Source organism: Rattus norvegicus, chromosome X, assembly GCF_021556685.1.
Source record: "Rattus norvegicus strain SHRSP/BbbUtx chromosome X, alternate assembly SHRSP_T2T, whole genome shotgun sequence".
NCBI lineage: Eukaryota > Metazoa > Chordata > Mammalia > Rodentia > Muridae > Rattus > Rattus norvegicus.
Window position 1 is genome coordinate 157,537,289 of NC_141554.1, and position 144,179 is coordinate 157,681,467.

Below are 144,179 nucleotides of genomic sequence, written 5' to 3' on the forward strand. Positions count from 1 at the left end.
CGAAACATTCTGGTGATTTACCCAAAGGATTATTAGGAAGATGACCTTTTAGAAAGTGGCAGTGGTCCTAACAAATGAACCTCATAAACATGAGGAGAAAATGGCATTCTGCCAATGTGTATTCACAATGAGAGTCAGCCTTTGAGTTTAAGAAATGTATTTCAGAGCTGAGGCTAGTTTCTATGTGTGTATAGATATGTTTGAAGTTTAAATATTTTAAGCAAAATCCTAAATATCTGTGTCTGGACTGAAGTTGTGGATTCAGCTTACACTCAGGACTTCAATCAGTAACATGAAATGCTCCATTATGCAAGAGTTAAGAAACTATTTCTCAACAAAGGCAAGAGAATTAGAGGAGGTAGAGAGTTTACACAGGCACAACACATGGTCAAGATCTTAGAGGTATGTAAGTACAATAAATGCTTTTTATGAAAACCAAAATTAGTCTGATGGATGGTCAATAAGAAAGAAATGAGGCTATAGAAACTGGCAGCAAATTAACAGCAAAACCATCCATATTTGAGTTATCTCAGCAAGGAAAAGTTATTGAAAGATTTCATTTAGTCAATGAAGTAAATGGCTAGATTCCCATTCTAGAAACAACCCTCCAACCATTTCTAGAGGGTCAATTTAGAGATCAGAGTCGGTGCACATACACTTACAACAATAGTAAAAAGAGTTCAGGTAAGATGTGATGCTATGCTGAACTTAGGAATAGTGGAAAGTAGATAGATTGCAGAGGTATTTTAAAAGCTACATGCCACACCACATGCCAGAAAACAATAGATTTCTGTATCTACATTCACCCAGCTATTTCCAGAGGTGAAAGTAATGTCAGGTATGAGTAAAGAAATTGCTGCTAACAAGAATCCCAAGAAGGTAAAACCTAACAGCAGGACCTGAAAGAACAAGCCATTCTTGGTGATAGGGAAGCTGAGACCCACTGAGGCTCAGGATTTCACTGCAAGAAAGATTGAAAAGCTCACGATCTACTTATAGAAGAATTATTCCCTGCAGGCTCAGGGATAGAACCCAACCTAAAAATGCCATGTGGTGCTTCTAGTTGTCTAGTCCTATCAATATATTCTTAGGGGATAGGAGCAGACACAAGCCTGAAATTCATGGGTAGCAGTAGATTCCATGGCAGGGGACAACAGGAGAACAATTGTGTCATTAAATGTGGATCAAAAATTCTGACAGGGATAAGTTGAGAGACTGTTGCACAGTGAAGGAAAAGAGAAGCAAAATTAAGCCATGCCATGTGTACTATGTTCATATGAATCAGATGCCCTAGAGCCCAGAATCTACATATTATTATGCCGCATCTATAGACAAACTGAGATTGTTAAACCTCCTGGTTCCAAAGGGTCAAATGCAACAAATGGTGAATGTGCTCTTAAAAAAATCTTACTCTCGAAATGCCTCCTTGAAAATCCCAACTCAATTGAAAAAGAAAATGCTGTCAACTATGATATACTGGAAAGACAATTCAAGCAGCTGCTATTTGTATTTATTTTTAGACATATTTATTTTTTCTTTCAGACTGATAACAATGCTATAATATTATTCCTACTTCTAGGTCAAACATCTGTTGTATAAAAAAGAAAATGAACTAATTCACATTGTCATGTTTACAACTTCCATTTTTACTGTGTTGCAGCAGTACTGAAGTAACTTTTTACTTCCTGTCAGAAGACATCATTATTGTCAGTGCTGTCAATAGCCCATGGATTTAGGGTTATCAAAGCAGACTATAGCACACCTTTGAAGCTTTTAGTATCAATAATCATTGGGCAGGCTGTGATATGACAAACTGCAATAACTTCAAATGAAGAGTTTATTATTAATATGTACCCTGCTACCATGACAATGCCAAGGGATAACTTGAGAAAGTTTTTATCTCACAATATTTGTGTTTCTCTCTGACTTAGCATCTCTGTAATACAAAATGTGGATAAAGTAACTTCTGCAGCTTGTTCATAAGGATGAAAACGAGATTCTACCTCAAAAAGGGAACGAGAAAGTTTTCAACTAGTTAAGTCCTATAGCTTCAAAGTTCCCCATATCCACCCTAGCTCATTTTTATTTTATTTATTTAGTTATCTATCTATCTATCGATTTATTTATCTCTTTATTTATTTATTGTATGCAAGTATGCTGTTGCTCTCTTCAGACACACAAGAACACATTTGGTCCCATTACAGATGGTTGTGAGTCACCATGTGGTTACTGGGATTTGAACTCAGGACCTCTGGAAGAACAGTTAGTGCTCTTAACCACTGAGCCATCTCTCCAGCCCCTACCTTAGCTCTTTTTACTTGATATACATGCTGTTTCTTCTTCTCTGAAAGGCACTTCTCCCTATATTTCCATACTTACTTGCCAATGCCAACCCATAACCTGATGTATGAACTCATTTTTCATCCTTTTAAGTGTCATAGCACTCTAATCAAGCACTTGAAACAAGTTCTTTATAAAGAGAAAGTAGTTTGTTTAGCTTATACTTTTGTGGTCTCCAGTTTAACCAGTGTTGTATAGGCTCTGTAGTGAAGACTGCTCCTTGGTTGTATCACCTTGAACATATATGTATGATATGAGCACATGCACATGTACAAACAAGCAAGTTGTAGCATAATAAAAAGAAACATAGGATGAATCCAGGCTTGCTCTTTATACAGAAATCTTCTCTAAAGGAATACAGGCTGAAAAGGTTATAGGCAGGAATATATTTGCAGGCAATAAAAATTACAGAAAAAGAGTTAATGCGTTCAAAGAAGAGTGGGGAGAGGTATATGAGGATTTGGAGGGAGGAGAGAGAAGAGAGAACTGTTGCCTTTATAATCTCAAAAAGAAATATGAAAAAAATATTCAGTGAGTTGCCCCAGATCAAACAAAAGTACTTATAGAAGTTAGCTCAATATACACCTCCCATTAACTTAAACTTCTTTAAGGTTGTACTATTTTCCAAAACCACCCAGGGTATCAAGCCTCCAACACATGAGCTTTTGTGGAGGCATAAGCCATAGCACTATCCGTAAACCCCTTCATCTACAGAACAGACCACATCCTTTTCATATCATGTGCCTTTCTATATTAGTGATTACCACAGCTGAAATTTTCTTTTGATTTGTTCAATCATTTACTTACTGTTTATTCTCCTCACTATAATAGCATTCTTATACATGAGTAAGATTTACTTATTGCCACATCTCTAGCACGAAACAACAATCTTGGAATACTGCAAATATTCAGCAATTATTGTCAGATGCTACAGTCTTCCAAATGTAGCCTGCATGGTCTCTAAAGAAGATTAAAAAGCTTGGAGAGCAATCCAAGAGACTTTCTAGCCATGCTTAGAAGTGTCACACTGTCACATTTGCTCACATTTAACCAGCAATGGGGGGAGGGGCAGAAGTGTAGTCTTACTCTGAGCATATGTAGAGGAAACAGGATAAATGAATAACTAGTCTACCTTTTCTATATTCTGTTATACAGGTCAATATAATATATCTTTGGTATATTGGAGAAATGTGGCAAAAACAAATTAGCTCTTCTACCATGGTATAAAAAGTGAAGGCTTTACATCTGACTGATATTCAACTGTGTGCATGTGGCACATTTTTATTTCCCACTCAGCAGTTAAAGGACTTTTAGGCTCTTTCCCTTTCCTAGCTATTGTGAAGTGAACATTGATGAGTATGATGAACTCGTGAAGTAGGATGTACATGCCAAGGAATGGTCTTGCTGGCTCACATGGTAGATTCACTTTAAGCTTTTGAGAATTTTCCGTATTGATTCTGAGATTGATTGCACTCCCACAATGTATGAGGTTTCCCTTTCCCCTACATCTTCGCCACCATTCATTGTCAGTTGTTTGAGGTTTATTATTATTATTATTATTATTATTATTATTATTATTATTATTTATCTATTCTGACTTGAGTAAGATAAAATCTCAAGGGAGTTTTTATTTGTATTCCTCCAATTTCTAAGGGTGTTGAACAATGTTTTAAAACAGTTCTAAGCATTTTTTTCTTCTTTTGAGACCTCTGTTCAGATCCATAGTCTATTTTCAATTGAGTCATTTGTTCTCTTGATTCTTATACCAAGTAAGGTAACCCAGACTCACCCAGACAAATTATTCCATGTTCTCTCTTATTTGTAGATCGTAGGGCTAATGTTTTAGCTATCATTATATAACCTGAAGTAGTTGACGAAACCAGAAAAAGAAAAAAAGAACCAACGTGAAGAGGAGAAGGCAAAGGGCTCCACATCACAGGACAACAGGACATAGAGGCCATGAAAAAGAAAATGCAAAAAGGGAAGAGTAACGTGGAGGAGGGAGGAAAGACATATAAATAAGACTAAGGGTGTTTGAAAAAGTGAGACAAGCACATATGTTTGCTCAAAATACTATACACATACACTATATGTATGCATGTGTATATATATATGTGTGTGTGTGTGTGTGTGTTTGTGTGTGTGTGTGTGTAGAGAGAGAGAGAGAAACAGAGACAGAGAAAGAGAGGGGGAGGTAATTTGTTTGTTATATATATATATACATTATAATATATATATAATATATATCATTGTAATATATGATATATATATATATATATATGTATATCAGTGCCCAACATGGAAAATAGGCATGGGAAAACTTTTTTCAAGTTGTTGGTCAGAAGAGTCCAACAACCTCTTAAAACAGTTACCTCCCAGAACTTGAAGATAAGGTCCTATTTTTGACAACACCATATAGTTTGGACATAGGACTGGAAGAAATCAAACCAGATGTGACCTGGAAGCATTTTCTTCTATGAATAGTTTCCCTGGTATTAGAAAGTGCTATGCAGAGACACCGCCGGAACCTGAAAGAAACAGACCGGATAAACAGTGATCTGCACCCAAATCCCGTGGGAGGGAGAGCTAAACCTTCAGAGAGGCAGACAAGCCTGGGAAACTAGAAGAGACTGCTCCCTGCACACACATCTCAGACGCCAGAGGAAAAAGCCAAAGACCATCTGGAACCCTGGTCCACTGAAGCTCCCGGAAGGGGCGGCACAGGTCTTCCTGGTTGCTGCCCCTGCAGAGAGCCCCTGGGCAGCACCCCACGAGCGAACTTGAGCCTCAGGACCACAGGTAAGACCAAATTTTCTGCTGCAAGAAAGCTGCCTGGTGAACTCAAGATACAGGCCCACAGGAACAGCTGAAGACCTGTAGAGAGGAAAAACTACACGCCCGAAAGCAGAACACTCTGTCCCCATAACTGACTGAAAGAGAGGAAAACAGGTCTACAGCACTCCTGACACACAGGCCTATAGGACAGTCTAGCCACTGTCAGAAATAGCAGAACAAAGTAACACTAGAGATAATCTGATGGCGAGAGGCAAGCACAGGAACACAAGCAACAGAAACCAAGACTACATGGCATCATCGGAGCCCAATTCTCCCACCAAAGCAAAAACGTAATATCCAAACACACCAGAAAAGCAAGATCTAGTTTCAAAATCATATTTGATCATGATGCTGGAGGACTTCAAGAAAGACATGAAGAACTCCCTTAGAGAACAAGTAGAAGCCTACAAAGAGGAATCGCAAAAATGCCTGAAAGAATCGCAAAAATCCCTGAAAGAATTCCAGGAAAACATAAATAAACAAGTAGAAGCCCATAGAGAGGAGACACAAAAATCCCTGAAAGAATTCCAGGAAAACACAATCAAACAGTTGAAGGAATTAAAAATGGAAATAGAAGCAATCAAGAAAGAACACATGGAAACAACCCTGGATATAGAAAACCAAAAGAAGAGACAAGGAGCTGTAGATAAAAGCTTCACCAACAGAATACAAGAGATGGAAGAGAGAATCTCAGGAGCAGAAGATTCCATAGAAATCATTGACTCAACTGTCAAAGATAATGTAAAGCGGAAAAAGCTACCGGTCCAAAACATACAGGAAATCCAGGACTCAATGAGAAGATCAAACCTAAGGATAATAGGTATAGAAGAGAGTGAAGACTCCCCGCTCAAAGGACCAGTAAATATCTTCAACAAAATCATAGAAGAAAACTTCCCTAACCTAAAAAAAGAGATACCCATAGACATACAAGAAGCCTACAGAACTCCAAATAGATTGGACCAGAAAAGAAACACCTCCCGTCACATAATTGTCAAAACACCAAACGCACAAAACAAAGAAAGAATATTAAAAGCAGTAAGGGAAAAAGGTCAAGTAACATATAAAGGGAGACCTATCAGAATCACACCAGACTGCTCGCCAGAAACTATGAAGGCCAGAAGATCCTGGACTGATGTTATACAGACCCTAAGAGAACACAAATGCCAGCCCAGGTTACTGTATCCAGCAAAACTCTCAATTAACATTGATGGAGAAACCAAGATATTCCATGACAAAACCAAATTTACACAATATCTTTCCACAAATCCAGCACTACAAAGGATAATAAATGGTAAAGCCCAACATAAGGAGGCAAGCTATACCCTAGAAGAAGCAAGAAACTAATCGTCTTGGCAACAAAACAAAGAGAATGAAAGCACACAAACATAACCTCGCATCCAAATATGAATATAAAGGGAAACAATAATCACTATTCCTTAATATCTCTCAATATCAATGGCCGCAACTCCCCAATAAAAAGACATAGATTAACAAACTGGATACGCAACGAGGACCCTGCATTCTGCTGCCTACAGGAAACACACCTCAGAGACAAAGACAGACACTACCTCAGAGTGAAAGGCTGGAAAACAATTTTCCAAGCAAATGGTCAGAAGAAGCAAGCTGGAGTAGCCATTCTAATATCAAATAAAATCAATTTTCAAATAAAAGTCATCAAAAAAGATAAGGAAGGACATTACATATTCATCAAAGGAAAAATCCACCAAGATGAACTCTCAATCCTAAATATCTATGCCCCAAATACAAGGGCACCTACATATGTAAAAGAAACCTTACTAAAGCTCAAAACACACATTGCACCTCACACAATAATAGTGGGAGATTTCAACACCCCACTCTCATCAATGGACAGATCATGGAAACAGAAATTAAACAGAGATGTAGACAGACTAAGAGAAGTCATGAGCCAAATGGACTTAACAGATATTTATAGAACATTCTATCCTAAAGCAAAAGGATATACCTTCTTCTCAGCTCCTCATGGTACTTTCTCCAAAATTGACCATATAATTGGTCAAAAAACGGGCCTCAACAGGTACAGAAAGATAGAAATAATCCCATGCGTGCTATCGGACCACCACGGCCTAAAACTGGTCTTCAATAACAATCAAGGAAGATTGTCCACATATACTTGGAAATTGAACAATGCTCTACTCAATGATAACCTGGTCAAGGAAGAAATAAAGAAAGAAATTGAAAACTTTTTAGAATTTAATGAAAATGAAAGTACAACATACCCAAACTTATGGGACACAATGAAAGCTGTGCTAAGAGGAAAACTCATAGAGCTGAGTGCCTGCAGAAAGAAACAGGAAAGAGCATATGTCAGCAGCTTGACAGCACACCTAAAAGATCTAGAACAAAAAGAAGCAAATACACCCAGGAGGAGTAGAAGGCAGCAAAAAATCAAACTCAGAGCTGAAATCAACCAAATAGAACAAAAAGGACCATAGAAAGAATCAACAGAACCAAAAGTTGGTTCTTTGAGAAAATCAACAAGATAGATAAACCCTTAGCCAGACTAACGAGAGGACACAGAGAGTGCGTCCAAATTAACAAAATCAGAAATGAAAAGGGAGACATAACAACAGATTCAGAGGAAATTCAAAAAATCATCAGATCTTACTACAAAAACCTATATTCAACAAAACTTGAAAATCATCAGGAAATGGACAATTTCCTAGACAGATACCAGGTACCGAAGTTAAATCAGGAACAGATAAACCAGTTAAACAAACCCATAACTCCTAAGGAAATAGAAGCAGTCATTAAAGGTCTCCCAACCAAAAAGAGCCCAGGTCCAGACGGGTTTAGTGCAGAATTCTATCAAACCTTCATAGAAGACCTCATACCAATATTATCCAAACTATTCCACAAAATTGAAACAGATGGATCACTGACAAATACCTTCTACGAAGCCACAATTACTCTTATACCTAAACCACACAAAGACACAACAAAGAAAGAGAACTTCAGACCAATTTCCCTTATGAATATCGACGCAAAAATACTCAACAAAATTCTGTCAAACCGAATCCAAGAGCACATCAAAACAATCATCCACCATGATCAAGTAGGCTTCATCCCAGGCATGCAGGGATGGTTTAATGTACGGAAAACCATCAACGTGATCCATTATATAAACAAACTGAAAGAACAAAACCACATGATCATTTCATTAGATGCTGAGAAAGCATTTGACAAAATTCAACACCCCTTCATGATAAAAGTCCTGGAAAGAATAGGAATTCAAGGCCCATACCTGAACACGGTAAAAGCCATATACAGCAAACCAGTTGCTAACATTAAACTAAATGGAGAGAAACTTGAAGCAATCCCACTAAAATCAGGGACTAGACAAGGCTGCCCACTCTCTCCCTACTTATTCAATATAGTTCTTGAAGTTCTAGCCAGAGTAATCAGACAACAAAAGGAGATCAAGGGGATACAGATTGGAAAAGAAGAGGTCAAAATATCACTATTTGCAGATGACATGATAGTATATTTAAGTGATCCCAAAAGTTCCACCAGAGAACTACTAAAGCTGATAAACAACTTCAGCAAAGTGGCTGGGTATAAAATTAACTCAAATAAATCAGTTGCCTTCCTCTATACAAAAGAGAAACAAGCCGAGAAAGAAATTAGGGAAACGACACCCTTCATAATAGACCCAAATAATATAAAGTACCTCGGTGTGATTTTAACCAAGCAAGTAAAAGATCTGTACAATAAGAACTTCAAGACACTGAGGAAAGAAATTGAAGAAGACCTCAGAAGATGGAAAGATCTCCCATGCTCATGGATTGGCAGGATTAATATAGTAAAAATGGCCATTTTACCAAAAGCAATCTACAGATTCAATGCAATCCCCATCAAAATACCAATCCAATTCTTCAAAGAGTTAGACAGAACAATTTGCAAATTCATCTGGAATAACAAAAACCCAGGATAGCTAAAGCTATCCTCAACAATAAAAGGACTTCAGGGGGAATCACTATCCCTGAACTCAAGCAGTATTACAGAGCAATAGTGGTAAAAACTGCATGGTATTGGTACAGAGACAGACAGATAGACCAATGGAATAGAATTGAAGACCCAGAAATGAACCCACACACCTATGGTCACTTGATTTTTGACAAAGGAGCCAAAACCATCCAATGGAAAAAAGATAGCATTTTCAGCAAATGGTGCTGGTTCAACTGGAGGGCAACATGTAGAAGAATGCAGATCGATCCATGCCTGTCACCCTGTACAAAGCTTAAGTCCAAGTGGATCAAGGACCTCCACATCAAAGCAGACACACTCAAACTAATAGAAGAAAAACTAGGGAAGCATCTGGAACACATGGGCACTGGAAAAAATTTCCTGAACAAAACACCAATGGCTTATGCTCTAAGATCAAGAATCGACAAATGGGATCTCATAAAACTGCAAAGCTTCTGTAAGGCAAAGGACACTGTGGTTAGGACAAAACGGCAACCAACAGATTGGGAAAAGATCTTTACCAATCCTACAACAGATAGAGGCCTTATATCCAAAATATACAAAGAACTCAAGAAGTTAGACCGCAGGGAAACAAATAACCCTATTAAAAAATGGGGTTCAGAGCTAAACAAAGAATTCACAGCTGAGGAATGCCGAATGGCTGAGAAACACCTAAAGAAATGTTCAACATCTTTAGTCATAAGGGAAATGCAAATCAAAACAACCCTGAGATTTCACCTCACACCAGTGCGATTGGCTAAGATCAAAAACTTAGGTGACAGCAGATGCTGGCGAGGATGTGGAGAAAGAGGAACACTCCTCCATTGTTGGTGGGATTGCAGACTGGTAAAACCATTCTGGAAATCAGTCTGGAGGTTCCTCAGAAAATTGGACATTGAACTGCCTGAGGATCCAGCTATACCTCTCTTGGGCATATACCCAAAAGATGCCTCAACATATAAAAGAGACACGTGCTCCACTATGTTCATCGCAGCCTTATTTATAATAGCCAGAAAATGGAAAGAACCCAGATGCCCTTCAACAGAGGAATGGATACAGAAAATGTGGTACATCTACACAATGGAATATTACTCAGCTATCAAAAACAGCGAGTTTATGAAATTCGTAGGCAAATGGTTGGAACTGGAAAATATCATCCTGAGTGAGCTAACCCAATCACAGAAAGACATACATGGTATGCACTCATTGATAAGTGGCTATTAGCCCAAATGCTTGAATTACCCTAGATCCCTAGAACAAACGAAACTCAAGACGGATGATCAAAATGTGAATGCTTCACTCCTTCTTTTAATGAGGAAAAAGAATACCCTTGGCAGGGAAGTGAGAGGCAAAGATTAAAACAGAGACTGAAGGAACACCCATTCAGAGCCTGCCCCACATGTGGCCCATACATATACAGCCACCCAATTAGACAAGATGGATGAAGCAAAGAAGTGCAGACCGACAGGAGCCGGATGTAGATCTCTCCTGAGAGACACAGCCAGAATACAGCAAATACAGAGGCGAATGCCAGCAGCAAACCACTGAACTGAGAATAGGTCCCCTATTGAAGGAATCAGAGAAAGAACTGGAAGAGCTTGAAGGGGCTCGAGACCCCATATGTACAACAATGCCAAGCAACCAGAGCTTCCAGGGACTAAGCCACTACCTAAAGACTATACATGGACTGACCCTGGACCCTGACCCCATAGGTAGCAATGAATATCCTAGTAAGAGCACCAGTGGAAGGGGAAGCCCTTGGTCCTGCTAAGACTGAACCCCCAGTGAACTAGTCTATGGGGGGAGGGCGGCAATGTGGGGAGGGTTGGGAGGGGAAACCCCTAAGGAAGGGGAGGAGGGAGGGGGATGTTTGCCCGGAAACCGGGAAAGGGAATAACACTCGAAATGTATATAAGAAATACTCAAGTTAATAAAAAAAAAAAAAGAAAGTGCTATGCAAGCTGTCCATAAACAAAAGCAATCATAGTCCACCCAGTTATTATGTCTGAGCCACATCAATGACCACCATGGCAAGATGTTACTGATGCTGAAATGGTGGCACTTCTGTCTTGCTGGTAACTAACAGCTAAGTAATTGGATTTAAGACCAATTCAACAGAAGGGAATTTATACCCCAGTATAAATCTTTGGCTGGTGAGTCTTAGACCCTACAGGTCTATGATTGCCACTCTCATAAAGAAGTATAATTCTAACTACATTTTAAATATTTCTCCTTATAACTACAGGTAAATACAGCTCTCATCCACCATCACAGGAGATTGCTTTTGCAGCAGAAAAAGACTATCACAAAACTCTACAACTAGTCGAAATACAGAGAAGAACTGATCACAGGGTGCTCAGCCCCATTTGATACATTCTGTAACATAATAACTACACCTAAAAGCTCAGGGAACTTTTTGAAAGTAGAAGAAAAAATTAGTAGAAACAATGAGACTAGGGTGTCTGCTGTAAGTTAGATGATGGGGCAGGGATATGCTCATGAAATCTCAAAACTATGGTCCTGCACAATGGCAACAACATTTGACTCTCCAATGTGGGTGGGGAAAATCTCACAAGGCTTTTCCCTATCTGAAGAGCTTTAGGGAATTAATGGCTTCTGAGAGGTGGAGAATAGATCTTTTCTAAGGATGAAGCCCCTGGAGAGGTTATCCAATCCCAAGTGGTCAGCCCTAAACACATAGAACACACTAAACAGATTCAGTGGACTACATTTAAATATATATGTGTAGATATAATAAAAAAGAAAAGGTCATGGATTTGAGAGGAGATTGGGGAAAACATGGGAGGACCTGGAGGGGAGAGAGACATAATATGAAAATACGACACCCGCGGATCCTGGCCCGCAGCAGCTCTCTGCTCCCAGACCCGGTGAGAGAGAGACCCAACCACCTGGTCAGGTGGGCACTCCTGAGGCTGCAGAGCGGAAGAGACCACCAACACTGCTCACCCCTGCCCACATCCCTGGCCCAAGAGGAAACTGTATAAGGCCTCTGGGCTCCCGTGGGGGAGGGCCCAGGAGCGGCAGGACCCCTGCCTGAGACACCGCCGGACCCTGAAGGAAACAGACCGGATAAACAGTTCTCTGCACCCAAATCCCGTGGGAGGGAGAGCTAAACCTTCAGAGAGGCAGACAAGCCTGGGAAACCAGAAGAGACTGCTCCCTGCACACACATCTCGGACACCAGAGGAAAAAGCCAAAGACCATCTGGAACCCTGGTGCACTGAAGCTCCCGGAAGGGGCGGCACAGGTCTTCCTGGTTGCTGCAGCTGCAGAGAGCCCCTGGACAGCACCCCACGAGCAAACCTGAGCCTCGGGACCACAGGTAAGACCAAATTTTCTGCTGCAAGAAAGCTGCCTGGTGAACTCAAGACACAGGCCCACAGGAACAGCTGAAGACCTGTAGAGAGGAAAAACTACACGCCCGAAAGCAGAACACTCTGTCCCCATAACTGACTGAAAGAGAGGAAAACAGGTCTACAGCACTCCTGACACACAGGCTTATAGGACAGTCTAGCCACTGTCAGAAATAGCAGAACAAAGTAACACTAGAGATAATCTGATGGCGAGAGGCAAGCGCAGGAACCCAAGCAACAGAAACCAAGACTACATGCCATCATCGGAGCCCAATTCTCCCACCAAAACAAACATGGAATATCCAAACACACCAGAAAAGCAAGATCTAGTTTCAAAATCATATTTGATCATGATGCTGGAGGACTTCAGGAAAGACCTGAACACACTTAGGGAAGCACAGGAAAACATTAATAAACAAGTAAAAGCCTACAGAGAGGAATCGCAAAAATCCCTGAAAGAATTCCAGGAAAACACAATCAAACAGTTGAAGGAATTAAAAATGGAAATAGAAGCAATCAAGAAAGAACACATGGAAACAACCCTGGATATAGAAAACCAAAAGAAGAGACAAGGAGCTGTAGATACAAGCTTCACTAACAGAATACAAGAGATGGAAGAGAGAATCTCAGGAGCAGAAGATTCCATAGAAATCATTGACTCAACTGTCAAAGATAATGTAAAGCGGAAAAAGCTACTGGTCCAAAACATACAGGAAATCCAGGACTCAATGAGAAGATCAAACCTAAGGATAATAGGTATAGAAGAGAGTGAAGACTCCCAGCTCAAAGGACCAGTAAATATCTTCAACAAAATCATAGAAGAAAACTTCCCTAACCTAAAAAAAGAGATACCCATAGACATACAGGAAGCCTACAGAACTCCAAATAGATTGGACCAGAAAAGAAACACCTCCCGTCACATAATTGTCAAAACACCAAACGCACAAAATAAAGAAAGAATATTAAAAGCAGTAAGGGAAAAAGGTCAAGTAACATATAAAGGGAGACCTATCAGAATCACACCAGACTTCTCGCCAGAAACTATGAAGGCCAGAAGATCCTGGATTGATGTTATACAGACCCTAAGAGAACACAAATGCCAGCCCAGATTACTGTATCCAGCAAAACTCTCAATTAACATTGATGGAGAAACCAAGATATTCCATGACAAAACCAAATTTACACAATATCTTTCTACAAATCCAGCACTACAAAGGATAATAAATGGTAAAGCCCAACATAAGGAGGCAAGCTATACCCTAGAAGAAGCAAGAAACTAATCGTCTTGGCAACAAAACAAAGAGAATGAAAGCACACAAACATAACCTCACATCAAATATGAATATAACGGGAAGCAATAATCACTATTCCTTAATATCTCTCAATATCAATGGCCTCAACTCCCCAATAAAAAGACATAGATTAACAAACTGGATACGCAACGAGGACCCTGCATTCTGCTGCCTACAGGAAACACACCTCAGAGACAAAGACAGACACGACCTCAGAGTGAAAGGCTGGAAAACAACTTTCCAAGTAAATGGTCAGAAGAAGCAAGCTGGAGTAGCCATTCTAATATCAAATAAAATCAATTTCCAACTAAAAGTCATCAAAAAAGATAAGGAAGGACACTTCATATTCATCAAAGGAAAAATCAACCAAGATGAACTCTCAATCCTAAATATCTATGCCCCAAATACAAGGGCACCTACATATGTAAAAGAAACCTTACTAAAGCTCAAAACACACATTGCACCTCACACAATAATAGTGGGAGATTTCAACACCCCACTCTCATCAATGGACAGATCATGGAAACAGAAATTAAACAGTGATGTAGACAGACTAAGAGAAGTCATGAGCCAAATGGACTTAACGGATATTTATAGAACATTCTATCCTAAAGCAAAAGGATATACCTTCTTCTCAGCTCCTCATGGTACTTTCTCCAAAATTGACCATATAATTGGTCAAAAAACGGGCCTCAACAGGTACAGAAAGATAGAAATAATCCCATGCGTGCTATCGGACCACCACGGCCTAAAACTGGTCTTCAATAACAATAAGGGAAGAATGCCCACATATACGTGGAAATTGAACAATGCTCTACTCAATGATAACCTGGTCCAGGAAGAAATAAAGAAAGAAATTAAAAACTTTTTAGAATTTAATGAAAATGAAGATAAAACATACTCAAACTTATGGGACACAATGAAAGCTGTGCTAAGAGGAAAACTCATAGCGCTGAGTGCCTGCAGAAAGAAACAGGAAAGAGCATATGTCAGCAGCTTGACAGCACACCTAAAAGCTCTAGAACAAAAAGAAGCAAATACACCCAGGAGGAGTAGAAGGCAGGAAATAATCAAACTCAGAGCTGAAATCAACCAAGTAGAAACAAAAAGGACCATAGAAAGAATCAACAGAACCAAAAGTTGGTTCTTTGAGAAAATCAACAAGATAGATAAACCCTTAGCCAGACTAACGAGAGGACACAGAGAGTGTGTCCAAATTAACAAAATCAGAAATGAAAAGGGAGACATAACTACAGATTCGGAGGAAATTCAAAAATCATCAGATCTTACTATAAAAACCTATATTCAACAAAACTTGAAAATCTTCAGGAAATGGACAATTTCCTAGACAGATACCAGGTATCGAAGTTAAATCAGGAACAGATAAACCAGTTAAACAACCCCATAACTCCTAAGGAAATAGAAGCAGTCATTAAAGGTCTCCCAACCAAAAAGAGCCCAGGTCCAGACGGGTTTAGTGCAGAATTCTATCAAACCTTCATAGAAGACCTCATACCAATATTATCCAAACTATTCCACAAAATTGAAACAGATGGAGCCCTACCGAATTCCTTCTATGAAGCCACAATTACTCTTATACCTAAACCACACAAAGACACAACAAAGAAAGAGAACTTCAGACCAATTTCCCTTATGAATATCGACGCAAAAATACTCAATAAAATTCTGGCAAACCGAATTCAAGAGCACATCAAAACAATCATCCACCATGATCAAGTAGGCTTCATCCCAGGCATGCAGGGATGGTTTAATATACGGAAAACCATCAACGTGATCCATTATATAAACAAACTGAAAGAACAGAACCACATGATCATTTCATTAGATGCTGAGAAAGCATTTGACAAAATTCAACACCCCTTCATGATAAAAGTCCTGGAAAGAATAGGAATTCAAGGCCCATACCTAAACATAGTAAAAGCCATATACAGCAAACCAGTTGCTAACATTAAACTAAATGGAGAGAAACTTGAAGCAATCCCACTAAAATCAGGGACTAGACAAGGCTGCCCACTCTCTCCCTACTTATTCAATATAGTTCTTGAAGTTCTAGCCAGAGCAATCAGACAACAAAAGGAGATCAAAGGGATACAGATCGGAAAAGAAGAGGTCAAAATATCACTATTTGCAGATGACATGATAGTATATTTAAGTGATCCCAAAAGTTCCACCAGAGAACTACTAAAGCTGATAAACAACTTCAGCAAAGTGGCTGGGTATAAAATTAACTCAAATAAATCAGTTGCCTTCCTCTATACAAAAGAGAAACAAGCCGAGAAAGAAATTAGGGAAACGACACCCTTCATAATAGACCCAAATAATATAAAGTACCTCGGTGTGACTTTAACCAAGCAAGTAAAAGATCTGTACAATAAGAACTTCAAGACACTGAGGAAAGAAATTGAAGAAGACCTCAGAAGATGGAAAGATCTCCCATGCTCATGGATTGGCAGGATTAATATGGTAAAAATGGCCATTTTACCAAAAGCAATCTACAGATTCAATGCAATCCCCATCAAAATACCAATCCAATTCTTCAAAGAGTTAGACAGAACAATTTGCAAATTCATCTGGAATAACAAAAAACCCAGGATAGCTAAAGCTATCCTCAACAATAAAAGGACTTCAGGGGGAATCACTATCCCTGAACTCAAGCAGTATTACAGAGCAATAGTGATAAAAACTGCATGGTATTGGTACAGAGACAGACAGATAGACCAATGGAATAGAATTGAAGACCCAGAAATGAACCCACACACCTATGGTCACTTGATTTTTGACAAAGGAGCCAAAACCATCCAATGGAAAAAAGATAGCATTTTCAGCAAATGGTGCTGGTTCAACTGGAGGGCAACATGTAGAAGAATGCAGATCGATCCATGCTTATCACCCTGTACAAAGCTTAAGTCCAAGTGGATCAAGGACCTCCACATCAAACCAGACACACTCAAACTAATAGAAGAAAAACTAGGGAAGCATCTGGAACACATGGGCACTGGAAAAAATTTCCTGAACAAAACACCAATGGCTTATGCTCTAAGATCAAGAATCGACAAATGGGATCTCATAAAACTGCAAAGCTTCTGTAAGGCAAAGGACACTGTGGTTAGGACAAAACGGCAACCAACAGATTGGGAAAAGATCTTTACCAATCCTACAACAGATAGAGGCCTTATTTCCAAAATATACAAAGAACTCAAGAAGTTAGACCACAGGGAAACAAATAACCCTATTAAAAAATGGGGTTCAGAGCTAAACAAAGAATTCACAGCTGAGGAATGCCGAATGGCTGAGAAACACCTAAAGAAATGTTCAACATCTTTAGTCATAAGGGAAATGCAAATCAAAACAACCCTGAGATTTCACCTCACACCAGTGCGATTGGCTAAGATCAAAAACTCAGGTGACAGCAGATGCTGGCGAGGATGTGGAGAAAGAGGAACACTCCTCCATTGTTGGTGGGATTGCAGACTGGTAAAACCATTCTGGAAATCAGTCTGGAGGTTCCTCAGAAAATTGGACATTGAACTGCCTGAGGATCCAGCTATACCTCTCTTGGGCATATACCCAAAAGATGCCCCAACATATAACAAAGACACATGCTCCACTATGTTCATAGCATCCTTATTTATAATAGCCAGAAGCTGGAAAGAACCCAGATGCCCTTCAACAGAGGAATGGATACAGAAAATGTGGTACATCTACACAATGGAATATTACTCAGCTATCAAAAACAACGAGTTTATGAAATTCGTAGGCAAATGGTTGGAACTGGAAAATATCATCCTGAGTGAGCTAACCCAATCACAGAAAGACATACATGGTATGCACTCATTGATAAGTGGCTATTAGCCCAAATGCTTGAATTACCCTAGATCCCTAGAACAAACGAAACTCAAGACGGATGATCAAAATGTGAATGCTTCACTCCTTCTTTAAATGAGGAAAAAGAATACCCTTGGCAGGGAAGGGAGAGGCAAAGATTAAAACAGAGACTGAAGGAACACCCATTCAGAGCCTGCCCCACATGTGGCCCATACATATACAGCCACCCAATTAGACAAGATGGATGAAGCAAAGAAGTGCAGACCGACAGGAGCGGGATGTAGATCGCTCCTGAGAGACACAGCCAGAATACAGCAAATATAGAGGCGAATGCCAGCAGCAAACCACTGAACTGAGAATAGGTCCCCTATTGAAGGAATCAGAGAAAGAACTGGAAGAGCTTGAAGGGGCTCGAGACCCCAAAAGTACAACAATGCCAAGCAACCAGAGCTTCCAGGGACTAAGCCACTACCTAAAGACTATACATGGACTGACCCTGGACTCTGACCCCATAGGTAGCAATGAATATCCTAGTAAGAGCACCAGTGGAAGGGGAAGCCCTGGGTCCTGCTAAGACTGAACCCCCAGTGAACTAGTCTATGGGGGGAGGGCGGCAATGGGGGGAGGGTTGGGAGGGGAACTCCCATAAGGAAGGGGAGGGGGGAGGGGGATGTTTGCCCGGAAACCGGGAAAGGGAATAACACTCGAAATGTATATAAGAAATACTCAAGTTAATAAAAAAAAAATAAATAAATAAAAAAAAAAACGAAAATACAATGTAGTACTCACGTATACATTCCATATTAAGGATTTTTTTAAAAGTCATAGGGAAATTATATTACTTTATATTTACCTAAAATTATACAGATACATATTAGTTTAAATAATGTTTTTCCACTTGGACTAACAGTACTCACCCTACAAGCCATAGGCTATCTAAAAAAAATCCTAGTACCAGATATGAGAAACCATCTTTTGAGTTTTTGATCAGGAAAGTCCAAGAGATTTGCAAAAGAAGTAGGTATTTGTGCTGCCTTTGGGTGCTATTGCTGAAGACACTATGCAATTTGGATGTAATATAAAGATTATCCAAACTGGATTCTATCTGAAAGTCCTGTGAGGATTAGTTTTCCTGGTACAGAAGGTTCAGTGGAAGCAACCAAATGAGGGAAACAATCAACTGTCTATCCAGCTGTGATTCCTATATATCTCAATGACTAGCAGGGTAATACAGCCTCTAAGGGTAGAGTAGTGATACACATATATTGCAGTAATCAATAGCTGCTTAATTTGACCTAAGGCCAACAAGAGGGAAATTATGTCTGGTAATGGAAACCGACCAAGCTACTCAGGGCTGCTGAGGTCATGGCTCTTAGAGGAGGGCACACTGCTACCATGTTCTTAAACTAAAGCATAAGTAATAACTGCATTCATTGTTGCTTTATTGAAATGATTTTAATTAGATTCAGATTTTTGTGACAATGGTATTGCCAAGTGTAAATTGTCTAAAATATTTTCTAAGTTCAATTTATTGTTGGATAATTTTTGTTTACATTTCAAATGTTATCCCATTTACATTCACATATAAGTATAACTCTCACACCTTACCAAAATCTTCCTTTGCAACAGACAGAGGCAATTTCAGAACATTAGAATTTATCAAAATACAATGAATGACAGATTATAGGATCCCAAGCTCACATGGACATATCTACAACACAAGTCCTACATCTAAGACTCAGGGAACATTTTGCAAGAGGTAGGGGGTTGAGGACTGTAAGTCAAAGGACAAAAGAAATTGCTATGAGAGATTTGTTTCCTACAAATGGCAGGGAAGGCTCATCCTTAACTCAATAATATAATTGCCTCTTCCTCCACATCCTCCCCAGTATCTGCTGTCACCTGAGCTTTTGATCTTAGCCATTCTAACTGGTGTGAGTTGGAATCTCAGGGTTGTTTTGATTTGCATCTCCCTAATGAAATTGGATGTTGAACATTTCTTTAGGTGCTTCACAGCCATTCGATATTCCTCAGTTGAAAATTATTTGTTTAGCACTGTACCCTATTTTTCGTTTTTTATTGAGTATATTTATTTATATTTCAAATATTATCCCCTTTTACAGTTTCCATTAATAAACAACCCATTCTAACACCTTCTCCCCCTTCTTCTATGAGGGTGTTCCCCCTCCCCAAACCCTACCCCTTCCCATTTCCCGCCCTCATATTCCCCTACACTGGGGGTTCCAGCCTTGGTAGGACCAAGGGCTTCTCCTTCTATTGGTGTCCAACAAGGCCACCCTCTGCTACATATGCAGCTGGAGCCATGGGTCAGTCCATGTATAGCCCTTGGGTAGTGGTTTGGTCCCTGGGAGCTCAGGTTGGTTGGTATTGTTCTTATGGGGTTGCAAACTCCTTCGCTCTTTAAATCCTTTCTCTAACTCCTCCAATGGGTTTGCTGCTAGCATTCACCTCTGTATTTGTAATGCTCTGGCAGAGCCTCTCATAAGACAGCTACACCAGGCTGTCTCTGACATGCATTTCTTAGCTTCATCAATATTGTCTGGGTTTGATGGCTGTATATATATGGACAGGATCCCCAGGTGGGGCAAGACCAGAATGGCCATTCCTTCCATCTCTGCTCCAAAAATTGTCTTCATATCCCCTCCTATGTATATTTTTGTTCCCCCTTCTAAGAAGGACTGAACCATCTGCACTTTGGTCATCCTTCTTAAGCTACATGTGGTTTGTGGGTTGAATCTTGGGTAACTCGAGCTTTTGAGCTAATATCCATTTATGAGTGAGTGAATACCATCTGTTTTGTGTGTGGTGTGTGTGTGTGTGTGTGTGTGTGTGTGTGTGTGTGTGTGTGTGTGTTTAGTGTGATTAGGTTACCTCACTCAGGATGATATTTTCTAGTTCCATCCATTTGACTATGAATTTCATGAAGTCAATTGAATAGAATTGAAGACCCACTTTACATGATCTTTGACAAAAGAGGTAAAACTATCCACTGCAAGAAACACAGCATTTTTAGCAAATGTTTCAGGTTGAACTTGAGGTCAGCATACAGAAGAAGGCAAATCAATCTATTCATTCTCCTTGTACAAAGTCCAAGTCCAAGTAGATCAAGGACCTCCACATAAAATCAGATATACTGACACTAATATAAGAGAAAGTGGGACAGAGCCTCAAATACATAGGTACAGGGAAAAACTTCCTGAACAGAATATCAATGTTCATGCTCTAAGATGTAGGATCAACATATGGGAATACAACCACAAACTTCTCTAAGTCAACAGACACTCTCAATAGGACAAAGAGGCAGCCAAGAGATTGGGAAAAGATCTTTACCAATCCTACAACTGATAGAGGGCTCATATCCAAAATATACAAAGAACTCAAGAAGTTAGACCACAGGGAGACAAATAACCCTATTAAAAAATGGGGTTCAGAGCTAAACAAAGAATTCACAGCTGAGGAATGCCGAATGGCTGAGAAACACCTAAAGAAATGTTCAACATCTTTAGTCATAAGGGAAATGGAAATCAAAACAATCCTGAGATTCCACTTCACACCAGTGAGAATGGCTAAGATCAAAAACTCAGATGACAGCAGATGCTGGCGAGGATGTGGAGAAAGAGGAACAGACATTGCACTACCTGAGGATCCAGCTATACCTCTCTTGGGCATATACCCAAAAGATGCCCCAACATATAAAAAAGACACGTGCTCCACTATGTTCATAGCAGCCTTATTTATAATATCCAGGAGCTGCAAAGAACCCAGATGCTCTTCAACAGAGGAATGGATACAGAAATTGTGGTACATCTACACAATGGAATACTACTGTGCTATCAAAAACAATGACTTTATGAAATTCATAGGCAAATGGTTGGAACTGGAAAATATCATCCTGAATGAAGTAACCCAATCACAGAAAAACACACATGGTATGCACTCATTGATAAGTTGATATTAGCCCAAATACTCAAATTACCCTAGATGCACAGAACACATGAAACTCACAAAGGAGGACCAAAATGTGAATGCTTCACTCCTTCTCTAAAAGGGGAACAAGAATACCCTTGGCAGGGAAGAGAGAGGCAAAGATTAAAACAGAGACTGAAGGAACACCCATTCAGAGCCTGCCCCACATGTGGCCCATACATATACAGCCACCCAATTAGACAAGATGGATGAAGCAAAGAAGTGCAGACCGACAGGAGCCGGATGTAGATCGCTCCTGAGAGACACAGCCAGAATACAGCAAATACAGAGGCGAATGCCAGCAGCAAACCACTGAACTGAGAATAGGACCCCCGTTGAAGGAATCAGAGAAAGAACTGGAAGAGCTTGAAGGGGCTCGAGACCCCATATGAACAACAATGCCAAGCAACCAGAGCTTCCAGGGACTAAGCCACTACCTAAAGACTATACATGGACTGACCCTGGACTCTGACCTCATAGGTAGCAATGAATATCCTAGTAAGAGCACCAGTGGAAGGGGAAGCCCTGGGTCCTGTCAAGAATGAACACCCAGTGAATGTGATTGTTGGGGGGAGGGTGGTAATGGGGGAGGATGGGGAGGGGAACACCCAGATAGAATGGAAGGGGGAGGGGTTAGGGAGATTTTGGCATGGAAACCAGTAAAGGCACTAATGTTTGAAATGTAAATAAGAAATACACAATTTAAAAATGTTTCCTAACATTTGTGTAGCTTGCAGTATATATATATATATATATATATATATATATATATATATATATATATATATATATATATATACTTTGATGACTTATCACTCCTTATTCTCTAATTCCTGTTTAGATAACTGTAAAATAGATATGTCTTTGATGTTATAATATATGTAACTATGTATGCATACATATGTATAGGTGTATATTATACTGAAAGCAGAATGGATACATTTAACAAGATACATGAATATCTTCAATAATCATTATAATAAAAATTGCTTTACAAATGAATAAATCTACCAGAAAAAGGCCAGCATAGATAGTCCTTATCACCTAGGACCATACCTCAGTGGCTCAGAGTGCCATATAAAAGTACCAACTGATTGGGTGGTTCAGATAACAGACATTTATTTTTTGTCCCACTTCTCAAAACTAGAAATCTTAAAGTGAGTTTTTTTCTAAGATCTCTCCCCTACAATTGGACTTGGATTATTCTCCCTGTATCCACACACTTTTTTTCTGTGTGTACTTTTTCTGGGCAAAGCTCTTCCTAGAAGGGTACCAGTAAGATTGAATTAAAGCCTGCTCTTAGGACTTCATTTACTGTTTCAAAGGCACCATATCCAAATAGTCACAATATGAAATACAGATGGTCAAGATTTTAGCATGTGAAATCAGCTAATAACATATCATCGAGGTTATCTAAAGAGCAGAACAGTCTTATTAGTGCAAAGGAGAACAATTCGCTAGTGAATGTAGCACAGGAAACAAATGTCCCTTTTCTCAAGACACACACACACACACACACACACACACACACACACACACACTTTGGCAGGTATGAAATTCAGAGAATTTTGATTTAAAGCATTTTGCATCTGCCTAGTTAGTTACTGTGGGTTTTGGGACATTGTTTTGGAGTTGGTTTTCCACTGGCTGCTACACTTCTCAAGCAATAAATGGGATTTGAATTGTAATAATTTGGCTTTTTGCTGTCATTCAGGTTGCCTTGACTTGCTTGTCATGCTTTGGAGGGAAATCACAATTACATATACTTTTTGTGCTGAACCTGCCACCCTTCTATTTGTTTCCTGATTTTAAAAAAAATGGCCTTTCCCTCAAATTCCATTCAAATGTCAGTCTGTGATCGATTCTGGTGCTTGTCTTGTTCCTGTGTTCTATGACAGCCCTGCTTGAATGGAGGGCCCTGCCCCTTCAGAGAGATGTGTTCAGAACTTAGTCTCCTCACTCCTCCCCCAGCCAGCATTCAGCAGCTGCTGAGCAGAAATGGAATTGGGGAATGCCAATGTGACAATTACACAGGTACCCAGGAGGACCTGAGGCTGTAGTTTCAGCAGCGTGGCAGCTACAGGGAAATTAAGTGCAAGCTGTTTGGAGAATATTTCTCCTTAGGACATGATGAAATCTCCGAGGTGGGTGCACGGACAATGTCTGCCCGCCCCACTCCTGCCAGCTTCCAAGAGAAAGAAAGAGAAAAGCTGCAGCTTACTATTTGATATTTAGAATTAATTAGAGCCCCCAAATCCCACACCAACCTGCAGGCTTCTTAATGAGGCCATCGTATTCATCTACTTTAGGGATCATTACAGTGCCTCCCGATGCCCTGTGGGTTTCAAAGCACTGTGGCATGCTGCCGTTTCACCCGGGTAGGTGGTCAAGAAAGAAGTCATCTTCCCAATTTCTAGATGAGTTTTTGGGACATTGAACCACTTTACCAAGGTCATATAACCAATAAGCAGTGGAAACTGGATTTGAATTCAGCTACTCTGACACCAGGCAAGGCCCATGCAGTTAAACTGTGCTATTTTTAAACTGTCCTTCCCTAAAGAGGCATGGCTTCTGTCATGTCAGGAAGGATTCGGGAAAAAATATTAAAGATTTGAATTGTAGATGAATGACAATAGATCAGCATAAGTATATCCCATAATTGCACTGCTTTTAATTCATAGAGAATTGATTTTATATTTACACAGAATTTAAAGTGGATATTCCATTTTTTACTTACTAAATAAATCAAGGCTATATGTAGTACTGTCCTAATAAGGCTGGCTAGCTACCTGGCCCCCTGATTATTTCTACTCAAGCCCTATGCACATCTGCCTATCATTACTTTCATACATGTTCATACATGTGCCCATACTTAAAGAGAACCTTTGCTTCCTGACTTTTGTCTGTTTGATCGTCCTAAAGAAGCAGAGTGAGGTTATACTGCCCCATCTTGATCTTGCTCACCACTCTCCAACCACTACTTTGAACCAGATACCTATTATCTCTCACCCAGATAATAACTATAACTCTGGCAGAATTGACAGCTAACAAATATTTGGTGACCAAAATACAGGTGAGTATATTTAAGAACAAACAAAACAAACAAACAAACAAACACAGAACAACTTACGAAGCCCATCTAAGCTTGTCACTGTTCCCTTCAAAGTTTTTTAGATGACAGTATGACCTACTTGTATAATCAATATACATTAACACAGGTAAATGTGGACAGGTGAGAGTGTACTCTAGATCTTAATCCATACTAGGGATCCCAGAATCCCAGTATAAAATCTTACTTGTTTATATCACTCTATTGTTCTGGAAGCTCACTTTGCTAACTATCCCTAAGTGTAAGTGCAACTACCACTGCCTCCAGAAAATGATGTGTGCTCTCCTTGTTCAGTCATTTAATCATTTTGCCTTTGCCTCAAAATCCATTGCCTTATCTAACCCATTTTGGTACACGGCATGGAATACTTCTATTCTTGTTATTTGGGCTCATAATTGAGAATCTTTTCCCATTGTCTTACATTCCTAGGGAGAAGAGGTGTTTCTGTGCCCTCTGTTTCCTTTTAAATGACTTAGCACAATTTCTGGCACATGATAAGTGATTCATGGAAATGTTGGCATACAAGTGAATCATGAAACACCCTCAATAACATCTGATCTCTGACTATACTAGGTCAAAACATGAGAATAGATTGACCAGTAGTTAACTTCTGAATCTCAAAACAAACTGTGATAAAGCAACACCATCCTGAAGCACATTTCAGTCTGTGATGTTTGTGTGAAAGGATCGTACATCCAATTTCAGAATGTTTTAAGAGTCAAGCAAGATTTGAGAATGTTGAAAAGGATCCAAAGTAACTGGGGGGGGGGATATGTTCTATCACATTTAGTAAAATAACCTTTAAGGACATCGTTTTACATCTACATCTCAAACTAACTTTCAGGCAATGAGTTCTCCAATCTCTTCCTTCTAAAACCAGAAAGAAGCCCCAACTCACCTTTCATGGTGCCTGATCATCAATTCTGTCCTGTCCTGATGTGTGATTTAATTTTTGAAGACAGCTTCTCTTTTTTTTCATAACAAGCCGGTCTTTGGTAGTTTGTGGGGTCCTTTTTCTTCCACACTTATTTAGCCTTTACCCACACTTCCCACTGCTATAACAGGAGGCAAATCATAGCTGCTGCAGTCAGTCTGAAGCAGCTCCATATCCCACCTGAGATTAAAATGAAAACATATCAGATTTCTGGTTTACATAAAAGTTGAAATTCTTACTACAGGTGCATCCTCTTGTTTTCTCTGAATTCATCTCTGTGGTGGTTGAGACTGGACTCATTGGCCAATATAATTGTTGGAACTGTTGAGGAGGAGTAGGAGATGTGACCTTGCAGGAGAAGATACATCACAGGGAGTGGGATTTCAAATTTTCAAAACTCTCAAAATATTCCCAGTTACTGTTCCCTTCCCATCCCCCATCCCCCCTGTGTGTGTGTGTGTGTGTGTGTGTGTGTGTGTGTGTGTGTGTGTGTGTGTGTGTGTGTCCTACTTGCAGAAATAGATGGAGGCTCTCAGCTACAGCTACAACACCATACCTGCCTGGCTGGCTGCCGCTATACAACTTACTACAATCATCGTGAACTCAGCCTTTGAAAGTGAACCCCCTCCTTCATTAAACTCTTTCTTCTGTAAGTTACTTTTGCCATAGTGTCTCTTCAGAACAATAGAAAAAAAGTAAAACAATCTCCTTTTACTGCAGAAGATTTCAAATAATCAGAGATCAAAATAATCAATGTTGTGCTCTCATAAATAAATCATTGGCCTTTTGGAATATGGAGAAAAGTTCTGGAGAGTGGGAAAGGAAGAAAAATCTGAAGAGGGAGCTAGGAGCCCATATTTATCCTCTAACTTTGAAGATGCTTTTTTCCTCAGGCCTTCTTGCACCTTATAGCAAAGAATATAGAATTTGGCTAGAAGCCCTAGAGAGTCTGTATCCATCTGCCTGCCCATACAAACTGTGAGATAAGCCACTAAGTTTGGAGGTGAATTTTTATGCAGTAGTGGATAACTAATACACAGCTAAAGCTTCCTCTTATTTCTTTTTAAGAGACATATGATGCAGCTAGCTTTGCAGCTCCAGTTAGTTAGTCTATGTCAATGATGAAGGCTGGAAGCATACTCATTATACTTAATATCCAAATGTCATTTTTTAATGCTGCAGTCAAAATGATAGAGCCAGTCATCCCCAGAGACAGTTGTGGGGCTTTATAGCTTTTGAAAATCCTGCTTCATGAATCCCAGAGCCATATGCAAATGTGAAACTGAACCTTTGATAAGCTACTTGATTTCCGTTTTAGTTAATGAACTGAAAATACACCATTTTACACTAAGATTAAATTGCTAAAATGTTTCACTTTTGTCCCTACTTAGTTGTAATTAAAAATAGAAATGTAAGAACATGGCAAGTTACTCTCTTTTAGCATCCTAAAGTAAGGATGGGGAAACAAACGTGTTGCCCTAAGCAATCTCTACATGGATGTTGAAAAGTGAGAAGGCCAGTCCCAGTCTTCAAGATCTAACCTTAATATTGAATGATATTCCACATGCCTCTGTCTCCACCAGCAAGATGCATGCAAAAAATATCACCTGTGCTTGCTAACGAGGAAAGAGGAAGGATGGGAACTCCCAGTTCACTATCTGCACAGCACTATGCTCCTCAGCTTGGAGCCCACGAACACCCAGAAGGACAAGAGTGTCTTTTGTTAGGTATGGGAAATTCCTTACACATACTAAAGACACAAATGTGTACAAAATGTATGTGTATTTGTGCATGAGTATAGGTAAGAGGTGCTGTGTTTAAGTATTAATATATGTGAGAAAAAAGAATCTGTGAATGTATGGTGTTTTCTTGTTCATGTATGTGTAGGTGATATTATGTGTATGAGTGAGAAAGAATGTGTGGGAGAAGTATATATATATTATGTATATATGTATGTATATATGTGTATATATATATTATACATATATAATATATATATACAACACACACATGTGTGTATGCATGTGTGTATTTGTATGTGTGTGTGTATTTGAGTGCATGGATTATGTCATATTTTTTGCATGAATGAGAAGTGTGAAGGTATATATTTATTTTAGGTGTTTTTGTTACAGTGTGTGCAAGTATTTTACTTGAGTATGTAGATGAGGAGGTATTTGTGTGCAATTATGTTAATTTTGATTAATGGAAATATATAAATTTCTATGATGAATATTGTGGGATCTTCAAGTTAATTTTGTGTGTACATGGCTAAAATAGTTGAAAACTATGTATATGTTTGTTAGAAAGTAAGGCTATGATAGAAAATATATGTATGTGTGTTTGAGAGTTTCTATAAAGGCTGCATATATCTTTGTATGTGTCTATTGAATACAGTATATGAGTTATATACTTATGCATACATGATTGGGATAGTAAATATATCTTTGAGAGTGTATGACTGATAGTCATGCTTGTATGGTATATGCTTGTGTGTGTATATAGTTAAATGATAATAAATATACAGATATATGTAAGTCAGCATATTAATGAGGTATGTTTCTGTGTGGAAAACTGTAAACGATTGAGTGCAAATGGTGATGACATTGTACATGTATATACGCATGCTACTATCGCAGAAAGAAATATGTGAGTATATATAATTTACATGAATATGCTTTCTTATAACTTTTTAGATGAGCTAATATACATGAGCATGGCATGCTGGAAGATATTTTACATTTCCACAAGTATATATATTTTGTGTATGTATATATATTTGCTATATAAAAGTGACCATATATATGTTATTGTATATACTCCTATATAATAATGAATGAAATTTTATCCCTGGATTCAACTAATCAGAGAGTTTTAATTAGAAAAATTTCATTTAAAGGAGTATGTGAATATTTTTTCTGAATTTCTTAAACAATCTACTGCAGTTACTATTAACTAAGTATGTAGATTGTATTAAGTATAATATGTGATCTGGTGAAGATTTAAAATATAGAGAGGGTGGCACCTGCATAGGTTTTTTCACAAATATTGTACCACTTTATGTAAGAGATTTGGGCATCTACAGTTATTAATACCTGAGAAGTGTTTGGAAACAGGCCCTAATGGATACCTGTGAACAACTATACTTATGCCATAGTGGTGTGATAAAAGACTTTTAGAGAACATATTTCACACTGTATTTGTGAACATGCTCAGAACAGAACTTGATACCTAATAAACCCATCCAATAAATATCAGTTGTCATACATATATTGCTCTGATAATGATTATCAGCAGCACATTCTCAAAGGAACCCATTGAGCTAATGGCAATTGTATTTATGAACTCCTTCTAGGCTAACCGAGACTGTTGACGAGGCAGCTGTGCACGGCATTGCCGGGTTCTTTCTGCTTCTAAGAATACTGGGGTCTGACAGCCAGAAGCCTAAGAAATACAAAGAGCATTTTTTCACATTCAGATGGATTCTTAAACAACACATTCCTTACCAGTTTAATAGTCAAAATTGTCTTTGACAATTCCAGCTTATCCAATCTACCACTAAGGAGAAACTCTCAGAGCCAAGAAACCACATTGCCAGAGTGGGTGAAGGCATGTGGAAGCTGTCAGGCTGCACTATTTGAAACTGGTGTTTAACACTATTTTAGACTAATGCTTATTGCAAGGGATCTTAAGAGCTACTCAAACACCAAAAACGTTTTGTGTACCTGCTCTGAGCTAGACACTGCTCAAAGAACAAGAACAAAGAAACAAATCTGGAGTCTTTATACCTTTATGTTTCTCCTGCCTGTGTGGTTCATTGAAAGGTCTGCCTACCTGCTCCTGCTGACTGAATTCCATTGCTCACAAGGCTGGAAACAGCCACATTATGAACACAAGTGAAAACAATAAGAATAAGAATAAGAATCACCTGTGCACCTTTTAGACAAACATTTCTAATCCCTACCCATTGAAATACTGGCTCCGCCTTCTAGGGAGGAGCCCAGAAATCTGCACACTTTTAACTTCAGGTGATTTAGGTTCAGAGAGAAACTCGAGAATGGGAGCATGGAGATTCAGAGTGAAAAGGAGCTGCGGACATCAAGACATCATCATTCAGCAGACGAGGAAGGTCAGCTAGGGGAGAGATTTGTTGCAGGACACACAGCAAGCAATTGATAATGCTTCAACTCCAACCCTGATCTCCTGCATTCATCCAGATAAAGAAACATTTCTCAGTGATTAGGAGAATGAAGTCACATGGGGAATTTTTTTTTTCTGTGCAAAAGCCATTCTACTGTAGCTTTTAAGGGGTTGTGCCTCAGTGAGCATCTGTTGGTTTATGCCAATTACATGCTTGGAAAGAACTGGGGAAAAAAACATTTATTGGACACAGAGCTTGATATCATGTAACATCTCTACTAGGGCCATTGTATTAAATAACAACTGTAAAGATCAACAATGAAATTTCATACCCAGGGAGCAGTCTCAATGAGGAGATTCATGGGGGATCATGGCTCAAGAGAAACTGGGTGTGGCAAGAGCTATTTCATGAGAAAGAGCCTTCAAAGATACTTACAAAAGGGCCAGCCAAATGCTATTTTTAATTCAACTTTCACACCTTCTGACAGCCTCTCCTATTACCCTTTACCTCCCTCATTCATCTGTGATGCCGAATACTGTCAGATGGTTTTTTTTTAATCTAAGCATGCTATAGCCCCCGAGTTTCCTTTATCTGTCATGACAGTGATATCTTCAAAGAACTTCCTTAGGTTATTTTAGAATGACCTCCTCTAGCCTTGAGCTTAGTTTCCCAGAGAGCTTTCATTAGTGTTAGCTGAAAGGGGAGGGCTGGGAAGGCTGCTCCAGCAGCCCCACTAAGGTGACACAGTCAGCCTCTGACAGAGAACTGTGTGGGTGGCCCACAGTGTTAGAGCAGTATGGGAGCTGAAGCACTGGCTTTATCATGAATGAGAAAACTCCCAGTAGCTGCCTGTCTACATTGGCTAACCTGGGCAAGGACAGATCCACCTCTGCCCTTACCCCCAACACTTCTCTCATCATGACATACAGACACAGAGGAGTTGAGAAGAGCAGTCCTCGTTCCTGAAAATTGTTCCCCAAAGGAGAGTCCCTGAGACCAGGGTACATGATGCAGCTTGTTTGTTTATTCTTTCACCTAACTGGAAAGGGGGGGGGTAACAAATAGGCAATCATGAAGTAAGTAGAAAGTTTTGCCATCCTTCATATCCATGAAGGCTTGCTTTCATAATCACTGAAGAGACTTTGCATAGATAGTCTTATGTCCTTTATATTAAATAGTATGGTATCTGAAACTATTCTCCGCATCCCTTCTATATATTATACTTCAAATCATTTCTCAAATACCTATCACATATAATGCAATATAAGCAGTTATTCACATAGCTGTTCTGCTATATTGTTTAGGGAATAATGATCAAGAAAAAGGTCTGTACATGTCCAATATTGATACAAATTTATCCCTAGTATTTTGTCCCAGATTGGTAGAATGCACAGGTACAAAACTCATAAATATGGGGCGGTCCAGAAATCTGTGTGCTTCTGCCTTCAGGAGACTTTACCAGGTAGGCTCAGAGACAAATACCAAATGGGATCATAGAGATCCAGAGTGAAAAGGAACTGCAGACATAATCATTGTGCAACCCAAGTTATATGATTTGACCACCTTAAGTTCCCCATTAACTCAATAAATGTTGAGTCAGCATTTTTGGTGTCACCAAAGAGCTTACATTAGCTTATAGGAATGCTGATTGGACCTGACATTTTCCTACTATTCATTTTTTTTTCATGTGGGATTAACTAGCTCCTGATATCCAGAAGTTTCTTCTCTTTGTATTTCTATTTCACCTAGTCTTTCTGGGCACCTGCTCAGTTGTGCTCTGGCCCTGAAAGGGAGAGTCTTGAGTCCTCTGCATATTTTGTTCAACATCTCACAAAATGTGAGTGTCCAGAAATACATTTATATTTCTTGCCAGGCAAATCTAGATGTATATTTCAAAGTCCTCTCCATTGTAGATTAGGGTGTGTTCCCTCTGTTGGTGATCAATGACTATGTTCTAACTAAGAAATAGTGGAGAAAGAGGAGCAAGAAATCACTTCTGCAGGCCAGCCACACATCGCAGGGACAGGTGTAAAACAGGAATCCTCACAAGGACTTTGTGACTCACTCTCCAGCTAGTTTAGGAAGGCTTTGGAATATTTTCTAATTTGTGTACAGGGCTCATAAATAAGTAGCGTCACACTAGGAGCCATGCTATAATAAGCTCATGTAGGTAACACAACAGATCACTGAGCAAAGATTTACAGGCAGTAGCTGTCATCACCCTCTTCCTATATGGCAGTTCACCCGTGGCACCGAGGTAGATAATTGCCTTTCTCAATCCCTGATTTTCTATATCCAAAGAAGGGCATCCTGTGTATATTGGTTCTTTAAAGTGTCTGTCTCTGAAATACAAGTTGCTAGAAGGTAAAAGTGAATAAAAGAACACAGTAAGGAGGGCTGCAAGCCTCTAAAGGCAGGAGACTCTTCTTTCTCCATCCAGCAACAACATCTAAGGCAGGGTGCAAAATGAGGCATCGAAACATCGGCAGATGCCAAGAAACATTCACAAAACTTTATGCATACAGATCTGTGCAGATTTTTCTGCGGAAGGAAGCCATAGCTTCATTTCAGGTCCAAGACCCAAAAGAAGGATGAAAAGTCAGTAAATCCTTCAAGAGTTTCCCTCTAGCATCCACTAGGCATTTATTCAGTGTTCATTTCTTTGTTGTTGTGAATATGAAAAGTGAGTAAAAGGAAGGAATTTGAGGTGCCATTTGTATGTGAATTAAGTCAATCAAAAGAAGCCTTTGCATGAAGCCAGAGTTCTATCTTATCTCTGCCTCTTGCTAGCTGTCTGACATCACTCAGTCCCCACTACCCCCTGCCGCTAAGCCTTGCTGCATATGCCTGTACAATAGGCATAGCAGCAATACAGCTGTCATCAAAGGCTGTGAGGAACACTACTTACAATGAACATGCCAGGAACTTAGTAAATGCTGTTTTCCTTTTCTTTCTTCTAGATCTAATTAAAAAGCAGTGGCAGAACCTCAACTCTAAATTGTTCATTATTTCTCTTTTTGGCCAAAATTTGGGGAGTACCTACTATATACCAAGCTCTCTTCTAATCAATGCTCATGTATTAATTCACTCACTCACCACAGTGATGGCAGGAATGATTTTGTAGGACTAAGGAGCAGAAGGGGCAAAAACACAGAATTATGAAACAATGGCTCATAAAGGAGTTCATTTTACATGTGACAAAACAGAGGCAGGCACTGAAAGGCCCCAGCTAATCAGTGGTTAGGTAATCTAGAACACTGAACTCAAATGCCCTAATACAAGTAATCATAAGCCCCTGCTGGTTAACAGTAAGTATTTAAAGCCTCAGTTTGCCACAAGCTTCTTAGAGGAAGGAGCCTGAGCGTATCCCTAACTCCAGTACACTCAACCCTGGCAAGCACCACTGCACTCATGGCAAACTCTTTCCAGCACAAGACTTTCGATATCAGATCTTAACCATATCATCTAGGGACAGAAAGTCAGGTTCATAACAATCCCTACTGCTGTTACTGGAGCCCCTGTCCACAAAACCTGACCCTGGGTCTAATTGTTCACCCACACTGAGATATATGCAGAAATAGACACATGGAGTTACAGTTTAGGCCATCGTGGGAAGACAGGGATTCTTAGTCACCTCTGTATTGCTCACAACTTACAGAGATGGAACAGGAGCTGGTCAATGTGGACAAAGAGATGTCCCTTCTTCTAGCCTCAAGGCTCCCATGGAGTCCTGTCTTCATTCTCAGAACAGATTTTTCAGGATGAACTTTAATTTTGGAAGCTTTTGTTGCATCATTACAATCTACTACAAGTGACTCTCGTGCACATGTTCACTCATTCACAATCCATAGTATTATCCAGTTGACACTTAATTCCTCCTTAATGTCCTCTTCCTACTGTTATTCGGTTCTGTTTTTCTTGAAAATAAGTCTTTTCATTCAATATGTTCTGATCATGGATTCCCTTCCCTCATCTCCAAGATCCTTCCCACATCCCTATTCATCCAACTCCATAATTTAATTTGTCTTTAGAAAATATAAATAAAACAATATTTTAAAAGAAAACCACAGAAACACACACAGAGACAGACAGATACACACACACACACACACAAACACACACACACACACACACACACATACACACCATAAAAACACAAAGCAAAATACCAGTAAGTTTTTAAAATGCCCAAATAATATTAGAGAGACTATTTACAAATACACCATTGAGTGTGCTTTGTGTTGGCCTTCTACTTCTCGGCATTAACCCTACCCTTTAGTGTGGTTTATCTGCCCAGTGAGACCTCCCTGGAGAAAAGCAATTTTCATTTACAAGAGGTTGTCAATTGTAGATACCTTCATTATTAGGGATGAGGGCACATATCTACTTTCCCTGTCTCAGTGATGGGACCCAATCTTTCTTGGAACTATGCAGGCCCTGTGCATACTACTGTGATCTATGAATTCATACATGTGTCAGTCCTGTTATGCCTGATACCATCTTCATGATGTCATCCACCCCCTCTGGCTCCTACAATCTTTCTGCCTCAATTAGGTAGGTGTTACTTTGTTTCACTGAGATGGGATCATGCTTAGTAGCCTAAGCTAGCATAGGGTAGCACCAAACTCAAATCCCTTTCTCTCAGCCCCAAAGAACTGACATAATCTTTGATTATTATGGTCCTCCTCCTTCTGCATAATCTATCATAGAACATACCAACAATCATATTGTACCACTCCAAAGTTTCCTACATACTCAGATAGTCATATACAACTTTATTTATTGGCCCAAGCATGCTTGAAAACACACACACATTTAAGGTAATTGATCATTGTGTTACAAAGCTGAGTTCATATTGTGTACACTTTGTGCTCTTTGTTCTCACTGTTAAATTATCTCTTCCAGATATTCATCCAGCTCAAATAGCAGCAGTGTGGCTCAATCTATTTACATGGAAAAGTCAAGTCCACCATATGCTTTATCTTTCAGTCATTTGGAAACACTGACTGTTCTCTGAATTACCCCAGGACCACATTGCCTTCCCTGCTTCCTGAGCACTTGAAGGGTACCTTCTCATCTGTCAAGAGTGCTGATTGTGAGCCTTTCCTGGCTAGCACTGACCCTAAAAGGAAAGACAACTCTGACATTTCCCTACTTTGAGTCCTCAAGGTATACTCTGAACAGACTTTTATTTGAGTGTGTCTAAAATGTTTTTTTAATGAGGTTGACATCTGTCGTCCTAATTACCTTCTAAGTTCCAGAAAAGCAAGTACACAATAAATTGGCTGATATGATGAATGAATGAGTGGGGATAAGTGGTGTTGTGCACTTCAGTTATTCATGCTGCAGAGCTATGAGTACTTGATAATTCAACATAAGTACCATGAAAAGTTATGTTTGTTTTATTCACAGTTTCATCCCATCTTATATTGACTAACTGGTATATAATTGTTGTTTAATAAATACCTATATGATATCTTAATTCCACTGATCCCTAATTTCTAGCTTCAATTTGTCTCTGAACAGACTCTTCCACAGCCCAAGACTCTGACCATGATGGTGCTAAATAATTTTTGTCATCTGCTTGCTTAGCTGAACCATTAAAATATAGGTGTTAGGGAATCTCTCTTGGAATTTGTCTGTAGTCTATACCTCAGCTGGGAGGAACCAACTGTATGTGAGAGGGGGACAGGGGGAGTAATACCCACACATACAGCTGTTTTATATGCAAATGTCACAGATTAGTATAAAGCAGGAGACTCAGAGTGCTATCACTAGAGAGGACATATCATAGGAGTTGTTCCTGAGAATAGTAGAAAAAAATCACTAGTCCTATGCTAGATGCAAACAGGTAGATACATATCACTTTTCTGCAAGTCCCAGTAAAAATGTGAGCTATGGAGCAAAATCTTAAATTCAGTAGAAATAATGATAGAATTTTTCCCCTGGGTTATATTTTGGAACAATGGAGTCTGAGAAAATGTAAAATGGCAGAAAATTTCAATCTTCAATACAAGCACTAAAAGGGCTTCACTGGGAAAGGTATCTTCTCTTACCTCACGAGTCTCCACTACTAATTTCATCTACTGATGAGGCACCAGCAGGTAACCATTGACTGAGCTGGACAAGAAGCACATCCATAGCCTCTGCTCTAAGGCAAGGTTATAAACACAGGGAACCCATCATCCCATAACAAAGCAATAGCCTGAACATAGTCACTGACACTGAAATGCTTGGGGATTACCCCAGACTATAGCAGAGAGTCCATATGTGTGTGAAGGTATATGGAAGCCAGGAATCAGAAACACATGAATGAAGGAACATGGGGACCAGGTTGTGGAAATATTTAAATTAGTTTTTTTAAGTATTTTGGTTCTATCCTAATATCAATTTGAGCTAAATCTTTACTTCATAAAAGCTGTTAGTCTAAGGGGTAATGAGATAACACTGGATCTGAAGTCACTCTGGCAGCAGTGTGTAACAGACTAAATGGACAAAAGATTAAAGGATGAGGGAACAAAGAAGAGATTTAGAACATACGGTAACTGACATGGGGGAAAGTAGGTAATTCAGAAAAAATTAAAAGAAGGACTTACAAGAAGTAGAACATAACTGTGGGATGTAAATCTGATCAAGGTGTCAAAGAGAGGATGGGTAGGAATGGAAGGAAATCCCAAATCAAAAGTGACTCAGGATGTGAAGATTCACAGAATAGGCTTCTGCAGAAGTGAATGCAAAAGATTGACAAAACAGGAAATCAGAGGTTTAACTTAACCAGGTGAACTGGAGGTCTCAGCAGCCAGCCTAGTGGAAATACCTAGTAGACAGTTGAGAACACAACTCAGTAATGGCGAGAGCAACGTGACATTTCTCATATGACAAAGTCAACTCTTAAGCCACGGCAGAACTGTCAGTGATCAAAGCACACACTATTGGGTAATCCTAATCTGCAACTTGCCACAAGGCACACGCTGTGCAGTGCAGCCTCCTGTCAATGAGTTCTCACAACCATAGATCTAACTCCCCTACAAATAACTTAAAGGCAGTATATTTAGCTTTTAGGAATATAAACTGTTTATACAACCATTTATTCCATTAGTACATTCACTTCCCACTTCAGGACTGTCTCTACTAATTAAATACATTTATTTTAACTGCAGAAGCATTTATTTAAAAAATAAGGACATGTTAATTATCTGCAGAGTGAAGTTAACCCCAGGATGCTAATGTATACATTCATCTACCTCAATATACATTACCTATGATTCCCTGGTTATGCTACAACCATCAACAGCATTGCTTTATGCATTCTTCCCACCTGGATCTATACCCTTCTTGTTATCTTCTCACTTAAAACTGTGTGGCTGCTATAGAAGTGAAATTTAGCTATCACCAGATTCATCTCTGATTAAAGACTAGAGATTCATGATTCACTATCATGCACCAATGTAATTCAAGGACATTTTCTTTTCTGAGTGAGGAGGTAACTGTCTCCAGTTACCCTGAGGAGATTTTTACTCATGTTTTATGAGAGCTGACACCTTAATTCTCTTGTCACTGACGCTTTCTAGACATGGATATATATCTGCAATTCTCATAATAAGTCATTAGTATTAATTAAGCCAACATCAATAGCATAATTTAGCTAGTCAGTCAACATCTTCTGAGTGCTCACAGAGGTATTATCTACAACTCAGTACACTGAAAAGTTGGGATAAAAAGAGAGAATAAGACAAGGACAACAGAATGTTCAGAAAGATGGGCATCCTTGCCATCACCACAACATGGGCATCAATTTTAAAAAGCTCAAGTACTGGGATCTTATTTTATGGTATAGCATTTTTTTCCTGCCTGTACAATGGAGCAATGATACAGTGTAGGTGTCTGGCATCAAGGAAGAGGAACTTCACAGAAAGTGGTCTTTACTGCCCCTTGGGAAAGACAAATGGAATGTGCTTGGTTACAGCAGGGATTTGACAACTCTGTGGTCCAAATTCTGACCCTGTCCATTAACAAGAGTCCTTTCTCCCTTCTTCCCTCTCTCTAAACATCTCTCCCCTCTATACTGTCTCTCTCTCCTTCTCCCCATTATTGTGCCCACTCCCTTCCTCCTTTAGCATATTTACTTTGAATATTTATGTAGCATTTACTATGTTCCAAAGATTTTGGTAAATATATGGGGTAGGGAAAGGGGACAATAGCCAGAAGTGATAAGAAGTAACACTATTCTAATAAAAATTGCTTATGTTTGTAACACAGAGATATACTAATCCGATGACATGTTTCCTTACACAGACAGAAGTCCAAGGAAGATATCCCTGGTCCTGTGGAGCCATAAAATCTCCCCTATACTTATTAGCAAGCTTCCCTAGTATAAAACTGTCAGATATGATGCTCTCCCTTATAATCTCAGGACTCAGGAAGCTTGAGATAAAGGATTATAAATTCAAGGCCAGCCTAGGCTACTTGCATATCCTATATATACCTTGTCTCCAATCAAATGAAGGGGATTGAGTTCACTAGCAACCATGTGCCTAGAATGTATGAGGCCATGGGTATGAATCCCAGCACTGAAAAAAATTACCATCACAGGGATTAGTTGGAGTGGTTCCCTGTGCTATAACTGAGGTCTAGATATTTCTCATGTAATTGCTCTGTATTCTTTTTTATCGGATATTTTTATTAACATTTCAAATGTTATCCCTTTTACCCCACCCAACCAAACACCCCTTCATGCCTACCTACCCTGACATTCCCCTACACTGGGGGGGGGGGGTGTCCGGCCTTGGCAGGACCTAGGGCCTCTCCTTCCTTTGGTGCCCAACAAGGCCATATTCAGGTAGAGTCATGGGTCTGTCCATGTGTCCATGTAATGCTGCATCATTTCACTTGAATACATTTTGACCCAGGACAGATATTCAATATGTACTTTTTAAAGGTAAATAAGTGCTTGCAACAGCTCTCTGGGAAACCTAAGCTTGGAGCCATTGAGAAACCAAGGTAGGGAGCAGAAAGACAGCTTAGTAATTAAGGTGTAATCTGGCATTCCTAAGGACCCACATTTATGTTCTAGGACCCATATCACATCCTTAATCACTTGTAACTCCAGCTCCAAGAGATACAATACCAAGAATTCTCTCTAGGTACTGCCTGTATATGCACAACCCACACTTGGAAACATATACATTTACAAATCATCAAAAATCATTTAAAAAATAAGAAATTTGAGACCCAACCGCCTGGTCAGGTGGGCACTCCTGAGGCTGCAGAGCGGAAGAGACCACCAACACTGCTCACCCCTGCCCACATCCCTGGCCCAAGAGGAAACTGTATAAGGCCTCTGGGCTCCCGTGGGGGAGGGCCCAGGAGCGGCAGGACCCCTGCCGGAGACACCGCCGGACCCTGAAGGAAACAAACCGGATAAACAGTTCTCTGCACCCAAATCCCGTGGGAGGGAGAGCTAAACCTTCAGAGAGGCAGACAGGCCTGGGAAACCAGAAGAGACTGCTCCCTGCACACACATCTCGGACGCCAGAGGAAAAAGCCAAAGACCATCTGGAACCCTGGTGCACTGAAGCTCCCGGAAGGGGCGGCACAGGTCTTCCTGGTTGCTGCCGCTGCAGAGAGCCCCTGGACAGCACCCCACGAGCAAACCTGAGCCTCGGGACCACAGGTAAGACCAAATTTTCTGCTGCAAGAAAGCTGCCTGGTGAGCTTGGGACACACGGAAGCAGAATTTCTCTAGAACCGGGCACGTTCTGTGTTTACCGGAAGTCCCACACCCGCGGATCCCGGCCCGCAGCAGCTCTCTGCTCCCAGACCCGGTGAGAGAGAGACCCAACCGCCTGGTCAGGTGGGCACTCCTGAGGCTGCAGAGCGGAAGAGACCACCAACTCTGCTCACCCCTGCCCACATCCCTGGCCCAAGAGGAAACTGTATAAGGCCTCTGGGCTCCCGTGGGGGAGGGCCCAGGAGCGGCAGGACCCCTGCCACAGACACCGCCGGACCCTGAAGGAAACAGACCGGATAAACAGTTCTCTGCACCCAAATCCCGTGGGAGGGAGAGCTAAACCTTCAGAGAGGCAGACAGGCCTGGGAAACCAGAAGAGACTGCTCCCTGCACACACATCTCGGACGCCAGAGGAAAAAGCCAAAGACCATCTGGAACCCTGGTGCACTGAAGCTCCCGGAAGGGGCGGCACAGGTCTTCCTGGGTGCTGCCGCTGCAGAGAGCCCCTGGGCGGCACCCCACGAGCGAACTTGAGCCTCGGGACCACAGGTAAGACCAAATTTTCTGCTGCAAGAAAGCTGCCTGGTGAGCTTGGGACACACGGAAGCAGAATTTCTCTAGAACCGGGCACGTTCTGTGTTTACCGGAAGTCCCACACCCGCGGATCCCGGCCCGCAGCAGCTCTCTGCTCCCAGACCCGGTGAGAGAGAGACCCAACCGCCTGGTCAGGTGGGCACTCCTGAGGCTGCAGAGCGGAAGAGACCACCAACACTGCTCACCCCTGCCCACATCCCTGGCCCAAGAGGAAACTGTATAAGGCCTCTGGGCTCCCGTGGGGGAGGGCCCAGGAGCGGCAGGACCCCTGCCACAGACACCGCCGGACCCTGAAGGAAACAGACCGGATAAACAGTTCTCTGCACCCAAATCCCGTGGGAGGGAGAGCTAAACCTTCAGAGAGGCAGACAGGCCTGGGAAACCAGAAGAGACTGCTCCCTGCACACACATCTCGGACGCCAGAGGAAAAAGCCAAAGACCATCTGGAACCCTGGTGCACTGAAGCTCCCGGAAGGGGCGGCACAGGTCTTCCTGGTTGCTGCCGCTGCAGAGAGCCCCTGGGCAGCACCCCACGAGCGAACTTGAGCCTCGGGACCACAGGTAAGACCAAATTTTCTGCTGCAAGAAAGCTGCCTGGTGAACTCAAGACACAGGCCCACAGGAACAGCTGAAGACCTGTAGAGAGGAAAAACTACACACCCGAAAGCAGAACACTCTGTCCCCATAACTGACTGAAAGAGAGGAAAACAGGTCTACAGCACTCCTGACACACAGGCTTATAGGACAGTCTAGCCACTGTCAGAAATAGCAGAACAAAGTAACACTAGAGATAATCTGATGGCGAGAGGCAAGCGCAGGAACCCAAGCAACAGAAACCAAGACTACATGCCATCATCGGAGCCCAATTCTCCCACCAAAACAAACATGGAATATCCAAACACACCAGAAAAGCAAGATCTAGTTTCAAAATCATATTTGATCATGATGCTGGAGGACTTCAGGAAAGACCTGAACACACTTAGGGAAGCACAGGAAAACATTAATAAACAAGTAAAAGCCTACAGAGAGGAATCGCAAAAATCCCTGAAAGAATTCCAGGAAAACACAATCAAACAGTTGAAGGAATTAAAAATGGAAATAGAAGCAATCAAGAAAGAACACATGGAAACAACCCTGGATATAGAAAACCAAAAGAAGAGACAAGGAGCTGTAGATACAAGCTTCACCAACAGAATACAAGAGATGGAAGAGAGAATCTCAGGAGCAGAAGATTCCATAGAAATCATTGACTCAACTGTCAAAGATAATGTAAAGCGGAAAAAGCTACTGGTCCAAAACATACAGGAAATCCAGGACTCAATGAGAAGATCAAACCTAAGGATAATAGGCATAGAAGAGAGTGAAGACTCCCAGCTCAAAGGACCAGTAAATATCTTCAACAAAATCATAGAAGAAAACTTCCCTAACCTAAAAAAAGAGATACCCATAGGCATACAAGAAGCCTACAGAACTCCAAATAGATTGGACCAGAAAAGAAACACCTCCTGTCACATAATTGTCAAAACACCAAACGCACAAAATAAAGAAAGAATATTAAAAGCAGTAAGGGAAAAAGGTCAAGTAACATATAAAGGGAGACCTATCAGAATCATACCAGACTTCTCTCCAGAAACTATGAAGGCCAGAAGATCCTGGACTGATGTCATACAGACCCTAAGAGAACACAAATGCCAGCCCAGGTTACTGTATCCAGCAAAACTCTCAATTAACATTGATGGAGAAACCAAGATATTCCATGACAAAACCAAATTTACACAATATCTTTCTACAAATCCAGCACTACAAAGGATAATAAATGGTAAAGCCCAACATAAGGAGGCAAGCTATACCCTAGAAGAAGCAAGAAACTAATCGTCTTGGCAACAAAACAAAGAGAATGAAAGCACACAAACATAACCTCACATCCAAATATGAATATAACGGGAAACAATAATCACTATTCCTTAATATCTCTCAATATCAATGGCCTCAACTCCCCAATAAAAAGACATAGATTAACAAACTGGATACGCAACGAGGACCCTGCATTCTGCTGCCTACAGGAAACACACCTCAGAGACAAAGACAGACACTACCTCAGAGTGAAAGGCTGGAAAACAACTTTCCAAGCAAATGGTCAGAAGAAGCAAGCTGGAGTAGCCATTCTAATATCAAATAAAATCAATTTCCAACTAAAAGTCATCAAAAAAGATAAGGAAGGACACTTCATATTCATCAAAGGAAAAATCAACCAAGATGAACTCTCAATCCTAAATATCTATGCCCCAAATACAAGGGCACCTACATATGTAAAAGAAACCTTACTAAAGCTCAAAACACACATTGCACCTCACACAATAATAGTGGGAGATTTCAACACCCCACTCTCATCAATGGACAGATCATGGAAACAGAAATTAAACAGTGAGGTAGACAGACTAAGAGAAGTCATGAGCCAAATGGACTTAACGGATATTTATAGAACATTCTATCCTAAAGCAAAAGGATATACCTTCTTCTCAGCTCCTCATGGTACTTTCTCCAAAATTGACCATATAATTGGTCAAAAAACGGGCCTCAACAGGTACAGAAAGATAGAAATAATCCCATGCGTGCTATCGGACCACCACGGCCTAAAACTGGTCTTCAATAACAATAAGGGAAGAATGCCCACATATACGTGGAAATTGAACAATGCTCTACTCAATGATAACCTGGTCAAGGAAGAAATAAAGAAAGAAATTAAAAACTTTTTAGAATTTAATGAAAATGAAGATACAACATACTCAAACTTATGGGACACAATGAAAGCTGTGCTAAGAGGAAAACTCATAGCGCTGAGTGCCTGCAGAAAGAAACAGGAAAGAGCATATGTCAGCAGCTTGACAGCACACCTAAAAGCTCTAGAACAAAAAGAAGCAAATACACCCAGGAGGAGTAGAAGGCAGGAAATAATCAAACTCAGAGCTGAAATCAACCAAGTAGAAACAAAAAGGACCATAGAAAGAATCAACAGAACCAAAAGTTGGTTCTTTGAGAAAATCAACAAGATAGATAAACCCTTAGCCAGACTAACGAGAGGACACAGAGAGTGTGTCCAAATTAACAAAATCAGAAATGAAAAGGGAGACATAACTACAGATTCGGAGGAAATTCAAAAATCATCAGATCTTACTATAAAAACCTATATTCAACAAAATTTGAAAATCTTCAGGAAATGGACAATTTCCTAGACAGATACCAGGTATCGAAGTTAAATCAGGAACAGATAAACCAGTTAAACAACCCCATAACTCCTAAGGAAATAGAAGCAGTCATTAAAGGTCTCCCAACCAAAAAGAGCCCAGGTCCAGACGGGTTTAGTGCAGAATTCTATCAAACCTTCATAGAAGACCTCATACCAATATTATCCAAACTATTCCACAAAATTGAAACAGATGGAGCCCTACCGAATTCCTTCTATGAAGCCACAATTACTCTTATACCTAAACCACACAAAGACACAACAAAGAAAGAGAACTTCAGACCAATTTCCCTTATGAATATCGACGCAAAAATACTCAATAAAATTCTGGCAAACCGAATTCAAGAGCACATCAAAACAATCATCCACCATGATCAAGTAGGCTTCATCCCAGGCATGCAGGGATGGTTTAATATACGGAAAACCATCAACGTGATCCATTATATAAACAAACTGAAAGAACAGAACCACATGATCATTTCATTAGATGCTGAGAAAGCATTTGACAAAATTCAACACCCCTTCATGATAAAAGTCCTGGAAAGAATAGGAATTCAAGGCCCATACCTAAACATAGTAAAAGCCATATACAGCAAACCAGTTGCTAACATTAAACTAAATGGAGAGAAACTTGAAGCAATCCCACTAAAATCAGGGACTAGACAAGGCTGCCCACTCTCTCCCTACTTATTCAATATAGTTCTTGAAGTTCTAGCCAGAGCAATCAGACAACAAAAGGAGATCAAAGGGATACAGATCGGAAAAGAAGAGGTCAAAATATCACTATTTGCAGATGACATGATAGTATATTTAAGTGATCCCAAAAGTTCCACCAGAGAACTACTAAAGCTGATAAACAACTTCAGCAAAGTGGCTGGGTATAAAATTAACTCAAATAAATCAGTTGCCTTCCTCTATACAAAAGAGAAACAAGCCGAGAAAGAAATTAGGGAAACGACACCCTTCATAATAGACCCAAATAATATAAAGTACCTCGGTGTGACTTTAACCAAGCAAGTAAAAGATCTGTACAATAAGAACTTCAAGACACTGAGGAAAGAAATTGAAGAAGACCTCAGAAGATGGAAAGATCTCCCATGCTCATGGATTGGCAGGATTAATATGGTAAAAATGGCCATTTTACCAAAAGCAATCTACAGATTCAATGCAATCCCCATCAAAATACCAATCCAATTCTTCAAAGAGTTAGACAGAACAATTTGCAAATTCATCTGGAATAACAAAAAACCCAGGATAGCTAAAGCTATCCTCAACAATAAAAGGACTTCAGGGGGAATCACTATCCCTGAACTCAAGCAGTATTACAGAGCAATAGTGATAAAAACTGCATGGTATTGGTACAGAGACAGACAGATAGACCAATGGAATAGAATTGAAGACCCAGAAATGAACCCACACACCTATGGTCACTTGATTTTTGACAAAGGAGCCAAAACCATCCAATGGAAAAAAGATAGTATTTTCAGCAAATGGTGCTGGTTCAACTGGAGGGCAACATGTAGAAGAATGCAGATCGATCCATCCTTATCACCCTGTACAAAGCTTAAGTCCAAGTGGATCAAGGACCTCCACATCAAACCAGACACACTCAAACTAATAGAAGAAAAACTAGGGAAGCATCTGGAACACATGGGCACTGGAAAAAATTTCCTGAACAAAACACCAATGGCTTATGCTCTAAGATCAAGAATCGACAAATGGGATCTCATAAAACTGCAAAGCTTCTGTAAGGCAAAGGACACTGTGCTTAGGACAAAACGGCAACCAACAGATTGGGAAAAGATCTTTACCAATCCTACAACAGATAGAGGCCTTATTTCCAAAATATACAAAGAACTCAAGAAGTTAGACCGCAGGGAAACAAATAACCCTATTAAAAAATGGGGTTCAGAGCTAAACAAAGAATTCACAGCTGAGGAATGCCGAATGGCTGAGAAACACCTAAAGAAATGTTCAACATCTTTAGTCATAAGGGAAATGCAAATCAAAACAACCCTGAGATTTCACCTCACACCAGTGCGATTGGCTAAGATCAAAAACTCAGGTGACAGCAGATGCTGGCGAGGATGTGGAGAAAGAGGAACACTCCTCCATTGTTGGTGGGATTGCAGACTGGTAAAACCATTCTGGAAATCAGTCTGGAGGTTCCTCAGAAAATTGGACATTGAACTGCCTGATGATCCAGCTATACCTCTCTTGGGCATATACCCAAAAGATGCCTCAACATATAAAAGAGACACGTGCTCCACTATGTTCATCGCAGCCTTATTTATAATAGCCAGAAGCTGGAAAGAACCCAGATGCCCTTCAACAGAGGAATGGATACAGAAAATGTGGTACATCTACACAATGGAATATTACTCAGCTATCAAAAACAACGAGTTTATGAAATTCGTAGGCAAATGGTTGGAACTGGAAAATATCATCCTGAGTGAGCTAACCCAATCACAGAAAGACATACATGGTATGCACTCATTGATAAGTGGCTATTAGCCCAAATGCTTGAATTACCCTAGATCCCTAGAACAAACGAAACTCAAGACGGATGATCAAAATGTGAATGCTTCACTCCTTCTTTAAATGAGGAAAAAGAATACCCTTGGCAGGGAAGGGAGAGGCAAAGATTAAAACAGAGACTGAAGGAACACCCATTCAGAGCCTGCCCCACATGTGGCCCATACATATACAGCCACCCAATTAGACAAGATGGATGAAGCAAAGAAGTGCAGACCGACAGGAGCCGGATGTAGATCGCTCCTGAGAGACACAGCCAGAATACAGCAAATATAGAGGCTAATGCCATCAGCAAACCACTGAACTGAGAATAGGTCCCCTATTGAAGGAATCAGAGAAAGAACTGGAAGAGCTTGAAGGGGCTCGAGACCCCAAAAGTACAACAATGCCAAGCAACCAGAGCTTCCAGGGACTAAGCCACTACCTAAAGACTATACATGGACTGACCCTGGACTCTGACCCCATAGGTAGCAATGAATATCCTAGTAAGAGCACCAGTGGAAGGGGAAGCCCTGGGTCCTGCTAAGACTGAACCCACAGTGAACTAGTCTATGGGGGGAGGGCGGCAATGGGGGGAGGGTTGGGAGGGGAACACCCATAAGGAAGGGGAGGGGGGAGGGGGATGTTTGCCCGGAAACCGGGAAAGGGAATAACACTCGAAATGTATATAAGAAATACTCAAGTTAATAAAAAAAAAAAAAAAAAAAAGAAAAAAAAATAAGAAATTTGCCTTCCTAGTAACAACTCATCTTTTATTACACACATTTGAGAGTTCTTTATATTCTCTAGTTATAAGACATTTATTATGAACGTTTTACAAATAAACCCTCTGCCTTTTCATTCTTTAAAGAATGCTCTTTGAATGAACTGTAAGTTTTCAATTTGTTCCACTTTATTCTCTTTTGACTTCTGCTTTTAGGGTCACACATAAGAAATTTGAGAAGCCCAAGGTCAATTTTCTCTTTAAGTTTTATTCTGGATATTTTTGAGTTTATAAAATAGTTTTACATCCAAAGCAATGATCCATTTTAAGTTAATTTCTTATTGCAATAAGGCAATAGGAACTATTCATCTTTCCCACATTGGGATATTCCATTTTCTAGCTTAATTTATTGAAATCATCAACATTGCTCCACTGGTACATTAGTATTTGTAATAGCATACTGTGGAAAACAATGTAAATATTCATTAATAGAAGACCCATTAAATCAACTGCAGTACCTCTATCCAGTGAAAATACATGGCACCAATAAAACAATATAAAAGCTGTGCCACATAGATATTAAATGTATTCTATACACAATTAAGTAACCAGATAATCTCTTTAAAAGAGCATGCCTCGGCTTTTCTCTTCTGAAAATCCTCTGCTATCACTTTTCTTTAAAACTGGGCTCTTCCTGGAAGAGCTTGAAGGGGCTCGAGACCCCATATGAACAACAATGCCAACCAACCAGAATTTCCAGGGTCTAAGCCACTACCCAAAGACTGTACATGGACTGGCCCTGGGCTCCAACCTCATAGGTAGCAATGAATAGCCTAGTAAGAGCACCAGTGGAAGGGGAAGACCTTGGTCCTGCTAAGACTGAACCCCCAGTGAATGTGATTGTTGGGGGGAGGGTGGTAATGGGGGGAGGATGGGGAGGGGAACACCCATATAGAAAGGGAGGGGGAGGGGTTAGGGGGATGTTGGCCCGGAAACCGGGAAAGGGAATAACAATCGAAATGTAAATAAGAAATACTCAAGTTAATAAAGAAAAAAAAAAGAACATGAAAAACTGGGCTCCTCTTGTGTGTCAGGCACTGTTTTAGGCATCAATGATACAGCTATGAAATCTAGTGTAATGAAGCATACAATAATTGTAAGCTTCAATTTGACTGGGCTAAGGTGGTTAGTTAAAATAATTTCTGGGTGTGTTTATAAAGACATTATTTGGAAAGTTCAAAAATTTAAACCAGTAGACTGGCTAAGTAAGATTCTGCTATACTCAAAGATAACTGTCTATCCTAATTATAGTGAGAGAGGCTTCATCCAGCAATTGATAGGACATGAGAAAGAGACCTAGGGCCAAACATGAAGTTGAACTCTGCAGAAGGAGAGGGGAAAGATTGTAGGAGCCAGAGTGGTCAAAGACACAAGGAAACCACAGAATCAAAAAACTTGGGCTCATACGGGCTCACAGAGACTGAACAGACAACCAGAGAGCCTGTGTGGGACTGACCTAGGCCCTCTGCAGATATGTTATGGTTGTGTATAGTTTGGTTCTCTTGTGGGACTCCCAACAGTGGGATGGGGTTTGTCCCTGACTCTTATGTCTGCTTTGGGGCCCATTTCCACACACTGGGTTCCCTCAAGAAGCCTCGATAAAAAGGTTTGTACCTAGTCTTATTGTATCTTGGTATGCTGAGTTTGGCTTATATCCCTAAGAAGACTGGTCATTTTTTAAAAGGTGGAGGAAAGGATTTGAGTCATAGAGGAAGTGGCAGTAAGGACCTGGATGAGTGAAAGGAAGAGAAACTGAGGCCTGGAGTTAATGTATAAGACAAAACTAAAATTATTTATTTAAAAAGGACATTTCTTCTCCCCTGAGGTGAGTGGACATTATCAATCTGTTAAAGATTCATATAAAACAAAAAACTGCAGATGAATGAATTCCTACAATGAAACATTGTCAATACTGATTTTCAGGTCTTCAGATTATAAAAAAAAACTTAAATCTTTCATTTTGCTGGTTCTCTGAGCTTCATGCTTTGACTGGAACTTACCTCTAATGTTCTTGGGCTGCCACTGTGCTGATGGCAGAGGATGGGAGCTGGTGGGCTCTATCTTGAACTGGACTCCTACTTGTATTTTCAGCTTCCATTATGTGTGTTTGAGTGTAACTCATTATAACCTGGCAAACATAGGAATTACAATGTTTGACTTGTCACTTTTCTTCATGAAAGTTTTATTGAAGGGGGATCTACAGATGAATTTTTAATTTACTACTTTTACTGTGGGTAAGTTATACCACAACTAAATATCACATATTATTTCTGTCCTACTACAGAAGACCTGGGAATAAATTTTGCCAGAAAGGAAGAGTGTGCCAAACTGAAGAGCTCCTATTTAAAAGAGTGAGAAGATGAATGGTTTACCAATAAGGTAGCAGTTTGTTGCAGATATACATAAAGGAAGAAATAGAGTTGTGTAGATCTGGCAGAAAATTACAGGCTGAGGGACACCAATGTACCGTGAAAAGAGCCTTTGATCTTTGACCATGACATGATTGGTGTGTGGGCAGGTAAGAAACCTCAGAGGAAGAAAGTGTATAGGGCTTCTAGGAACAGGAAGATAGGGACACTCAAGCTGCAAGAACCCTGTGGTTCAGACTGAAGGGACTCAATCAAATAACTCCCTGCACCCAAATCCCGTGGGAGGGAGAGCTAGACCTTCAGAGGGGAAGACATACCTGGGAAAACAGAGGAGACGACCCTCTGCCCACATTTCTGACTCTACAGGAAAACACATAGCGCCATCTGGGCCCCATGTGCACAGGGACCCAGAAGTAGGGGCAGGCCATTCTGGTTGCTGCCCTCACGGAGAGCAGAAACTTAGCCACGAGGAGCAACTTTAGGCCTGAGACCAGAGGTAAGACCAACTTTTCTGCTCCAAGCAACCTGCCTGGTGGACTCAGGACACAGGCCCACAGGAACAGCTGAACGCCAGTAGCCAGGAACGACTACATGCCTGAAAGCAGAACACTCTGTTCCCATAACTGGCTAAAAGAAAACAAGAAAACAGGTCTACAGCACTCCTGACACACAGGCCTATAGGATGGTCAAGCCAATGACAGAAACAGCAGAACAAGGTAACACCAGAGACAACCTGAGGGCTAGAGGCAAGCACAGGAACCCAAGCAACAGAAACCAAGACTACATGGCATCATTGGAGCCCGATTCACCCACCAAAGCAAACACTGAATATCCAAACGCACCAAGAAAAGCAAGATCTAGATTTAAAATCACATTTGATCATGATGATGGAGGATGTTAAGAAAGACACAAAGAGCTCCCTTAGAGAAATTCAGGAAAACACAAGTAAACAAGTAGAAGCCCTTAGAGAGGAAACACAAAAATCCCTGAAAGAATTACAAGAAAACACAATCAAACAGGTAAAGGAATTGAAAGTGGAAATAGAAACAATAAAGAAAGCACAAAGGGAGACAACCCTGGATATAGAAAACCAAAGGAAGAGACAAGAAGCCATAGATACAAGCATCACCAACAGAATACAAGAAAAAGAAGAGAGAATCTCAGGAGAAGAAGATTCCATAGAAATCATCGACACACCTGTCAAAGATAATGTAAAACGGAAAAAACTACTGATCAAAAACATACAGGAAATTCAGGACACAATGAGAAGATCAAACCTAAGCATAATAGGTATAGAAGAGAGTGAAGACTCCCAACTCACAGGACAGTAAATATCTTCAACAAAACCATAGAAGAAAACTTCCCTAACCTATAGAAAGAGCTTCCCATAAACATACAAGAAGCCTACAGAACTCCAAATAGATTGGACCAAAAAAGAAACTCCTCCCGTCACATAATAGTCAAAACACCAAATGCACCCCCAGTGAACGTGATTGTTGGGGGGAGGGCAGTAATGGGGGGAGGATGGGGAGGGGAACACCCATATAGAAGGGGAGGGGGGTGGGGATGTTGGCCCAGAAACCAGGAAAGGAAATAACAATCAAAATGTAAATAAGAAATACTCAAGTTAATAAAGAAAAAAAGGAAAAAAAATGTGGTTCAGAGCTAAACAAAGAATTCACAGCTGAGGAATACCGAATGGCTGAGAAACACCTAAAGGAATGTTCAACATCTTTAGTCAATAGGGAAATGCAAATCAAAACAACCCGAGATTCCACCTCACACCACTCAGAATGGCTGAGATCAGAAACTTCAATAACAGCAGATGCTGGCAAGGATGTGGAGAAAGAGAAACACTCCTCCATTGTTGGTGGGGTTGCAGACTGGTACAACCATTCTGGAAACCAGTCTGGAGGTTCCTCAGAAAATTGGACATTGCACTACCTGAGGACCCAGCTATACCACTCTTGGGCATATACCCAAAAGATGCCCCAACCTATAACAAAGATACATACTCCACTATGTTCATAGCAGCCTTATTTATAATAGCCAGAAGGTGGAAGGAACCCAGATGCCCTTCAACAGAGGAATGGATACAGAAAATGTGGTACATCTACAAAAAGGAATACTACTCAGCTATCAAAAACAATGACTTTATGAAATTCATAGGCAAATGGATGGAACTGGAAAATATCACCCTGAGTTAGGTAACCCAATCACAGAAAAATACACATGGTATGCACTCATTGATAAGTGGATATTAGCCCAAATGCTCGAATTACCCTAAAAGCACAGAACACATGAAACTCAAGACGGATGATCAAAATGTGAATGCTTCACTCCTTCTTTAAAAGGGGAACAAGAACACCCTTGGGAGGGAATAAGGAGGCAAAGTTTAGAACAGAGGCTGAAGGAACACCCATTCAGAGTGTGCCCCACATGTGGCCCATACATACATAAATAGCCACCCAATAGATAAGATGGATGAAGCAAAGAAGTGCAGACTGACAGGAACCGGATATAGATCTTTCCTGAGAGACACAGCAAGAATACAGCAAATAAATAGGCGAATGCCTACAGCAAACCACTGAACTGAGAACAGGACCCCTGTTGAAGGAATCAGAGAAAGGACTGAAAGAGCTCAAGGGGCTTGAGACCCCATATGAACAACAATGCCAACCAACCGGAGCTTCCAGGGATTAAGGCACTACCCAGAGGCTGTACATGGACTGACCCTGGGCTCCAACTGTATAGGTAGCAATCAACAGCCTAGTAAGGGCACCAGTTGAAGGGAAAGCCCTTGGTCCTGCCAAGGCTGGACCCCCAGTGAACGGGATTCTTGAAGGAGGGGGGCATAAAGGAAGGGGGATTGGGAGGGCAACACCCATATAGAATGGGAGGATGAGGGGTTAGGGGGATGTTAGCATGGAAACCGGGAAAGGGAGTAACATTTGAAATGTAAAGAAGAAATACCCAATTTAATAAAGATGGAAAAAATTCCAAAACATAAACAAATAAGTAACAAAAAGAAAGAAAGAAAGAAAGATAGAAAGAAAGAAAGAAAGGAAGGAAGGAAGGGAGGGAGGAAGAAAGAAAGAAAGCGGCAGCAACTCTCTGCTCCCAGACCCGGTGAGAGAGAGACCCAACCGCCTGGTCAGGTGGGCACTCCTGAGGCTGCAGAGCGGAAGAGACCACCAACTCTGCTCACCCCTGCCCACATCCCTGGCCCAAGAAGAAACTGTATAAGGCCTCTGGGCTCCCGTGGGGGAGGGCCCAGGAGCAGCAGGACCCATGCCTGAGACACCTCCGGAACCTGAAAGAAACAGACCGGATAAACAGTTCTCTGCACCAAAATCCCGTGGGAGGGAGAGCTAAACCTTCAGAGAGGCAGACAAGCCTGGGAAACCAGAAGAGACTGCTCCCTGCACACACATCTCGGACGCCAGAGGAAAAAGCCAAAGACCATCTGGAACCCTGGTGCACTGAAGCTCCCGGAAGGGGCGGCACAGGTCTTCCTGGTTGCTGCTGCTGCAGAGAGCCCGTGGGCAGCACCCCACGAGTGAACTTGAGCCTCAGGACCACAGGTAAGACCAAATTTTCTGCTGCAAGAAAGCTGCCTGGTGAACTCAAGACACAGGCCCACAGGAACAGCTGAAGACCTGTAGAGAGGAAAAACTACACGCCTGAAAGCAGAACACTCTGTCCCCATAACTGACTGAAAGAGAGGAAAACAGGTCTACAGCACTCCTGACACACAGGCTTATAGGACAGTCTAGCCACTGTCAGAAATAGCAGAACAAAGTAACACTAGAGATAATCTGATGGCGAGAGGCAAGCGCAGGAACCCAAGCAACAGAAACCAAGACTACGTGGCAACATCGGAGCCCAATTCTCCCATCAAAACAAACATGGAATATCCAAACACACCAGAAAAGCAAGATCTATTTTCAAAATCATATTTGATCATGATGCTGGAGGACTTCAAGAAAGACATGAAGAACTCCCTTAGAGAACAAGTAGAAGCCTACAGAGAGGAATCGCAAAAATGCCTGAAAGAATCGCAAAAATCCCTGAAAGAATTCCAGGAAAACATAAATAAACAAGTAGAAGCCCATAGAGAGGAGACACAAAAATCCCTGAAAGAATTCCAGGAAAACATAAATAAACAAGTAGAAGCCCATAGAGAGGAGACACAAAAATCCCTGAAAGAATTCCAGGAAAACACAATCAAACAGTTGAAGGAATTAAAAATGGAAATAGAAGCAATCAAGAAAGAACACATGGAAACAACCCTGGATATAGAAAACCAAAAGAAGAGACAAGGAGCTGTAGATACAAGCTTCACCAACAGAATACAAGAGATGGAAGAGAGAATCTCAGGAGCAGAAGATTCCATAGAAATCATTGACTCAACTGTCAAAGATAATGTAAAGCGGAAAAAGCTACTGGTCCAAAACATACAGGAAATCCAGGACTCAATGAGAAGATCAAACCTAAGGATAATAGGCATAGAAGAGAGTGAAGACTCCCAGCTCAAAGGACCAGTAAATATCTTCAACAAAATCATAGAAGAAAACTTCCCTAACCTAAAAAAAGAGATACCCATAGGCATACAAGAAGCCTACAGAACTCCAAATAGATTGGACCAGAAAAGAAACACCTCCTGTCACATAATTGTCAAAACACCAAACGCACAAAATAAAGAAAGAATATTAAAAGCAGTAAGGGAAAAAGGTCAAGTAACATATAAAGGGAGACCTATCAGAATCATACCAGACTTCTCTCCAGAAACTATGAAGGCCAGAAGATCCTGGACTGATGTCATACAGACCCTAAGAGAACACAAATGCCAGCCCAGGTTACTGTATCCAGCAAAACTCTCAATTAACATTGATGGAGAAACCAAGATATTCCATGACAAAACCAAATTTACACAATATCTTTCTACAAATCCAGCACTACAAAGGATAATAAATGGTAAAGCCCAACATAAGGAGGCAAGCTATACCCTAGAAGAAGCAAGAAACTAATCGTCTTGGCAACAAAACAAAGAGAATGAAGGCACACAAACATAACCTCACATCCAAATATGAATATAACGGGAAACAATAATCACTATTCCTTAATATCTCTCAATATCAATGGCCTCAACTCCCCAATAAAAAGAAATAGATTAACAAACTGGATACGCAACGAGGACCCTGCATTCTGCTGCCTACAGGAAACACACCTCAGAGACAAAGACAGACACTACCTCAGAGTGAAAGGCTGGAAAACAACTTTCCAAGCAAATGGTCAGAAGAAGCAAGCTGGAATAGCCATTCTAATATCAAATAAAATCAATTTCCAACTAAAAGTCATCAAAAAAGACAAGGAAGGACACTTCATATTCATCAAAGGAAAAATCCACCAAGATGAACTCTCAATCCTAAATATCTATGCCCCAAATACAAGGGCACCTACATACGTAAAAGAAACCTTACTAAAGCTCAAAACACACATTGGACCTCACACAATAATAGTGGGAGATTTCAACACACCACTCTCATCAATGGACAGATCATGGAAACAGAAATTAAACAGTGATGTCGACAGACTAAGAGAAGTCATGAGCCAAATGGACTTAACGGATATTTATAGAACATTCTATCCTAAAGCAAAAGGATATACCTTCTTCTCAGCTCCTCATGGTACTTTCTCCAAAATTGACCATATAATTGGTCAAAAAACGGGCCTCAACAGGTACAGAAAGATAGAAATAATCCCATGCGTGCTATCGGACCACCACGGCCTAAAACTGGTCTTCAATAACAATAAGGGAAGAATGCCCACATATACGTGGAAATTGAACAATGCTCTACTCAATGATAACCTGGTCAAGGAAGAAATAAAGAAAGAAATTAAAAACTTTTTAGAATTTAATGAAAATGAAGGTACAACATACCCAAACTTATGGGACACAATGAAAGCTGTGCTAAGAGGAAAACTCATAGCGCTGAGTGAATGCAGAAAGAAACAGGAAAGAGCATATGTCAGCAGCTTGACAGCACACCTAAAAGCTCTAGAACAAAGAGAAGCAAATACACCCAGGAGGAGTAGAAGGCAGCAAATAATCAAACTCAGAGCTCAAATCAACCAAGTAGAAACAAAAACGACCATAGAAAGAATCAACAGAACCAAAAGTTGGTTCTTTGAGAAAATCAACAAGATAGATAAACCCTTAGCCAGACTAATGAGAGGACACAGAGAGTGCGTCCAAATTAACAAAATCAGAAATGAAAAGGGAGACATAACTACAGATTCAGAGGAAATTCAAAAAATCATCAGATCTTACTATAAAAACCTATATTCAACAAAATTTGAAAATCTTCAGGAAATGGACAATTTCCTGGACAGATACCAGGTATCGAAGTTAAATCAGGAACAGATAAACCAGTTAAACAACCCCATAACTCCTAAGGAAATAGAAGCAGTCATTAAAGGTCTCCCAACCAAAAAGAGCCCAGATCCAGACGGGTTTAGTGCAGAATTCTATCAAACCTTCATAGAAGACCTCATACCAATATTATCCAAACTATTCCACAAAATTGAAACAGATGGAGCCCTACCGAATTCCTTCTACGAAGCCACAATTACTCTTATACCTAAACCACACAAAGACACAACAAAGAAAGAGAACTTCAGACCAATTTCCCTTATGAATATCGACGCAAAAATACTCAATAAAATTCTGGCAAACCGAATTCAAGAGCACATCAAAACAATCATCCACCATGATCAAGTAGGCTTCATCCCAGGCATGCAGGGATGGTTTAATGTACGGAAAACCATCAAGGTGATCCATTATATAAACAAACTGAAAGAACAGAACCACATGATCATTTCATTAGATACTGAGAAAGCATTTGACAAAATTCAACACCCCTTCATGATAAAAGTCCTGGAAAGAATAGGAATTCAAGGCCCATACCTAAACATAGTAAAAGCCATATACAGCAAACCAGTTGCTAACATTAAACTAAATGGAGAGACACTTGAAGCAATCCCACTAAAATCAGGGACTAGACAAGGCTGCCCACTCTCTTCCTACTTATTCAATATAGTTCTTGAAGTTCTAGCCAGAGCAATCAGAAAACAAAAGGAGATCAAGGGGATACAGATCGGAAAAGAAGAGGTCAAAATATCACTATTTGCAGATGACATGATAGTATATTTAAGTGATCCCAAAAGTTCCACCAGAGAACTACTAAAGCTGATAAACAACTTCAGCAAAGTGGCTGGGTATAAAATTAACTCAAATAAATCAGTTGCCTCCCTCTATACAAAAGAGAAACAAGCCGAGAAAGAAATTGGGGAAACGACACCCTTCATAATAGACACAAATAATATAAAGTACCTCGGTGTGACTTTAACCAAGCAAGTAAAAGATCTGTACAATAAGAACTTCAAGACACTGAGGAAAGAAATTGAAGAAGACCTCAGAAGATGGAAAGATCTCCCATGCTCATGGATTGGCATTATTAATATAGTAAAAATGGCCATTTTACCAAAAGCAATCTACAGATTCAATGCAATCCCCATCAAAATACCAATCCAATTCTTCAAAGAGTTAGACAGAACAATTTGCAAATTCATCTGGAATAACAAAAAACCCAGGATAGCTAAAGCTATCCTCAACAATAAAAGGACATCAGGGGGAATCACTATCCCTGAACTCAAGCAGTATTACAGAGCAATAGTGATAAAAACTGCATGGTATTGGTACAGAGACAGACAGATAGACCAATGGAATAGAATTGAAGACCCAGAAATGAACGCACACACCTATGGTCACTTGATTTTTGACAAAGGAGCCAAAACCATCCAATGGAAAAAAGATAGCATTTTCAGCAAATCGTGCTGGTTCAACTGGAGGGCAACATGTAGAAGAATGCAGATCGATCCATGCTTATCACCCTGTACAAAGCTTAAGTCCAAGTGGATCAAGGACCTCCACATCAAACCAGACACACTCAAACTAATAGAAGAAAAACTAGGGAAGCATCTGGAACACATGGGCACTGGAAAAAATTTCCTGAACAAAACACCAATGGCTTATGCTCTAAGATCAAGAATCGACAAATGGGATCTCATAAAACTGCAAAGCTTCTGTAAGGCAAAGGACACTGTGGTTAGGACAAAACGACAACCAACAGATTGGGAAAAGATCTTTACCAATCCTACAACAGATAGAGGCCTTATATCCAAAATATACAAAGAACTCAAGAAGTTAGACCGCAGGGAAACAAATAACCCTATTAAAAAATGGGGTTCAGAGCTAAACAAAGAATTCACAGCTGAGGAATGCCGAATGGCTGAGAAACACCTAAAGAAATGTTCAACATCTTTAGTCATAAGGGAAATGCAAATCAAAACAACCCTGAGATTTCACCTCACACCAGTGAGAATGGCTAAGATCAAAAACTCAGGTGACAGCAGATGCTGGCGAGGATGTGGAGAAAGAGGAACACTCCTCCATTGTTGGTGGGATTGCAGACTGGTAAAACCATTCTGGAAATCAGTCTGGAGGTTCCTCAGAAAATTGGACATTGAACTGCCTGAGGATCCAGCTATACCTCTCTTGGGCATATACCCAAAAGATGCCTCAACATATAAAAGAGACACGTGCTCCACTATGTTCATCGCAGCCTTATTTATAATAGCCAGAAAATGGAAAGAACCCAGATGCCCTTCAACAGAGGAATGGATACAGAAAATGTGGTACATCTACACAATGGAATATTACTCAGCTATCAAAAACAACGAGTTTATGAAATTCGTAGGCAAATGGTTGGAACTGGAAAATATCATCCTGAGTGAGCTAACCCAATCACAGAAAGACATACATGGTATGCACTCATTGATAAGTGGCTATTAGCCCAAATGCTTGAATTACCCTAGATCCCTAGAACAAACGAAACTCAAGACGGATGATCAAAATGTGAATGCTTCACTCCTTCTTTAAATGAGGAAAAAGAATACCCTTGGCAGGGAAGGGAGAGGCAAAGATTAAAACAGAGACTGAAGGAACACCCATTCAGAGCCTGCCCCACATGTGGCCCATACATATACAGCCACCCAATTAGACAAGATGGATGAAGCAAAGAAGTGCAGACCGACAGGAGCCGGATGTAGATCGCTCCTGTGAGACACAGCCAGAATACAGCAAATACAGAGGCGAATGCCAGCAGCAAACCACTGAACTGAGAATAGGTCCCCTGTTGAAGGAATCAGAGAAAGAACTGGAAGAGCTTGAAGGGGCTCGAGACCCCAAAAGTACAACAATGCCAAGCAACCAGAGCTTCCAGGGACTAAGCCACTACCTAAAGACTATACATGGACTGACCCTGGACTCTGACCCCATAGGTAGCAATGAATATCCTAGTAAGAGCACCAGTGGAAGGGGAAGCCCTGGGTCCTGCTAAGACTGAACCCACAGTGAACTAGTCTATGGGGGGAGGGCGGCAATGGGGGGAGGGTTGGGAGGGGAACACCCATAAGGAAGGGGAGGGGGGAGGGGGATGTTTGCCCGGAAACCGGGAAAGGGAATAACACTCGAAATGTATATAAGAAATACTCAAGTTAATAAAAAAAAGAAAATAAAAAAAAAAAGATTGCTTTCAGAGATAGAACACCTACAGACAGATGAAATCTGGATACATGTCTTATTATCAACTTTAGACACCATATTCTTCAACTCCTCTCTGGTTCATTTAGTTCCTCAGAAAGTGTCTAATTATGAAGCATTTCTTTCATGGAAAATACAAACAAAGGTCTACTTATGTCAGTCAGTAGGGTACCAATGACATATGAAAGAAAGAATTCCATCCAAGTGAGTCAAGTCAGTGCATTTATGAGGATTACTTGCAGAAACATGGGTGAGGAGTAACTTATAAAAGCACCTCTGTGTCTATTACACCTGCATCACTAAAATTCCCTCTTGGCATGAGTAATGGCTCATCAACGCACCAACTATGGAGTTCCCTGTCCAACCTGCAATCAGCTCTACTGAAAATAAAAATCCTCTGCATAGTAAAAAAAAAAAAAAGAAACAAACAAACAAACAAACAAACAAACCTCAGAGGCTCTCCAAACTAAGATTTCCGCTTCTAATTCAATGTCCTACTATGATCAAGTACCATTGCCGGTTGCCCAGTTCACTCTAGCCCAGTTGCTTACAGAGATGTGTGGAGAAGTTAGCTTCTCCCTTATTTCACTCTGTACACTTCCTATATGGACTGAAAAACACAGATGGGTAACTTCAACAGTTTGTTCTCCACATTGACTAGAAACAGTAATTCATAGTACTCAAGAAGTCCTCCACCTTTAAATCTGAATTCTGTCCATATTTCTTTTCTTCCTTTAGAACATTTTCTTCCTCTCACCGTTTTCTTACCCAGTGGATAATAAGAGCTTTGGCATAGAGTTCCCATGAGGAGTTAACTATTTGCAAAATAATGAGGGCATACTAAACACATTCCATAGGCACTATTGTGCTATTAACATTATTACTTCCCATAGGCTTGAGCTTGACATACAGGGTTACACCTTGACAATATATATTAGCGCAATGTTTCTAATTCTTCTTTATATTATTGTGATTGAAGGAGTATATGAGTGTCTTCTGTAACTTTGTGAGTGCTTGAAGAGTCTGTCTTTGATAATAATGCTTCTCTGACCTTAAGAGGGGCTAGATGTTGCCTTTCTGTTTTACCTTGCCAGGTGATGTGTTTAGCCAACTTGTCTATCATGTTTTCTTGGCTTTGTACTTTTGTCTTGCTATTTGTTTTTCATTTGGTTGGCTGGTCAGTTTGTTTGGGGGTAGATAAATGTGTTTTACAGATTACTCTTTGCTTGTATGCAAATGGTAATGGTAGCCATTCTTTAAATATTTTTTTACAGTTTGAAACTAAATTAATGTAGGATGGCTTGCCATTTTCATGTTGAGCCATCCTATCTAATGTCTTTTCATATATTTCAAGTTCATATCCTTCAACAGTTTCCTACAAAGAAGTTTATATAGTTCTAATTAATTTCATTCTTGTTTTTTTAATGTCCTTCTTTTCTCACTCTGTTCTTCACCGGGGATCATTAAACTATGTTCCAAGGCATAAATCCATGCCATTAGCTGTTTTCATTTTTTCTAATACATTTGAAATAACCATACCCATCATTTATATATTATTTCTAGCTGCCTTTGGGTTACAATAGAAGAATTAATTAATCAAATAACAGACTATTGTGGTCTAGAAAGCCAAAAATATATACTGTATATTTAAAGAAAAAAATTGTCATTATCTGCTTCATGCTTTTGAACTTGTTTGTGAAAGAGAAGTTATTGATATTTGTGTGTTAAGTCTCTACAGTAGGACTTAACTAATTTTTAATAGATTTTTAATGTTTTTCATAAGTATTTCAAGTATATCTAAATATTTTAACTTAGGCTCAGAAAGACAAAGACTGTACATTCTCTCTCAAGATGGACCATAGTTGTAAATCTTTTACTTTGTGTAATCTGAAGAACAAATAGAAGCCAGGAAAGTAAAAGGGGGGGGGTATTCAGGGTGTGTTCATGAGGCGGGCATGAGAGACTAGAAGTAAAACAAAAGTAGAAAGCTGCAGTCCTGAATGTGCAACCCTAGAGGCAGAAAGGCTTAGGCAGGAAGGGGTGGGATTACAGGAAAAGAGAAGGGGAAAGGGGAAGACCAAGTTCTCAAATGGGGCTATGTAAAGCCATATAGATGCTTACTACTTCATAACTGAACTTAAAAAGAATTTGAGAAAGAGTAGCACACTAATATGGTTTACAATATTATTAACTGGGTGTTGGGTAACATACTATATAAATGTTTACATTATATTGAGCGCATTGTTTCCTCAGACATTTATCATTTCTTTATGATAAAAACATTTAAAATATCTCCTTACTCTTTTGAAATATAATAGACACAGTCATTAGTCATAATACTGAGCAAGAAAACACAGCATTTATCTTTTTTACTAAAATTTACTATCTGTTACTCAACTTTTTCCATCTCTATTTCTCTCTTATTCTCTGGTTTAACAACTTCTCTACTCTTAAATTTTACGAGATCAACTTTTTAGATTCCATATGTGTAAGCAATCATGTAGTACATTTTTTGTATGCCTGGTTTGTATTATGTGACATAGTGTTCTCCAGTTTCATCTACTTTAGCACAAATGACAGAACTTAATCTTTATATGGCCAAACAGTATTCTTGTGTGTGTGTGTGTGTGTGTGTGTGTGTGTGTGTGTATACATGTTCACTGTTCACACATGTTTTTTATAGTCATTCATCATTTGATGGTCACACACTACTTACATTTCTAGACTATGGTGAATGGTTTTAAAATAAACATAGAAGATTTAATATAAACATGAAAGCATGAAAGACTCTGATACATTGTCCTTTGGTTCTAGTAGCATTGATGTATCATATTGCAGGTTCTATTTTCAATTTTTGAGAGCCTTAAGACTGTTTGTTGCAATAATCATGATAATGTAGATTTCTAATCACTGTTACCTTCTACCTTGCATATATATCATATATATATCATATATAGATAGATCTATCTTGCATATATATATATATATATATATATATATATATATATATATATATATATAGTGACGACAAGCTGGCTTTTTTCTTTTCAGTTTAGATTTCCTTTTATTAGCATGCCAGATTTCTTTGATAAGGATTTCCAATACTACATTGAATAATGTGATAAAAGTAGACATCTCAGTCTTGTTCTTGCAAATATTTTGATTAAATTTTGATTGTTAGATGTTGAATTTAATTTTCCTTTGCATCCACCAATCTGGATTCATTCTATAAAATGAAATTAGAGACTTAAATATTAAATGAGTTTGAGGAACTTGTATGCAGTGAGTGTGGCAACCAGCGGCATGGAAGTATGAAATGTAGACATGAAATCCTCAAGGCCAAGTACAGAAATGGATGGTTGCCACATCACTCAGATACTATCATAGCACTCTCATTTGCCCATGATTACTGATCCTGCTTCCATAGACAAATGGTCCCTCCCTCTTCCATCTCCTCGGTCTCAGGAGACTTCCTGTCACATGGCTAAATGAACCCAAACCCCTTGCTGATTCTAGGAAATGTACTCCCTAGTTTCTCCAAAGAGTAAAAATGACACTAAATTTTGCTTTCAAGACTGTTTCACTGTCCAATGTTATCATCTATCTTGTTATTATTCTATGAGTCTTTGAAATGTATGCCCCACTGATTAGGTATAAATTAAGTAATTTAAACATCAAGGTTTTTATCTACTGTGTTAACTTGGTAAATCCTGAACAATTAATTATTTTTTACAGTCATGGAATTCTAGGGCTAAGTTAATTTGTATTTTTATATTCCTCCATTATTTCAATGATAAATTTGATTCAAACAGTACAGTTTATTTTGTCATTGTGGCTAGCCTGTTTTTCTATTTTACTGTTCTATGTTGTTTGACCATTTTTGTTTCAGTACTCACAAATTACTTTCTTTCTACAATACTGAGGAAACTGTATTAGATTATGATTAAATGCTTACTAAAATTCATTTCCACAAGATACAATGTACCCTTTAAAAATCATATTCTCCATTAATATTAAGTTTTAACATGCATTTTCTAATATCTTTCTAACTTAATTTTTTCTAAAAGGAAGTACAAATATGCTTACATTATCTCGACTTTGCCTGCTTTCTATAATTTTTCTCTAATCATTTTTAAAATTTCTGTTTCATTTTCCTAAATTATCTCAAGATTGCCATCTATTTCTATCAGTCCTTGCTAGCACTTCAGTAAATCTGATGGTACTTTGTCAGATGCCATTATTTATAATTTAGTGACAAGCTCTGTAATAATTTTAATTTGTTATCCACTTTGTGTATAAAACAGAACTCATTTTTATCTTTTCTTGATGTTTTCTTCATTAGGCTTATAATTCACAAGAAACAATTTTTGTTGGGTTGTTCAAGCAGTATTGGATCATAATTTTTACAAATGTAACATCAAAATATTAATATTATGTAAGCTTAGTTTATCTTTTATCCTATTATTTTTCACTATTTCATGGTGTTTTCTTATAGATTCCTTGCCCTCTTTCATTAGTAGTCATCCTTGAGTGAGCATAAATCCTTTAGTCCAGGTATTTGGACAGTATATTTTAAAAGAGGGGCCAGGACAATGACATGGGAGAGCAGAAAATCCTTGATTCTTAGTAAGATCCTTTAAGATTTGTAGTTTTGCAGGAGAAGTTGGCAAGAGGTGTTTTCTGAATGTGCTTTGTGTGTGATAAAGAGAATAAAATTTTTTCTTTTCCTTTTTGCTCATGAAGAATGGCTGCTGCAGAGTGGCTTAACACCTACAGTTTTTTCTCCCACATGCTGCAAGTGTACAATGATACAGTATCTGTGAGTGTTCTCTTATATCATCTCAATTCTGCCTGTCAATTTATTATATTCAGGAATATTTGGGGGAGATTTGTATAGCCAAGCATTCACCCAGATCTTATAGTTCCAACAAATGTTTGTCATTTCCCTTTACAGTACAGTGCTGATTTCAGAGAATCTTGTGCCCTACTAGCTGTCTCCAAGATCTTTAAAGATATTTATTCTCTAGTAAAATCACTATAGCTTTCAGTACATTGTTAGCTGTACATAACACCAATATTAACTGTGCAATTCATGATTTGCTATTTCCTCATTTTAACTCAAATACGAATGTGGTTTTTATCATCTTTCTAAGGTTGAGTTCAGAGAGAAGAAATAAAGATTGACTTACTGTAAGATATTAAAAATTAATGTCTGATGAGACTTTAACCAATCTCTAATGCTACTGTACCATATTTGATATGATATACTATATACTACCTGTGAACTATTCTATTTATTTTTCTTTTATATCCAGTAAAACATTACCCAGCCACACCCTTGTGATTTTATATAGCCATGTAATTGAGACTGAGCTGATAAAATCTGAAGACAAGCAGGGTTTGGGGTGCAGCTCAGCTGATGGAATCATCGCTTGGCATGCCCAAGGCAGCAGGTTTGATCCCTGTGCCCTATAAAACACGTACAGGGGTACATACTTATAACCCCAGCACTTGGAAATAGAGGCAAAAAGGATCAAGAATTCAAGGCCATCCTGCAACTGCAAAGTGGGGGGAAAAAAGCAAACACAAGGTATGCCAGTTTGATTCCCATTCCACTAAAAAACACAAACATGCATTTTGCTTTCTTTCTTCCCTTTGCTTGACATGTTGAAGATAGCCGTGTTAACACAAAGTGTTTTTTAAATGTTTTCATTAAAGCTAGAGATTATTTAGCATGGACCTCTGAATAACTTGTGAAAAAAATTTCCTTGCCCATCTGGGATTAGTCTGGATACTTACATAAACAAAAATTAAATTCATATTTATGGACCGCAGTCTCTCTGTTTTTCTCTCAGTCTCCCTCTGTCTCTTGGTCTCTGTGTCTCTGTCTGTTTGTCTGTCTCCATCTATGTCTCTGCCCCCCCCATGTGTGCAAGAGTGTGCCTCAGATTAATTTCAGGGGGAATCAGAACAATGAAGAATTTATTCAGCATGGATTGTCACTAGAAATAAGTTATAAATATTATAAAAGTCAAATATCAATGTTGACTGACCAACACAAAACAGAACAAATGTGTGCCATAATGTTAAATGGAGATGCCATGGCTTTGAGAAGGGAGCAGACTATTGCTATGGATAAAAAATTCAGAATAAAATGGTCAAGGAATATTGTTAATGAGCATTATGGGGTATTGGAATACACCTGTGATTATAACATAGGAATGAAGTGAAACACGACAATTTATGTGAATTAAAGATATGACTTTCTCAAACAAACAAGTCATATCAAGTTACAAGATCTGGAAAAGAAGAGAAAGGGGCGGAAGGAGTAGAGGGGATAGAAACTGCAGTCTGGATGTAATAATATATGAGATGAATAAATAAAATTTAAAAATGTATGAATATTTATCTGCATCAATTTGAATTTGAATTTGAATTTAAACTTAACTTGAAAAAAAAAGCTCCTAAATATTTCATGCTTTGTATGTCTTTTAAGCTCTCCAACCCTTTGTAGAATTAAGACTCCACAAGGCAGAACTCATGAGAGCTGGAGATTAATTGAATCAGGCAGCTATGGAGTTAAAAGTACAACAGAATATTGCTTGGGATCTTTGCCACCCAGATAGCCAGAGGAGGTCTAAGAAGAATCAGGTGAAGAGGCATCATTATCAAACTTCCCCTTCCATACAAGGTAGGTTCATGTCCTCCCCTGGCAGCTACTATGTATCTGCTTCCTCTCATTTGACATTCACTGATTATATATCTGACATTAGTCATTATGTTGAAAAGATCAAGAAAGACAACTTGTTTGCCAATGTCTGATAGGAATGAACATGTCCAGTTCCACAGAGAGCTTTCCACGGTAATGCCTATCAATGTTAGGCTGGACTGTATAAAACCAGCAATTGATTCCAGGTAGATTATTGGAAAGGTAATAGAGACTGGCTAAATGGGCCATCTTCACAGAAATCCCTTTCAAAGATCAGCATTTAATTTTGCATTTGTAACTTTGAACTGTTTTTCTCAGAGGCTCCCTACAGGTCCTATAAAACTTGGATCTGTTCCCATGGAGCCACATAGCTGATCAAAAATAACTTTCAGGGTTCATTGGGTACTGGAAAAAATCATAGCTGGAGATTTGAATAAAAATGCAGAAAATCTGCAGAACCTTCTGATAGATACCAAAGCTTTCCTTCTGTAACTTGCCTTCTAGAAAACAGAAAGTAGGTTATCTCCATCTGCTGGCAGAGCACCAAAATTGCACTATATTGTCTGGACTGTGGGCATTAGGCTTTGTTTCCTTTGAAATGAATAGGTTGACTCAATCAGGCAACATCATATTGAATTAGGAAAATACGTATTAAAAAATACATACCCCAACACTGAGTCATTTCCATCTTGAAGAATCTGTGCCCAGACTCTTTTCCAAGGTGCTCACATTTTTTATGTGTACACCAGTACATCAGATAGTCCTGCTTTGTAGAAGCTATTATTAAACTGACCATAAACATTTTCCATGATTGTACATGTCTTCACAGCCAACTGTTATAATTACTATATAATCTTCTAATAATGTCCCTGACTGATTTCAACAGTCATCTTCCCATACTGCCTATACACCACTGCTATGAATAACATTACAATGGCCACTTTAAGATTTCAAACTTTGTCTTTAGGAATAACTGGAACAGTACCATTTCACAGCCAGGCTTAAAGAAAGTAGGATTTCAAATGACAGTAGCTGTCTTTCGTTATAGCTCAGCTTACACCTAATGGTTGGTTCAATGAATGAAAGAGTGAATGAAAGTGCCTGATTAGTAAATGTCATGCAAAGCAACCCTAAGGGCTTGTTCTAATCTGTAGAAGCTATAGAAGCATCCAAATGTTCCAATCTTCTTGCAGGCTTATCTATAATGACAGCAGTCAGAATTTTGATGATGAAGCTTCTGACATTGTGCTCTGGCATCTTAGAATTCCAACTCTCTTATTAATATGCATACTTAATGAAATATGCAATCTAGTAAATTATTTCTAACAATCTTTTTCACATATTAAAATGGCATTATGTATCAATTACAAATTGTGATAAACTATCTATATATGTATGATTCATATATTGATATAATGATTTCATCTATTGTATTGATTACATATAAATTTTAGGAATTAATTTGTTAATTTTATGAATCCCACATGTCCAAGATAAACACCCTCCAACAGTCCACCTAAATTCTTGATGGTGGCTGGCCAGTAGAGTGATCAGCAAGCAGAGGCAGGATGAAAGACCAAAGTTAAAGACCCTGGGTTTCTTACTTATGATATGATAGGTGTGCTATATGACCTGCAGGCAGTATAAATTCTGTGTACTGTTAAACTTTGTACTGCAAGAGTTATGCTACTTGTTTTCCATGGACCTTCCAATCCTAGAGTGCTGCAAGTTTATGCAGTCAAATTGTTTTGGGCCTTGCAGAGATCACCAGAATTAAAAACTAAATGATCTTAAGAAACCACCTTCCTGCCGGTTGTGGTGGCGCACACCGGTAGGATTTGCTGAAGGAGGCAGAGGCAGGAAGACACCACCTTCCTACAACCACTCTAAGCCATGAATACATGTTGTCAATCATTTATATAACAGAGGTGGCACAGCACATATGAAAGCCTGTTGCCACCTTAAGATGGGTGTGAGTCTGGCACCTATTTTTTTCAAGGAAGGAGTAGCAGAGGGCTGGCTTAACCAAGTACGGCTTGGCCATGCTGTATTTCCACCAGAATGCACAGGATTCATGCCAGGTAACAGGGTGAAAATAAAGTACTACATATGACCCCATCGCAACCTCCTCCATCAGACTGAGTCTGAGGCACTAAGTTCAAAATAGAGCTCACCATATTGTATACCACACTCCAGGTGGAGCCAGGTTAGTGCCTAGAGAGTTCTAGAGACAAGGCAAACATGGTATTCATGTCCAACAAGTGGAGAGTTTAATAGAGGAAATAGGACCATGACACAGTGAGAAATTTCCAAATAGAACTGTCAAGATCTTACGAGTTACAGAATATAGGATAATATTAATTTACATAAAAGCATAAGGGCGGATGTCAGCAGGAGCAACATGGTCTCCTAGGAATGGTCTCTAGAAGAAATATCACTTAAGAAGGTCTTTTGGTAGAGTAAGGTTTTGATAAAAAGCAATAGGAAAGATGGCAGGACATCTGTCAGAAAACCATGTATACAAAAGTCTAAAGGCAGAAAAAGCATAAAGAGTATTTTAACCTGAGCTCTGGATTCCCAGCAGTCCCCTCATCTATTAGTAGGGGTAGGCAGCAGCATGTAATATCTACAGAGGATCATATCAAAAAGTATCCAATCACAGGGCCACCTGCTGATCTGAACGTCTTGAACTTTTACCTTTGTTCCTCCTGGTCACATAAGAGCCTCCCAAGGCTGTCATAAATTTGTCCTATGAATGTACAAGTCATGTCCACAGTGGGATGTACTCATTAAGGGTCAATGGGCATGTTTTATTTTGCTTGTTTTTAGAGGGTATGTAAAATAATGAGCTCTCCAAATGAAGGTTTTCCCTGGGACACTGGGGTTCTTCAAGATGGCTGTTCTCTTCCTACCACAGAATCCAGGACTCTCCAGCAGCTTGTCAGTGCTCCTGCTGACAGACCTGATGTTCCCCATACTATCAACTCAGATGTGCAACAGTTCTACATTTTTATTATTGGAAGACGATAATCATTATTACTCTACTACTCCCAGATAATTTTTCTACTTTATTTAATGAAATAATCTTTGTGGCTGGCACCTGTACTGGAAGGAATAGGCCATGGATAATAGCCTACCTCATTGCACCCTACCCTAGACTTGTTCCTCAGCATCACATTCCACAGACCCCATCTCCATAGGACAGAAAAAGGTTCCACAGAAGGGTTGACATGTATGATCAAGATCCAGTGATTATGCTGCCTGATGTTTGTGAACATCATCAACCAAAAATCACATAGTTCTTCAGGGTGCTTACAATTAGACGAAGATGCCAAGAATGGCCAGTAGATAACCATCTTAACTAGTAGTAGTAGAGTGTTAAGGAGGACTGAAAGGTAGCATGTGTCCCTATGTGAACATACCTTCCTCAGTGCTACCTGGAATATTAGGTAGTTTTATCTTGGGTAGTAGATTGTGGGTGGAAGTGGCTGACAAATAGGCATCTCAGATTATCACCTATTGTATGTCAGCACTGAGACTACAAACTCTTCTATGTTTTGCTACATCCACTGTACATAACACCCACTCTCAGAGGTCTACCCAATTCAGGACCTCAGCAAAAAGAAATGGATATATTTAGTGTCTGTTTGACTCTGAAGTCTGGACAATCATCTGTCAGAACATGGTACAGCATCAATGAGGTGTATCAGAGCGTGGAAGATAAAACCTTCAGATGGGTATATTTTCTTTTCCTTTTTTTTCTTTTTTTTCTTTTTTTTTCTTTTTTTCTTTTTCTTTGATTGGATATTTTTATTTACATTTCAAATGTTATTCCCTTTCCTGGTTTCCTGGACATAAGCCACCTATCACACCCCCTCCCCTTCTTCTATAAGAGTGTTCCCCTCCCCACCTCACCCCTTCCTCCCTCCTTCCTCCCTCTCCCTGGATATTCCCCTACACTGGGAGTCCAGCCTTGGCAGGACCAAGGGCTTCTCTTTCCATTGGTGCCCAACAAGGCTATCCTCTGCTATGGATATATTTTCAACCACCCCTTTACCACTGCATGGAGGATTTGCTCAAAGTTTCTAAAGTCCTGAGGAATTTGCCAATTATCTTCGCCATGTCTAGGAAACATTTTGGGCTCAGTTTCCTTGAGGGTCAAATCCACAGGTAATGGGGAATAGGAATCCAGCACACTCCCTTATTTGGAAGCCATAGGTCACAAACTGTAAAGTCACAAGAGCTCCTGTGCCTTCTTAAGAGATAGAGAAGGCCTTTCTGCCTACATCTTCTAGGTTTCCTGTCAAAAAATGTCAGAGATACCAAAGACCTGCATTGACATCTCAGATGGGGATGAAGGTAAATTGAGGCAGGCAGCCAGGTGTGAAGTCTGAGGGAGATCAGTGCTGAGACAATTAACAGGGGTCAGCACTAAGAGCAGCTGTCCAGGGTCAGTTCAGAGAGCAACCAACAGAGGCTGCTGCCTATGGCAGCTGGTGATTAGGGAAATTATCCAGCAGACTTTTCTCTGAGGGAACAAAGCTTGTTTCACTGGGGCTGGCACTCCTGTAGCCTGAGGAAAAACTCTGAACTCTTTTAACTCTTAGGGGCTGAAGGGAAAGAAAGGGGAAGAGAGAAAATTCTTAAACACACACATACACAGAGTGGTTGAGGCAAAAGGCTGACTCAATAACTTCATACATACAAATGCATACACACATGCATACAGACAGACCTATACATATCCACACACAGAATGAATGAAACAAAGCTCTAATAATCACACTTCAAGCATTTCACAATACACATATATACACATATACACACAAACTGTGTGTGTGTGTGTGTGTGTGTGTGTATGTGTTTGTAATATCAGATTTGATAAATGGAGTAAAGTTCCAACAACCTTATTTTTTCCCATATCTTATATATCACAGCAAAACTTTTAAGGCAGTATAAGATTATGATGTGATTGCATTCTATTTTTCTTCTAGTAAATAACTATGAAAAAGCAGTATGTTCCCCAATACCTTTACAAGTAACATTACATAGTACAGGTAAAGAAAACAAATTAAGACAAGGCTGCCCACTCTCTCCCTACTTATTCAATATAGTTCTTGAAGTTCTAGCCATAGCAATCAGACAACAAAAGGAGATCAAAGGGATACAGATCGGAAAAGAAGAGGTCAAAATATCACTATTTACAGATGACATGATAGTATATTTAAGTGATCCCAAAAGTTCCACCAGAGAACTACTAAAGCTGATAAACAACTTCAGCAAAGTGGCTGGGTATAAAATTAACTCAAATAAATCAGTTGCCTTCCTCTATACAAAAGAGAAACAAGCCGAGAAAGAAATTAGGGAAACGACACCCTTCATAATAGACCCAAATAATATAAAGTACCTCGGTGTGACTTTAACCAAGCAAGTAAAAGATCTGTACAATAAGAACTTCAAGACACTGAGGAAAGAAATTGAAGAAGACCTCAGAAGATGGAAAGATCTCCCATGCTCATGGATTGGCAGGATTAATATAGTAAAAATGGCCATTTTACCAAAAGCAATCTACAGATTCAATGCAATCCCCATCAAAATACCAATCCAATTCTTCAAAGAGTTAGACAGAACAATTTGCAAATTCATCTGGAATAACAAAAAACCCAGGATAGCTAAAGCTATCCTCAACAATAAAAGAACTTCAGGGGGAATCACTATCCCTGAACTCAAGCAGTATTACAGAGCAATAGTGATAAAACTGCATGGTATTGGTACAGAGACAGACAGATAGACCAATGGAATAGAATTGAAGACCCAGAAATGAACCCACACACCTATGGTCACTTGATTTTTGACAAAGGAGCCAAAACCATCAAATGGAAAAAAGATAGCATTTTCAGCAAATGGTGCTGGTTCAACTGGAGGTCAACATGTAGAAGAATGCAGATCGATCCATGCTTATCACCCTGTACAAAGCTTAAGTCCAAGTGGATCAAGGACCTCCACATCAAACCAGACACACTCAAACTAATAGAAGAAAAACTAGGGAAGCATCTGGAACACATGGGCACTGGAAAAAATTTCCTGAACAAAACACCAATGGCTCATGCTCTAAGATCAAGAATCGACAAATGGGATCTAATAAAACTGCAAAGCTTCTGTAAGGCAAAGGACACTGTGGTTAGGACAAAACGGCAACCAACAGATTGGGAAAAGATCTTTACCAATCCTACAACAGATAGAGGCCTTATATCCAAAATATACAAAGAACTCAAGAAGTTAGACCGCAGGGAAACAAATAACCCTATTAAAAAATGGGGTTCAGAGCTAAACAAAGAATTCACAGCTGAGGAATGCCGAATGGCTGAGAAACACCTAAAGAAATGTTCAACATCTTTAGTCATAAGGGAAATGCAAATCAAAACAACCCTGAGATTTCACCTCACACCAGTGCGATTGGCTAAGATCAAAAACTCAGGTGACAGCAGATGCTGGCGAGGATGTGGAGAAAGAGGAACACTCCTCCATTGTTGGTGGGATTGCAGACTGGTAAAACCATTCTGGAAATCAGTCTGGAGGTTCCTCAGAAAATTGGACATTGAACTGCCTGAGGATCCAGCTATACCTCTCTTGGGCATATACCCAAAAGATGCCTCAACATATAAAAGAGACACGTGCTCCACTATGTTCATCGCAGCCTTATTTATAATAGCCAGAAAATGGAAAGAACCCAGATGCCCTTCAACAGAGGAATGGATACAGAAAATGTGGTACATCTACACAATGGAATATTACTCAGCTATCAAAAACAACGAGTTTATGAAATTCGTAGGCAAATGGTTGGAACTGGAAAATATCATCCTGAGTGAGCTAACCCAATCACAGAAAGACATACATGGTATGCACTCATTGATAAGTGGCTATTAGCCCAAATGCTTGAATTACCCTAGATCCCTAGAACAAACGAAACTCAAGACGGATGATCAAAATGTGAATGCTTCACTCCTTCTTTAAATGAGGAAAAAGAATACCCTTGGCAGGGAAGGGAGAGGCAAAGATTAAAACAGAGACTGAAGGAACACCCATTCAGAGCCTGCCCCACATGTGGCCCATACATATACAGCCACCCAATTAGACAAGATGGATGAAGCAAAGAAGTGCAGACCGACAGGAGCCGGATGTAGATCGCTCCTGTGAGACACAGCCAGAATACAGCAAATATAGAGGCGAATGCCAGCAGCAAACCACTGAACTGAGAATAGGTCCCCTGTTGAAGGAATAAGAGAAAGAACTGGAAGAGCTTGAAGGGGCTCGAGACCCCAAAAGTACAACAATGCCAAGCAACCAGAGCTTCCAGGGACTAAGCCACTACCTAAAGACTATACATGGACTGACCCTGGACTCTGACCCCATAGGTAGCAATGAATATCCTAGTAAGAGCACCAGTGGAAGGGGAAGCCCTGGGTCCTGCTAAGACTGAACCCCCAGTGAACTAGTCTATGGGGGGAGGGCGGCAATGGGGGGAGGGTTGGGAGGGGAACACCCATAAGGAAGGGGAGGGGGGAGGGGGATGTTTGCCCGGAAACCGGGAAAGGGAATAACACTCGAAATGTATATAAGAAATACTCAAGTTAATAATAAAAAAAAAAAAACTTTAAACTGTAAATACAGTCTATGGAGAGACTGAGAAAAAAAAAAAGAAAACAAATTATTCCCAAGAACCCACATACATTCATAACTATGCAACTTGTTATAGATTAACAAGTATGAGCAAGCAACTTGTTTTCTTTCTGCCAGTTTCTCATACTTGTAGGCAGCAATTTGTGGTCACAAAGAAAGGATTAATTATTTTATCTTTAAAAGTAGTCTTATGATATCTACATTAAATCCTAAGAGTGTTCATGTATTCATCAGCAATTCTTATTAAATCATATGAAGAAACTAAGGACAAAAATAGATATAAGAAATCAATTATCACAGTCCAGCCTTAGTGAGAATCACATCAGCCAGTTCTGCCATTGTTCTTGTTCCCTGACCATAAAAACTCCCTAGTTTTGTAAGACTCTCAGAGAGAATCTTCCCTCAGGAGGGAGATCCTCAAGCCCAATGACCAGTCCGAGTCCACAGGCTGCAATCAGCAAGAGGATTTTTATTGATCAGGATACACAGGTATCTGTGGGCGTCCCAGTCAATTCGGAAGACTGGCGCACCTAGCAGAGCCAGGGTGGGCTTTTTATAGTATTTTGGGGAGCAGAAGCAGGCTTACAGAAGCAGATGCATGGTTACAGGGATGTGATTGGTGGAGTAAATGAGGCATACGTGTATGTTACTTATTTTGGCTATAATCATAACAATGAGTTAGCAAAAAGTACATGGTGGTCAGGGCTTCCGGGGGGTCAGGGACTTTTTCTTTTTCCTGCCAGGTGGCCCATGGAGCAGTGCCCATAATTTAGTCTGGTTTCTGCATTTTGTTTTCTTTTCTGGGCTATTTTGTCTAAATGTTGGGTCAGCTTGTCCCACATATCTAAAAACTTACTTTTTACTTCTATAGTTGAGGGCCTTGGGCTTGTACAATTCCCTTTCTGGGAGGGGGTCTTTCATTCCCCCATTTTCTTTTTGTCCTTGAGTGGAATCTTCCACTCAACTTGGTTAAGGTACCTCTGTTTTTTGTTGTTTCACCATCTGATACTGTTGTCTCAGCACAAAAGTTTGAATGACTGAAAGTCTGTATCTCTTATTATTCCTGTCTGATCTGCATAGAAACAACATTCTTCTTTTAGTGTAGCACACAGACTCTTTCTTTAAGGAATATCAGGTCTAATCTTTTCCTATTTTGAAGGACTACCTCTGAGAGGGAGGTTAGGTATTCTTGGAGGTCAGCTAAAAAGTCTTTTTTACTCTTTTTATATCTGAGTCAATGGCAGTTCTGAATTCTCTATAAGCCTTGCATTGTAGGGCAACAGCAGATGTCCTTGTGCTGTCCTTGTAGCACCTAGATAGCCTTAAATAATTCTCAACTCTCTTTTGTGTCTTATTAAGTCTTTAGCATCAGGATTCTAATCTGGACACTATCTGAACCTATACACCAAGGTCTTTTAGAACTTCTAAACTTATATAGGTTGTGATCCCTGAGGCACAGTCCCAAGAAGTGTTAGGAGTACTAACATATGTAATGTTACATCATTTGTAATAAAAATCAAGCCTATCCTTACACCTATTCCGAGGGAACCCAGGGCAAACAGGCAAACATGAAATTCTTGTTTCTAAAACACACTCCTCAAGTAAGCATTATAGCAACCTCCCAGTCACTTAAGTCTAGGGAGCTTTTTGAAGATCTGAGTGTCCCTCTAGGTCCCAGCTCTCAGCCCCAACAACTAGTACGCTGCTGGTGAGGGCTGAGAATTGACGGCTGTCAGGGTGGTCAGCAGCACCAGGTACGGTCCTTTCTATCGAGGCTCGAGTGTCTGGGCTCAGTGTAGCTGCAGTCTCTAACCTGGAACTGATGACATGTCTCGGGGGTCTCCGGGGCATAGGCTGCTGTCGGCTGTGAGCAGATTTCTTTCTGTATCACCTGTAGGTCTTTTAGCCTGGCATATAAATCATTATTACTATGACATGTTGGTTCAGTAACATCATCTAATATAGTCAGGGGAGCTGAGGCCCCATATAAGATCTCAAAGGGGGTAAAGCTGAATCTGGAAGGGGTATTTCTTGCTCTAAAGAGAGCAAGAGGGAAGGAGTGTCACCCAGTCTGTGCCAGTCTCCATGGTTAATTTGGTCAGGGTCTCTTTTAAAATTTTATTTATTTATTCTACCTGTCCTGAACTTTGAGGTCTGTAAATATAACGTAATTTTCAATTGACCTCTAAATACTTGGCCACACCCTGGCTTACCTTGGCAACGAAAGTAGGGCTGTTGTCTGACCAGATTACCTTGGGCATTCTAAATCGGGGGAAGATTTCTTCCAGTATCTTCTTGATGACTATTGAGGCCGTCTCTTGCTTGGTGGGGAAAGCTTCTACTTATTCCTGAAAAGATATCTATAAATACTAGGAGACATTTATACCCATATTTTCCTGGTTTTATCTCTGTGAAGTCCGCTTCTCAGTAGGATCCAGGCCGTTCCCCACGGAGCCTCCTACCACAGTCAACTTTCCTGAAAACAGTTACCTTTTGGCATGGTATACATCAGTGCACTATCTGTTCCACGAGATACTTGAGACCTGTGACATAATATTTAGTTTTTGAAAATGTCTGGATGAGTTTGCTTACCCCTAAGTGAGTCTATTGATGCATTTGTTTTATCATGGCCTCTGCCTATTTTTGTAGCAGGATCTTCTTTCTCGTTGAGGTGTACCAGAGTCTCTTCCTCGGCCTGGCTGGGTCATGGAGGGCCCTTAACATAGCCAGAATCTCTTTTTTTTCTTGCCCTCAGATGTCAGCAGGCCCCTCTGCTGATGGGCTGTAGCAAAGGCATACGTGCTGTCCACATAGATGTTAAGTCTCTTTCTCAGCCCAAGGGCTTTGGTGAGGGGAGCGAGCTCTACCCTCTGAGTAGAAGTGCCTTCTGGTAGGGCCTGAGCCCATATGATTCTGTTTCCATCTACCACTGTTGCCCCAGCCCATCTTTTTCCTTCTCTAAGAAGCTGCTCCCATCTATGAACCAGATGGCATCTACCCCATCTGTTGGCTGATCAGTCCGATCTTTATGCCACTCCTGTGCTTTAGTGAGCACCTGCTGACAGTCATGAAGGGGGGTGTCTAGGTCGGGGTCCGGGAGCAGGGTTGCAGGGTTTAGACTCGTAGGGGCAGTCTGGAATCACAAGGAACAAGTGGGATACCCGGCCCACGCCAAGGTCCACTGTTCTTCGGGTAGTCCATGAGTATCATTTGTTGTCGGTAGTCCCCTGTACTCAAGGTCTTTTGCTGGACACTAGCCCATTTGGGTGGAGGAGCACAGAGTGTTGGGCCCCCATATTCACAAAACAGCTGGGCGAGCTTCCCTTCTATCTTAGCGCATAGCCAGCACTCTAGGACCAAGAGGCTTGCCTTCCGGGCTGCTGGAGAGGCCCCTCTTGTTCTTCCTGGGGCAGTCCCTGACCCAGTGTCCTTTTTCCTTGCGATAGGCACACTGATCTTTAGCTAGGAATTCTCTTCTGTTGCCAGGTACTGTCTTCCTAGGTTCCCTAACTACTGTGGCCAGTATATATTTCTCTCTTGTCTTTTATCTCTCTTTAGCTCTCTGGCTTCTTCTTTTCTTCCTTAGCTTCCTGCTCTTTTTACCTTCTTTCCTCTTTCTCTTCCTCAGTCTCTCTCTCATATCTTCTGCATCTTCCTCTTCCTCTACAGCTATTAGATGCTGTCCACTTATGTAACTACACTTCAACTTTACTTTCTCTGCAACTTACACTAACTCTCAGCAACTTAGCTTAACCCTTCAAATTTCTGTAACTTTCTCTCTTTATATCTTTTCCTTATCTTAGCCAGATTGGTGGGGCATTTTCCAGCCCCTCAGAGACCCACCCTTGGAGCCTGGTGGCAGACCTGGAGCACTCCCTACCTTCAGGGGTATTCAAGTCAACAGTCAGGAGTGAGGGTCTTCCATCCATGTCTGGAACATTCTTTCTGGCCTCCAGTAGGATTCCGTCTTTCCTCAGTGGTAAAGAAGACCTGTAACAGTTACTAACAAGCATCTCAAATGGGATGGTGAGAAAACAAGAGAATCTTGAGAATAGAGGTCCACTGAAGAGGACAAATAGCATTTAGTCACACAGCTAAACCAGGAGGACTTTTTGGGACAAAAAGGCTGTTGTAAAAATAAGCACAAGCTTTGTGTCTGTGAAACAGAACGGCAAGCAGAGGGAGCTGATCTGTTACCGACCATCTCTCTGGACTTAAGAACTAATAACAAAAGGATGGAGAGATGGTTAGGACCTGGGTGCTAGATACCAAGTGGCTGACAAAAGAATTGTAACCAGTTCTCCTGGGACTTTCAGGAGCTCAGTAGCAGCCCTTTACCAAACTGTCTCAGTGGGCTAAAGGCCCATGGAAAAGAAAACATTAATCCTGACCTTGGCCACAGCCAAAGCCTGAATTCTAAATTTTGACTGGCAAAACAAAGTTCTTCACAGTTTGTTGTAGATTCCCTCCGAAACTATCTCAGGGGCTTCTCTGTCCCCCAACCTGGGGCATTTTGACCACAGGGGCAGGAACTGGCTGCTGTGGGGATAGGATCAAAGGCACTCTCCATGTCAATGATGACTAACAGGGAAGGTTACTTAATGTTGGAGATCAACTCCTCTCTTGGAATAGGGCCAGCAGATAAGGCAGGCTCCCTTAAAGAACTTCTCTTAATGAACACTCTCCTTCTGTGAGCAAGTGTTGAAGGTCTGGCCACTGAAAGCAGCAACTGGAATTATTATTTTTTTTCTCAGGGCCAAAAGTCTCATAAAAACAACCACTAACTCTATATTATCTTATTGTTGTCAAAGCGTCAACCCCGGCCGGCCTCATCACCTTGAAACTCCTCTTACGCTGACTTCGCCTGAGCTGCGCCACTGCCCACGCGCAGCCTGCAGCTTGCTAGCAGGCCTGCATGCTTGTCACCCTCAGCCCCTATATTTTCCTACTCTGTGCTGTCCCTTCCTTAGAAGCTGTGAATGTTTAAGCAACAGGGAGAATTTTTCTTCAGGATCTAAGGTAAAGCTTTCAGGCTCTTGTTAATACCTGCTTCAGACAGGGTTACTCGCTAACCTGGAGTTCTTCATACACAACGGTTAACAGCAGCTAGACTGGACAAGGGGAGCAAAGGGAGGGGCATCTCTCCTTGGGGAGGAGGCTCAAGAGAGAAAGATAAAACTCCCCGGCAGAAAACAATTTTTCTCAAGCAAATTATTTCCAAGTTAAGCACCAAGAGGACCAAGTAAAACTCCTTGACAAACAAAGCAAACAGTTTCATGATTTTAAACACAGTCGTCAGTCCAAGATTTTAAACACAGTCGTCTATCCAAAGTTCAAAAACGAAACAAAAGCCAAAAAGACACTGGACAATACCACAGAAAACAAACCAGACAAACAAGACCAAGACAAAGCATCCTATAACCAATTTCCACAGATATTCAAAGAAAATTAGGACACAAAGAAGACAAACAATTTCAACAGTCAGACAGACAGACGCACCGCGCGGCTTCGGTGTCAAACTGAAACCAAAAATTCAGACAGAGGCGACAAGGGTCCGGATCCTTCAGTGGATCCAGCTCTCTCCTCTCTCCTCCAACCCAAAACCACGTATCCTTCCGATACAGGCTGAGCCCCGAAAAACCGGGCTCTAAACACCCTTGGAACGTCTTCCAGGGCTGCGGGGGAGAAGTCTGAGCTCGTCAGCTCCTTCTCTGGCCCGCCCAAATACAAACGGTCTAGACCCAAGCCAAGTAACTAAGCATTTACAGAACAAGTCACAAAGCAAGACAAGACAGGACAAGACAAACACTGGCCAGCTTACCTCCCGGTGGGTGGTTGGTGGTCTCTAGGCAGAGGATCTCCGATCCCGGACGAGCCCCCATATGTAAGACTCTCAGAGAGAATCTTCCCTCAGGAGGGAGATCCTCAAGCCCAATGACCAGTCCGAGTCCACAGGCTGCAATCAGCAAGAGGATTTTTATTGATCAGGATACACAGGTATCTGTGGGCGTCCCAGTCAATTCGGAAGACTGGCGCACCTAGCAGAGCCAGGGTGGGCTTTTTATAGTATTTTGGGGAGCAGAAGCAGGCTTACAGAAGCAGATGCATGGTTACAGGGATGTGATTGGTGGAGTAAATGAGGCATACGTGTATGTTACTTATTTTGGCTATAATCATAACAATGAGTTAGCAAAAAGTACATGGTGGTCAGGGCTTCCGGGGGGTCAGGGACTTTTTCTTTTTCCTGCCAGGTGGCCCATGGAGCAGTGCCCATAATTTAGTCTGGTTTCTGCATTTTGTTTTCTTTTCTGGGCTATTTTGTCTAAATGTTGGGTCAGCTTGTCCCACATATCTAAAAACTTACTTTTTACTTCTATAGTTGAGGGCCTTGGGCTTGTACAATTCCCTTTCTGGGAGGGGGTCTTTCAGTTTAACTAAAAAGAGTGTTCTTTTATGAACTTCACATTATTCCCTAAGATTTTTCTACATTAAATCCAGTAGTAAAATCATCTCAACCTGGCTTCACTAACAACTTTATTTTTCCAAATGCTTTCTAAGGGTGGTGGTCATTGCTGACAACCTGTAACTCTTTGTTCTTTTTTTTCTATTCTTTTTTTTTTTTTTTTTTTTTTTTTGGAGCTGGGGACCGAACCCAGGACCTTGCGCTTGCTAGGCAAGCGCTCTACCACTGAGCCAAAATCCCTAACCCCTCTTTGTTCTTCTCTAGGGTGGTGACTAAATCATGAATCTGCTCCAGCAACAATACCGGAAAAAGATCAAGCACTATTATTGAGTGCCAGGGATACTGCCCAGTCAGGGGGTGGAAGCCACTTAGAGTTTTCGTACAATTCCTAGATTAAGAGGGATGTGAGGGCAGCAAGCAAAGCAGAACTCCATAACAGCATGAAGTCCTCAGGACACGAGGTCGTCAGGACCATGCCACATCAGACTTTCACATGTGACCGTTCTAACCAGTGGGCTGCTTTTTATGAGTTGTAAAGCCACTTGTCATTCTTCCTGCATGGACCTCAGCAATTTCCCTGTCCCTCTCTCTTTGGGTTATCAGTAAAGAAGTTAAATGAAATGATTTCTAATACTAAAGCGTGGGGTAACTAGAGTTACTGAAGTAGCCATGGTGAAACAGTAACTCTTCCTGCCCTTTTCTTCCCATCCCCATGTACTCACAGGCAGTCAGAACTACATGGCCATCAGTATGCAGCCAAATCTCTTTCTAAAATGTTGCATTTCCAACATTAAACCAGTCATTTTCCTTCTGATTAATTAGTAGAACTTGTGGACCTCAGCTCATATAACTATGGTTCTCTGTAGAATAATGCAACTGAATTCTAAAACATCACTGCAAGTCTTCTCAACCCTACATGGAGAGTGAGTTGTCCAAAGAGTAAGATATTATCCAACCCAGGGCATGCAGTGAGCTAGAAACAACCTGAAGTCCAGTTCCCAGCATCTTATGAAAGTTACAGATCATGAGAATGTTTAATCTCATTGTTCTTCCTCCTGTTGAAATTTCCCTCCAGCATGCTAGCCTGCTGACCATGCTACAAAGTGGGTAGAGTAGTTGACTAGCTTACATGGTTCCTTAGTATTGTCAACAGGGCCCTCCTAAAGGCATTGCCTTGCTTCAAAGGAGGAATATCCAGTATGGGCTTTATAAAAAATTGTATCTTCCTATCTGTAATAATTTTATACTGCTTGAAAGCCTACTATGGGAAACAAATTCCTCAATATCTCGATGCCATTTTCCTCCACTGGTAGGGCAGAAAACACACATGGACATGAAGTAAAAGCCTACTATGTGTACTAATGCAGGCACTTTTTGTACTTGTTTTGGAAGTGGTAGGTAAGGGCAAAGGTGAAGGATATGTTTGATTCTTGCACCCCTGATTAATACTAACAGATGACAACACATCCAAATTTGAGTTTTTAGAAGATAAATGAAGTCTTTAGAAACAAGTATCCAAGCTTAGTTGACTTTTGAGAAGCTCTGATACATCAGAGTTGCAGAAGTTGTTTGTTACTCAGAAAAACAATGTTCATATATTTAACTCCCAGGAGATCAGATGTTCTCCAAAATCATGTCTTCTATCCTTTAGAACCAACTGACCCCTGTGCCAAGATGCTTGTCAGTTTTAGCCAATTGCAAGTGTTTCTTATGAAAGACCTGTGACACAATACTCGTTTGGGGACATTTTCATTTGTCATCTTTCTAGCTGTTGGCAATTATTAAAAGCATTAGAATGGACCTAAACTATTTCACCATTAACATAGAGACAGCTTTTAAGTTGTTCTGGAATAAAAGAAATTGTGAGAGTGTTCAAATATAAGAGGTCAGGAACTTAAGTGAGTAGCTGTTCCATTTTTTTAAAGCAATTAATGTTTGTGTGTAAGATATTCCAGGCAATGAGATAAATTTTAAAATGAAGATGAGATAAATGTTTGTCTTCTCTTTCCAAAGGCCATACAAACAATGGAGTTTTGTAAGCTACCCATTTTATGCTGGCATTTAAATAGTCCACCTAGATCCATCTACTGACATTCATAAAATATACCCTCATTTTTGGCTGTAAAAGAAAATAAAATTGACAACTAATGTATCAGTATTCCTCTCAACATGCATGAAGCTCTATGGCAAGTCACACACTAGGTACACTGTATTTTCTCTTCTGTGTTACTGGCAACAACCTGATGGGAAGATGACCTTAGCAATACTTTAAAGATGAGATAACTGAACCCAGATGAAGTACAGGCAAGATTTAACCCTTTTGTCTGATAACCAGTCAACCAAAGTAAATGATAGTAAGTGTGTGTGTGTGTCTGTCTGTCTGTCTGCTGTCTGTCTTTGCATTTGTGTGTCTGTGTGTTATGCTAAAGAATCTCAGGCTAGCTTTCTCTCATGTGTAGATGAGGAAGAGCACAAACTCACCATTATATAAATCACTAAATACTTTTCATATATTATCTCACACTTGGCCCACTAATAAGCCAGTCCAACACTTTTATCCAATTAAACATGATGAGTGGAAATATTCATTTTAGAGAATGAGTCTCTTTAAGCATACTTTAGCCTTCAAATGGGAGAGCAACATGCTCTGCTAACTCTGTAATTTACATTCCTGTGTGGATTAACACCTCAGGATACTTTATAAGTGTGACTACACTGTATATATGTAATGAATGAAGAAATCCAGGAATAATAAGCTTGGTGGATATTCCCTTGCTTCCTATTTTTAAGTTTCCAGGGCTCTTTCATCTATAATAACAGCCAAGATTTGTATCTTGTTTGCACAAAGAGCCAGGGCCAAAGAAATCCTTGAAATAAATACAAGCAAAGAACAGACAAATTCCTTTAAAACAAACCCAGTTCAGCCTTTCAGGCTAGGCCACAGGCAAGGCATTTTACTCTCAGAGTTAGTGTTCTTCTACAAATGCCTAATTACACAGTCTTTCCTTGATGTGTACAAAAATCAGCATAAATATTTCTTCAACTTTCACACAGTTAAACATCATTATGGAAGGTGGAGGGAATGATATAGTAGATGGGTCTCTGACAGTGAATTGCGTGAGACCCAAATGGGATAAAAGAGTTTCAGGAATGAATCAGTGTGGTTGGGGAACACCCAGGGCCCCAAGAATTTTTATAGAAACAGACTTCATGAGACACATTTGCTTTGTTGATGAGTACAATCATTATGTCTTGGGTGACACAGGAAAGACAACATGTTCTCCTGGAACAAGTGCAGATCTTGGATTTTCATCTCACCCTGTGGCTAGGAAACATTTCTGAGAAATGGGAAACATCTGGAGAAAAACACAACCCAGCAGAGAACATCAGATACCCCTCGCCAGATGAGCGCCTCAGATACATTTCCTGACATTTCCTAAGGAAGAACAATATACTCTTAAAGCAATTAGATGACAGTATGGTAAGCCAAGCAAAGCTTTGTATGCACCAGTTTAGCTTTCAACCAAGATTTTAGGAGTGTGACATTGGAGCCTATGAATTTAGATAGCTCATTGGTTGTGGGACACTAACCATGCACCAGCATAAAGTATGTTTTTAGATCCCTCAAACATGAGGAGAATTCAGGTACAGAATCACATGTTACCACCCTCTGAAGCCTCAAACACAGCTATGAATTTCTATTATGGCCTTATCCATAATTGCAGTCTTCATTAATTCAGGTAGAATTACGGTACAGCTCAGTTTTTTATTAAAGTAGTGTATAACAAAACATTGTGATTTCAATTTGTAAAACCAAATACCTACCTGGGGCCTGTCATGGCCAGCCTGGGCTGCAGACAGTCACGTTGATGGGGTTAATTGCCATTTGAAAATAATTCACTGCCTCCAGATTGATTCTTCTGGTTTTTTCTTTGTCTTTACACAACATTACTGTGTCTCATTCTAATTATTCAATGCTAAGTTTATACTTCTGAAGCAGGAGACTGGAGTCAGAGGAAATGGTGTTTGATTTGTTGCCATGGAAACATCTCGCTGTAGATGGACTCTAATCCCAAGACAACTCTCTCTCTTAAGAACCATTTTTTTCTGACATAATAAAAATCTGATCAAGGTCAGATTTAATAACCATCTCAATTCCCTGACTTTCTCTTGTATTTGGTGTCAGAGTCATTTTTTAACAAAGCAAGGCTTAAAAGAACTTTTGCTTGCTTCCTGTGTAAAATTATTATTTATGCCTCTAACACATAAACCAGGCTCTGTATCGTATTAATTCACAGCCATACCTTTTGTTATTGTATAATTTTTACATTAAAAGAAAGTTACTTATAATTGTTTGTACTGTGTCGACAGATGTTAACATTTTGTGGTGCATTGTTCTGCTAATACATATATTAGGGCATCAGGAAAGCTTATCATTTGCCAACAAATGATGTTTGCAGTATTAACAAATGCCATGACCATTTATCTCTCAGTGTATACTGTAATAATTTTATGAACTGATTATTATGTGTGCATGCAGTTCAATGAGACCAGCACCATGCAATTCCACACTGAAATGAAATACTTCATGTTGGAGATAGGTAAATGAACAATCTCCTTGTCTGTGAACTTAAGCAAGGTCCTTCCCCTTTCTCTGGGTCCTAGGTGGCCTCTTCTTCAATCAGGGCTGAGAGCATATGGTCTCTAAGGGCTATCTGCCATCTCACAGATTCTGATCTGCACCATCTTTGCTATAGAGGGAACACAGGCATTCGAAATACTACCTGACCTTTCCTCCTTTGATTTTATGGGGTCCTGGGTCTGGAACCAGCTCTCCTACTTGTCATGCATAGAGTACTTCACCAAATACAGAAGATTGTTCTTTTTTCTTTCCTCTTTTTTAGTCTTGCATTCATCGTATGATGAAGTGCAAAGATTTTTTTCAGTAAAACAACTAAAGACTCAAGAGAGGCTAAACCACTTGCCAACATCACACAGCCTCTATTTTGTAGAACTAAGTCTCAAATTTGCATCCTCTACATAGTAAAGGACATCATACTAGTGAGATGTTGCAAAAATATACATACACATTCAACGTTTTTCATACTGAGGATTTTGAACCCTGGTTCCACATCTCATGTATATACGTATCCTAAGAAACAGTTCAACTCTCTCAGCCTAGGCTTCCTTATCCATAAGTTGAAACTGATGACTCTACTGGAGTGGTTCATAGAGTAAATTAATGAGAATTACACATGCAAAACGAACATCATGGAACCTAGTATACAGTAGGCACTCATAACCATACATCATCATTATCTCCACTAGCAATTCCAGATGGAGCCTGGCATGCTGCCAGGGTATGGGCCCCTTTAAACTATGTAGCCTCCAATAGCCACCTCTGCATGCTCCCTAGAGGACCTGAAGCTTTCTCTTCCTTCCACAGTCTTTTGTGCACTTTTCATTCCCAGTACTACAAATCTTCAGAAAAACACCAAACATAAAATAAACCAGATGCTTATGTGCTTAAATCATCTCATTCATTCCCTGAGAGTCATTCAGCAAGCCTGGTTCTGATCTCTCTTTAGACAGAGAGGGTCTGTGATTTGTGTGACAAATGTAACAGATGCAAATATTTTTCTGTCCTACTTTTCTGTTTGCTTTCCACCAGTCATCAAAGCTTGTTGTACAGAAATCTGCAAAGGTGACCTTCTCTAGGGTGAAAGCCCTCATGGGGCCAGCTTAGATTTGTTTTGGAGTTCTACCAGTGTCTGAAAATTTTTGCCTGGTATAAGACTTAGAGTTGTATTAAGGGAAGAAGGTTATTTTATTTTATTATTTTATGTTTTTACTGACACAGGTTATTGATTTAATTCCCTGGTTAAAAGAAAGAAAACCCTGGCATCCAGGACATCCAGCTGTGTCTCATCCTACCAAGTACCAAGGCACACAGGACTCCACAACTCTGGCCTTTGAGCCCCCAATGAATTACTCATGCAACTGTTCTCCCCTTCCCCAGTTTTTCATCCAACCACACCCCCAACACATAGGCACATTTGTGTTCATAAAGCTATGCACACACTCAAAACACACTTGCTTGAAATTATTGAACAAAAGGACTTTCAGTAAACTGTCCAGTGCCACCACTATAGAAGTACACCATCTGTCCCACACCCCTTGCTGGCAATATATATATATATATATATATATATATATATATATATATATATATATATATATATATGGCTAGGAGGGCTGTTGTTTACTGTTGTCAGGGCTACAGGCTCAAGAAGGAGCAAACACTGAATCACGTTTAGCAACTGCCTCTGTAAATTCACCTTTTTTCCATTTAAAAAGACTCTGTCCAAGTCACTCCCTCCTTTTACCCTCTCTCTATCCTCACCCTGTATGGGGGGAGGTATATTTGTGTGGGGGTATGTGTGAGGCACACACGCACATGTCTGTTCCAATGAGTTTAATTACAGTTGCTTACAGAAATATGGCTGAGAAGTGAGAGGGTGTCAAGAGAGGGTAATGGGTGAGGGTAAATATGAAAATGTCTATAATGAGAACCATTATTAGACACAGTTAATTAATGTGAGTAAGAACTTTTTAAAAGAAGCAGTAATGAAATATGCTGAACAAGAAATAAAACACTATACAAACTTATGGCTGGGTCTGGCTGTATGAATGTGAGCTGCGAGTACAATGAATGCAAGCAAGATAGCAGGTAGATTTTGTTGTCTTAAATGACCATAACAATACCATCCTCGTGGTTTAGAATTTGACAAGACTAAACGAATGGTGTAACATAAGGCTCAGGCAATATCATTACAAAACAGGAGTCAAATTAAGAGGCCAGATTTTTAATGCTCTCCAATCCTCCCTTGTGGATATGTGATCTGCTTTGGAGCCAAGAGTTGGCTATATGGCAAATATATGTTTCCAAAATCATTTAAAGTTGCACCAATTCTATCTGGCAGATTGTCTACAAAAGTGCTTGCCAGCAAACTTTTCCCTTTCTGGATAAATTGCTGCTTATCCCATTATTCTTTGGATAAATCCACTGCCAGACACAAAGCCAAGAGTTGGCATTGAGAATACATCAATGAACATTCACAGATCCTCTTCTGTAAGAGACATGTCATAGGCTGTGATCGAAGTAGAAAATGGGCTACAAAAATAGGTCATAGAAGTTGTACCATGTACACTGTCTGTGTCACATTGAACATAATATGCAACATCTTGTACCTCAGGCTCCTTGACTACACAGTGAACATAAAAGGCAGAGCTCTGCCAGTTTCACGTGACTGTTAGTTGTAAGAAGTCACAAGGTGCATAGGGAACCATCCTTCCTGATGTACTACTGGTCTGTAATCTACAGCTCTGCTGCCTCAGAAGAGGACTGAATAATCTTATAAGTCTTTGGGAGGATGTGAAACAAGACTGAAAGCTGAGGAGGATATAACAAAGTAAGAAGTAATTATGTAGCAGCGCTGGCCATAAGTCCCTCATTACAAAGAGAGGCTAACCTAATCTTTGATTGCCAATCCATCAATGATATCAAGATAATGATGTGTGTTCCTCTTTATTTATCCTGAAATGCAAATGTAGAGTTAGCAGATACCCAGTGATGAATTATAAAATTATTATTATAATAATCAAATAGGTGCATGAGCCAATGGACTACTTACTATTACTGGTTTGAGAAAGAGCCATTGTTTTTCTCTCTCACTAGTCACTTTCCCTGTAGTCCAGCCTTGCCATTTTGTAAGAAAACATGTCAAATAATTTATGGCAGGAGCCCAGAACTGAAAGGGAAGTTGCCACAGGCAAATTAGAGCCACTACTGTCAGCAAACACACAAATTGGTTTTGAAAAACATTGGGAAATGTCTTCCAAGGTCCCAGTGAGCACTGAGAAATGTCCCAAAGAGACATCACTCATAGCAAATGGAAAGAACAGGATAAGGGACTCACTTTCATTCCATACAGTTTCCAAATTAAACTTTCCATTACCCCTAATGATTAATATTTCATTTTGCCTTGTAAGTTATCATATTCTCTTTCAGGAAAGCATGCTGCGGGATCCTGACAACCCCTCTGGATTCTCTGGTTTACCTGCGATGATCTGAACAATCCTGGTGCTGGACCTTTGACTTGCCTGATAGTTTCCCTGTCTCAGCTGTTGGGTTTATCTCTGTCTACCTCACAGTCTTATATAAGAGGAAGGAAGACAGGGTAATTTGAAGGCTGCAAAATGCTAGACAAATGGAAGTGACTTTTATTATTAAATCAAGACTTGGAATTTACACATTCACTGCCTGCTCTCAAGGTTGGAAGTAGAGCTCAAAGGTCAAGTGCAATTCATTAAAAGATAATTAGAAGACAAATTGTCTTTCATTTGAACATGTGATACAGAATAAAGCAGCTTAAGGAATGAGGGTGGTTTATTTTAAAGTCTTTGTTTTAATTCAAGGTTTCTTGGATTTGTCAAGCAGCTGCTCTATGAAGGCTCTCAGAGGAGGACATGAAGAAGCAGAAGACACTATGTTCACCTGCCCAGAGCTCACTGTTTGATGTAAATAAAAATATGAGGCCACAAATAAACAACAGATATAGCATGAACAAAGGCTTACATAGATAGAGATCTAGTGCTCTGGCCTAAGATCCCTTGGGAACAGCAGTCTTAGATAGTTGAAATCAAGGTAATTCCCGTCAAAGGCTTTATAGGACAAAAGGGAGCACATGTGCCAGAGAAGGCATTCAGTAGGCAGAAACTGAGTGACAGAGTTGCAAGAATATGGCCATACTCTGGATGCCCCTAAGGTCTTATGCAAATGTGGCAGATGTTCCCCCAATAGACCAGCTGATGAAATGGGATTTGGCCCTGGAAGTTGGAGTGATTAGATAAAGAATTTGGCCATTTGGCCTTGCATCAGTTTTAATTGCAGAGCTGGGGTCAGGGAGGAGTTTATCAGAAATTACTCTATTTTGTATTTATATTTTTTTATTAACTTGAGTGCTTCTTATTTACATTTCAAGTGTTATTCCCTTTCCCGGTTTCCGGGCAAACATCCCCCTAATCCCTCCCCCTCCCCTTCTTGATGGGTGTTCCCCTCCCCATCCTCCCCCCATTGCCGCCCTCCCTACAACAATCACGTTCACTGGGGGTTCAGTCTTAGCAGGACCCAGGGCTTCCCCTTCCACTGGTGCTCTTACTAGGATATTCATTGCTACCTATGAGGTCAGAGTCCAGGGTCAGTCCATGTATAGTCTTTAGGTAGTGGCTTAGTCCCTGGAAGCTCTGGTTGCTTGGCATTGTTGTACTTTTGGGGTCTCGAGCCCCTTCAAGCTCTTCCAGTTCTTTCTCTGATTCCTTCAACGGGGGTCCTATTCTCAGTTCAGTGGTTTGCTTCTGGCATTCGCCACTGTATTTGCTGTATTCTGGCTGTGTCTCTCAGGAGAGATCTACATCCGGCTCCTGTCGGCCTGCACTTCTTTGCTTCATCCATCTTGTCTAATTGGGTGGCTGTATATGTATGGGCCACATATGGGGCAGGCTCTGAATGGGTGTTCCTTCTGTCTCTGTTTTAATCTTTGCCTCTCCCTTCCCTGCCAAGGGTATTCTTATTCCCCTTTTAAAGAAGGAGTGAAGCATTCACATTTTGATCATCCGTCTTGAGTTTCGTTTGTTCTAGGCATCTAGGGTAATTCAAGCTTTTGGGCTAATAGCCACTTATCAATGAGTGCATACCATGTATGTCTTTCTGTGATTGGGTTAGCTCACTCAGGATGATATTTTCCAGTTCCAACCATTTGCCTACGAATTTCATAAACTCGTTGTTTTTGATAGCTGAGTAATATTCCATTGTGTAGATGTACCACATTTTCTGTATCCATTCCTCTGTTGAAGGGCATCTGGGTTCTTTCCAGCTTCTGGCTATTATAAATAAGGCTGCGATGAACATAGTGGAGCACGTGTCTCTTTTATATGTTGAGGCATCTTTTGGGTATATGCCCAAGAGAGGTATAGCTGGATCCTCAGGCAGTTCAATGTCCAATTTTCTGAGGAACCTCCAGACTGATTTCCAGAATGGTTTTACCAGTCTGCAATCCCACCAACAATGGAGGAGTGTTCCTCTTTCTCCACATCCTCGCCAGCATCTGCTGTCACCTGAGTTTTTGATCTTAGCCAATCGCACTGGTGTGAGGTGAAATCTCAGGGTTGTTTTGATTTGCATTTCCCTTATGACTAAAGATGTTGAACATTTCTTTAGGTGTTTCTCAGCCATTCGGCAATCCTCAGCTGTGAATTCTTTGTTTAGCTCTGAACCCCATTTTTTAATAGGGTTATTTGTTTCCCTGCGGTCTAACTTCTTGAGTTCTTTGTATATTTTGGAAATAAGGCCTCTATCTGTTGTAGGATTGGTAAAGATCTTTTCCCAATCTGTTGGTTGCCGTTTTGTCCTAACCACAGTGTCCTTTGCCTTACAGAAGCTTTGCAGTTTTATGAGATCCCATTTGTCGATTCTTGATCTTAGAGCATAAGCCATTGGTGTTTTGTTCAGGAAATTTTTTCCAGTGCCCATGTGTTCCAGATGCTTCCCTAGTTTTTCTTCTATTAGTTTGATTGTGTCTGGTTTGATGTGGAGGTCCTTGATCCACTTGGACTTAAGCTTTGTACAGGGTGATAAGCATGGATCGATCTGCATTCTTCTACATGTTGCCCTCCAGTTGAACCAGCACCATTTGCTGAAAATACTATCTTTTTTCCATTGGATGGTTTTGGCTCCTTTGTCAAAAATCAAGTGACCATAGGTGTGTGGGTTCATTTCTGGGTCTTCAATTCTATTCCATTGGTCTATCTGTCTGTCTCTGTACCAATACCATGCAGTTTTTATCACTATTGCTCTGTAATACTGCTTGAGTTCAGGGATAGTGATTCCCCCTGAAGTCCTTTTATTGTTGAGGATAGCTTTAGCTATCCTGGGTTTTTTGTTATTCCAGATGAATTTGCAAATTGTTCTGTCTAACTCTTTGAAGAATTGGATTGGTATTTTGATGGGGATTGCATTGAATCTGTAGATTGCTTTTGGTAAAATGGCCATTTTTACCATATTAATCCTGCCAATCCATGAGCATGGGAGATCTTTCCATCTTCTGAGGTCTTCTTCAATTTCTTTCCTCAGTGTCTTGAAGTTCTTATTGTACAGATCTTTTACTTGCTTGGTTAAAGTCACACCGAGGTACTTTATATTATTTGGGTCTATTATGAAGGGTGTCGTTTCCCTAATTTCTTTCTCGGCTTGTTTCTCTTTTGTGTAGAGGAAGGCTACTACTGATTTATTTGAGTTAATTTTATACCCAGCCACTTTGCTGAAGTTGTTTATCAGCTTTAGTAGTTCTCTGGTGGAACTTTTGGGATCACTTAAATATACTATCATATCATCTGCAAATAGTGATATTTTGACTTCTTCTTTTCCGATCTGTATCCCCTTGACCTCCTTTTGTTGTCTGATTGCTCTGGCTAGAACTTCAAGAACTATATTGAATAAGTAGGGAGAGAGTGGGCAGCCTTGTCTAGTTCCTGATTTTAGTGGGATTGCTTCAAGTTTCTCTCCATTTAGTTTAATGTTAGCAACTGGTTTGCTGTATATGGCTTTTACTATGTTTAGGTATGGGCCTTGAATTCCAATTCTTTCCAGGACTTTTATCATGAAGGGGTGTTGTATTTTGTTAAATGCTTTCTCAGCATCTAATGAAATGATCATGTGGTTTTGTTCTTTCAGTTTGTTTATATAATGGATCACATTGATGGTTTTCCGTATGTTAAACCATCCCTGCATGCCTGGGATGAAGCCTATTGATCATGGTGGATGATTGTTTTGATGTGCTCTTGGATTCAGTTTGCCAGAATTTTATTGAGTATTTTTGCGTCGATATTCATAAGGGAAATTGGTCTGAAGTTCTCTTTCTTTGTTGTGTCTTTGTGTGGTTTAGGTATAAGAGTAATTGTGGCTTCGTAGAAGGAATTCGGTAGTGCTCCATCTGTTTCAATTTTGTGGAATAGTTTGGATAATATTGGTATGAGGTCTTCTATGAAGGTTTGATAGAATTCTGCACTAAACCCGTCTGGACCTGGGCTCTTTTTCTTTGGAAACCTTTAATGACTGCTTCTATTTCCTTAGGAGTTATGGGGTTGTTTAACTGGTTTATCTGTTCCTGATTTAACTTTGGTACCTGGTATCTGTCTAGGAAATTGTCCATTTCCTGCGGATTTTCAAGTTTTGTTGAATATAGGTTTTTGTAGTAAGATCTGATGATTTTTTGAATTTCCTCTGAATCTGTAGTTATGTCTCCCTTTTCATTTCTGATTTTGTTAATTTGGACACACTCTCTGTGTCCTCTCGTTTTCTGGCTAAGTGTTTATCTATCTTGTTGATTTTCTTAAAGAATCAACTTTTGGTTCTGTTGATTCTTTCTATGGTCCTTTTTGTTTCTACTTGGTTGATTTGAGCTCTGAGTTTGATTATTTCCTGCCTTCTACTCCTCCTGGGTGTATTTGCTTCTTTTTGTTCTAGAGCTTTTAGGTGTGCTGTCAAGCTGGTGACATATACTCTTTCCTGTTTCTTTCTGCAGGCACTCAGTGCTATGAGTTTTCCTCTTAGCAAAGCTTTCATTGTGTCCCATAAGTTTGGGTATGTTGTACCTTCATTTTCATTTAATTCTAAAAAGTCTTTAATTTCTTTATTTCTTCCTTGACCAGGTTATCATTGAGTAGAGCATTGTTCAATTTCCACGTATATGTGGGCATTCTTCCCTTATTGTTATTGAAGACCCGTTTTCGGCCGTGGTGGTCCGATAGCACGCATGGGATTATTCTATCTTTCTGTACATGTTGAGGCCTGTTTTTTGACCAATTATACGGTCAATTTTGGAGAAAGTACCATGAGGAGCTGAGAAGAAGGTATATCCTTTTGCTTTAGGATAGAATGTTCTATAAATATCTGTTAAGTCCATTTGGCTTATGACTTCTCTTAGTCTGTCTACGTCTTTGTTTAATTTCTGTTTCCATGAACTTGAGTATTTCTTATATACATTTCGAGTGTTGTTCCCTTTCCCGGTTTCCGGGCAAACATCCCCCTAATCCCTCCCCCTCCCCTTCTTGATGGGTGTTCCCCTCCCCATCCTCCCCCCATTGCCGCCCTCCCACCAACAGTCTAGTTCACTGGGGGTTCAGTCTTAGCAGGACCCAGGGCTTCCCCTTCCACCGGTGCTCTTACTAGGATATTCATTGCTACCTATGAGGTCAGAGTCCAGGGTCAGTCCACGTATAGTCTTTAGGTAGTGCCTTAGTCCCTGGAAGCTCTGGTTCCTTGGCATTGTTGTACATATGGGGTCTCGAGCCCCTTCAAGCTCTTCCAGTTCTTTCTCTGATTCCTTCAACGGGGGTCCTATTCTCAGTTCAGTGGTTTGCTGCTGGCATTCGCCTCTGTGTTTGCTGTATTCTGGCTGTGTAGATTCCTGAAGCACAGTTGGTCTAGATGTCCATGGGACATCCTCCCACAGACAAAATTATTTCTTTTGTACTACAATTCAAGCTGAAAAGCTATGTTTCAGGCAGTTCTGTACAGAGATATTGATGCAGCTATTGAGTTTTAAAAAAAAATCATGCAATAAAAGAGTGTCAACAAATACAGCCACAGCATGTCCAAAATGAGATGGTAGGGAAAATGTCTAGGAAAGGAGACAGTGTCTATCAAATCAAAATATCATAGGTATATTTTGTATATATAGTTACTCAAAAATGCTGTCTGTTTCTCAAAGTTTTAAAATCATCATCTTGTATTGATTAATGAATAAAATACCCAAATATAATATTGAAAAGACATGGATGCCTTAATTTTAAGTGAAAGAACTTTAGCACTATCAAACATAAAAGGATATTTAGATATAGATGTGTGTGTATGTGTGTGTGTGTGTGTGTGTGTGTGTGTGTGTAAGTGACCTGAAAACACAGATGTGATAACAATGTGGAAGCTGGGAGGTATTTTAAAGTATCTGACACTGCTGGACACAACAAAGTGATGAGCTATTGATCCCCTGAGGAAATTACCAAGTCCACCAGGCAGCAATCCACAGGGGGGTTCTCTGAACATAAGGGAAACCAACTAGTCTTTTTCTGGCTGATTCATGTGACATTTAGCAGTGGACACTTTAGCATCTAAGACTGCACTTAGCAAAAGAAAATTGCACTGACAAAAACTACTGACATAATTGTGGCAATATACCATGTGATGTGTCTTGTTTTCCTCTTAAAATCTCCAGGGCTGTACTTGTCCACTTCATCAAGCCCTTTGCCAGGTCCCAGAACTCTGGAGACAAATCAAGTATGATGCCTGTCCTTAAAAAGCATTCTCACAGGAGACCTCACATAACAAATATAGAGGAGAAACCCAAAGAAAAATTTACATAGGAGTACAATGTGATCAGTTCCACAGAATAGGAGACAATTCCCATTAAAATGACTCTTGGAGGTTGGACAGCCTTCCTAAAGAGATGAGGGTGTTTATACAGAATCATTCAGACCATTCTAAAATCTTAAAGTAGAGCAGTCTTCTACTGACTGGAATGTTAGGTGAGTTTGGAATACAAATCTAAAGATAAAAGGGCTAGAGAGATAGTTCAGAGGTAAAGAACATACTGGTCTTACAGATGACATAGGTTCAGTTCCCAGCACTGATCTGCTGCCTCACATACCCTTTTCTGGCCTCTCTGAATACTGTACCCATGCAAGCAAACACTCATACAAATAGAATGATTTTAAAAATCTAAAATACAATAAAAGAAGTAGGAAAAAGACTAGAAAGGTCTACCTTTGCTGTGAATGAAACTTATCCTGTAACTAGTATTTCTCATCCATCATACTTGTCTTGTCTCTAGTACTATGGGATCTGGCATAGGGCTTGAAAACAGGCCAGTCAAGTGGGAACTTGTAGGAAATGACCCTTGACCACAGAACTAGCATCCGTGCCTTTGATACAGACCAATGATAACAAAACAAGGCTGAAGATATTGAAAAAGACTTTTGATAGTGAGTATTAAGTTTCTTTTACACCGAATGACATTAATGGCATTCTGAGTCTTAAAGGGCATTTTCCCACAGGTATTTTCCTTTAAAACCATTAGATTTGCTACCTATTCTTAAATGTAAATGTCTAACTTACCTTTTCCACAAAACCAAAAGAGTATATCGTGTATAGTGTTGATGTAAAGGATTACTCCAACACAATTCATTTCAGCCATGGACTGAATGGGTACATAATTACTTTCATTGGAAATTTATAAACCTCACATTTTCTAATTCCCCCATTTTTGTTTGATATGACAGTTTTTTCACCCAACCCCTATTTAGCACCAGCCTCCTCATTCAATATTTATGTATGTATTTGTGTGTGTGAGTGTGTGTGTGTGTGTGTGTGTTTTGTGTATGTAAAGCAACAAATAAAGTAAAAGAGGCCATGAGTTTGAAAGAGAGCAAGGAGATAGATAATATAGGCAGGTTGAGAGAGAAGAAAAAGAAAGGGAAAATTGTCTGCCATTATATAATAATCTCAGTTTTAAAAAAGTAAATAAAAGATGTGGGCCTTGCTTACTCCTGGGAGTTATGGAGAAAAGAAGAAAATAAATGGGAGTATATTAAGATCTATTTTAGAGAGAAGGCTGCAATTGAGGAGCTCTACACAAACTAACAAATGTTTGAGGAATGCACCTTGTTTCAGAAGTTGAAAATAGAAGAGCTAAAAATGACCCCCTTCTGCCACTATCACCACTAAGTATTCAAATGCATACACAACAACCCTTAAGCATATGAGAAGGTGGTCAATTTACTCACTTTCAGAGAAGCACCAAAGCCCTGTGACTTAGCTCAACAGTACAGTGCTTGCCTGGCCTATGGGAGGCTCTGAATTTTATCTGCAGCTCTTCCAAAAAAATGGAACACATGTGTGAGTCAGGTATAATAACCCAAGCCTGTACTCTCAGAACTCAGGAGGCTGTAGCAGAAGGATTGCTCCAAGTTTGAGCTAAGCCTGCTCTACATAGTGAATTTGAGACCTTGCTGAACCTCAAAATGAGACCTGTCAGAAACAGAGACAGAGAGACAGAATGGACTGCAAATTAAAACTGGAGAGTTTTCTTCAATTTGTGTAAGAAAGCATTTCCATTGCAGACTTCCATTTCCTGGGCAAAAGGGCCTATTCCTTATTCAAGTGCAGCTGAAAACCCTATGTCCTGAATACTTTTTTTAACAAATATGAGAAGATTATGGATGATGAAAGATGAAGGCATGCTTGGACTCAGGATGGTGGGATAATGAGATTCTTGACTGAGGCTTTTTTTCCCATACAGCTCTGATTTAAATATGATCAGACACATAGGAAAGCCAACAACTCCAGACATAAAGAAAGCACCACCAAAAGCCTTCTCTTCCTCTAACCAAAGAATTTGCCATGGTAAAGTCCAAAAATGTTGAAAAAAAGGTCATATCCATAAAGTGTGAATTGTAAGTCTGATTGGGGGCAAATATAGTCACAGTTATCTTCAATGAGCACCAGGCACATGCCAGACATTATTTGTGGCATGATTCTACTCACTTTATAAGATAAGTTTATGATTATCGAGTTCAACTTAACAAAAGAAAATGAAGCAAATCAGAAAGTAAATATGTATTCCAAACAAAAAATAATAATAAAAGCTCAGCATAAATCAGCCAAAAATACCAAGGAGAAAATTACAGAATAGATATCATATGTTCAGCAAATACTACAAAGTCCATACAACTGGTAATTAAAGAAATAGAAAGAAAAGAGGCAGCAGTACTTACCCATCAAGTTGGCAAAAATTTAAACATGCAAGTATATAAAATTGAACAAGTATATTGTACTACTGTCTGACACGGGGCTTTCCCTGGGGGACCCAAGAGCTTCCTACTTCCCTATGGATGACTCTGGGGCCCCAAGAACAGCCAGATTGAAACCCTGCTTTACCAATCCATTGCCAGTTGGATCCAGCTGAGGCACAGCCTGCAAAGTCCAGTCCTCTGACCTCCATTGTCTGGCCCAAGGCTCCCTGTGCCTTTCTGAGAAGTCCTGCTGGCATCATGATCATCTATCCAATACCTGGGAAAACAAATGTATATAGAACAGCATAAAAATACAATCAACAACAACAGTTCTCTGCACCCAAATCCCATGGGAGGGAGAGCTAAACCTTCAGAGAGGCAGACAAGCCTGGGAAACCAGAAGTGACTGCTCCCTGCACACACATCTCAGACGCCAGAGGAAAAAGCCAAAGACCATCTGGAACCCTGGTGCACTGAAGCTCCCGGAAGGGGCGGCACAGGTCTTCCTGGTTGCTGCCGCTGCAGAGAGCCCGTGGGGAGCACCCCACGAGCGAACCTGAGCCTCGGGACCACAGGTAAGACCAAATTTTCTGCTGCAAGAAAGCTGCCTGGTGAGCTTGGGACACAGGAAAGCAGAATTTCACTAGGACCGGGCACGTTCTGTTTTTACCGGAAGTCCCACACCCGCGGATCCCGGCCCGCAGCAGCTCTCTGCTCCCAGACCCGGTGAGAGAGAGACCCAACCGCCTGGTCAGGTGGGCACTCCTGAGGCTGCAGAGCGGAAGAGACCACCAACTCTGCTCACCCCTGCCCACATCCCTGACCCAAGAGGAAACTGTATAAGGCCTCTGGGCTCCCGTGGGAAAGGGCCCAGGAGCGGCAGGACCCCTGTGCCTGAGACACCGCCGGAACCTGAAAGAAACAGACCGGATAAACAGTTCTCTGCACCCAAATCCCGTGGGAGGGAGAGCTAAACCTTCAGAGAGGCAGACAAGCCTGGGAAACCAGAAGTGACTGCTCCCTGCACACACATCTCGGACGCCAGAGGAAAAAGCCAAAGACCATCTGGAACCCTGGTGCACTGAAGTTCCCGGAAGGGGCGGCACAGGTCTTCCTGGTTGCTGCCGCTGCAGAGAGCCCCTGAACAGCACCCCACGAGCAAACCTGAGCCTCGGGACCACAGGTAAGACCAAATTTTCTGCTGCAAGAAAGCTGCCTGGTGAACTCAAGACACAGGCCCACAGGAACAGCTGAAGACCTGTAGAGAGGAAAAACTACACGCCAGAAAGCAGAACACTCTGTCCCCATAACTGACTGAAAGAGAGGAAAACAGGTCTACAGCACTCCTGTCACACAGGCTTATAGGACAGTCTAGCCACTGTCAGAAATAGCAGAACAAAGTAACACTAGAGATAATCTGATGGCGAGAGGCAAGCGCAGGAACCCAAGCAACAGAAACCAAGACTACATGCCATCATCGGAGCCCAATTCTCCCACCAAAACAAACATGGAATATCCAAACACACCAGAAAAGCAAGATCTAGTTACAAAATCATATTTGATCATGATGCTGGAGGACTTCAAGAGAGACATGAACACACTTAGGGAAGCACAGGAAAACATTAATAAACAAGTAAAAGCCTACAGAGAGGAATCGCAAAAATCCCTTAAAGAATTCCAGGAAAACACAATCAAACAGTTGAAGGAATTAAAAATGGAAATAGAAGCAATCAAGAAAGAACACATGGAAACAACCCTGGATATAGAAAACCAAAAGAAGAGACAAGGAGCTGTAGATACAAGCCTCACCAACAGAATTCAAGAGATGGAAGAGAGAATCTCAGGAGCAGAAGATTCCATAGAAATCATTGACTCAACTGTCAAAGATAATGTAAAGCGGAAAAAGCTACTGGTCCAAAACATACAGGAAATCCAGGACTCAATGAGAAGATCAAACCTAAGGATAATAGGTATAGAAGAGAGTGAAGACTCCCAGCTCAAAGGACCAGTAAATATCTTCAACAAAATCATAGAAGAAAACTTCCCTAACCTAAAAAAAGAGATACCCATAGGCATACAAGATGCCTACAGAACTCCAAATAGATTGGACCAGAAAGAAACACCTCCCGTCACATAATAGTCAAAACACCAAACGCACAAAATAAAGAAAGAATATTAAAAGCAGTAAGGGAAAAAGGTCAAGTAACATATAAAGGGAGACCTATCAGAATCACACCAGACTTCTCGCCAGAAACTATGAAGGCCAGAAGATCCTGGACTGATGTCATACAGACCCTAAGAGAACACAAATGCCAGCCCAGGTTACTGTATCCTGCAAAACTCTCAATTAACATAGATGGAGAAACCAAGATATTCCATGACAAAACCAAATTTACACAATATCCTTCTACAAACCCAGCACTACAAAGGATAATAAATGGTAAAGCCCAACATAAGGAGGCAAGCTATACCCTAGAAGAAGCAAGAAACTAATCGTCTTGGCAACAAAACAAAGAGAATGAAGGCACACAAACATAACCTCACATCCAAATATGAATATAACGGGAAACAATAATCACTATTCCTTAATATCTCTCAATATCAATGGCCTCAACTCCCCAATAAAAAGAAATAAATTAACAAACTGGATACGCAACGAGGACCCTGCATTCTGCTGCCTACAGGAAACACACCTCAGAGACAAAGACAGACACTACCTCAGAGTGAAAGGCTGGAAAACAACTTTCCAAGCAAATGGTCAGAAGAAGCAAGCTGGAGTAGACATTCTAATATCAAATAAAATCAATTTCCAACTAAAAGTCATCAAAAAAGATAAGGAAGGACACTTCATATTCATCAAAGGAAAAATCCACCAAGATGAACTCTCAATCCTAAATATCTATGCCCCAAATACAAGGGCACCTACATATGTAAAAGAAACCTTACTAAAGCTCAAAACACACATTGGACCTCACACAATAATAGTGGGAGATTTCAACACACCACTCTCATCAATGGACAGATCATGGAAACAGAAATTAAACAGTGATGTCGACAGACTAAGAGAAGTCATGAGCCAAATGGACTTAACGGATATTTATAGAACATTCTATCCTAAAGCAAAAGGATATACCTTCTTCTCAGCTCCTCATGGTACTTTCTCCAAAATTGACCATATAATTGGTCAAAAAACGGGCCTCAACAGGTACAGAAAGATAGAAATAATCCCATGCGTGCTATCGGACCACCACGGCCTAAAACTGGTCTTCAATAACAATAAGGGAAGAATGCCCACATATACGTGGAAATTGAACAATGCTCTACTCAATGATAACCTGGTCAAGGAAGAAATAAAGAAAGAAATTAAAAACTTTTTAGAATTTAATGAAAATGAAGATACAACATACCCAAACTTATGGGACACAATGAAAGCTGTGCTAAGAGGAAAACTCATAGCGCTGAGTGCCTGCAGAAAGAAACAGGAAAGAGCATATGTCAGCAGCTTGACAGCACACCTAAAAGCTCTAGAACAAAAATAAGCAAATACACCCAGGAGGAGGAGTAGGCAGGAAATAATCAAACTCAGAGCTGAAATCAACCAAGTAGAAACAAAAAGGACCATAGAAAGAATCAACAGAACCAAAAGTTGGTTCTTTGAGAAAATCAACAAGATAGATAAACCCTTAGCCAGACTAACGAGAGGACACAGAGAGTGCGTCCAAATTAACAAAATTAGAAATGAAAAGGGAGACATAACTACAGATTCAGAGGAAATTCAAAAAATCATCAGATCTTACTATAAAAACCTATATTCAACAAAATTTGAAAATCTTCAGGAAATGGACAATTTCCTAGACAGATACCAGGTATCGAAGTTAAATCAGGAACAGATAAACCAGTTAAACAACCCCATAACTCCTAAGGAAATAGAAGCAGTCATTAAAGGTCTTCCAACCAAAAAGAGCCCAGGTCCAGACGGGTTTAGTGCAGAATTCTATCAAACCTTCATAGAAGACCTCATACCAATATTATCCAAACTATTCCACAAAATTGAAACAGATGGAGCACTACCGAATTCCTTCTACGAAGCCACAATTACTCTTATACCTAAACCACACAAAGACACAACAAAGAAAGAGAACTTCAGACCAATTTCCCTTATGAATATCGACGCAAAAATACTCAATAAAATTCTGGCAAACCGAATTCAAGAGCATATCAAAACAATCATCCACCATGATCAAGTAGGCTTCATCCCAGGCATGCAGGGATGGTTTAATATACGGAAAACCATCAACGTGATCCATCATATAAACAAACTGAAAGAACAAAACCACATGATCATTTCATTAGATGCTGAGAAAGCATTTGACAAAATTCAACACCCCTTCATGATAAAAGTCCTGGAAAGAATAGGAATTCAAGGCCCATACCTAAACATAGTAAAAGCCATATACAGCAAACCAGTTGCTAACATTAAACTAAATGGAGAGAAACTCGAAGCAATCCCACTAAAATCAGGGACTAGACAAGGCTGCCCACTCTCTCCCTACTTATTCAATATAGTTCTTGAAGTTCTAGCCAGAGCAATCAGACAACAAAAGGAGATCAAGGGGATACAGATCGGAAAAGAAGAAGTCAAAATATCACTATTTGCAGATGACATGATAGTGTATTTAAGTGATCCCAAAAGTTCCACCAGAGAACTACTAAAGCTGATAAACAACTTCAGCAAAGTGGCTGGGTATAAAATTAACTCAAATAAATCAGTTGCCTTCCTCTATACAAAAGAGAAGCAAGCCGAGAAAGAAATTAGGGAAACGACACCCTTCATAATAGACCCAAATAATATAAAGTACCTCGGTGTGACTTTAACCAAGCAAGTAAAAGATCTGTACAATAAGAACTTCAAGACACTGAGGAAAGAAATTGAAGAAGACCTCAGAAGATGGAAAGATCTCCCATGCTCATGGATTGGCAGGATTAATATAGTAAAAATGGCCATTTTACCAAAAGCAATCTACAGATTCAATGCAATCCCCATCAAAATACCAATCCAATTCTTCAAAGAGTTAGACAGAACAATTTGCAAATTCATCTGGAATAACAAAAAACCCAGGATAGCTAAAGCTATCCTCAACAATAAAAGGACTTTAGGGGGAATCACTATCCCTGAACTCAAGCAGTATTACAGAGCAATAGTGATAAAAACTGCATGGTATTGGTACAGAGACAGACAGATAGACCAATGGAATAGAATTGAAGACCCAGAAATGAACCCACACACCTATGGTCACTTGATTTTTGACAAAGGAGCCAAAACCATCAAATGGAAAAAAGATAGCATTTTCAGCAAATGGTGCTGGTTCAACTGGAGGGCAACATGTAGAAGAATGCAGATCGATCCATGCTTATCACCCTGTACAAAGCTTAAGTCCAAGTGGATCAAGGACCTCCACATCAAACCAGACACACTCAAACTAATAGAAGAAAAACTAGGGAAGCATCTGGAACACATGGGCACTGGAAAAAATTTCCTGAACAAAACACCAATTGCTTATGCTCTAAGATCAAGAATCGACAAATGGGATCTCATAAAACTGCAAAGCTTCTGTAAGGCAAAGGACACGGTGGTTAGGACAAAACGGCAACCAACAGATTGGGAAAAGATCTTTACCAATCCTACAACAGATAGAGGCCTTATATCCAAAATATACAAAGAACTCAAGAAGTTAGACCGCAGGGAAACAAATAACCCTATTAAAAAATGGGGTTCAGAGCTAAACAAAGAATTCACAGCTGAGGAATGCCGAATGGCTGAGAAACACCTAAAGAAATGTTCAACATCTTTAGTCATAAGGGAAATGCAAATCAAAACAACCCTGAGATTTCACCTCACACCAGTGAGAATGGCTAAGATCAAAAACTCAGGTGACAGCAGATGCTGGCGAGGATGTGGAGAAAGAGGAACACTCCTCCATTGTTGGTGGGATTGCAGACTGGTAAAACCATTCTGGAAATCAGTCTGGAGGTTCCTCAGAAAATTGGACATTGAACTGCTTGAGGATCCAGCTATACCTCTCTTGGGCATATACCCAAAAGATGCCTCAACACATAAAAGAGACACGTGCTCCACTATGTTCATCGCAGCCTTATTTATAATAGCCAGAAAATGGAAAGAACCGAGATGCCCTTCAACAGAGGAATGGATACAGAAAATGTGGTACATCTACACAATGGAATATTACTCAGCTATCAAAAACAACAAGTCTATGAAATTCGTAGGCAAATGGTTGGAACTGGAAAATATCATCCTGAGTGAGCTAACCCAATCACAGAAAGACATACATGGTATGCACTCATTGATAAGTGGCTATTAGCCCAAATGCTTGAATTACCCTAGATCCCTAGAACAAATGAAACTCAAGACGGATGATCAAAATGTGAATGCTTCACTCCTTCTTTAAATGAGGAAAAAGAATACCCTTGGCTGGGAAGGGAGAGGCAAAGATTAAAACAGAGACTGAAGGAACACCCATTCAGAGCCTGCCCCACAGGTGGCCCATACATATACAGCCACCCAATTGGACAAGATGGATGAAGCAAAGAAGTGCAGACCGACAGGAGCCGGATATAGATCGCTCCTGAGAGACACAGCCAGAATACAGCAAATACAGAGGCGAATGCCAGCAGCAAACCACTGAGCTGAGAATAGGTTCCCCGTTGAAGGAATCAGAGCAAGAACTGGAAGAGCTTGAAGGGGCTCGAGACCCCAAAAGTACAACAATGTCAAGCAACCAGAGCTTCCAGGGACTAAGCCACTACCTAAAGACTATATATGGACTGACCCTGGATTCTGACCCCATAGGTAGCAATGAATATCCTAGTAAGAGCACCAGTGGAAGGGGAAGCCCTGGGTCCTGCTAAGACTGAACCCCCAGTGAACTAGAGTATGGGGGGAGGGCGGCAATGGGGGGAGGGTTGGGAGGGGAACACCCATAAGGAAGGGGAGGGGGGAGCGGGATTTTGCCCGGAAACCGGGAAAGGGAATAACACTTGAAATGTATATAAGAAATACTCAAGTTAATAAAAAAAATAAATAAATAAAAAAAACAAAAAAAACAAAAAAAAGATGAAAATGTTACAATTAAAATAATTTCTCTTTTAAAAAAAAAAATACAATCAACAAAAGGCAGGGCAATATGTCACCACCAGAGCCCAGCTATCCTGCTACAGCAAGCCCTTGATATCCTAATAAAGCATAAGAACAAGAAAATGATCTTAAATCCAAATATAAAGATGTCAGAGACCTTTAAAGGAAATTAATAAATCCCTTAAATAAATACAGGAAAACACATTGAAATAAGTAGAGGCTCTTAAAGAGGAAATGAACAAAAAATGAGGAAATAAAGAAAAATATAATCAAACAAGTAAAGGATATGAATAAAACTGTCCAAGAACTGAAAACAGAAATAGAAGCAATAAAGAAAACACACACTGAGGAAATCCTGGAGATGGGAAACCTTGGTAAGAGAACAGGAACTACAGACAGAATCATCATCAACAGAAAACAAGAGATGGAAGAGAGAATATCAGGTGTAGAAAATACCAAAGAAGAATTTGATACATCAGTCAAAGAAAATGCAAAGATCTAAAGTGTTCATGACACAAAACATCCAGGAAATTTGGGACACTATGGAAAGACCAAAACTAAGACCAATAGGACCTGAAGGAGAAGATTCTCAGATTAAAGACCCAGAAAACATTTCAACAAATCATAGAAGAAAATTTTGCTAACCTAAAGAAATAGATGGCTATAAATATACAAAAAGTTTACAGAACACCAAATAGATAGACGAGAGAAGAAAATTATGCCACATAATAATCAAAGCATGAATGTACATGACAAAGACAGAATATTTAAAATTGCAAGAAAAAAAGGCCAAGTAACATAAAAAAGCAGACCTATCAGGATTACACCTGACTTCTCAACAGAAACTCTAAAAGCCAGAAGGCTCTGGGCAGATGTCTTGCAGACCCTATGAGACCACAGAAATAAGTCCAGAGTACTATACACAACAGAAATTTCAATCACTATAGATGAAAAAAATCAAGATATTCCACAACAAAACCGTAACTAAATAAAAAATTTCTACTATCCAAGCCCTAAATGGAACAGTAGAAGGAAAAATCCAACCAAATCAGGCTAATTACACTCAAGAAAGCACAAAAAATAAAAAAGTTTCACACCATTGAAACAAAAAAGAGAGAGAAAGATAAATACACACTCACTAACTCATGCACACGTTTACTACCAACATCAAAATAACAGAAATTAATAGTTATTAGTCATTAATATTTTTAACATCAATGGAATTATTCCCCAATAAAAAGAGACAGACTAACAGAATGGATACAGAAATAGGATCCATCATTCTGCTGCATACAAGAAACACACCTAAGCAGAAAAGGCATTACGTCACAGTAAAGGGCTGGTAAAAGATTTTCAAAGCAAAAGAATCCCAAGAAACAAGCTAGAAGACCAATTCTAACATGTAATAAATTAGACTTTCAACCAATGTATCAAAAGAAACAGGTGCACTTCAAAGTTCTCATCAAAGGAAAAATCCACCAAGAGGACTTCTAAATTCTGAACATCTATGCCCCAAATGCAAGCAACTGCCAGGGCATCCACATTTGTAAAAGAACCATCACTAAAGTTTAAATCACACATTAACCCTCACATTATAGTGGGAAACTTCAACGTGGGAAACTTCAACAGACAACTCTTGCCAATGGACAGGTCATTGAGACAGAAAATAAACAGAGAAATAATGAAACTGAGTTATGAATCAAAAGGACCTAGCAGATATATACAGAACATTTTATCCAAAGACAAAAGAATATAACTTTTTAGCACTCTGAGGGACCTTCTCCAAAATTGACCACATCATCACTCACAAAGCAAGCCTCAAAAGATATAAGAAGATTAAAATAACCTCACTTAACAGATCACCATGGATGAAAGCTGTAATTCAACTACAGAAACATCAGAAAGCCTACAAACTCATGGAAATGAAACAACTCTCTACTCAATGGTCACTAGCCTGGGACCCAGATTAAATAAACAAATAAAGAGATTAAAGACTTTCCAGAAATTGATTATTTTGAAGGCACAGCATACCCAAACTTATAGGACATAATGAAAGCACTGCTAAGAGGAAAGTTTATAGCAGTATGTGCCTTCATAAATAAATTGGAGGGTTCTCATACTAACAATTTAAAAGAACACCTGAAAGCTCTAGGGAAAACAGCAGCAAACACACCCAAGAGGAGTAGAAAGCAGAAAATAATCAAATTCGGGGTTGAAAGTACTGAATAAAAAATAAATAAAACAATATAAGGAATCAATGAAAGCAAGTGTTAGTTCTTTGAAAAAATGAACAACATAGACAAACCCTTATCCCAACTAACTAAAAGGCAGAGAGACAGTATATAAATTAACAAAATCAGAAATGAAAAGAGACATAAAAATGAACACTGAGGAAATTCAAAGAATCATTAGATCATACTTCAAAAGCCTGTAATTCACAAAATTGGAAAATCTAAATGAAATGGCTGATTTTCTAGAGAAATATCAATTACCAAAGCTAAATCAAGACCAGGTAAACTGTCTAAATACTCCCATAACCCCTAAGGAAATAGAAGCAGTCATTAAAAGTTTCTCAACCAAAAAAATCCCATGGCCAGATGGATTTAATGCAGAATTCTCCCAGGCTTTCAATGAAGAGCTCATACCAATACTCCTCAAACTATTCCACAAAATAGAAATAGAAGAAACATTGCCAAACACATTCTATGAGGCCACAGTCACGCTGGTATCTAAATCACACAAAGGTTCAACAAAGAAAGAGAATTTCTGACCAATTTCACTTATGAACACTGATGCAAAAACACTCAATCAAATACCCACAAGCTGAATCCAAGAATATATCAAAGGCATCGTTGACCATGATCAATTAGCCTTCATCACAGAGATTCAGGAGTGGGTCAATATATGGAAATCAATCAACAATATCCACTATAAAAACAAACTGAAAGAAAAAACACATGATCATCTCATTAGATGCTGAAAAAAAAAAACCTTTTGACAAAAATCCAATACCTCTTCATGTTAAAAGTCTTTGAGGGAGCAGGGATAGAAAACCTATGCCTAAACACAGTAAAGGCAATATTCAGAAAGCCAATAGCCAACAATAAATTCAATGGAGAGACACTTAAAACAACTCCACTAAAATCAGGAACAAGACAACACTGCCTACTCTCTCCCTATCTATTCGATATAGTATTTGGTGTTCTAGCTATTAGACAATAAGAGTGCTAAGGGAGATCAAGGTATACAAATTGGAAAGGAAGCAGTCAAAGTATAATTACTCGTAGATGATCTGATAATATATATAAGTTGATCCAAAAATTCTACCAGAGAATTCCTACAGCTGATAAACACCTTCAGCAAAGTGGTTAGATACAAAATTAACTCAAAGAAATCAATATCCCTCCTTCATACAAATGATAAACAGGCTAAAAAAGAAATTAGGAAAATAACAACTTTTACAATAGTGTGAGTAATATAAAATATCTTGGAGTAATGCTAGCCGAACGAGTGAAGATAAGTATGACAAGAACTTCGAGTGCCTGGAGAAAGAAATTAAAAAAGATATCAGAAGATAGAAAGATCTCCCATGATCATGTATATGTAGGATTAACATAGTGACAATGGCCTTCTTAAAAAAAGCAAGTTACAGATTCAATGCAATCCCCATTAAAATTCCAAATCAGTTCTTCATAGAGTTAGAAGGAGCAATTTGCAAATTCATTAGGAAAAACAAAAAACCCAGGATAGCCAAAAAAAATCTGAACAATTAAAGAACTTCTGGAGGGAAATCACCATCCCTGACCTCAAGCTGTACTACAGAGCAATAGTGATTAAAAACCACATGGTATTGGTACAGGGACAGACACCTTCATTAATGGAATTGAATTGAAGACCCAGAAATAAACCCACATTACTATAGACACTTGATTTTTGACAAAGAAGGCAAAACCATACAATGGGAAAAAGAAAGCATCTTCAATAACTGTTGCTGGTCTAACTAGGTGTCTGCAATATTTTTAAAGAAAAAAGAAAAGGAAAAAAGAAATAAAAACAGAATACATAAAATTATTCTAATGTGGGGTTATTAGTTTGGCTTGGTCATAAAACACCTACTCAGAGCAAGGTCCTTATCTCAGTTACTGACGTGAAAAAAGAGAAAGGAGAGCATGAAGGAAAATCAGCAGAGGGGAAAAGTATTGGTGGTACAGCCTATAATCCCAGTGCTGGGAAGGTAGAGGCAGCAAGTTCAAAAGTTCAAGGTCATCCTCAGCTACACTTAAATCTAACATGGGATAATAAAGGACTTGTCTCAAGATACCCATGTGTTATTAGGTCTTAATCTATGTAAATGTTCTGCTAGTTTCTCAGGGTTCAGAAGAACTATAGTCCTCTCTTCTTTCATCCAAGCATCCTGGAAGATAGTTGGTTTTATGACCACTCTTATCCCAGGATTCTTCAGCACCACTCAAACAGAATAGCCTCCTCCTAGCCCTCTGCCCTTGCACTCCTAGCAAACTCCTGCCCACATACACCTATTTCTGGTGTATGCCTGCCTGGAAAGCCTTCTTGCCCTGCCCTGCCCTTGTTACCCCAAGGTGCTGTTCACCTTCCCTCACAGCCTAACTCACCCCCTAACCCACCCCACAGAGGTCCAGCTTCTATCCCTATTTAGGCAGTCAACCAAGAATACCAGGAAGTATATGCCTTGCCAGTGAAGCTATAAATCCTTCAGCTTCTCTCCTGCACTTCAGCACAGATATCTGGCAGGGAAGGCACAGATGTGGCAGTACAGACATGGAGATCTGGGAACGTCGTTATGTGGACTATCCCAAAAGGGTATGTATTCTGCTCTGTTCCCTATTACTCTGGACGCCTGTACCTTTCAAGTCCTTGACAATTTATGGCACAGCAACAATTCCATTAGAACAGGGAAGAGGGTGTTAAAATTATGTCATTGCGTTGGAATGTGGGTATTTTGGAGGTTGTTCCAAGTAAAAGAGCCCCTGGCCAGGACTGGCAGCTTCCATTTGAATGGAATTTGCTTTGTAATTTCATTAGCAGGAACAAGATTTACCCAGTATTCAGGTTGCTTATGGAATGAAGCAATAAATACCTGGACCAAAATTGTACCTAGCATTTATAAAGGCTAAATATAGTTGTCCTGTTGTATAACTAGAGTATGTTTTATATATCGGTAGGTAATCAATGCATGGGAATTCGATCCCACAAATTCAAAGAAGCGTTATGACTATTACGTGGTATAGACTGTGATGGCAAGCAATGGATGCATATTTGTATGTTGTGTATAAACACGATGGCCTCTCTCCGGTTACTCTGAGGAATCTTGAATAACTCACATGTGAAATTAAAGGCATCTTATTCATTCAGTTATTTATTATTCTCTGTAAAATGAGTTAGGAATTTGTCCCCATGAATAATGTTAGCCATAATCTTTAATTTACTCCTATTCATTGGCAGTAATAAAAATGTACAAGGGGAGGCAGAAACATTATTATTTCTTGCTTGAAGTGCAATTTCATGTGGTGAGGAAAACATGTTAATATGCTGCAAAGTGCTCCAGGAATTTAGTTCTCAAAGGAATGGCGGTACTAAATGTATTCTGACAAGAAGGAGCCTCGGAAGGAAAACATTTATCTTCATAAAGTCATTCAATTTACTGAGCAGCATCATATTCTTCCTGCGATCTGCTCACTCCATTAAAGGCAAAGCAGTGACACAGACTGTCACATGAGAAGTCTCAGTATTTCTGAAATGAGGAAGGATAGGGCTCATTCTCTGAATAATGTCTTTGCCCCTCAATGCCCACAGTCTTGAACCACCTGCACATATTCATAAAAATAATGAATAAATAAATAAATGAGGTACTGAAAACTTCTGTTCACCACCATAAGATCTTGTCCGGTAGACTAGGAGAAAACAGATCTTGAAGTCTTTCCATTTTACTGTTTCAGGAAGTTCTTAGATCTGAGGGTAGTTGTCTAACATGGAGCCCAGGCAGGCCACAGAGCTCACAGAGCTCAAGGCTAATAAGATCTAAGATCGTATCAGTTGCTCTACAGAGCACTGTGGTCTGTGTGCACTTCTTAATAGAGGTATTCATATGTATAACACCATACAATGACTCATTCTTGGAAACTCCAGACAGAGAAGAGGCTCTGGTTCTATGAAGTTGGTGTTTGTCTTATGTTTTTCAGTAGGTAGGTATTGTCAATGAGGTGAAATCATGCAAAATTACAAACAGATTACAGAACCAAAGTTTGGTGCTAGCTTGGACACATGGTAGTGCATAAAAACAAATCAAATAGTCTTCAAATACCATGATAGCATTCCCCACTAACTTATTCCTTTCCTTTTAATGCTTTGTAAATAGCTACTATTCTGGGTGTGGGGACAAATACCCTATCTGCATTCTGGTTATGAGCAAGAATGTGATTTCAAGTATATTGCAAGAGAAGATAGGATATGGAACACTAAATAAATGCTAAATTTAAAAGCATGCTGTGGGTAGTGATTTAAAAATCACATTGCACATTTATCTTGAAAAAGAAGTATCTTTAACTAAACAAGTAAAGTTAGGCATCTTCCACAAATACCAAAAACCATTGTTGGCACAAAAAGAATGAGGATAAAAGAGTAAGGCATTTATTTGGAGGCAGGAAAACAAGATTATTAAGGAGAACTGAGTTTAAGCTCCAAGGGAACAGAAATAATGCCTTCATCAGTCACTAGTATATTATATTATACAATATTATAATACTTGCTCAGTTTACTCTGATAGTTTGCATGACCAATTGGGGCAATTCATAATCTTTTCTGTCAAGTTCTATGACTTGTCAAAACTGGACTGCATTCTGTTAGCATGATGTGTTTTGAAACATTTGACCTGGTAGAAGAGTCCTCACTGATGAGTTCCCAGAATTCTAATTATATTCTCTGAATGAAGGGTAATATTTGTTTGAGGACTATCGTGTATTAATCTTTTGAACCATGCTTTCACTGAAATCTTAAATAGTCCAGTTTATCAATGAGAGTTCTCAGAATGTTAAATGTAAGAATAATACCACAGTTGGACATAAGACTCAGATAATTGAAGCTGAATTTAGTCTGAAAGTCTCCTCCTGTGGTTTAACATCCACGGTTCCAGAAAGCAAGCTGACAGGGAAGGGATGCAACTGAACAGTCCTACACAAAAGCAACATCTATGAGTCACAATGATTATCAGCCTAAAAATATACACATAAAAGTACAATAAGTATCCTTTGCTTTACAGAAGCTTTGCAATTTTATCAGGTCTCATTGGCTGATTCTTGATCTTAGAGGAAATTTTCCCTAGTGCCCATGTGTTCGAGGCTCTGCCCCACTTTCTCTTCTATTAGTTGCAGTGTATCTGGTTTTATGTGGAAGTCCTTGATCCACTTGGACTTGAGCTTTGTACAAGGAGATACGAATGGATCAATTTGCATTCTTCTACATGCTGACTGTCAGTTGAACCAGCACCATTTGTTGAAAATGATATCCTTTTTCCACTGGATGTTTTTAGGTTCTTTGTCAAATATCAAGTGACCATAGGTATGTGGGTTCATTTGTGGATCTTAAATTCTATTCCACTGATCTACTTGCCTGTCTCTGTACCAATACCATACAGTTATTACTACTGCTCTGTAACACTGCTTGAGGTCAGGGATGGTGATTCCCCCAGAAGTTCTTTTGTTGTTGAGTTTTCCCTTTACTGGGGTTTTTGTTATTCAAAATGAATTTGCAAATTGTTCTTTCTAACTCTATGAAGAATTGAGTTGGAATTTTGATGGGGATTGCATTGAATCTGTAGATTGCATTCAGCAAGATGGCCATTTTTACTATATTAATTCTGCCAATCGGTGAGCATGAGAGGTCTTAAAATGGCAACCAGGGAAATGCAAATCAAAATGACCATGAGATTCCACCTCACACCAGTCAGAATGGCTAAGATCAAAGACTCAGGTGACAGCAGATGCTGGAAAGGATATGGAGAAAGAGCAATGCTCCTCTATTGTTGGTGGGATTGCAAGCTACTACAACCAACTTCTCTGGAAATCAGTCTGGCGTTTTCTTAGAAAATTGGACATAGTACTATCTGAGGACCTAGCTATACTACTCCTGGGCATATACCCAAAAGATGCTCCAACATATAACAAGGAAACATACTCCACTATGTTCTCAGCAGCCTTATTTATAATAACCAGAAGATGGAAAGAAACCAGATGTCCTTCAACAGAGAAATGGATGTGGGAAAATGTGGTCCATTTACACAATGGAGTACTACTCAGCTATTAAAAACAATGACTTCATGAAATTCATAGGCAAATGGATGGCACTAGAAAATATCATCCTGAATGAGGTCACAAAAAAATACACACATATGGTATGTACTCATTGATTGAGTGAATATTAGCCCAAAAGCACAGAATATCCAAGATAAAAATTCACAGACCGCATGAAGCTCAAGAAGAAGCAAGACCAAAATGTCAATGTATCAGTCCTTCTTAGAAGAGGGAACAAAATACTCACAGGAGGAAATACAAAGACAAAGTGTGGAACAGAGACTGAAGGAAAGGCCATCCAAAAACTGCCTCACCTGGGAATCCATCCCACATACAGTCACCAAACTCAGACACTATTGCTGATGCCAAGAAGTGCATGCTGACAGGAGCATGCTGATATGGCTGTCTCCTGAGAGGCTCTGCCAGAACCTGACAAATATTCACATCCAACCATGGACTGAGTATGGGACCCCAGTGGAGGAATTATGGAAAAGACTGAAGGAGCTGCAGGGGTTTGAAACCCTATAGGAAGAACAACAATATCAACCAATCAGACACACCAGAACTTCCAGGGACAAAACCAGAGTCACTCTTTAAAACCATTTACATATTACCAATAGAAATATACAGATAAAGTTATATAAATATGTAGATATATGTATGTGTACAAATATACATATCACAAAATCACCAAAGAAAGATAGCTTATCAAGTTAAAATTGGGGACACAGGAGAGATTCAAGGGGGGTTAACTGGGAAGGGTTAGGGAAAAGAAAGGGAGAAAGGAAGGTAATAAAACTCTACTTCAATTAAAATATATTAAAAAATAAAATAAACTGAAATATTCTGTTTTATATAGACAATTTTTAGTAAGTAGGTCTTGAACAGAGCCCAGGTAAAGAAATGCTTTAGGTAATTGTTAGGCAAGTCCTCCGAGTACCATACTTTAAATATGGACCTACAAGATCACTGTTGGACTTTTTCTACATAAGTAATGAAATATAGCTTACAATTTAAGAGGCTTTCCTTCACTATTACACATGGAATGGACTTATGGGGGTGGCAGAATCAGGGCACCATCAAGAATTTCAAGTATGACAGGAAAGATGGCAGTGGCTTGATGGAAAAAATGGCAGATACAATAGAGAGAAAAGTGATAGCTACGTTATGGAAGGAAAGCCAAAACAACTTGCTATTGATTTTAATGTAACAGAGCAGTGCATTTAAGATGCTAAAAATCATTATTATGATTATGATTATAAAATCACATGCCCATTACAACTGTAAAAACTTCACAGCATGATAATCATTAAAGGGAAAGAACAGGTATATCTAAGTCAATTTTCTCATAAAAGTAAATTAAGCAGACAATTTTAACTCATTGATTTTTTTAAATCAATAAGTGTCCATTATATTTATGAATCGATTTTTTAAATTTCATTATTCAGATAAAAATATAAATCTAGGTGCTTGTTTATGAGATATATAACTTCTCCCAGAGATATCTACTTTATTCAGATTGTGTCAAAATGGTCATAAAAATCTTTCAGAGTGGAATCAGAAAGATCTTAAGTCTGAAAAATCTAGATAAGAATTTCTCTTCTGTATGCAAATCAGAAAAAAATCCCAAAGATTTAAGAATATAACTGATTGGCCCAGGAGCGGCAGGACCCCTGCCACAGACACCGCCGGACCCTGAAGGAAACAGACCGGATAAACAGTTCTCTGCACCCAAATCCCGTGGGAGGGAGAGCTAAACCTTCAGAGAGGCAGACAGGCCTGGGAAACCAGAAGAGACTGCTCCCTGCACACACATCTCGGACGCCAGAGGAAAAAGCCAAAGACCATCTGGAACCCTGGTGCACTGAAGCTCCCGGAAGGGGCGGCACAGGTCTTCCTGGTTGCTGCCGCTGCAGAGAGCCCCTGGACAGCACCCCACGAGCAAACCTGAGCCTCGGGACCACAGGTAAGACCAAATTTTCTGCTGCAAGAAAGCTGCCTGGTGAACTCAAGACACAGGCCCACAGGAACAGCTGAAGACCTGTAGAGAGGAAAAACTACACGCCCGAAAGCAGAACACTCTGTCCCCATAACTGACTGAAAGAGAGGAAAACAGGTCTACAGCACTCCTGACACACAGGCTTATAGGACAGTCTAGCCACTGTCAGAAATAGCAGAACAAAGTAACACTAGAGATAATCTGATGGCGAGAGGCAAGCGCAGGAACCCAAGCAACAGAAAGCAAGACTACATGCCATCATCGGAGCCCAATTCTCCCACCAAAACAAACATGGAATATCCAAACACACCAGAAAAGCAAGATCTAGTTTCAAAATCATATTTGATCATGATGCTGGAGGACTTCAGGAAAGACCTGAACACACTTAGGGAAGCACAGGAAAACATTAATAAACAAGTAAAAGCCTACAGAGAGGAATCGCAAAAATCCCTGAAAGAATTCCAGGAAAACACAATCAAACAGTTGAAGGAATTAAAAATGGAAATGGAAGCAATCAAGAAAGAACACATGGAAACAACCCTGGATATAGAAAACCAAAAGAAGAGACAAGGAGCTGTAGATACAAGCTTCACCAACAGAATACAAGAGATGGAAGAGAGAATCTCAGGAGCAGAAGATTCCATAGAAATCATTGACTCAACTGTCAAAGAAAATGTAAAGCGGAAAAAGCTACTGGTCCAAAACATACAGGAAATCCAGGACTCAATGAGAAGATCAAACCTAAGGATAATAGGTATAGAAGAGAGTGAAGACTCCCAGCTCAAAGGACCAGTAAATATCTTCAACAAAATCATAGAAGAAAACTTCCCTAACCTAAAAAAAAGAGATACCCATAGACATACAGGAAGCCTACAGAACTCCAAATAGATTGGACCAGAAAAGAAACACCTCCCGTCACATAATTGTCAAAACACCAAACGCACAAAATAAAGAAAGAATATTAAAAGCAGTAAGGGAAAAAGGTCAAGTAACATATAAAGGGAGACCTATCAGAATCACACCAGACTTCTCGCCAGAAACTATGAAGGCCAGAAGATCCTGGACTGATGTTATACAGACCCTAAGAGAACACAAATGCCAGCCCAGATTACTGTATCCAGCAAAACTCTCAATTAACATTGATGGAGAAACCAAGATATTCCATGACAAAACCAAATTTACACAATATCTTTCTACAAATCCAGCACTACAAAGGTTAATAAATGGTAAAGCCCAACATAAGGAGGCAAGCTATACCCTAGAAGAAGCAAGAAACTAATCGTCTTGGCAACAAAACAAAGAGAATGAAAGCACACAAACATAACCTCACATCAAATATGAATATAACGGGAAGCAATAATCACTATTCCTTAATATCTCTCAATATCAATGGCCTCAACTCCCCAATAAAAAGACATAGATTAACAAACTGGATACGCAACGAGGACCCTGCATTCTGCTGCCTACAGGAAACACACCTCAGAGACAAAGACAGACACTACCTCAGAGTGAAAGGCTGGAAAACAACTTTCCAAGCAAATGGTCAGAAGAAGCAAGCTGGAGTAGCCATTCTAATATCAAATAAAATCAATTTCCAACTAAAAGTCATCAAAAAAGATAAGGAAGGACACTTCATATTCATCAAAGGAAAAATCAACCAAGATGAACTCTCAATCCTAAATATCTATGCCCCAAATACAAGGGCACCTACATATGTAAAAGAAACCTTACTAAAGCTCAAAACACACATTGCACCTCACACAATAATAGTGGGAGATTTCAACACCCCACTCTCATCAATGGACAGATCATGGAAACAGAAATTAACAGTGATGTTTATTCAGTTAATTCAGACTAAGAGAAGTCATGAGCCAAATGGACTTAACGGATATTTATAGAACATTCTATCCTAAAGCAAAAGGATATACCTTCTTCTCAGCTCCTCATGTTACTTTCTCCAAAATTGACCATATAATTGGTCAAAAAACGGGCCTCAACAGGTACAGAAAGATAGAAATAATCCCATGCGTGCTATCGGACCACCACGGCCTAAAACTGGTCTTCAATAACAATAAGGGAAGAATGCCCACATATACGTGGAAATTGAACAATGCTCTACTCAATGATAACCTGGTCAAGGAAGAAATAAAGAAAGAAATTAAAAACTTTTTAGAATTTAATGAAAATGAAGATACAACATACCCAAACTTATGGGACACAATGAAAGCTGTGCTAAGAGGAAAACTCATAGCGCTGAGTGCCTGCAGAAAGAAACAGGAAAGAGCATATGTCAGCAGCTTGACAGCACACCTAAAAGCTCTAGAACAAAAAGAAGCAAATACACCCAGGAGGAGTAGAAGGCAGGAAATAATCAAACTCAGAGCTGAAATCAACCAAGTAGAAACAAAAAGGACCATAGAAAGAATCAACAGAACCAAAAGTTGGTTCTTTGAGAAAATCAACAAGATAGATAAACCCTTAGCCAGACTAACGAGAGGACACAGAGAGTGTGTCCAAATTAACAAAATCAGAAATGAAAAGGGAGACATAACTACAGATTCGGAGGAAATTCAAAAAATCATCAGATCTTACTATAAAAACCTATATTCAACAAAATTTGAAAATCTTCAGGAAATGGACAATTTCCTAGACAGATACCAGGTATCGAAGTTAAATCAGGAACAGATAAACCAGTTAAACAACCCCATAACTCCTAAGGAAATAGAAGCAGTCATTAAAGGTCTCCCAACCAAAAAGAGCCCAGGTCCAGACGGGTTTAGTGCAGAATTCTATCAAACCTTCATAGAAGACCTCATACCAATATTATCCAAACTATTCCACAAAATTGAAACAGATGGAGCCCTACCGAATTCCTTCTATGAAGCCACAATTACTCTTATACCTAAACCACACAAAGACACAACAAAGAAAGAGAACTTCAGACCAATTTCCCTTATGAATATCGACGCAAAAATACTCAATAAAATTCTGGCAAACCGAATTCAAGAGCACATCAAAACAATCATCCACCATGATCAAGTAGGCTTCATCCCAGGCATGCAGGGATGGTTTAATATACAGAAAACCATCAACGTGATCCATTATATAAACAAACTGAAAGAACAGAACCACATGATCATTTCATTAGATGCTGAGAAAGCATTTGACAAAATTCAACACCCCTTCATGATAAAAGTCCTGGAAAGAATAGGAATTCAAGGCCCATACCTAAACATAGTAAAAGCCATATACAGCAAACCAGTTGCTAACATTAAACTAAATGGAGAGAAACTTGAAGCAATCCCACTAAAATCAGGGACTAGACAAGGCTGCCCACTCTCTCCCTACTTATTCAATATAGTTCTTGAAGTTCTAGCCAGAGCAATCAGACAACAAAAGGAGATCAAGGGGATACAGATCGGAAAAGAAGAGGTCAAAATATCACTATTTGCAGATGACATGATAGTGTATTTAAGTGATCCCAAAAGTTCCACCAGAGAACTACTAAAGCTGATAAACAACTTCAGCAAAGTGGCTGGGTATAAAATTAACTCAAATAAATCAGTTGCCTTCCTCTATACAAAAGAGAAACAAGCCGAGAAAGAAATTAGGGAAACGACACCCTTCATAATAGACCCAAATAATATAAAGTACCTCGGTGTGACTTTAACCAAGCAAGTAAAAGATCTGTACAATAAGAACTTCAAGACACTGAGGAAAGAAATTGAAGAAGACCTCAGAAGATGGAAAGATCTCCCATGCTCATGGATTGGCAGGATTAATATGGTAAAAATGGCCATTTTACCAAAAGCAATCTACAGATTCAATGCAATCCCCATCAAAATACCAATCCAATTCTTCAAAGAGTTAGACAGAACAATTTGCAAATTCATCTGGAATAACAAAAAACCCAGGATAGCTAAAGCTATCCTCAACAATAAAAGGACTTCAGGGGGAATCACTATCCCTGAACTCAAGCAGTATTACAGAGCAATAGTGATAAAAACTGCATGGTATTGGTACAGAGACAGACAGATAGACCAATGGAATAGAATTGAAGACCCAGAAATGAACCCACACACCTATGGTCACTTGATTTTTGACAAAGGAGCCAAAACCATCCAATGGAAAAAAGATAGTATTTTCAGCAAATGGTGCTGGTTCAACTGGAGGGCAACATGTAGAAGAATGCAGATCGATCCATCCTTATCACCCTGTACAAAGCTTAAGTCCAAGTGGATCAAGGACCTCCACATCAAACCAGACACAATCAAACTAATAGAAGAAAAACTAGGGAAGCATCTGGAACACATGGGCACTGGAAAAAATTTCCTGAACAAAACACCAATGGCTTATGCTCTAAGATCAAGAATCGACAAATGGGATCTCATAAAACTGCAAAGCTTCTGTAAGGCAAAGGACACTGTGGTTAGGACAAAACAGCAACCAACAGATTGGGAAAAGATCTTTACCAATCCTACAACAGATAGAGGCCTTATATCCAAAATATACAAAGAACTCAAGAAGTTAGACCGCAGGGAAACAAATAACCCTATTAAAAAATGGGGTTCAGAGCTAAACAAAGAATTCACAGCTGAGGATTGCCGAATGGCTGAGAAACACCTAAAGAAATGTTCAACATCTTTAGTCATAAGGGAATTGCAAATCAAAACAACCCTGAGATTTCACCTCACACCAGTGCGATTGGCTAAGATCAAAAACTCAGGTGACAGCAGATGCTGGCGAGGATGTGGAGAAAGAGGAACACTCCTCCATTGTTGGTGGGATTGCAGACTGGTAAAACCATTCTGGAAATCAGTCTGGAGGTTCCTCAGAAAATTGGACATTGAACTGCCTGAGGATCCAGCCATACCTCTCTTGGGCATATACCCAAAAGATGCCTCAACATATAAAAGAGACACGTGCTCCACTATGTTCATCGCAGCCTTATTTATAATAGCCAGAAGCTGGAAAGAACCCAGATGCCCTTCAACAGAGGAATGGATACAGAAAATGTGGTACATCTACACAATGGAATATTACTCAGCTATCAAAAACAACGAGTTTATGAAATTCGTAGGCAAATGGTTGGAACTGGAAAATATCATCCTGAGTGAGCTAACCCAATCACAGAAAGACATACATGGTATGCACTCATTGATAAGTGGCTATTAGCCCAAATGCTTGAATTACCCTAGATCCCTAGAACAAACGAAACTCAAGACGGATGATCAAAATGTGAATGCTTCACTCCTTCTTTAAATGAGGAAAAAGAATACCCTTGGCAGGGAAGGGAGAGGCAAAGATTAAAACAGAGACTGAAGGAACACCCATTCAGAGCCTGCTCCACATGTGGCCCATACATATACAGCCACCCAATTAGACAAGATGGATGAAGCAAAGAAGTGCAGACCGACAGGAGCCGGATGTAGATCGCTCCTGAGAGACACAGCCAGAATACAGCAAATATAGAGGCGAATGCCAGCAGCAAACCACTGAACTGAGAATAGGTCCCCTATTGAAGGAATCAGAGAAAGAACTGGAAGAGCTTGAAGGGGCTCGAGACCCCAAAAGTACAACAATGCCAAGCAACCAGAGCTTCCAGGGACTAAGCCACTACCTAAAGACTATACATGGACTGACCCTGGACTCTGACCCCATAGGTAGCAATGAATATCCTAGTAAGAGCACCAGTGGAAGGGGAAGCCCTGGGTCCTGCTAAGACTGAACCCACAGTGAACTAGTCTATGGGGGGAGGGCGGCAATGGGGGGAGGGTTGGGAGGGGAACACCCATAAGGAAGGGGAGGGGGGAGGGGGATGTTTGCCCGGAAACCGGGAAAGGGAATAACACTCGAAATGTATATAAGAAATACTCAAGTTAATAAAAAAAAAAAAAGAATATAACTGATTGTCAGATAATGATTTCCAAATTGGAGTAGACAGGTTTTGAAAAAGAAAACTTTTGTTGAATATTTGACTCTGCCTCTCTCTCTCTCTCTCTCTCTCTCTCTCTCTCTCTCTCTCTCTCTCTCTCTCTCTCTCTTTCTTCTTTAATTTTTTTTGTCTTCCATAGTCTTTGCAATGATGAGGTATAGACAATTTTCCTCCTCACTTTCAATTCAATGTTTTAATTTATAATGGTTGGAAAATGTTCACTTTTAAATTAAAGCAGAAACATACAGAATTAAAAATATAAACAGTCTCTGTTGCTACTCATTCCAAAGACAGCTGCATCTTCTCATGCACTGCCAGCCTCATCCTCTAGACAAGATGGGGAAGGTTGGTGTGAACAGATTTGGCCATTTGGGCACCTGGTTACCAAGGCTGCCTTCTTCAGCTCTACACTTGGTAAAGTGGAAAATATTGTCATTAACGAAACCTTCATTGACATCAACTACATAGTCTACATGCTTCAGTATGACTCTACCCATGTCAAATTAAATGGCATAGTCAAGGCTGAGAATGAGAAGCTTGTTATCAGTGGGAAGCCCATCACCAGCTTCCGAGCGAGGACCCACTAACATCAAATGGAGTGATGCTGGTGCTGAATATGTCATGGGTTCCACTGGTGTCTTCACCACCATAGAGAAGTCTGGGGCCCACTTGAAGGGTGGGGCCAAAAGGGTTATCATCTCTGCCCCTTCAGCCGTGATCGGTGTGAATCACAAGAAATATGACAACTCATTCAAGACTGTCAGCAATCCACCTTACACCACGAACTGCTTAGCCTCCCTGGACAAGGTCATCCATGACAAAATTGGCATTGTGGAAAAGCTCATGACCACACTCCATGCCATCACTGCCACTCAGAAGACTATGAATGGCCCCCCTGGAAAGTAGTGGTGTGATGGCTGTGGGGCGGCCCAGAACATCATCCCTGCATTCTATGGTGCTGCCAAGGATGTGGGCAAGGTCATTCCAGAGCTTAACAGGAAGCTCACTGGCATGGCCTTCCATGCTCCTATCCCCAATGTATCCATTGTGGATCTGACATGCTGCCTAGAGAAACCTGCCAAGTATGATGAATTCAAGAAGGTGGTGAAGCAGGCATCCTAGGGCCTACTAAAGGTCATCCAGTGCTACATTGAGGACCAGGTTGTCTTCTGTGACTTTAATAGTAACTCCCACTCTTCCACCTTTGATGCTGGATCTGGCATTGCTCTCAATAATAACTTTGTAAAACTTGTTTCTTGGTATGACAATGAATACAGTTACGGCAACAGAGTGGTGGGCCTCATGGCCTACACGCTGTCCAAGGAGTAAAAAACCCTAGACCACCCACCCCGGCAAGGACACTGAGAGCAAGAGAGAGGTCCTCGGTTGCAGAGGAGTCCCTGTCCCAACTCGGCCCCCAACAATGAGCATCTCCCTCACAATTTCCACCCCAGACTCCCATAATAACAGGAGGGGCCTAGGGAGACTTATCTATTCTCTTGAATGCCATCAATAAAGTTAGCTGCACCTATCAACAATAAAAAATAAAAAATGTAAAAATATAAACAACGAATGGCCCAGACGTGTGGGCAATCTTGAAACTGCAGGGCAGGAGAGACTGTCACTTCTACCCACCATTGCCCACATCCCTGGCCCAAGAGGAAACTGTATAGGGCCTCTGGGTACAGGAAGATAGGGGCAGTCAAGCTGCAGGAGTCCTGTGGTCCAGACTGCACCCAGATCTGAACAGACCCGGTCAAACAGCTCCCTGCACCCAAATCCCGTGGAAGGGAGAGCTAGACATTCATAGGGGCAGACACACCTGGGAAACCAGAGAATACTCTCTGTCCGCATTTCTGACTCTACAGGAAAACAACTAGTGCCATTAGGGCCCCCTGTGCCCAGGGACCCATAAATAGGGGCAGGCCCTTCTGATTGCTACCTTCACAGAGAGCTGTAACCTAGACCCAAAGAGCAACTTCAGTCCTGAGACCAGAGGTAAGACCAACTTTTCTGCTCTAAGTGACCTGCCTCATGGACTCAGGACACACTCCCACAGGAACAACTGAAGACAAGTAGACAGGAAAGACTACACGCCTGAAAGCAGAACACTCTGTTTCCATAACTGGCTGAAAGAAAACAGGAAAACAGGTCTACAGCACACATGACAAAAAAGCCTATAGGATGGCCAAGCCACTGTCAGAAATAGCAGAACAAGTAACACCAGAGAAAATCTGATGGTTAGAGGCAAGTGCAGGAAGCCAAGCAACAGAAATCAAGACTATATGGCATCATCAGAGCCCAATTCTCCCACCAAAGCAAACACTGATTACCCAAACACACCAGAAAAGCAAGATCTAGATTTAAAATCACATTTGATCATGATGATGGAGGACTTTAAGAAAGACATAAAGAACTCCCTTAGAGAAATTCAGGAAAACACAGTAAACAAGTAGAAGCCCTTAGAGAGGAAACACAAAAATCCCTGAAAGAATTACAAGAAAACACAATCAAACAGGTAAAGGAATTGAAAGTGGAAATAGAAACAATAAAGAAAGCACAAAGGGAGACAACCCTGGATATAGAAAACCAAAGGAAGAGACAAGAAGCCATAGATACAAGCATCACCAACAGAATACAAGAGAAAGAAGAGAGAATCTCAGGAGCAGAAGACTCCATAGAAATCATCAACACACCTGTCAAAGATAATGTAAAACGGAAAAAGCTACTGGTTGAAAACATACAGAAATCGAGGACACAATGAGAAGACCAAACCTAAGCATAATAGGTATAGAAGAGAGTGAAGACTCCCAACTCACAGGACCAGTAAATATCTTCAACAAAACCATAGAAGAAAACTTCCCTAACGTAAAGAAAGAGCTTCCCATAAACATACAAGAAGCCTACAGAACTCCAAATAGATTGGACCAGAAAAGAAATTCCTCCCATCACATAATAGTCAAAACACCAAATGCACAAAACAAAGAAAGAATATTAAAAGCAGTAAGCTAAAAAGGTCAAGTAGCATATAAAGGCAGACCAGACTTTTCGCCAGAAACTATGAAGGCCAGAAGATCCTGGACAGATGTCATACAGACCCTAAGAAAACACAAATGTCGTCCCAGGTTACTGTATCCAGCAAAACTCTCAATTAACATAGATGGAGAAACCAAGATATTCCATGAAAACCAAATTTACACAATATCTTTCTACAAATCCAGCCCTACAAAGGATAATAAATAGTAAAACCCAACACAAGGAGGCAAGCCACACCCTAGAAAAATCAAGAAACTAATCGTTTTGTGGTATTACAGAGCAATAGTGATAAAAAACTGTATGGCATTGGTACAGAGACAGGCAGATAGACGAGTGGAATAGAATTGAAGACCCAGAAATGAACCCACACACCTATGGTCACTTGATTTTTGAGAAAGGAGCCAAAACCATCCAATGGAAAAAAGATAGCACTTTCAGCAAAGGGTGCAAAGGGTGATGTTTCAACTGGAGGTCAGCATGTAGAAGAACGCAGATCAATCCATTCTTATCACCCTGTACAAAGCTTAAGTTCAAGTGGATCAAGGACCTCCACATCAAACCAGATACACTCAAACTAATAGAAGAAAAAGTGGGGAAGAATCTCAAACACATAGACACTGGAGAACATTTCCTGAACAAAACACCAATGGCTTATGCTCTAAGATCAAGAATCGACAAATGGGATCTCATAAAACTACAAAGCTTCTGTAAGGCAAAGGACACTGCTGGTAGGACAAAACTTCAATCAACAGATTGGGAAAAGATCTTTACCAATCCTACAACTGATAGAGGCCTCATATTCAAAATATACAAAGAACTCATGAAATTAGACTGCAGGGAGACAAATAACCCTATTAAAAATGCGGTTCAGAGCTAAGCAAAGAAATCACAGCTGAGAATGTCAAATGGCTGAGAAACACCTAAAGAAATGTTCAACATCTTTAGTCATAAGGGAAATGCAAATCAAAACAACCCTGAGATTCTACCTCACACCAGTGAGAATGGCTAAGATCAAAAACTCAGGTGACAGCAGATGCTGGTGAGGATGTGGAGAAAGAGGAACACTCCTCCATTGTTGGTGGGATTGCAGACTGGGGGTACAACCATTCTGGAAATCAGTCTGGAGGTTCCTCAGAAAATTGGACATTGCACTACCTGAGGACCTAGCTATACCTCTCTTGGGCATATACCCAAAAAAATGCTCCAAAATATAACAAAGACACATGCTCCACTATGTTCATAGCAGCCTTATTTATTTATGTTTATGTATTTATAGCCAGAAGCTGGAAAGAACCCAGATGCCCTTCAACAGAAGAATGGATATAGAAAATCTGGTACATCTATATAATGGAGTACTGCTCAGCTAATCAAAAACAATAACAGCAAATAAATAGGCGAATGCCAGCAGCTGAACTGAGAATAGGACCCCCGTTGAAGGAATCAGAGAAAGAACTGGAAGAGCTTGAAGGGGCTCGAGACCCCTTATGAACAACAATGCCAAGCAACCAGAGCTTCCAGGGACTAAGCCACTACCTAAAGACTATACATGGACTGACCCTGGACTCTGACCTCATAGGTAGCAATGAATATCTTAGTAAGAGCACCAGTGGAAGGGGAAGCCCTGGGTCCGGCTATGGCTGGACCCCCAGTGAACAGGATTCTTGGGGTAGGGCAGTAATGGGGGGAGGATGGGGAGGGGAACACCCATATAGAATGGAAGGAGGAGGGGTTAGGGGGATGTTGGCATGGGAAAGGGAATAACATTTGAAATGTAAATAAGAAATACCCAATTTAATAAAGGTGGGGAAAAAAAGAAAAAAGAGAGAATATGCATGCATTTGCCACAGTATTCTTTCTTTCTGCCCATAATTGAAAGTTTAGGTATTTTTGTGATTTCTCAATGATCTCTCATGTTCATTTCATTTTTAAAAATTATCCATTGACATTTTACTGAATGGTCCAATTTGTCCACTTTTCCTTCCAGCCCCAAGATACTGTTTTGCACATGATCCATTCTGTTGGAAGGCTCCACAATGAGGTTTGGATTTGTTTTTGTTTTTTTTTTTTTTCATTTCCAGCATCATTTCCTTTTGGCTGTTCTTAGGCAATTCTATTTCTTCATTGAATTCTATTTTTGTATCTTGGACTGACTTCCTTTTTTTTATTCAGCTCATTTTTGTCTTCTTTGAACATATTTATAATGATTTGTTTTGAATTATTTTTCTGCAAGATTTTCCAAGCCATTCTCACTTAGGTCCATCACTGTAGGAGTATTCATTCTGGAGGGAATCAGTCTATCTTGGTTTGTCAGGTTACTTTTGTTTCTGTGCTTAGAGTTGTGAATCTGGAGTAGTTTGTTAGCTCGTTTTTGTTTGTTTGTTTGTTTGTTTGTTTGGGTTTTTTAGCTCAAATCACCTTCTTATTTCAGTGTAGTCATGTATAATATTCAGGAGAAAATCGAATTGTAATATTGAGACATTGTTTTCTTTCAGGAAAGTAGTTTTGAGCAATACAGTGAGTGTCTTGGGTCTTCCTTTGAAATGCCTTTGCTATCGAAATGGATAAACACTTTCCAAGAGTTGGCACTTCCTTACAGGTCTTCTCCTCAGATAGTTTCTGGTATGGATATTCAACTCTAGTGGCTATCTCCTGAATAAGCTCTGGTCCACTGACAATTGGAATCAAGAAATCTTGGTTAAAAAATAGATGTGTAATCAGGAGGTCTGTGGGGTCAGGAGACATAGGGCCTACTTATAAATATTAGAAACCGAGACCCAAGAGAAACAAGTCATTATAATGTGGAAAGGAGTGTATATGGTCTGCAGTATGGAGAAGTGAGTCTAGAGAATCGAGAGAAATTGATAGTACTTGGAAGTAAGATGTTTTAATTTTGGGAGTCCTGTGGAGTTATATAGAAAAATCTATATGAGAAACTCAGAGAAGAAAAATCACAGAGAACATGAAATTCCTCCACGGTGTAGAGAACCTAAGCATACCTGATTAATAGGAGATGGAGAGGTCCTAGAGGTTCTGGTGGGAAGGAACACACCTAAATGGAGTTATGGGGAAGGCAATTCTAAGTGGAGTTGAGCAGGCCTTTGGGGTGGAAAGGTATAATTTTATGTGTTTTCTAAAAGGATTATATATATTTGGCAAGTTTAAGATCCTACATGCTTTAATCTTATGTTATAGAAAGATTATAAAAATTTGTAGGCATATTCATTCATAATTTAAGTACATTAAAATAATTTGTAATAAAAATGAATTATGTACTAATTTGGCTTGTTCAATAGCCAATATCTAGAAGAGCTCTAATTGATGAGATGACCATGTGATGAAAACAGACCTAGAAATCATTAATCAAGAAAGAAAAATCTTCTCTACTAGGAAGCAAAAATGTTCTAGAGTTCAAGTTATTGTTTTTTTTTTCAGTTTACACACAGAAAATGTCAACCAGTTACTCATTTTTTTCTATGTAGCCAAAAAAAACAAAAACAAAAAACAAAAAACAAAAAACAAATAAAAGCCAGGATGGAGGCTACAAGGGAAAGAGCACAAATGATGTGCAAAGATCAGGGACAGGGAGCATGTCAGGCCTAGATGAACTGTGTGCTGCCAACGCAAGGTACTGGAAGGTAACAGAAATCTAGACTATGGGAATGTGATCAGTTCTTCCGTGCGGATACAAGATGCAACCCTTCTAATGAAAGTTTGACAATATTAGCAAAAAAAGTCTTTACTTTTTGCCCTGACACTATATATCACACCTACCTCATAGACTCAATGACAAAAATATAGAAATACATGCATAACATATATGCATACACACATACATACATAACATACAAACCATTCTTGGTTATGTAGGCAAAGAAATCTAAGGTGACATTTACAGGTATACTCATAATTTTATAGGCAATTTACAATATACAGAAATGCTTGTATAGCTCTATTACTGTCATATTCAAAATAGCCAGGACGTAGAATCAACCTACATGTTCATCAACAGATGAAAAATGAAAATGTGGTAATTATAACAATCAAAATTGGGTTTTATTCATCCATTAAAATGAAATGATGTCATTTTCAGGAAAATTGATAGAGCTATAGATTATCTAACTGAAATAAGCCAGACTCAAAAGACAGAACTTATATATTATCCCTCATATATGGAAGAATATATATATATATATATAATTATTTGGAGAGAACAAAGGATAGAAAGGCAGGAGAAATTAAGACCAAGAATGAATGATAGGAGAGAAAACAGTCACAATGTAGAATCTCTGACAAGGAATTGAGATTAATATACATATATAAACAATGAGGTGATGAAGGGATGACCAGTGGGGAGAGGGAGGAGGAAAAGTTAGGGTGATAGAGGCAAATAGAACCAAATCATAATCATATACACTCATAAAAATGCCATAAATCCATTATTTTGTATGCTTAGTATATCATTAAAAACAAATAAAATACTTGTTAGGACATTAAAAATAAATAAAAGAAAAATAAATACCAAAACACAGTCACATAATGTTACCTATAAAAGAATAATTTATATAAGTAATTGGTAGCAGGGAGAAACTTTTCATGTGAAATCTAAGCACAATAATTTGATAATACATCTCTGGAGGGATTTATTTTAAGAACATAAAAGTTATCAAAATTACAAAGTGTTATTAGTAGTCATTGGTGGCAGAAGCATTTATATTCTTATTCTGAAACAGTTGTTATAAGAAAAAGATAAATATGAAATTGTGTGATTTCTTTATTTTATCATCCCCTGTGGCTTTCAAAACTGTGATTTACAGTATGGAAGTAAGGAAATACGAATGCAAGACAGAAGTTACATAAGCACCATATATCCCCAAATTTAAATTGGTACGAAAATCCATTTCCTAGCTCTTCTACTGAAATTTTCCAGAAATAATGCCTAATATAGTAAATGAACGTCTTTAAAATGTAAAGGATGGTTCTAAAATAGCATTTCTCATAAAGAAACAAGGGCTTCCTACAGAAATAGCTGGTTACTGGTCTAGGGAAGGTAGTGTACAAGAAAACTCTACATAGTAAATGCACTCAATATCAAGGATATCTGAACACAGCAAAATGACTCAATGATCAACATGCTGGCCTTACATAAAACAACTGGAGTATAAGAAGTGCAATGACCATGATAGAGGATACACATCACACATGTTTAAATCTATTATGTTATTATTTAAAAACTGGTCAATTTCATGATAATACAGAACCAATTTATTTTTTTATTTTGTGATTAAAATGAGTCAGACATTGTTCTGTATTTATATGAGAATTATAACATAGAGCAATAGGATAACAGAAAGAAAATTTTCTTTATTGAAGTTGTAATTAGAATTAGAGTATTCCCATATTATAACCCCTAACAAAGTAATATATTTAGATTTTGACCAATAATAATTGCTACTTGAAACAAATCTTGATATGATCTGATTCGGAAAGGGTTAATCAAAATCACCTGCTACATATTATTCTTGTCTTCAACCAAATCTAATTTGAACCAGATCCAGGGTATAGATCTAAGCATCAACTCATAAATACAAAGGGCAAGTTAATGTCTTAGCCTATACCATAGGGGTTTAAAAACAAAAGTCCACATTTTGAGAATTTCTAGAGGAAGTACATTGTTTTCTCCAGCAAATAAATTATGAAGGTAAAAAGATGATCAGTGTTCTTATAGTTTTAAAAAATCTCTGAAGTAAAAGTAATGCATTTAACTCAATTAAAGCAAATTGCAGTGTGTGCGTGTGTGTGTGTGCACAAGTGCATGACTGAAAAATCTAAACATCAGCAAAGTATTTTATAGTAGTATAATAAGAAATTACTAGTACCTTTACATTTAGTTTGATTCAATCTAACTTACAATATTGTTGTTATACTGTGAAATGTCACGATACTTAACAATGTATATCAAATATTTACAGAGCACATGATTCAATGTCCTAAGATTTGTTTTAAAACAATATAGGATAGATACAACAAAACTAACTGGCTGGCCATTATCAAAGCAGATTGGAGGATATGTAGAGATTTGTCATACTGTTCTCTAGGTTCATGGATCATAAGTTCCCAATAATTTTAAAAATAGAGGTCTACCTAGCAAAAGCGATAAAGAGGTAGAGGAAAGAACAAGGAAGAGGAAAGGACTTAACATTATCTTCATCCTACACAAAGAGAAGTCAATTATTTTATTTTATTTTATTTTATTTTATTTTTTGAAATTGAAAACCAAGAACCTCTCTGTAAGGCAGTAGCTAATCTTTGAGGAAAGAATTAACCTTTCCCAGGGGTCACCTAAGATCATTAAAAATAGATGTTTACATATGAACTAGCCATGAAAATGATGTTATGGTTGGAGATTACCACAACATGAGGAACTGTATTAAAGGGTCACAGTTTTAAGAAAGTTGAAAACCATTGCTCTAGAGAATCCTGACTAACAAACTCTCTAGCAAGTGTTTCAGCATTCCCTCATAAATCACATAGGACCATGCAAGGTAAAATATAGCCATAATATTAATTTAAAAGTCTTTAGCATACGGAGACAGATTCAATGTTTTAGCAACTATACCTCCTACCCTATTTATTTATAACATTATTTAGGGTCTCTCTCCCTTGAGAAAATATTTAGAATCCCTTTTTATTTTGTTAGACTAAAGGATACATAGATGGATTTTGAAGTAGTAGATATGATCATAAGTTTATTACTTTATTCCATTAGTATTTTTAATCATAGCACCACTTCATATTACATAAATATATGCAGCTATAATTTGCCAATTTATAATCCAAATGAAAAATGAAAAATAGTTGCTAAAAATTAAACATGATTTCTTCCTCTGCATAGCTTAGAGTAGAGAAGTGGAGACAACAAGGACTGTGGAGGCTCTGCCCTGACCTGCACAGCAGGAGTTGCAGCATCAGCAATGTTTGCTATCACACCACTTGGTGGAATTTCCCTGCCCAAGCTGGGAGTTCGCTTTTGGCCTGATAACAGAGGCCTGTGCAGAGAAAGGCGTGAGGTGATTTACATAATCATTCATGTCTAGGGGCTGGGCTTATGGGTTTTGCCTTTATAAACCTGCTGCCTTGCAATAAAGTTGAGCCTTGATTAGAATTTTGTCTTGGCTCCATTCTTCTCTCTCTTTGTCCTTTAATTCTCAGACTCCCATTCAAGGTATCTACATTGACTGGTGGTCATGGGTCAACTACAAAGGACAAGGTATAGATTTGGTTTTAAATTGTGATAAATACCATGGCCCAAACAAATGGGTATAGATATCAAGAATACTAGAAGAAATAATGGGACACCTCTTGGAATCTCAACTTGAAGGACATTCCTAGACAAGGAAATGGACTAAATCAATGGTTCTCAACTTGTGGGTCATAACCCCTTTGAGATCTGATATCGATCCCTTTCACAGGGATCACATATCAGATGTCCTGCATATTAAGATTAATAACAGTAGCAAAATTAATTTTTGAAGTCACAAAGTAGCAACAAAATAATTTTATGGTTTGGGTCACAACAACATGAAACTGTACATTAAAGATTAGGAAGGTTAAGAATCACTTCTGTGAGATGTTGGTCTTAGATTCATAAATTAGTAGAGCTTTCAACTCTCATCAAAGAAATGTCTTATAGGTGATGGTCAGGACTAGTCAAAGGACAGAGAATAACAGGCTATAGAGTGTATAGTTCCAAATGAGACATCTACATCACCAACTCAACTCAAGGCTCAGGGAACATCTTGGAAGGCAAGGCAGAAAGATTATCAGTTGGCAGGGAGGTTCCCTGTAAAATAGGTCTTTGGAACATTGACAGGGCTGTTGCAATCATGAATTCCCAGTAGCTATTGTTCTCTGAACAGGATCAAATCAGTCAGCAGTCCACTGTGATGAGGGAAGGTCTCATAGAGCTCCACCCCTAATTGAAAGACAGTAGCAGTTGATGGCTGCTAAGGAAGAGTCAGTTTTCTTCAAAGAAGTGGCATCTTATAGATTGCCCATATTCAAGGAAGCAGCCCTACTAGATTCATGGTCATTTGGCCAGCAATAACTGGACTTCGAGGTTATAAACAAAAAATAATATAGAAGATAGAATTTTTAAAGGGATACTGTTTTATTTAGGGTTTTACTGATGTGAACAGACACCATGAACAAGGCACCTCTTATAAGGACAATATTTAATTGGAGCTGGCTTATAGATTCAGAGATTCAGTCCACTAACAGCAAGGCAGAAACATGGTAGCATCTAGGCAGGCATGGTGCATGAGCAGGTGAGGGTTCTACATCTTCATCTGAAGGCTTCTAGCAGAATACTAGGAAGCTAGAATGAGTGTCTTAAAACCCACAGCCACAGTGACATACCTATTCCAACAGGGCAACATCTTCTAATAGTGCTACTCTCTGGGCTGAGAAAACCTCACATTCCAATCCCAGGCCCCCATAGGCTTGTTCAAACATATGAGTCTATGGGGGCAATACCTAAACATAGCACAATACAAAATGCATTTAGTTCAACTTTCAAAGTCCCCATAGTCTACACAGTATCAACAAAGTTAAAAGTCCAAATTTCAGTCTCTTCTGAGATTCATCCAATCAGTTAACTGTAATTGATAAAGCAAGACAGGAAGCCAGCTGGGCAAACTCCAAACTCTGCATCTCCATGTCTGATTTCAAGGTGGCCTTCAGATCTCCAACTCAGTTTTCATCTTTGTTGACTGCAACAAACTTCTTTAGCAGCTTTCCTCAACAGACAGCCCATGACTCTGGTATCTTGAACATCCTGGGGTCTTCAAGATTATAGCTTCTTGTTTCAATATCTGGGATCCATGCATGATCTTCTGGGATCCTCCAAAGGGCTTGGGTCACTTCTTGAGCTCTGTCTTCTGTAGCACTCTAGGCTCTGGTTGACTCTGTTCCCCTACTGCTGCTGTTCTTGGTAGTTAACCTGTGATACTGGCATCTCCAATGCACTGGGTCTTCTGCTGTATAGGCTTCACCAATAGACTCTCATAGGTTCTCTTCATGATGCCAAACCTCAACTTCTTTGCATGACTCCTTCAGTCCAAGGCTATTGACTGCATTTGGGGCACCAATGGCCTTCCCTGGCCTCTCACAGTACCAAGCCTTAGTTGCTCTTCACGACCCCTTCATTCCTTCAAAACCAGTACCACCTGGGTGACTCTGATACATTACCAAGTCCAGCTGCAGCACACGGGACAACCGTGGCTATCACTGGAACACAGCTTCTTTGTGCTCTCAGAAAACACTTGCCAGAAGATTTCACCTCAGTGTTGCTGGTCTCTTCTTAATCATCACTAATTTCTTAGCTCCAGCTAACCAGCATCAGTTGTCCTAATAGTCTCCTTCTTCTCTTGAATATGAAGCCAGAGAAACATGGCCAAAGGTGCTGAGTTCTGCTGCTTGCTGGAGCTGGAATATGGCCCCTTGATCTATTATATTATCATTAGCTTCCACTTTTCGAACTCCTATGCCTAAGCTCCTCTGTCCTGAATCTTGCTCTGAATATTGATCTTAAACTCAGAGATGTGCATGGCTATCTCCCAGGATTGAAGGTATGTACTACCATGCCTGGATCTAAACTTAGATGGGTAGGTTCTTGTCCCAAAGTTCCACTCCCATAATTTGTTATCTCCATGAACAAAGGATTCAGCTCCATTTCAATTCCTGGTACCCCTTTAATACTCAAACCATATATTTTATTCTTTTCCTTTCTTAGCTTGCTATGCTTGTTTAAAATGCTCTTCTGGAGACTTAAGAAAAGAACAAAGTCTATGATGGGCATTTCTAAGACTTCCTTTGTCAATACAATTAATCTGAGTCTCTTCACCTTATCCTCAAGCAGATTCTTCAGACAAGGCCAAAAAGTAGTCACATACTTCACCAAAATACCACAAAACAATCTCCAAGCTACATATTGAAATTCTCTCCTGAAACTTCTTGAACCAAGTCTGCACAATTCAAATCACTCTCAGTAACAAACTCTTCCATATTCCTAGTAGGATAGCCCATTAAGCCCAACTTTAAGCATTCTACTGCTTTCTGAATCCAAAGTCCCAAAATTCACATTCTTCCAAACAAAAGCATGGTCAGGCCTATCACAGCAATACCCCAGTCGAAGTACCAACTTCTGTCTTAGTAGATTTTACTGCTGCAAACAGACACCATGATCAAGATAATTCTTATAAAGAACACCATTTAATTGGGGCTGGCTTATAGTTTCAGAGGTTAATCCTATTACCATCAAGGTGGGAGCATGGCAGCACCCAGGCTGACATGGTGCAGGAGTAGCTGAGAGTTCTACATCTTCATCTGAAAGCTGCTAGCAGAAAACTGGTTTCACCAGGTATTGGAGTCAATACCTGACAACTGATTCCACAGTTGAGATATCACAGTGAAGTCTAAGTATCTTTAATAAAAACTAACTTCAGAAGTGGCATAGTGTCATTTCAACCATATGCTGTTAGGCACACAGTTGAACTTTGGCATACTTGTACAATATGGAAGTGAATTACACAAAAATATGAATCTCAGAAAGTAAGGATCATGGGGTCACCTGACTATTCCCAGGAGCTGAGATGTAATTTCAATAATTCTATTGCTATTCCATTGCATTGAGTCAATAGACAATATATAAAATAGTTAAAAGATCATAAAACCCATATTTATACATACATATATATATATATACATGTGTGTGTGTGTGTATGTGTGTGTGTGTGTGTGTGTGTGTGTGTGTGTGTGTGTGTGTGTGTAGCAATTCCTGGTACTTAAACCTAAGGCATCAGGATAGGAGTTGGAAAGGATATGATATAGAAGTAGTTTATTTTATTTTAAGACCCTTTGCAATACTTTATTTTGATCATATTTATTACAAAATGCAATGATAAAATTAGAGTAATTTGAAAATTACTCTCTTACAAGCATGTCAGATAAAAGGAGATGCACGTGTTTCCTTGAGCTGAATGAAGAAATCAAAGAATAGATGAAAGAGTCTGAATATAATATAATATAATATAATATAATATAATATAATATAATATAATATACATTAGTATCACTCAGTGTATTAGTCAGTATTAGGGTTCTCTAGAGTCATAGAATTTATAGGTAATCTCTATATAGTAAGGGAATTTGTTGACAACTTATAGTCTGTTGTCCAACAACCCAACAATGGTCAGCAGCAGCTGTGAATGGAAGTCCAAGGATCTAGCAGTTCCAATCCCATGAGGCAAAAAGGCAAAGAAGAGAGCATCTTTCTTCTTCCAATGTTCTTATGTAGGTATCCAGCAGAAGATGTGGCCCAGATTAAAGGTGTGTACCACTGCACCTGGATCTGGGATTTGCTTTGTCCCATATGACCTTGAATTCAGAGATCTCCTTGCCTTGGATTCTTAGCCACTTGCCTCAAGATATCCATGTCAAGCAGCAGCTCCCTGCTCCCAAACCCCGTGGGAGAGAGACCTCACCGCCTGATCAGGTGGGCACTCCTGAGGCTGCAGAGCGGAGGAGACCACCAACACTGCCCACCCCTGCCCACATCCCTGGCCCAAGAGGCAACTGTATAAGGCCTCTGGGTTCCCGTAGGGGAGGGCCCGGGAGCGGCAGGACCCCTGCGCCTGAGACACTGCCGGAACCTGAAGGAAACAGACCGGATAAACAGTTCTCTGCACCCAAATCCCGTGGGAGGGAGAGCTGAACCTTCAGAGAGGCGGACACGCCTGGGAAACCAGAAGAGACTGCACTCTGTGCACATCCAGGCGCCAGAGGAAAACACCAAATGCCATCTGAAACCCTGGTGCACGGAGGCTCCCGGAAGGAGCGGCGCAGATCTTCCCGGTTGCTGCCACAGCGGAGAGGACTTGGGCAGTACCCCACGAGCAAACTTGAGCCTTGGAACCACAGGTAGGACCAACTTTTCCCCTGCAAGAAACCTGCCTGGTGAACTCAAGACACAGGCCCACAGGAACAGCTGAAGACCTGTAGAGAGGAAAAACTACACGCCCGAAAGCAGAACACTCTGTCCCCATAACTGGCTGAAAGAAAACAGGAAAACAGGTCTACAGCACTCCTGACACACAGGTTATAGGACAGTCTAGCCACTGTCAGAAATAGCAGAACAAAGTAACACTAGAGATAATCTGATGGCGAGAGGCAAGCGCAGGAACCCAAGCAACAGAAACCAAGACTACATGGCATCATCGGAGCCCAATTCTCCCACCAAAGCAAACACGGAATATCCAAACACACCAGAAAAGCAAGACCTAGTTTCAAAATCATATTTGATCATGATGCTGGAGGACTTCAAGAAAGACAAAGAACTTCCTTAGAGAACAAGTAGAAGCCGACAGAGAGGAATCGCAAAAATCCCTGAAAGAATTCCAGGAAAACACAATCAAACAGTTGAAGGAATTAAAAATGGAAATAGAAGCAATCAAGAAAGAACACATGGAAACAACCCTGGACATAGAAAATCAAAAGAAAAGACAAGGAGCTGTAGATACAAGCTTCACCAACAGAATTCAAGAGATGGAAGAGAGAATCTCGGGAGCAGAAGATTCCATAGAAATCATTGACTCAACTGTCAAAGATAATGTAAAGCGGAAAAAGCTACTGGTCCAAAACATACAGGAAATCCAGGACTCAATGAGAAGATCAAACCTAAGGATAATAGGTATAGAAGAGAGTGAAGACTCCCAGCTCAAAGGACCAGTAAATATCTTCAACAAAATCATAGAAGAAAACTTCCCTAACCTAAAAAAAGAGATACCCATAGGCATACAAGAAGCCTACAGAACTCCAAATGGATTGGACCAGAAAAGAAACACCTCCCGTCACATAATTGTCAAAACACCAAACGCACAAAATAAAGAAAGAATATTAAAAGCAGTAAGGGAAAAAGGTCAAGTAACATATAAAGGCAGACCTATCAGAATCACACCAGACTTTTCGCCAGAAATTATGAAGGCCAGAAGATCCTGGACAGATGTCATACAGACCCTAAGAGAACACAAATGCCAGCCCAGGTTACTGTATCCTGCAAAACTCTCAATTAACATTGATGGAGAAACCAAGATATTCCATGACAAAACCAAATTTACACAATATCTTTCTACAAGTCCAGCACTACAAAGGATAATAAAGGGTAAAGCCCAACATAAGGAGGCAAGCTATACCCTAGAAGCAAGAAACTAATCATCTTGGCAACAAAACAAAGAGAATGAAAGCACACAAACATAACCTCACTTCCAAATATGAATATAACAGGAAGCAATAATCACTATTCCTTAATATCTCTCAATATCAATGGCCTCAACTCCCCAATAAAAAGACATAGATTAACAAACTGGATACGCAACGAGGACCCTGCATTCTGCTGCCTACAGGAAACACACCTCAGAGACAAAGACAGACATTACCTCAGAGTGAAAGGATGGAAAACAATTTTCCAAGCAAATGGTCAGAAGAAGCAAGCTGGAGTAGCCATTCTAATATCAAATAAAATCAATTTCCAACTAAAAGTCATCAAAAAAGATAAGGAAGGACACTTCATATTCATCAAAGGAAAAATCCACCAAGATGAACTCTCAATCCTAAATATCTATGCCCCAAATACAAGGGCACCTACATATGTAAAAGAAACCTTACTAAAGCTCAAAACACACATTGCACCTCACACAATAATAGTGGGAGATCTCAACACCCTCCTCTCATCAATGGACAGATCATGGAAACAGAAATTAAACAGAGATGTAGACAGACTAAGAGAAGTCATGAGCCAAATGGACTTAACGGATATTTATAGAACATTCTATTAAAGCAAAAGGATATACCTTCTTCTCAGCTCCTCATGGTACTTTCTCCAAAATTGACCATATAATTGGTCAAAAAACGGGCCTCAAAAGGTACAGAAAGATAGAAATAATCCCATGCGTGCTATCGGACCACCACGGCCTAAAACTGGTCTTCAATAACAATAAGGGAAGAATGCCCACATATACGTGGAAATTGAACAATGCTCTACTCAATGATAACCTGGTCAAGGAAGAAATAAAGAAAGAAATTAAAAACTTTTTAGAATTTAATGAAAATGAAGGTACAACATACCCAAACTTCTGGGACACAATGAAAGCTGTGCTAAGAGGAAAACTCATAGCGCTGAGTGCCTGCAGAAAGAAACAGGAAAGAGCATATGTCAGCAGCTTGACAGCACACCTAAAAGCTCTAGAACAAAAAGAAGCAAATACACCCAGGAGGAGTAGAAGGCAGGAAATAATCAAACTCAGAGCTGAAATCAACCAAGTAGAAACAAAAAGGACCATAGAAAGTATCAACAGAACCAAAAGTTGGTTCTTTGAGAAAATCAACAAGATAGATAAACCCTTAGCCAGACTAACGAGAGGACACAGAGAGTGCGTCCAAATTAACAAAATCAGAAATGAAAAGGGAGACATAACTACAGATTCAGAGGAAATTCAAAAAATCATCAGATCTTACTATAAAAACCTATATTCAACAAAACTTGAAAATCTTCAGGAAATGGACAATTTCCTAGACAGATACCAGGTATCGAAGTTAAATCAGGAACAGATAAACCAGTTAAACAACCCCATAACTCCTAAGGAAATAGAAGCAGTCATTAAAGGTCTCCCAACCAAAAAGAGCCCAGATCCAGACGGGTTTAGTGCAGAATTCTATCAAACCTTCATAGAAGACCTTATACCAATATTATCCAAACTATTCCACAAAATTGAAACAGATGGAGCCCTACCGAATTCCTTCTATGAAGCCACAATTACTCTTATACCTAAACCACACAAAGACCCAACAAAGAAAGAGAACTTCAGACCAATTTCCCTTATGAATATCGACGCAAAAATACTCAATAAAATTCTGGCAAACCGAATTCAAGAGCATATCAAAACAATCATCCACCATGATCAAGTAGGCTTCATCCCAGGCATGCAGGGATGGTTTAATATAAGGAAAACCATCAACGTGATCCATCATATAAACAAACTGAAAGAACAGAACCACATGATCATTTCATTAGATCATGAGAAAGCATTTGACAAAATTAAACACCACTTCATGATAAAAGTCCTGGAAAGAATAGGTATTCAAGGCCCATACCTAAACATAGTAAAAGCCATATACAGCAAACCAGTTGCTAACATTAAACTAAATGGAGAGAAACTTGAAGCAATCCCACTAAAATCCGGGACTAGACAAGGCTGCCCACTCTCTCCCTACTTATTCAATATAGTTCTTGAAGTTCTAGCCAGAGCAATCAGACAACAAAAGGAGATCAAGGGGATACAGATCGGAAAAGAAGAGGTCAAAATATCACTATTTGCAGACGACATGATAGTATATTTAAGTGATCCCAAAAGTTCCACCAGAGAACTACTAAAGCTGATAAACAACTTCAGCAAAGTGGCTGGGTATAAAATTAACTCAAATAAATCAGTTGCCTTCCTCTATACAAAAGAGAAACAAGCCGAGAAAGAAATTAGGGAAACGACACCCTTCATAATAGACCCAAATAATATAAAGTACCTCGGTGTGACTTTAACCAAGCAAGTAAAAGATCTGTACAATAAGAACTTCAAGACACTGAGGAAAGAAATTGAAGAAGACCTCAGAAGATGGAAAGATCTCCCATGCTCATGGATTGGCAGGATTAATATAGTAAAAATGGCCATTTTACCAAAAGCAATCTACAGATTCAATGCAATCCCCATCAAAATACCAATCCAATTCTTCAAAGAGTTAGACAGAACAATTTGCAAATTCATCTGGAATAACAAAAAACCCAGGATAGCTAAAGCTATCCTCAACAATAAGAGGACTTCAGGGGGAATCACTATCCCTGAACTCAAGCAGTATTACAGAGCAATAGTGATAAAAACTGCATGGTATTGGTACAGAGACAGACAGATAGACCAATGGAATAGAATTGAAGACCCAGAAATGAACCCACACACCTATGGTCACTTGATTTTTGACAAAGGAGCCACAACCATCCAATGGAAAAAAGATAGCATTTTCAGCAAATGGTGCTGGTTCAACTGGAGGGCAACATGTAGAAGAATGCAGATCGATCCATGCTTATCACCCCGTACAAAGCTTAAGTCCAAGTGGATCAAGGACCTCCACATCAAACCAGACACACTCAAACTAATAGAAGAAAAACTAGGGAAGCATCTGGAACACATGGGCACTGGAAAAAATTTCCTGAACAAAACACCAATGGCTTATGCTCTAAGATCAAGAATCGACAAATGGGATCTCATAAAACTGCAAAGCTTCTGTAAGGCAAAGGACACTGTGGTTAGGACAAAACGAGAGCCAACAGATTGGGAAAAGATCTTTACCAATCCTATAACAGATAGAGGCCTTATATCCAAAATATACAAAGAACTCAAGAAGTTAGACCGCAGGGAAACAAATAACCCTATTAAAAAATGGGGTTCAGAGCTGAACAAATAATTCACAGCTGAGGAATGCCGAATGGCTGAGAAACACCTAAAGAAATGTTCAACATCTTTAGTCATAAGGGAAATGCAAATCAAAACAACCCTGAGATTTCAACTCACACCAGTGAGAATGGCTAAGATCAAAAACTCAGGTGACAGCAGATGCTGGCGAGGATGTGGAGAAAGAGGAACACTCCTCCATTGTTGGTGGGATTGCAGACTGGTAAAACCATTCTGGAAATCAGTCTGGAGGTTCCTCAGAAAATTGGACATTGAACTGCCTGAGGATCCAGCCATACCTCTCTTGGGCATATACCCAAAAGATGCCTCAACATATAAAAGAGACACGTGCTCCACTATGTTCATCGCAGCCTTATTTATAATAGCCAGAAACTGGAAAGAACCCAGATGCCCTTCAACAGAGGAATGGATACAGAAAATGTGGTACATCTACACAATGGAATATTACTCAGCTATCAAAAACAACGAGTTTATGAAATTCGTGGGCAAATGGTTGGAACTGGAAAATATCATCCTGAGTGAGCTAACCCACTCACAGAAAGACATACATGGTATGCACTCATTGATAAGTGGCTATTAGCCCAAATGCTTGAATTACCCTAGATCCCTAGAACAAAGGAAACTCAAGACGGATGATCAAAATGTGAATGCTTCACTCCTTCTTTAAATGAGGAAAAAGAATACCCTTGGCAGGGAAGGGAGAGGCAAAGATTAAAACAGAGACTGAAGGAACACCCATTCAGAGCCTGCCCCACAGGTGGCCCATACATATACAGCCACCCAATTAGACAAGATGGATGAAGCAAAGAAGTGCAGACCGACAGGAGCCGGATGTAGATCGCTCCTGAGAGACACAGCCAGAATACAGCAAATACAGAGGCGAATGCCAGCAGCAAACCACTGAACTGAGAATAGGTCCCCCGTTGAAGGAATCAGAGAAAGAACTGGAAGAGCTTGAAGGTGCTCGAGACCCCAAAAGTACAACAATGTCAAGCAACCAGAGCTTCCAGGGACTAAGCCACTACCTAAAGACTATACATGGACTGACCCTGGACTCTGTCCCCATAGGTAGCAATGAATATCCTAGTAAGAGCACCAGTGGAAGGGGAAGCCCTGGGTCCTGCTAAGACTGAACCCCCAGTGAACTAGACTATGCGGGGAGGGTGGCAATGGGGGGAGGTTTGGGAGGGGAACACCCACAAGGAAGGGGAGGGGGGAGGGTGATGTCTGTCCGGAAACCGGGAAAGGGAATAACACTTGAAATGTATATAAGAAATACTCAAGATAATAAAAAAAAAAGAGAGAACTACAAGTTAAATAAATGTTACTCTTTGAATATTACACAAAATCTGTACATATATAATAGATATCACAATAAATAGAAATTTAAGTTGGTTCATTCTAAAAAAAAAAAAAAAAAAAAAAAAAGATATCCATGTCAAGATCCAGATCAATAACTTGTATCTCACAGCTTCAAGATCTGGGTAACAGGTGAGCCTTCCAATTCTAGACTGTAGTTAATTTCAGATATAGTCAAGTTGACATCCAGGAATAGCCACTACACTCAGCTTTTCATAATTGTGAAAATATCGGAATTAAATCATTTAAAGAAAGATTTATTTTGGTTCATGGTTTCAGAGTTTTGATTACACAGGCCCAAGATTTCAGTACTTTGGGCATAAAGTGAGGTATAACCTTATGACAGTAGAAGTATGGTAAAAACTGTTCACTTTGTGTTAGCAAAGCAGTAAAAAGAATGTCAGAAAGGAGTCAGAAACAAGGTATAACTTTCAAGAGTATTCCCCAGCAGCCAACTTACTACAACTAGGGGCTACAATTCATAGTTTTATCTCAATAAGGTTATTTGAATTTTGAACACATCAATGAGCTGATCCACTGAGTAAGATAGGACTCTCATTACATAACCACATCCTCAAAGTTCCGCCTCTGAATACTATCTGCATCAGGGACAACATCTTCAACAAATGATCCTTTTTAGAGAATATTTCATATCCAAACAATAACAAAGTGATATTAAAAATTAGATACAAGATGCAGGAGACAAGAATCTAGAATAGAGCTCAACATGAGATCACAGAGCATGAGTCAATCTCTTCTAGCTATGGGGGACTACCAATTACATGCTCCAACAAATGATCTCTCAGAGTCCAATGGAACTTGTCAAAAGATCAACTCACAAAGCCTTGAGTTCCAGCTCATGTCTATGTCTCAGCAGCCACTCTAGAAAGGTGTTCCCTTTAGCATCAGTGTAGGACAATCTATGGCACGGACAGCAAAGAAATATTTGCAAACATCTTTTTGGTACATTTTGGTACATGTCCTGGAGCCCTGCAACATCCAAAGGTCAAAAGCAAGTGACGAACCAGTCATCATTAGAAAGATTTGTCTCTAACTACAGAATCAGAGGAAATTAAAAAAAAACATCAGATCCTATATTCAACAAAAATTGAAAATCTGGAGGAAATGGACAATTTCCTAGACAGATACCAGATACAGAAGTTAAATCAGGAACAGATAAACCATTTGAACAACCCCATAACTCCTAAAGAAATAGAAGCAGTCATTAAAGGTCTCCCAACCGAAAGGAGCCCAGGTCCAGATGGGTTCAGTGCAGAATCTCTCAGACCTTCATAGAAGAACTCATACTAATACTATCCAAACTATTCCACAAAATTGAAACAGATGGAGCACTACTGAATTCCTTCTATGAAGCCACAATTACTCTTATACCTAAACCACACAAAGCCCCAACAAAGAAAGAGAACTTCAGACCAATTTCCCTTATGAATATCAATGCAAAAATACTCAATAAAATTCTGACAAACCGAATCCAAGAGCACATCAAAACATTCATCGACCATGATCAACCAGGCTTCATCCCAGGCATGCAGGGATGGTTTAATATACGGAAAATCATCAACATTATCCATTATATAAACAAACTGAAAGAACAAAACCACATGATCATTTCATTAGATGCTGAGAAAGCATTTGACAAAATTCAACACCCCTTTATGATAAAGGTCCTGGAAAGAATAGGAATTCAAAGCCCATACCTAAACATACTAAAAGCCATATACAGCAAGGCAGTCGCTCACATTAAACTAAATGGAGAGAAACTTGAAGCAATCCCACTAAAGTCAGGGACTAGACAAGGCTGCCCACTCTCTCCCTACTTATTCAATATAGTTCTTGAAGTTCTAGCCAGAGCAATCAGACAATAAAAGGAGATCAAAGGGATACAGATTGGAAAAGAAAAAGTCAAAATATCACTATTTGCAGATGATATGATAGTATGTTTAAGTGATCCCAAAAGTTCTACCAGAGAGCTACTAAACCTGTTAAACACCTTCAGCAAAGTGGCTGGGTATAAAATTAACTCAAATAAATCAGAACCATTCTCTACACGAAAGAGAAACAAGCTGAGAAAGAAGTTAGGGAAACGACACCCTTCTTAATAGTCCCAAATAATATAAAATATATCGGTGTGACTTTAACCAAGCAAGTGAAAGATCTGTATAAGAATTTCAAGCCTCTGAAGAAAGAAATTGAAGATGATCTCAGAAGATGGAAAGCTCTTCCATGCTCATGGATTAGCAGGATTAATATAGTAAAAATGGCCATTTTACCAAAAGCAATCTACAGATTCAATGCAATCCCCGTCAAAATATCAATCCAATTCTTCAGAGAGTTAGACAGAACAATTTGCAAATTCATCCAGAATAAGAAAAAACCGAGGATAGCTAAAACTATCCTCCACAATTAAAGGACTTCTGAGGGAATCACTATCCCTGAACTCAAGCAGTATTAAGAGCAATAGTGATACAAACTGCATGGTATTGGTACAAACAGAGACAGATAGACAGGTGGAATGGAACTAAAGACGCAGAAATGAACCCACACACCTATGGTCACTTGATTTTTGACAAAGGAGCCAAAACCATCCAATGGAAAAAAGATAGCATTTTCAGCAAATGGTGCTGGTTCAACTGGAGGTCAATATGTAGAAGAGTGCAGATCGATCCATGCTTGTCACACTGTACAAAGCTTAAGTCCAAGTGGATCAAGGACCTCCACATCAAACCAGATACACTTGAACTAATAGAAGAAAGAGTGGGGAAGCATCTCGAACACATGGGCATTGGAAAAAATTTCCTGAACAAAACACCAACGGCTTGTGCTCTAAGACCAAGAATCGACAAATGGGAACTCATAAAACTGCAAAGCTTCTGTAAGGCAAAGGACACTGTGGTTAGGACAAAACGAGAGCCAACAGATTGGGAAAAGATCTTTACCAATCCTACAACTGACAGAGGGTTTATATCCAAAATATACAAAGAACTCAAGGAATTAGACTGCAGGGAGAAAAATAACCGTATCAAAAAAAAAATGGGATTCAGAGCTAAACAAAGAATTCACAGCTGAGGAATGCCGAATGGCTGAGAAACACCTAAAGAAATGTTCAACATCTTTAGTCATAAGGGAAATGCAAATCAAAACAACCCTGAGATTTCACCTCACACCAGTGAGAATGGCTAAGATCAAAAACTGAGGTGACAACAAATGCTGGCGAGGATGTGGAGAAAGAGGAACACTCCTCCATTGTTGGTGGGATTGCAGA

At 39.8% G+C, this 144,179-nt stretch overlaps 2 long non-coding RNA genes and 1 pseudogene across 2 annotated transcripts; 2 read left to right on the forward strand and 1 right to left on the reverse strand.

The window, feature by feature from the left end:
* The first annotated feature begins 64,169 nt into the window (after window positions 1–64,169).
* Window positions 64,170–83,962, forward strand: LOC147998399 (uncharacterized). The gene is made up of 3 exons (XR_015646818.1): window positions 64,170–64,352; window positions 65,259–65,453; window positions 82,880–83,962. It is a non-coding gene; the product is annotated as an uncharacterized LOC147998399 (long non-coding RNA).
* On the reverse strand, window positions 73,601–79,191 carry LOC134484104 (uncharacterized). The gene is made up of 4 exons (XR_015646817.1): window positions 78,973–79,191; window positions 77,032–77,153; window positions 75,365–75,499; window positions 73,601–75,058 (listed from the first exon to the last, which is right to left on the reverse strand). It is a non-coding gene; the product is annotated as an uncharacterized LOC134484104 (long non-coding RNA).
* A 36,304-nt stretch (window positions 83,963–120,266) lies between the features above and the next one.
* Gapdh-ps116 (Glyceraldehyde-3-phosphate dehydrogenase, pseudogene 116) lies at window positions 120,267–121,259 on the forward strand (annotated as a pseudogene).
* The last annotated feature ends 22,920 nt before the right edge of the window (window positions 121,260–144,179 follow it).